Source organism: Capsicum annuum, chromosome 1, assembly GCF_002878395.1.
Source record: "Capsicum annuum cultivar UCD-10X-F1 chromosome 1, UCD10Xv1.1, whole genome shotgun sequence".
Lineage (NCBI taxonomy): Eukaryota > Viridiplantae > Streptophyta > Magnoliopsida > Solanales > Solanaceae > Capsicum > Capsicum annuum.
The window spans coordinates 32,619,946-32,764,124 of record NC_061111.1 but is presented as its reverse complement, the minus strand read 5'-3'; the positions used below and the strand labels follow the sequence as shown (position 1 = coordinate 32,764,124).

The 144,179-nt window shown below is 34.7% G+C and overlaps 4 protein-coding genes and 1 long non-coding RNA gene across 15 annotated transcripts; 4 read left to right on the top strand and 1 right to left on the bottom strand.

The window, feature by feature from the left end:
* Positions 1-62,671: 62,671 nt before the first annotated feature.
* Positions 62,672-68,756, top strand: LOC107856089. 9 transcript variants are annotated; one of them, XM_016701079.2, is made up of 6 exons: positions 62,672-63,008; positions 64,858-66,043; positions 66,136-66,186; positions 66,266-66,361; positions 66,571-66,741; positions 68,368-68,756. In XM_016701079.2, exons 2-6 carry the CDS (start codon positions 64,880-64,882, stop codon positions 68,518-68,520), a joined length of 1,635 nt encoding a protein of 544 aa, XP_016556565.2. In that variant the 5' UTR covers positions 62,672-63,008; positions 64,858-64,879; the 3' UTR covers positions 68,521-68,756. The 9 variants fall into 9 exon arrangements, with proteins under 9 accessions (XP_016556565.2, XP_016556563.2, XP_016556566.2 ...); XM_016701077.2 differs by having other exon boundaries at positions 66,263-66,361; XM_047410300.1 differs by having other exon boundaries at positions 62,766-63,853.
* Positions 68,757-71,145: 2,389 nt separating this feature from the next.
* LOC107856090 (delta-aminolevulinic acid dehydratase, chloroplastic) lies at positions 71,146-83,442 on the top strand. Of its 3 annotated transcripts, none has more exons than XM_016701081.2 (13): positions 71,146-71,356; positions 72,360-72,685; positions 74,563-74,674; positions 74,757-74,830; positions 76,696-76,764; positions 76,839-76,922; positions 77,029-77,098; positions 79,686-79,741; positions 80,868-80,989; positions 81,399-81,470; positions 81,571-81,652; positions 81,736-81,813; positions 82,861-83,442. In XM_016701081.2, the coding sequence occupies exons 2-13, from the start codon at positions 72,380-72,382 to the stop codon at positions 83,044-83,046; spliced, it is 1,311 nt and encodes a 436-aa protein (XP_016556567.1). In that variant the 5' UTR covers positions 71,146-71,356; positions 72,360-72,379; the 3' UTR covers positions 83,047-83,442. The 3 variants fall into 3 exon arrangements, with proteins under 3 accessions (XP_016556567.1, XP_047266158.1, XP_047266128.1); XM_047410202.1 differs by lacking the exon at positions 71,146-71,356 and adding an exon at positions 71,459-71,483; XM_047410172.1 differs by lacking the exon at positions 71,146-71,356 and adding an exon at positions 71,563-71,587.
* A 7,245-nt stretch (positions 83,443-90,687) lies between these two features.
* LOC107856092 (peroxidase 45) lies at positions 90,688-92,406 on the top strand. Its single transcript, XM_016701083.2, has 4 exons — positions 90,688-90,995; positions 91,310-91,510; positions 91,622-91,787; positions 91,897-92,406. Exons 1-4 carry the CDS (start codon positions 90,768-90,770, stop codon positions 92,301-92,303), a joined length of 1,002 nt encoding a protein of 333 aa, XP_016556569.1. The 5' UTR covers positions 90,688-90,767; the 3' UTR covers positions 92,304-92,406.
* Positions 92,407-92,639: 233 nt separating this feature from the next.
* Positions 92,640-108,228, bottom strand: LOC107856091 (ubiquitin carboxyl-terminal hydrolase 18). Its single transcript, XM_016701082.2, has 11 exons — positions 107,618-108,228; positions 105,481-105,637; positions 105,317-105,405; positions 105,133-105,218; positions 104,877-105,039; positions 104,612-104,735; positions 103,577-103,734; positions 103,363-103,447; positions 95,895-96,107; positions 94,672-94,733; positions 92,640-94,554 (listed from the first exon to the last, which is right to left on the bottom strand). The coding sequence occupies exons 1-11, from the start codon at positions 107,866-107,868 to the stop codon at positions 93,621-93,623; spliced, it is 2,322 nt and encodes a 773-aa protein (XP_016556568.1). The 5' UTR covers positions 107,869-108,228; the 3' UTR covers positions 92,640-93,620.
* Positions 108,229-110,608: 2,380 nt separating this feature from the next.
* On the top strand, positions 110,609-110,890 carry LOC124897241. Its single transcript, XR_007053971.1, has 2 exons — positions 110,609-110,760; positions 110,856-110,890. It is a non-coding gene; the product is annotated as an uncharacterized LOC124897241 (long non-coding RNA).
* Positions 110,891-144,179: the final 33,289 nt, after the last annotated feature.

Below are 144,179 nucleotides of genomic sequence, written 5' to 3'. Positions count from 1 at the left end.
ACAATCCCAAGGGGGAGATGCTGTAATACCCTGAGTTTTTATATCATAAAACTCTCATTCTCTTCCTCATGAAATTAGATCCAGCCTAAAGTAATGGTTACTCATAAGTTGACGCTCTCGTTCTATCTCAGCCATATAGCTATTTTCATGAGAATTCATGCACTCGCAGCTCAGTTCAATAACTCATTATGTTTAAGATTCAGTTATTTAATTTCTTTTAGTTATGCATGATAGCTTATAACCTCAGATTCCTAAGTATTTTCAGCTTAATTATCCATATTCGAGGACAAATGTTCCCAAGGGGGAGATATTGTAACACCCCATGTTTTTCCTAGCTTAAAATTCGTTCCTAGAATGTTAAGAGTGGGCTTCAAAAATGAATAACATTTATTTACTGTGGGATTTTCCAGATTTAGACCTTCCACTATGTGGAAAATTGAATAAGCTTTTCATCAATATCAAATTCGCACAAATTCGACACTCGGTGAAGAAGTTAGAGCACTTTTAGTAATGCAGTGTCCCATCACTCACCGCGTTGCGGTGGATGCCAAAATGGCAATCATTACATTCCAATGGACTTCTGTGATATTGACGCATTGTAGAGAGGTCCAAATTCCCAATTTTCAATTTCCAGTGGTGCAACGTGATAGAACCGCATCGCGCCAGAGTGCAAATTCACACTCGTCCTTTTCCAGTAGCTTAACGCGATTTCACCGCATCGCGGTATAGGTATAATTGACGTACTATTGATCCATAATTCGAATTCTTGTGTCATAAATTTAATCCTAAGTATGTGAAGTTCTTATTAGGTGAATAATATTCATAGAAGTCACTTAGAGCCAAGTGGAGCTAAAAACATTAGATTCATTCAAAGTTTGGTGTTCAATTCTACAGGTGTCAATTTTGAAAGTGTATAAATTTTAATGTATGTGTAATCTTTCATATCAAGATCCAAAAAATTTTATATAATTGAATTAGCTTTCCAACAATATCAATTTCGCCTAAAACCGATACCCAAGTAAAAAGTTATAGTCATTTTAGTGTGAGGCAGTAAGATGCCGCGATGGTACCGCGTCGCGTTAAGGCACAAAATCGGGATGCGGGTTACGAATTTATACTTTAAATTAATGAGGGGCAATGGGGTATTTTCCCCCTCAACCCAGGTTGTAATATAGCAATGTATAGCCGTCATTGGGGCATTGTTTTGCCCATTATCCTACTTTACTCCCAAGAACAAACCCTAATCAATTCTTTTCAAGATTCATCCATTCCATCACCTTCCATCAAGAAAACAATCAAGAATTAAGATTTCTATTCCAAGTTCAATAAAATCACTCAAGAACATTCCCAAGAACATCAATTTGAGTTTTCTTCTTCAAGAAACAATATTCAAGAACACAAATAGGAATTCAACTCAACTTATTCATCAATTCTCTTTCAAAAGAAAACCCTAAAGCTCAAACTTACTCTCCAAGAAATCCAATTTTCCTCATCAATTCTCCAAGATAGTTCAAGATTAAGAATTTTTAATTCAAGAACTCCAAGAACTCATCTTCAAAAGCATCATAGGAATTCGTGATTCAAGCTTTCTCATCAAAGACCATCAATTAAGGTATGTGGGGTTATGAACAAGGACTATCCTTTCGTCCTTGTGCCCAAAACTATCTTTTTAAGTTAAATTCACATGATTTGCAATTAGGGTTCATACCCAATTTTTATTATTTGAAGATTATGAGATTTCAAGTGATTGAATGTTGAATTGCATGACTATTTTCATATAATTATGCATATAATTCGATTTTTCAGATTTTTCCAATTGAGTTTAAGCATGATATTAAGATTCTTGATTTTATTATTTTGATATTGTTGAAGTGTTTTCAAGAAGCATATTGAGCATGATGTTTTGCTATGATTTTACATGAGTTTGAAGCATGGGTCATTAAGCCCTAATGAGTATTGCTATTTCAAGATTGATTGTGCTATGAGCACTTTATGACTAGATTCTTTTTAGATTATTGATAAAGATTTGACTTTTTGGTCTTAAGAATGATATAAAATCCACTTTACAGATTCAGATTACAAATTTATCTTTACAGATATATATCTGGTTTTCATTATAAACCATTATACTATTTTAGAAGTGGATTTCCAATAGAATGAGCATGCAGATAATAAGGGAGTAGTATTTAGCACCGAGTGGAAAGTGTGGGTTTAGCGCATCCTACTTCCCTAGAAATATGAGCCAACGTAGGTACATATTATAAGATTATTCCCATTCCAATATGGATGACAGATTTAGCTTGTGATCTATCACATGGATAGTAGGTTATACTCCCTGGCAAGAAATGACACCTTTCCCCAACATGAGGTTTCCTCCTTAGGAGGACGAGACGTTGGACTCCATGAAAAGTTAGAGTCCGTCTTGTAATTTCAGTCCTTTTTTTCAGACTTTATTAAAATATAAAATTGTATCAGTATTATATTTTCATAGATACAATCATTATTATGTTTTCGCACAGTAAACTCGGTCATTTTATACATATTTTATCAGTTACTTATCAGTATGCCAGTTCATGGGTTAGCTTGGGATCACTTGTGGTCCTAAGAACCGTGTGATGTCTTGGGACATATTTTTGGGGCGTTATGGCATCCACCGTGATGCGGTGAGTGCCCAGGTGGGACACTGCATTACTAAATATGCTCTAACTTCTTCACCGAGTGTCTGATTTGGGCAAATTTGATATCGATAGAAAGCTTATTCAATTTTCCACATAGTGGAAGGTCTAAATCTGGAAAATTTTGCATGAAATAAATGTTATTCATTTTTTAAGCCCACTCTTAACATTCTAGGAATGAATTTTAAGCTAGAAAAAACACGGTGTGTTACAATATCATCCCCTTGGGAACATTTGTCCTCAAATATGTATAATTAAGCTGAAAATACTGAGGAATATAAGGTTATAAGCTATCATGCACAACTAAAATAAATTGAATAACTGAATCTTAATATAATGAGCTACTGAACTGAGCTGTGAGTGCATGAATTCACATGAAAATAGCTATATGGCTGAGATAGAAACGAGAGTGTCAATTTATGAGTAACCATTACTTTAGGCTGTATCTGATTTTGTGAGAAAAAAATGAGAGGTTTATGATATGAAAACTCGGGGTATTACAGGTTCAGAGCACATCTCGAGCAAAAATCCTCATGCCACGGCAAAGGTCCTCGGTGGATATTTCAAGAGTTATTTCCCAGATGGCAAAGGCCCTTCTATAAGGGTTATGGCCAATCAACTCCTGACAGAATTGGGTGTACTGGTCAGTTATTGGAAGGTATATATGGCCATGGAGATTGCCAAGGACTTGGCTAGGGGGAAACATGAGCATGGATATGCAGTCCTGGATGGCTACCATTACATGATTGAGTCCGCAAATCCCAGAAGTAAGACAGTATTGCATGTTGATAAAAAGAGAAGGTTCAAGTACTTTTTTGTATCCCATGGAGCTTGGATTCAAGGTTTTCGACATTTAAGAAAAGGTATAGTCGTCGATGGTACCTTCTTGAGGAGCAGTTCTAGTGGAGTTCTACTAGCAATGGTGGCACAGGATATTGTAACGCTCGAAGTATGCACCCCAAATGCCATACGGTGCTTACGACCCTAAAAGATTACAAGCTAACCTACTCCCAATTAAATGGACCTTGAACTGATTTCTAAACTGTACTGAGCTTGACTGAACTGACACTGATCATGTTGACTGACTGAATTGGACTGAGTTCACTGATTTCTGCTAACTAACTGAGTTTATTGAGTTCTATTAACTAACTGAATTCTACTATTCGTGACACTACTGAGACTACTTTGTAGCTAATAAAATTCTAGGTAAACAACTAGATTTTTGGGTATTGAATACCCCCAAAACTCGATAGCATTAATAACCATAAAACATGGCAATACTTGAAAACAGGGAAATGAGCAGCTCTTCACAATGTAATAATTAAATAGGAGTACATGCTAACATGTCAAAATTACACTATTCCACTCACATGGGCATTCCATCAAACACTTGCAAGACATAGTTTTAGCATGATAGTAATTTAAGCATGTAGTAATAGCATGAATGCAATACTAGGGTCACCAATGAATCAAAACTGCACAATTAACTCAACTAAGAATTTTGTCAAACACCTAGAAGGCATAATCTTGTACTTGGGCATGAATAATATGTTGATGAATCATGACTATAACTAGCAATTCACAATTCAAGAGTTTTAACATGGGGATTACAACAATTAAATACATAGTATCTTATATTCATGAGAACTACAGTTAAATCGTGGATTACAAACCCATACAACAACATGAACATGAAAACAACCCAATTGGTACATGTAATTCATGAAACTATTAACTTGAGATTTTAAAAGGGTTCTTGAACTCCAAGGGTGGAAGGAAACCCTTGGATGAACACTTAACATACCTTTCTTGTTAATTTCGTGGAGATTAGGGTGAGTTCTTAAGGATTGATTTTTGAACTTGATGAAGCTAGGGCTTGTTCTTGAGAGGATTTTGTGAAAAAGATGAGCAATTTTGCTATTTGGGAATTTAATCCCATGTTATGAAGCTATTGGGTGAAGGGAAAATACCCATTTTCCCTTAAAAACATGAAACATAATGTCACGCCTCAATCCTATTGGGGCGGACAGGCACCCTTAGCCATAAAGGCCCAAGAGAACCAATTCATAACCTTGTACTTCCCATGCATGTAACTATGACAACCAAATGTTCTGATAAACTTGATAAAGTATCGATGTAAATAATTACACATACAAGCACAAAATGATATATACAACACTTGGCCGTTGGGGCCACTATGTCTAAAAATAAGACACTACCATAACTTTACATTAGTCTACAGAGCCTCTAAAAGATACATAGACTTAGTTAGGGTCGGGACAAACCCCCCCGCCCTACTCTTAACCTACTGCACAATACCAAAAAATATGGAATAGACTCAAAAAGCCTCGAATAAACCTGGAGCTCACCAATATGCATGAAATAGCCTGCGCTCCTATGAGTGGGGTGTATGACCTGAAGTACCTGTGCCCGTAGCATGAAATGCAGGTCCCCGTGAGGGATGTCAGTACGAAAATATATACTAAATATGTAAGGCTAAAGGTAACAACACATAATACAAGAGCTCAATAGAAATCAGATACAAGTTCATAAGTAGTACTAGGAGACCACCTTTATACATATATTTGTGGGACTACATACATTACGTTCCTTTCTTCATTTTTACCTTTCTTACTGCATAATCTTTGTAAGCCATATGTAATGCAAATGACCAGCTCATCAGTCGTAACTAGATAAGTTAGGATCGGCCCATGCTAGGTTTATGCCCCTGAGATGCCACCCACATATCAAAGTATCGAGATAGGCCCATGCTAGGCTTATGCCCCTGAGCTGCCACTCCTTTTACAAATTTACGTTACTTAGTTTATTTAGCCTTTGAGATTGTTACTTTGGTGTTCATAACATTATGGTACCTTGAAATAATAACCTGCCACTAAGAGACATGTAAATAGGCACTTAATGCAACATAAATCAAGTAGAGAGTTTTTGGCACACCAATGAAGTGTTTAGGAGCTTAAAATAACACATGGGCCTTAATTGAGTAAATGGAGAATTGCTGAAATTTTCAAATGAAGATAGATGTGCAGGTTTAATAATAAACACGTATTGAGGTGTTTTTATATGTTAAAGAGTGGGAACAAAGTCGTTGTCTTCTTGGTATATAATACGCTGCTATTATGTGTCACTTGTTACAGGACAACCTTGGAAACTTATTTGGTGGAACAAATATTCGATTTCATGCCAAAGAGTACAAAATGGAGTATGCGTTACATACCTGGTTATATAGCTCCGAAACTAACCCGACTTGACTTCTCGCCTTTTATATTACTCATCTACAATAGAATATATGGTAAACTAGTACTAGCAACCAACCAACACATTTATGCGACTTAACTTCACTAAAATAGCAACCGGGAAGTAAACACGTAATCTGTCCATCAAGGGCGCTATCTTAACCCTTTTCTCCTCCCATTACACCCACATACCATACATGTCCTAATAAGATCACCGGAAATACCTCAGCTTCATCACACCCTCCAAACAACACACAAAAACACATTGGGCAGTAAGCAAGGGAAACAATTAGTTCGGTGGTGTACCACCACATCTTTCTTCTATATTTCATTACAAACTAATCACACCCTTCTCCAACATCAACATGGCAGACCATAACATGAACATACAAAAGAGTCCACAAAATAGTCCCAAATCACTCTTATTATAGCAATCCATTGTTGAACTCATTGTCTCTTGAGTTCTCAATAAAAACACATCCATAACTCTTTTTCAAATTCATATACAAGGAGAACAAATTGGAGCAGTCACCTTACCTCAATTCTGCAACTTATTCCTTTAATTAAACTCTTTAAGAACTTGAACTTTCCTTCACACTTTAAACCAAAGAAGAAAAGAGAAGTTCTTTAATACCAAAGAAAAGTGAGCAGATTGCTTGTTCTATATTCTACCATATATTTATAATTAAGCACTTATAACATCTTTTCATAATCTTCCATAAGATAATTAAACAAAAACTAAAGGGTTTTCACTTACCTTGGGCTGCAAAAGTGAGGGTTTCTTCAAGAACCCTAAAAGGAGCTTTAGGGCTGTTGTTCTTAACCTTTGTTAAGAAAGAGAGAAAACTAAAGTTTAAAAGGGTGAAATTGTGTTTAAAATGAATAGAATTGCCAGCAATATTGAGCTTATATTGGGCCCTCTAGAACCTTTCTTATTAACCTCATTTCAGCCACAAATTATCCCAAGTAGGTGATGCACCTACTTAAAGGTCCAAGCTGCTGAATCTTCAAAGTAGGTAATGCACCTACTTGCTTAATTTCTTATTGGGCTCAATTATATTTGGGCCTTGGCAGATTGTGTGTGTTGGGCCATATACCCATTTTATTTCTCTTCTATTCAATTTGAGCCCAAATGAGTACATTACATTAGTGTAGGACCAAATCTGGTCCATAGCCATATGTCCATTAATTTGTTCCATTTTCAGCTCCTAATCCCTTTAATCAAACCTTAAACTTATGCACACTTGGTCACTTTAAACTTCCGATTCAAATACTAGCTTACGATCCCAAGTTTAAATAGTTGTATCGACGTTAACTTGGTCGCATCACATAAAAACTGCACGGGCAGCATATATAATTCTATCTATGCCATTAATACTTTCATAACAAACCTCACCCATTACCTATCCTATGAGACCATACCAGGTTCCATATAATTAGAATAAGTACAAGAAAAATACGGGATATTACCTCCTTCCCCCCTTAGAAATATTTTTCCTCGAATGTTAGCATAAATATCCAACCAAAACAAGTTCAAGCCTAAGTTTAATATCCCTATTACCACATAGTACCTATATATTTTACACTTACTTGCTATTGCTCCAATTCAGCAGCTTGGACTTTTACTTCGTATTTGAACAAATGGGGGTACTAGGATTTCATTGCTTCTTTAGCTTCCCATATGATCTCTTCTACTTGCTGATTCCTCCAAAGCACTTTTACAAAAGCTATTTCCTTATTCCTCAACTTCTTAACCTATCGATCTAGAATAGCAATAGGTATTTCCTCATAGGTAAGATCTTCTATAATTTGTACATCTTCAGTAGGGGTAATATGAGATGGATCTCCAATGCACTTTCAAAGCATTGAGACGTGAAATACCGGATGAACTGTTGATAGCTCTTGGGGTAGCTCTAATTCATAAGAAACTTGGCCAAACCTTCGAGTAATCTGGTATGGGCCTATATAACATAGACTTAATTTTCCTTTCTTTCCAAATCTCATAACCCCCTTCATTGGTGATACCTTCAAGAATACCCAATCACCTATAGAAAACTCCAGCCCCCTCTTTCTAACATCTGTACATGACTTGTGTTGATTTTGGGCTGTTTTTAGTTGCCGTTGGATCACTTTAACCTTTTCCATGGCTTGATGAACAAGATCTGGCCCGAACAAGGCAGTGCCAACCGCTTCAAACCATCCAATTAGTGATCTACAATTTCTTCCATATAAACCTTTATATGGTGATATTTTGATACTTAAATAATAGCTATTGTTGTAGGCGAACTCGATGAGAGGTAGATGATTATCCCAACTACCTTTAAATAATACATAAGCTCGTAGCATATCTTCGAGTGTTTGAATGGTAATTCTTCTTGTCCATCTGTTTGAGGGTGAAAAGTTGTACTTAGATTCAGTTGTGTTCCCAAATTTCTTTGGAAAGACTTCCAAAAATTTGCAGTAAATTGAACTCCATAATAGAGATTGGAACTCCATGCAGTCAAACTATCTCCTTAATATATAATTTGGAATATTCTTCAACTGTGTAAGTGGTCTTAACCAGTAGAAAGTGCGTAGATTTAGTAAGCCTATCAACAATCACCCATATGGAATCAAACCTTCGAGATGTATGAGGTAAACCAGTGATGAAATCCATGTTGATCATGTCCCACTTCCAGATTGGAAGATCTATACATTGCATATAACCCCTGGGCTTTTGGTGCTCTACTTTAAGTCTTTGATAATTTGGACATTCAGCTACAAATTTTGCAATGTTCTTCTTCATGTCACCCCACCAATACATTCCTTTCAAATCATGGTACATATTTGTTGACCCTGGATGGATAGAATACCTTGAATGATGTGCTTCTATCATAATCCTCTTCCTGAGTCCATCTACATTCGGCACACACAATTTGTTTTGGCATCGAAGTACTCCTTCTTGCGTAAGCTCAAATGCTTTTGCCATACCACATTGCACATTTTCCTTAAGGTTTAATAGAATGGGATCTGCATATTGCTTCTCTTTTACTTCAGCTACTAGGGAAGATTCTGCAGCATTATAAACAATAAGCCTTTCATCTGGAGTTTCAAGAAGGCAAACTCCTAAATTGGCTAGTTGGTACAAATCTTTAGTCATCCCTTGTATTTCTATAGATGGTGCCATAGTCTTCCGACTTAATGCATCTGCCACCACATTTGCTTTCCCCGAATGATACAAGATATCAGTATCATAGTCTTTTAATAATTCAAGCCCTCTTCGCTGCCTCAAATTTAGGTCCTTCTGATTAAAGATATACGATAAACTCTTGTGGTCAGTGTATATGTCAACATGAATCCCACACAGGTAGTGACTCCATATCTTTAAGGCAAACATGACCACTACTAGCTCCAGATCATGTGTTAGATAATTTTTCTCATGTGGCTGTAATTGTCTCGAGGCATATGCTATGACTTTACCATGCTACATCAATACATACCCTAAGCCAATTATTGAAGCATCACAATACACTGCATACCCCTCTGTGCCTTCTGGAAGCACCAATATAGGTGTAGAAGTCAACTTACTCTTTAGATCTTGGAAACTTCTTTCGCATGCATCATTCCATTGGAACTTGGATGCTTTGTGTTTTAGCTTTGTTAAAGGTGCAGAAATTGAGGAAAATACTTCAACAAACCTTCTATAATAACCTGCCAACCCAAGGAAACTACGAACCTTCGTAGGCGTTATAGGTCTTGGCCAATTCTTGATGGCTTTTATCTTTTGAGTATCAACCTTTATTCCTTCATTAGATATAATATGACCTAAGAATGCCACAGATTTTAACCAAAACTCACATTTAGAGAACTTTGCAAATAGCTTACGATCACGAAGAATCTATAACACCTGTCGTAAGTGATTGGCATGGTCCTCATTTGATCTTGAATAAACCAGAATATCATCTATAAAAACTATCACAAACACATCCAAGAAGGGCTTGAACACCCTATTCATCAAATCCATAAAAGCTGCAGGTGCATTAGTTAGCCCAAAGGATATGACTAGGAACTCGCAATGATCGTACCGTGTTAGAAAAGCTATCTTGGGTATTCCATTCTCTTTGACCCTCATTTGGTGGTACCCAGACCTTAAATCAATCTTCAAAAACCACTTGGCGCCTTGCAACTGATCAAATAAGTCATCAATTCTCGGAAGGGGATATTTGTTCTTAATAGTCACCTGGTTCAATTGTCTATAGTCAATACACATTCTTAATGATCCATCCTTCTTACGCACAAATAACACTGGTTCACCCCAAGGGGACACACTAGGCCTTATGAATCCTTTTTCTAGAATGTCTTTCAATTGCTCTTTCAACTCCCGTAATTCTACCGGGTCCATTCTATACGGAGAAATTGAGATTGGTTAAGTACCTGGAATCACATCGATACCAAACTCCACTTCTCATTCTGGAGGCAAACCCGAAAGATCTTCAGGAAATACATCCGGAAATTCATTTACCACTAGAATAGTTTGAAGAGTTGATGTCTCCATATTTATATCCTTCACTCTAAACAGATGACATATGTAACCCTTGGAAATCATCTTTTCTGCCTTAAAATAAGAAATAAATTTAGCTCTTGGCGCACCAATATTACCTCTCTATTCTAGGACTGCCTCCCTTGGGAAATGGAAACACACCCTCTTAGTTCGGTAATCTACAATGGCATAACAAGAAGCCAACCAATCCATACCCATTATAGCCTCAAAATCTACCATTTCTAACTCAACCAGGTCAGCTATTGTATCGCGAACACAAATAGTTATTATACAATTTTGATACACTCTCTTAGCTATACCAAATTCACCAATCGGTGTAGATACTTCAAGTGGCTTAACTAGTAATTCTGGTGTTTTTTTGAACTTTTAAGCAACCAATGGAGTGACATATGATAATTTAGAACCCGGATCAACTAATGCATATACATCATGTGAAAAGATGTACAATGTACCTGTAACCACATCTGGAGAAGCCTCTAAATTTTGTCGATCTGCTAAAGCATACGTACGATTCTGAACTCCACTAGAGCTAGCTCCTCCTTTAGCACCTCTATCATTACCCATAGGTTGTACACCTCTACTTGAATAAGGCACCGATGATGATGATGTAACGGCTGATCCAGTAGGTCATGCCATACCACCTATGCCCCTTTGAGGGCATTTTCTCATCATATGTCCTGACGTACCACACCAAAAGCATGCATTTGTTCCAAATCGACATGCACCTGAATAAAGCTTTCCACATTGTCTACATGTCTATCGAGGAAGCCTTAATTAGCTCATACTCCCTTGCTCTTGATACCCCGTTGTTTGCAAACTCTGACCATCATTTCTTTGACCAAACTGGTTACCTTTAGACCCTTAAAACTGTGGTAGAGCACTAGCTATAGAATAAGAAGATAATGACCTAGGTGGTCTATTAGAAAACCGAGGCCTAAACTCTCCTTGGGATACCGTGAACTTCCCCATAAATCTGGCCCTCATGAAATATCCTCTTTCCAATTCTTGTGCTCTTCTCCTTTGCCTCTGATCCTCTATTTTTTGTACAAAAGCTTGTATCCTTGCTATGTCCATGTCTTTGTTCAAAGCAGTAATAGTACAATCTCTAACCAAATATGGATCCAAGCTATCCATATATCAGTGAACTCTATCATCCATAGTAGCTGCAACATTAGGAGCATACCTAGACAAGGAGTTAAATCGGAGGCTGTACTCCCTCACGCTCATATTTCCTTGGCGAAGATTCAAGAACTGATCTGCATGGGCTTCTTGAATCTCAAATGGAAGGTAATGATCAAGAAATGCCTCTTTGAACTCTTTCCAAGTATCTGAAGGTGCATCGATACCCCTAGATCATTTCTAATCTTCATACCAAAATATAGCCTCCCCTTTGAATCTATATGCTGCTAGCTCAACTATATCCTTACCTAACACATGCATGACATCTAGAGCCCTTTGGATTTGATCAATAAAGTCCTATGGGTCTTCATTAAGATCTAATCCGGTGAATGTGAGAGGATCCAATTTAAGAAAATCCTATGTTCCTAGGCTAGCTGCCTTAACTACACTACTAGAACCTATAGTTGGAATGGCTTGTCCTAGAGCTTGTCCAGCAACTATATGAGTCAACAATTGTACTGTATTCCTTAGATCTTAGTCTATAGCATTGGTAGGTAGTTTTGAGGATGCGGTTCTTCTCCTTCTTAGCTCTTCTGGAGATGGAGGAGTAGAAGAAGTTTGGAACACAAACTTAGCTTGAGCCTCACTTTGATTAGCCTATCGAGATGGTGATTTGTTGGTCCCTTCACCGGCAGCCTCGTCTATCCACTAACCTGTATTCTTACTCCTTTTTGTAACCGGCATCTTTACTATAATAAGAGTAAAAAATAGGTTCAATCGTTAATATGACTTCACCTACAACATGGGCTCTATTGCACGATCTAAGATATGAAGAAAAAGAGACAACCCCTAAATGACCCATAGCCTCCTGTTTATAGATGTGGTACACAACACGCCCATAAATAAGACTCTATATAGACACGGCTTTGTAGACATCCTAGGACGACCACCCTGATACCACTTTTGTCACGCCTTAATCCTATTAGGGCGGACAGGCACCCGTAGCCATAAAGGCCCGAGAGAACCAATTCATAACCTTGTACTTCCCATGAATGTAACTATGACAACCAAATGTTTTGACAAACATGATAATGTATTGATGTAAATAATTACACATCCAAGCACAAACTGATATATACAACACTTGGCCATTGGGGACACCATGTCTAAAAATAAGACACTACCATAAATTTACATTAGTCTACAGAGCCTCTAAAAGGTACATAGACTTAGTTAGGGTCGGGACAAACCCAACACCCCCCCACCCGCCCTACTCTTAACCTACTGCATAATACCAAAACGTATGGAACAGACTCGAAAAGCCCTGAATTAACCTGGAGCTCACCAATATACATGGAATAGCCTGCGCTCCTACGAGTGGGATGTATGAGCTGAAGTACCTGTGCCTGCAGCATGAAATGTAGGTCCCTGTGAGGGACGTCAATACAAAAATATATACTAAATATATAAGGCTGAAGGTAACAACACACGATATAAGAGCTCAATAAAAATCAGATACAAGTGCATAAGTAGTACTAGTAGACCATCTTTATATATATATATTTATGGGATTACATACATTACGCTCCTTTCTTCATTTTTACCTTTCTTACTTCATAATCTTTGTAAGCCATATGTAATGCAAATGACCAGCTGATCAGTGGTAAATAGATAAATTACGATCGGCCCATGCTAGGCTTATGCCCTTGAGCTTCCACCTACATATACAGATTGGGATCAGCCCATGCTAGGTTTATGCCCCTGAGCTGCCACCCCCATATCAAGGTATCGAGATCGGCCCATGCTAGGCTTATGCCCCTAAGCTGCCACTCCTTTTACAGATTTACGTTGCTTAGTTTATTTAACCTTTGAGATTGTTACTTTGGTGTCATAACATTATGGTACCTTGAAATAATAACCTGCCACTAAGAGATATGTAAATAGGAACTTAATCCAACATAAATGAAATAGTGAGCTATTGGAACACCAATGAAGTATTTAGGAGCTTAAAATAACACATGGGTCTTAATTGAGTAAATGGAGAACTTCTAAAATTTTCAAATAAAAATAGATGTGCAGGTTTAATAATAAATATGTATTGAGGTGTTTTGATATGTTAAAGAGTGGGAACAAGGTCGTTGTCTTCTTGGTATATAATATGCTGCTATTATGTGTCACTTGTTACAGGACAACCTTGGAAACTTATTTGGTGGAATAATTGTTCGATTTCATGCCAAAGAGTACAAAATGGAGTATTCCTTACATACCTGGTTATATAGCTCTGAAACTAACTCGAATTGACTTCTCTCCTTTTATATTACTCATCTACAATAGAATATATGGTAAACTATTATAAGCAACCAACCAACACATTTAGGCTACTTAACTTCACCAAAATAGTAACCGGGCAATAAACACGTAATCTGTCTATCAAGGGCATTATCTTAACCCTTTTCTCCTCCCATTACACCCACATACCATACATGTCCTTATAATATCACCGGAACCACCTCATCTTCATTACACCCTCCAAACAACACATAAAAACACATTGGGCAGTAAGCAAGAGAAATAATTAGTTCAGTGGTGTACCACCACATCTTTCTTCTATATTTCATTACAAACTAATCACACCCTTCTCCAACATCAACATGTCAGCCCATAACATAAACATACAAAACAATCCCAAATCACTCTTATTGTAGCAATCCATTATTGAACTCATCATCTCTTGGGTTCTCAATAACAACACATCCATAACTCTATTTCAAATTCATATACAAGGAGAACAAAATGGAGCAATCAACTTACCTTAATTCTGCAACTTATTCGTTTAATTGAACTCTTCAAGAACTTGATCTTTCCTTCACACATTAAACCAAAGAAAAAAAGAGAAGTTCTTTAATACCAAACAAAAGTGAGCAGATTACTTGTTCTATATTCTACCATATATTTATAATTAATCACTTATAACATCTTTTCATAATCTTCCATGAGATAATTAAACAAAAACTAAAGGGTTTTCACTTACCTTGGGCTGCAAAAGTGAGGGTTTCTTAAAGAACCCTAAAAGGAGTTTTAGGGTTGTTGTTCTTAACCTTTGTTAAGAAAAAGAGAAAACTAAAGTTTAAAAGGGTGAAATTGTGTTTAAAATGGATAGAATAGCCAGCAATATTGAGCTTATATTGTGCCCTCTAGAACCTTTCTTATTAACCTCATTTTTAGCCACAAATTATCCCAAGTAGGTGATGCACCTACTTAAAGGTCCAAGCTGCTAAACTTCAAAGTAGGTGATGCACCTACTTACTTAAGGGTCCAAGCTGTACATGGTCCATCTGTTGAAAGAACTCAAAAGCCAAAATTATTGTTGCTACTGGATTGAAAATTACTTTTTACCTCCAACCTTTGATATGTTAATATGTTTGTTTAGAAGAAATAGACAAAATTAAAATTGAATAAGAATTAAAAAGACAAAGTCAACTAAAAATAAATTTTTCATTAAGCAAAAAATAAAATACATTAGGTATAGATCCGATATAGAAAAATTAAAATACATACGCTAAAAGAAAAAACACATTCTAATTATTATTATTATCATCATCATCATTAATGACAGCCAGTCAATCAATTTGCAGCAGCAAGGCCCTCATCAGCCTCTTCGTCTCTCTAAACATCAATGCTCTTATGGAAACTAACTCACTCTATAGGTCATTAACCTACCTCTAAAGTTCCCACACTATGTCATGCAGAATAGCAATGTCCTAAAAAGGATCAGCCATATCTAGAACACACATGAATTGATAAAAAATGTAAGACACAAAAGTAAAGAAAAGACTTGGAATGTAATACAATATATACTATTAACTGTTAGATTTACATAGGAAAAAAACTTACCACAACGAGAAAGAAATATGCTCTTTGAAGAGAAGTCAATATGGATGTGTCAGGCCAAAAGGCATGATTGTTCAGCTCTACTATATTAATTACATTCAAACTACTGGCATTTTAGTTTTTTGTGAAAAGTTTCAACTTTTTCTTTTACATTTATACTTCTCACCTTTTCAAAATGGTTTGAGATGTGATAACAACTATTATTATTGAGTTGTTGCAACAGATCGTCCATTTGTCGCAACAGATTTGCCATCTATTGCAACAGATGGTCTACCGATGAATAAACAACACTGTCTGATATGTCTTGATGGGGTAGGAAGAATAAGGTGCGTGTAGATAAATGGATCCACTTTCATGCGTGGGAGTTATGTATTATTGATTAGGCTACCGTGACAAACATACATAAAATGCAATGATTTTGTGAATGAAGTTTTTTATCGATTAGATACTGATCCTTCAAACAAGATCTTGCATTGTATAGTTTATTTTAATAAGTGTGAACTGATAAGGTTAAAGGGTTCCAAGATGGTGGTGTCAATACCCTATTACAATTTAATGATGGTTTATTCTCATGTTTTTGTGTTAAGTTTGGGGAATAGTTTAAGTTTTTAGCAGCATTATAAATATCCAATAGTGATTGGACCAATTTTAATGGTGCAATGGACTTCTTGAAAGGAAGGCCTCCAAATCCTCGCACTACAGCAAACAATGATGGAACCAATAGAAATTCCCCTGGTTCAAATTTATATGGATGGGTTACTGGAGGAGACTATTATATAATAGAAGGTGCTTGGGAGAATACCTGTGCGGGAAGGAGAGATGGATAAGGCCATATATCATCTCAGACCTTGTTTAAGAGAAAACACATGGAAGCAAGTACGGAACTTCTAGAAAATATGGCCAATGAAATTGACATGAGAAACAAAAAAACTAAATAAGCTTCAAATGTGAAAGTGTATCCAAATATAAAAATCCATCAGTCGTTGAAGAAAAAGAAGATTGGTCAATAGAACAGGAGTTTTACACTTATCTAGAGACTGCAACTAGCGAGCGTGGCCTTAATAAAGACTCTCATAAAGTGCAGGACCAGAACTCTAAGGAAAAAGCTTCGCGAGCATAGGAAACTGGTAAGATTGTCGGTCAAAATTGAAACCTGAACCAACAAATCCTTAATTAAAAATAAAATTAAAGTGACCAGAACTCTAAGGAAGAAGCTTCGCGAGCACAGGATACTAGTTGCAGTCTCTAGCAAAGTGACCAGCCCCAATCCTCTTGACCATTCTTCTTTTTCTTAGATACATTTTTACATTCACAGCTCATCCAGTTTTTTCATCTGTGGAAAAAAGAAAAGGGATCAAAATATCCAGTTCAGTCGAGAAAAGATATTGATAGATTGAGATTTGAAAGGATCCTCATCCAAAAGAAGAGAGAAAAGAGAGGAAAAAAGAAAAGAAAGAAAATTGATAATAAAAAAGAGAAGAGAGATAGATGGGTTATCTTACTTTATGGGTGGATGGAAGAGTATTCTAGATATGCGTTTTAACTATTTATTAATAACTTTTGAGGGGCACAAGAAGATGGTGACATTGAAAAGACCAGATAAGACTACTCACTCAGGAGATTTTTGAGTTATCCAAGTAATATTTTTTACTACCTTAGCATTTTATCTTTTTCATCTCAAACAGGAAATACCTAAATTGATTTGAAAAAGGATCTTAAAACATCTAAGTCATACTTTGCAACAGATAACAATTTCTATTTGAAAATTTCTAAAGCTCGATCATCTGTTGTAATAGATGGCAGCGCCTGTTTGATAATTTGCAAAAAATGAGTAATATGTTGCAACAGATGACTTAATCTATTTGATTATATCCAACAGAAAAGACATCTGTTGCAATAGATTGAACATTTGTTTTATACAATTTTAATTGAGTTCATATGTTTAATTAATACCTTAATTGATTAATCTAGGACTAGGGACGAGTTCTCATAGGGTCAACTACAACTTCAATTGAGTCTTTTGGTAATTGCATTACAAGACGGTATTATATTTCTCTCGACCAGAGTTATCGATCGATCACTCTAAGATGAATCGATTCTTATTACCTCATATGTTCAACTAATACCTTAATTGATTAATCTAGGACTAGGGATGAGTTCTCATAGGGTCAACTACAACTTTAATTGAGTCTTTTGGCAATTGCATGATGAGATGGTATTGTGTTCCTTCTAACCAGAGTCGTCCATCGATCACTCTAAGCTGAACTGATTCTTATTACCTTATGTATTCAACTAATACCTTAATTGATTAATCTATGAGCAGGGACGAATTCTGATAGGGTTAACTACAACTTTAATTAAGTCTTTTGCCAGTTGTATAATGAGACGGTATTGCATTTCTCCCGACCAGAGTCGTCAATCGTTCACTCTGAGCTGAATCGATTATTATTACCTTATATGTTCAACTAATACCTTAATTGATTAATCTAGGACTAGGGATGAGTTCTCGTAAGGTCAACTACAACAGATGGTAGCACCTATTTGATAATTTAGAACAGATGGTTAATCTGTTGCATCAGGTTGAACATTTATTTTTATATAATTTCAATTGAGTTCATATGTTAGACTAATACCTTAATTGATTAATCCAGGACTAGGGGTGAGTTCTCATAGGGTCAATTACAACTTCAATTGAGTCTTTTGGCAATTACATGATGAGAATGTTAAAAATTATGCATATCTTTTATATTTTAAAAATAATTAAGATCAATTCGGACCAAATTAACATTTTCAAAACTTGTCATTCTTTTTCAAAATACACATCCACACATACAAATCATCCATTTGCGAGAAAAATGTTTCATCATTTCAAATCTCGAGTTCTCACTTTTTTCTCTCTCTTAACAATACAGTACAGAAAATAACTACTCAACATATTGCTCAACCCTTCACAACAGATCAATTTTCTTCTTATTTTTGACCACATAGGTTCTATTTTTGACTTCATTCTTGCTTGTATCGGTCATTTTCTCTATCTTCATAGGTAACAGAGTTTGAGAAGAGTTCTATATTTGTTATTTTTTTCTAAAAAATAAGGCCTTTTAAGTTAATGATGAAAAAGAAAATTTTTAGTTGTATAATCTTCAATAATGGGTTTACTATTTTGAGTTTTGATGGTAAAATTATAGAAAGAACTCAAGAAAATCCTAGTTTTTGTCACAGTATTTCATTGACTATCATGGTATTATTGCATGGTGTTTGTGTTATTGATGGTCGTGGTGGTGGTGTTGATGGCCATTATGGTGGAACTAGTGGTGGCTGTTGGTGGCATTGGTTGGTGGTGTTTTTTATGGCATTAGTTGGTGGTGTTTGTGGTGGCTGTCGGAGGTAATGGTATTCGTGGTGTCTATGGCATTGGTTAGTGGTGCTTGTGGTGGTGGTGGTTGGTGTGGTGGTATTGGTGGTGTTTATAATGTATTTTTTAAAATTTATGCATACATCAATTGTAATGTAATTTTTATTTTTCTGTTGTTTGTAGGTAAAACATGTCTCCCAAAAGAAAACAAAGTGAAAGTGGAGATGTTATATCTGATGTACCAGATGGGACATCTGTTGCGACATATTGACCGTCATGTGCAAATAGGTGCAACAGATGGATAATCTATTGCGACAGATCATCTGTTGCATAATATGTAACCCAATAGATTACCCGTCTTGTGCAATTGGTGCAACAGATTGGTAATTTGTTGTGACAGATGATTGATATTTTATGCCAGATTATCCATGTGTTGCTCCTGAATCAAACTAATTTTAACCATCTACTACAAACTATGTAACAGATGGGTAATCTGATGCAACATATTGTTAATCTGTTGCAGAAGTTGACTATGTTAACATGTAACCCAACTATGAAAATTATTATATTATATGATTTAAACGTATCTATCTTTTTTATAGGATGTGCATCCATAGATCGTGCCTACTAAGAAGGAGTTGGTAATGACTTTTTTTATTACTCTAGGTCATGTTGATACTATAGAAGATCCAATGGTGCAGTTAATAAAGAAGGAATTGGCTGGAGCAACATCCATAAGAAGAGCAATTAGGTAAGGTCAGCCTAATGTTGAGGCTCTTCGTGACCAACCTACTGAGGCAGATCTGGGTGCTTCTTCTGGTGGAGTTGTTAATGTTGGTGGCAGGCATGCTCATGCTGCTACCACTCATGATGATGAGCATGTTGATGCTCAATAAAAAATAAATATATTTGAAAACACCCCTTTCACAGGTCCCTCTCACCCTCATGTTCTCATTACAAATGCAAAAAGTATAAGGACAACTACGATAAACTCTTTGAAAAAGTAGAGGTTATCTCTAAAGAAATTAGCGATGTACTCTCCAATTGGAAATCAAAAAAAATTATAAATCCTTCCTCTCCAAAAGTTGTTAAATTTTAGGGGCCATTCAAAAAGGTGGACATATACATGAAACTTGGCGCCAAAGAGAAGAGGGAACTACGACAAGCCAAGAATGCTAAGCGAGGTGCACCAGATTACCCCAAACCTCTCTTTCCCCCCAAGACTTCCAAACTATGATAGATATGATTATGCGATACGAGGATAAGGTAAGTTTACTTTTCCTAACCTAGCCTTCTAATCTACTTCATAAAGAAGAAGCTATGCAACAGATGTGAAATCTGTTGCAACAGCTGGGTATTCTGGTGTAACTGGTAGTGGTTCTGTTGCAACTTATTATTCATCTGTTGCATAAGTTGTGTTGGATTATTAATTCAGAGAGCCCTATGCAACATATGGACCATCCGTTGCATCTTTACAATTACTAACCTATTTAAAAATTGACTTCTTATATCACAGTATGTTGATGAAATTCTCTGCCTTATGAGGAAAAGACAATTAGCATACCCAAAATCTTATGATGCTGTCGATAGGATAATAGACCTCAACTTCTGCAAGAAGCTTAAGGATAAGTACGATCAACTCAATAATCAAGATTCAGCCTGTGGCGTGAAATTGGATTTGTTAGTTTTTTCGTTGGACTGGGATAAAGAAGAAATGATAAAATATGTTAGAGAGAAAAGGCCAAATCCACACAGCAAGAGCTGGACTGAGGTAAAGAAGATTCTTTTAGTCATGAGTGTGGACGGTCATGAGTGTGGACGGCATACATTATCAGGCTGTTGAGATACTACTCGAGGAGGGAAATATCAAAGTTTATGACTACAACGAACCTGCCATCGATGAGGTCGTTCTTTTTATCCACGTGCAACCACTGATGGAGTTGTTCCCCATCTTATTGAGGGAAGGTAAACTGATGAATCATTTTCCAGAGAAAGTCTTGATAAAGAAATCATGGGATTTTGAAGGTTGAAACAAGGGCATGAACCTTCTAAAAAATGATACCAATTTCGCGTGTAGCTCGCATGCTCTTGCACACATCGATTATTTGCTGACTGACATGGAAATGGCTGAGCCAATGACCTTTATGAGTGACAATGTTGTGGCAAACCTGCAAGAGTTCTGGGCTTATAGGGTACTAACTAGACGCTTGGAGCCTATGTATATAGAAAAGACTGTGAAATAATAATTTTTTATTTTAAGTCACACTTCACTTTACTTTAAATTACATGTACATGTAGTGGCAATAATTTTTTTCTGATGAAAGTTGAGTTTTTTATAATGCAATAGATTGTCAATCTGTTGTAAAATATATTCTATCTGTTCTGGCAGATAGTTTATCTGTTGCAATAGGTTGGTCATCTGTTGCATTATCCGATGGTATTTCTATCTAATCTAATCTAAGTCTAATCTATTGCAACAGCGGGAAAACCTATTTGATAATTTCCAATAGATGACCTAGCTTTTTACAACATATACCTAAATCTGTTTGATATTTTTCAACAATTACGCTTGAATATTCATGTGCTCGACAACACCAAACCAGTAGCAAATACACCACCATGAAAATTTCAGCAATATAAGCTTGAATAACCATGTGTCCAACAACACCAAACCAGTAGCAATAATAGCAACAATTTAGTATCTTCTTGCTCAATTTTGTTTCTCTTCAGAAGCCTTGACTTTCTTCAACAAACCCCAGATTACACTATTTACTTGTGAAGGGTGCTGTTCTTCATACCAATCAAAGTAATCGCATCCACCAAATTTCTATAAAAACAAGAACACAATTACAAAATAATTACAAGTCAAAAATTAATCAACTAATTGAATTAAAAAACTATTAATTTTGAAATCTTACAAGTAAAAAATCTACGACCTAGATTTTGTTAAGTCCAGAAGTCTTCCATAGAGCTTTATGACCACACTTACAAAATCAAAAATATTTATCACAAAAAACAGTGGAAGATGTGCTCGACATTATCAAGCTCAGTTAGAAAAAATGAAAAAAAAGATGAAGAAAGAAAAGAAAGATGAATTTGGATAGATAAAAAAAGATGATGATGAAGAAGATGATTTGGGAATTTAGAGTTAAATTTTAGGAAGAAGATGAATATATAAGACAAGGGGGAAAAATAATATTGGGGGAAAAATCAAATGCCAAGTCAGTGAAAATGGTGGTTCAACGAGCCTTGGCTGCATGAATTACACGCAAGCAGCCAACAGGGTAAAAAGTGTCAAACTGACATATTTGATGCCTATTTTATTTTACATGTTTAAAATGAATATTGTCTACTTGATGCCTATTTTATTTTAAGTGTTTCTACTGAACACTATCGATGGATTCTGCCTTTTTTATTTCAATTCACTTTCACTTTTTTACATGTGGCAATTTCTTATGTACAATGAAAGTTGAATTTTTATAATACAATAGATTCTCCATCCGTTGTAATAGATATTCTACTTGTTCTGACATATAGTTTATCTGTTGCAATAGGTTGGTCATCTATTGTATTATGTCGATGTTGCTATCTAAGTCTATCTGTTGCAACAGTGGGAAGACCTATTTGATAAATTCCAGCAGATTGCCTACCTGTTGTGACATATGTCTAAATTTGTTTGATATTTTCCAACAGATGTGTCACCTGCTGCAACAGATACATTATCTTTTGCAATATTTGAATCTAGTATTTCATTTCAATTAATAAGTTCAAATCTAAGAAAAAATAAAATTCATAGACAAAATAAAATAAATCAAAGCCTTTAGAAATTAGCTAAAATAAATCAATGAATAAATGAAATGTAAAAAAATTATTATGGGTACAAATCTCAACAAATACATCAACAATTTAATTATTGATTCCAATGATTCCTAAGGAAGGGTGAGGTTATTACTTTGACAGACTCAAGCTATAATCCAATACTCCATACTTTTTCCTAACTTAATTTCGCCCCTAGAATGTCAAGGGCTAGCTTCAAAAATGAATAACCTTTGTTATGTATAGAATTTTCCAGTTCTAGACTCTCTAAGATGTAGGAAATTGAATTATCTCTCCATCGATACCAAGTTCGCCTAAATCTGATACTCGACTGAAAAGTTATGGCATTTTTAGTAAAGCAATGTGGTATTTAGACAGTCACTGCATCACGTTGGATGCCAAAATGGCAATTGTCCGATTCTAGTGAACCTCCGCGATAAGCCCGCATCGTGCTGAAGCCTTATTTCTCAATTGTTAATTTCCAGTGACTCAACTGCGATGGTAGCGCATCACGGTGATGCATAAAATGGCATTTTAGTAGCACACCGAGATAGCTCCGCATCGCGGAGATTTTCCAGTTTCCAATGGTCCCTTATACAGTGAGCCACCATGATAGTGGCGCGTCGCAGTGGCATGCAAAACCGGAATTTTCTCTTTTTCCAGTTTTTCGAAGTTGAATTTAAAAAGGGTATTTTGGTCAAATCCCAAACCCCCAATTCATCATAAACAAGGAATTTAGCCTATTCTAAGCACTTTATGCTTATTTTCATCCATTATCTCTCAAAGAAAAACCCTAGAGCTCAAAGATTACTCTCCAAGAAATCAAATTCCTCCATTGTTTCTCTAAGAAAACTCAAAACTAAGGATTCCCAAATCAAGATAATCAAGAGTTCATCTTCAAAAGCATAAATAGAGATTCAAGTTCAAGCCTTCTTAGAAATTTCATCAATTAAGGTATGTGGGGTTTATGAACAAGGATCCTCTTTTATCCTTGTGCCCAAAACCAAGTTTTAATTATAAATTCATATGATTTTGAATGAATATCCATGAGATTTGAATTAAGGTTTATACCCATTATTGCTATTTGCAAGATTATAAGTTTTTGAGAGATTTTGAAGATGAATTGCATGTTTATTTTCATGCCTATTGCAGTAAATTCCAGATTTTGAGATGAATTATCATTATTTCAATTATCAAGCATGATTATTATGATGTTTTGACATGAACTTGATGCATGGGTTATGAAGCCCAAGTTTATATGTTGATATTTCATGAAAGATGATGCTTTAAGCATCTTATGATCAGATTATTTACAGATTTTCAATAAAGTTTTGATCTTTTAATCCTCAAATAAGATTTGGAATCTACTTTACAAATTTATCTCAAATTACAGAACTCAAAATAGCTTTACTTACATATTAAATCAGATAAATGCATAACTGGTTTCATAATAAACCCTTATGCTAGTTTTTTTAAAGTGGATTTCCAACAGAATGAGTATACAGATTAAAAGGGAGTAGTATTTAGCACCAAGCTAGAAGTGTGGGATTAGCGTGCCCTATCTTCCACAGAACTACGTAGCCAACGTAGGTACAGATTATCAGATTATTACCATTTCTATATAGATGACAGTTACAGATGTGGTCACTTAGCTCAGGTTATACTCCTTGGAAAGAGTATGACAACTCTCCCCATCGTGAGGTTTTTCCCTTAGGGGAACAAGACGTTGGACTCCATGTTAGCTCACAAGATTTATATCGGTTAGAAGAACCTCCCTACTAGTAATGAAAAGCTTCGAAAGAATTTCCTTCAGATAAGTAATAGTTTTAAAAGAAGTCCTTACTAGTAAAGAAAAGAATTTAGAAAATACTAAGTTTAAAGGCTCACAGCTTTATTCAGATTATGCTTTACAGAAAGATACTAGCTACAGATTTCAGATTTCAAATATAAAAGTGAGTCTTTTCTACACTTAGACAACATGATTTATAGAAAAATCACTAGCACAGCTTTTAGAACTAAATGTTATGACTCACTAGATTTATTCAATATGCTTTACTACTCATGATTTCAGATTTCAGTTTCTTAGTTACTCAAGCTTATGTGAGTCATTTATATTTAGCATGCATTGTTTTACAAACTATGATGATTAACGATATTATGTTTTACGTATGTATTTCACCCTCATATACTCAGTACATTCTTAAAGTACTGACCCACATATACGTCTATGTGCTACATTGTCTCATAATGTAGGTACAAGTTGTAGTATGTACAGTTAGAATTAGACAGTTGCAGATTCCAGCCAGCAGGTGATGAGTCCTCCTACTTCAGGGACTTTTGTTAGATGTTATTTATGTACTTTATTTTCTTACTCATATGTATTGATTAGTGGTAGTTAGAGTCGTGTCCTGACTATGTATAGTCAAAATGTTAAGTTGTTTTAGTATTGTAATTTCATAGATTCTGTCATTATCATGTTTCCACATAGTAAACTCAGTTATTTTATACATGTTTAATCAGTTGCTTAGTAGTATGCCAGTTTATGGGTTAGCTTGGGATCAATTGTGGTCCTAAGCATCGTGTGGCATCTCAGGACCCATTTTTGGGGCGTTACAAACTTGGGGTCAAAGCACATAGTTCAAGTGTCCCAGCGTGTCTGTGAAGCCGTGTCTAATAGAGTCTTATGGAACGGTACTGAGATGTCTGTACTTTTCTTCAAGAGGCTACATGGCATTTAATAAAAAATTTCCCCTCTTTCCTACTCTAGATCGTACAGTAAAGTTATTCTCTCAGAATCTCCTGTCTATTTGTGTGTTACCCTAAAATTCATCGTCTATGACTTATTCTGGAGATAATATGATCAGCAAGTTCCAATTTCTCCCCAAATAATGCTTTTAGATTTACTAGAAGAAATTTTAGAAGTTACCCAAAGGGGTTGAGAGGAGCTCTCTAATGTGTCATAAGCCCCTCAAGCTGAAAGTTATATCCTTATTCTTATGAGTTGTTCAGTTGAGACAGAATTAGGAATGTATTTGGATTGCCCATTATCCCTTTTAATACAGGTAATGCTCATAAAAGGAGATAGTATGAACCTAAACTGTTAAATGTAGTGTGCATTTGAGGGATATTATGAACTTCAATGTCATGATTTATGAATAGTAGATCCTTATTATAGTTGGAAGTATGGGTATAGAAGTGTAGTGACAAGAAAGTAGAAATGACGATTGATAGAAAGTATAGGGATAAACTTAGGCATGTTGTCTAGTTTTGTTAAGGTGATATGTCCTTGTGTGCTAGTTTAGTGAAAGGTAGAGAAGGAATTATTAGTTAAGGTGAATTGTTGTTTGCTTGAAGTAGGAAAGAAGTTATTGATTGTATTTATTATGTTAGAAAAGTTTAGATTATTAATGAAAGTATTTGGTGGTTGAATACTATTAATTTAGGTGTATAGATGGGTAAATCATAGTGATGTGTGGAAGTAGTATGTGCTAATGGATTATAATAAGATAGACCATATAATTATGATCAATTATTGTTGTTATGAACTTCTAGTGGACTATTGTTTCTTGATGTTTTATTTTATACCTTCCAAGTGAGAATTATATGTAACGTGAGTTGTTAAATCATGTTTAGCGCTAGACATTAAGTTTGAACAGTGGATGGTCATCAAGGTGGATGTAATCATTTCTTGGTTAGTGTGGCTAGTTGTATGAAAGTGGTCTAGTAGGCCTGAATAGTGCATACAGAAGTTTTAGTTATTCGTAATTACGTATGATTTTGTAAGTATGGTGTTGAGGTGTGCCCAAGGTGATATAGGGATTAAATTATTTTTTTCTAAGGTTATTAAGTGTTGTGTGTGGTTAGTTGTACCCTTGAATTGATAAGTATGAATGAGGCTCTGTGGTATACGATGTTCTTCGTATTTCCATAAAAGAGTAGCATATTGTCAATGTTGTTCAGTAGTAGCTTCTACATCCACCTGGAAAGCCAGAATTTTTCAATTCTAATTACGGAGATACAAAAAAATGGGAAAGGATAACTCATCTATTCTAGCAAATCAAACAGGTCTTCCTCCTATTTTAAATTATCCCAAACAGATTATATTTTTGCTTCAATAATGAATCAACTGTTGGGACAAATTTCTACATGAGGAAGACTTGTATGATAGTTTTCAATGGATGAACCATCTGTTATAACATATGACTCATTTGTTGCAGTAGATAGATCATCTGTTGGTAAAAATAAAAGCAGTACGAAGAGCTGTTTGATTTACTAAATCAGATAAGACATATGTTGTAATAGATACTTTCTATAGTGCAATAAGTTAGTCAACTGTTGCACCAAATCTATATTTTTGTTTGATAATTTTCAGCAGATGTGTCATCTGTTCAAACAGATATGTGTATGTTTGTTAATTGGAACAAACATATATATTCACCTTCTTTAGCTCGTGTTGCTCTCATTTGGATAATGTACATTGCTCAGTGCAACACACGGACAGAGGAGTTGCAATTTTGCTTTTTTGGATGCTTAATAATGCCTTGAAAATAACTTTCCTTCTCCTTTTTACCTTAATATCTAGTGGAGTGGATGGATATAAAATCCTATTTGATGGAATGACACCTCTCTTAGATGTAAATTCCTTTACAGAAGCAGTTAATACATTAATAGCATTAATCACTACATCATGTTTCACCTTGCAGTCTTGACATTTGCATGCAGAACATTCATTAGGAGAGGCAAAATCTGTATAACCAGTATGATCATACTCATAATGGTTTGTTTTAAATACTGTAAAAAGAGCATCATTAGCACCAACAGCAGCACCACTACCACCACCAACAGTTCCATCACCACGAAGACCATTAACAAAAACCCACCCTCCAAAAAAAATTCTTGTAATGGTTGTTGCTCTAAACAATTCTATTTTTATTCTGTCAATGACCTTAGGGTCCGATAAAGTTTGTACAGACCGTAAAATAAGAAAAAATGGCATCTTCAACTCTCGATTGGTCAAAACTAGCGACGGATGCATAATCTAACATAAATCATTACATATATTAGAATGATGATTAGATAATTCAAAAAAATCATTAATTAAAATAAAAACTTAATTATAATTATACTTACTGCATCCTTCAGTGGGTTGAAGAGATCAAGAAATTTTGCATTTTTATCAAGTTTTGGCCGACAATCATCTCAAAATTCTTGGACTGGAAACTTCTTCCTGGTAGTTCACTTATTATCTCAAATAAGGAATGGCTTCAAACGCCCAAGCCTATAAAATAACGCCAATAAATCAAAACCATTATTGTGTAATAAAAATGAATGATATCATAATAAAAGAAAGAAACATTTACCATGAAAGCCTATGGAAAGCCATATAAGTTGACAGTCTTTGGCGCTAACGAAGTCAACAAATATTTAATAGTCATTTTAAAGATTTCATAACCCCAAGGATAGTTGTTAAACGCCTCAAGATCCTCGAAGAGCTTTATTAAACCAACGTTTATGTTGTTGTTAACGTCTCTCGCCCAAAGAATATTATGTACAAACCAAACCAAGCACAATGACTTCTTGTGCTTCTTTGAAAGTCCTTTATCTTTCAACGCTTCTATCAAATTTTTATTTTTGAAGCTTGGACCAACAATAGACACCAGGTCATCACAATCACACGACTTGCCTTTGCCTTTTTGGGGTGTGCGATGTGTTTTTTTGGGGCGTTAGAATAGGTATAACTTGAGAATGAGAAAGAGGATAACATTTTAGTTCAATAACTATGGCAAACTCCTTCCAACCAAAACAAATAGGCATGCCACAGTAATTTATCCACACCTCATCCATGTTATATTTGTTTTCATACATAAACCTACGCTTGAGAAGTTCATATACCATTTTCATTTGGAAACGAGCATTGTTGTCCTCCGGCAAATCAAGATATTTCCCAAAGTATCTATCCTTGAAATTAGCATCCAATTTTTATTCTCAAAGTATTTTTCTGAAGGCGTCGAAAGATTTTTTCATGGCTGACTTAACCACAAAATCACTCATTAAATCTGTGGCACCATCGCACTGCATTCTCACAAGATAATGATTAATGCTAAAGGTTTTGACCAACTCTTTGGTGGAAGGGCTATTAGCATTTGGATCATCTCTTTTGAACATTCCTCTTCCCCATGTTCATTATATTTTGCTCCTGATTGAGATAAACCTTGTAAAGCAAGCTCATAGAGTGGGGGATGTAGCCTAGCTGCTTCACTTGTTCCTTTACTTGGACTTGATTCGATTTCTGTTCTTTTGAGAGACATATTATCTAAAATTAACAGAAACATAAAAAAATATATTATAGTTGATTAATACATCATTAAAAGGGGATAACATTAAATCTAACAAGCAAAACAGTAAAATAGCAGTTCCAATAGATCACTTATCTGTTGCACTAGGTAGTATATCTGTTGTAGCATATAATCAATCTGTTGCAGTATATAATCAACCTATTGCAGCGGATGAGTAATCTATTGCAGTAATACAAAATGTATCACTCATCTTTTTAAGATAGATGAATGGTCTGTGTAACAGATCACACATCTATTGCAACATATGAGTAATCTATTGGAATATTTAAACAACCTATTACAACGGATGAGTAATTTGTTGTAACAATACAAAACATATCACTTATCTATTGAGAAAAATAAATGGTATATACAACAGATCACACATCTATTGCAACATCATTTGTTGCAACATATGAGTAATATGTTGGAACAGTTAAATAACCTATAGCAACGGTTAAGTAATCTGTTGCGACAATACAAAACATATCACTCATCTATTGAGAAAGATGAATGGTCTGTGTAACAGATCATACATCTGCTGCAATATATGAGTGATCATTTAGAACATTTAACTAACCTGCAGTGACAGCGCTGAGTAATCTGTTGCTATAATACAAAACATATCACTTATCTGTTGAGAAAGATGAATGGTCTGTGCAACAGGTCACACATCTATTACAACATATGAGTGATCTATTGGAACAGTTATCAACGGTTAATATTTTTTAGATTTCTTCTAATAAAAGGGTCGTCTATCGCGGAAGATGAATGATCAGTACGAAAAATTAAGTCTTGGACATGTCCTGTTGGAAGAGTTGATAGGATTTTATCCAGCGAGAGGTTCATCTGTTGCATCAGATCTTTAATTCGATGGTTTCTCCGTTGCATCAGATGGTTAATCCGTTGCATCAAATTTTTAATCTGATAGTTTCTCTGTTGTATCTGATAGTAAATTTGTTGCATCAGATGGTTAATCTGTTGCAACATATGGTTAATATATTGCATCAATAGTTAAATTATTGCATCATATGCTAAATCTGTTGCATCAAAATTTTTTATCTGATGGTTCCTCTGTTTCATCAGAATATTAATCTATTGCATCAGATGGTGAATCGATTATATTAGATATTTAATCTATTGCATCAGAATTTTAATCTGATGGTTTCTCTGTTGCATCATATGATTGATCTGTTACATCATATGATAAATCTGTTGCATCAGATGGTTAATATGTTGCACCTAATGGATAATCTATTGGAGAAAAAAAATAGTGGCACGGTTTTGCTCAACAGAAAAACGGCAATATCATCATTTTTATCAAGAAGAAGAACAGAACAAATCAACCCAGCAACGGGTGCAACACAAAAACACCAAAATCGTTGTTTTGTTTGTATAAACACAAACAAAAAAAATCAAACTTCAAAAAAATTCAACAAACAACAAAAAATCATAATTCACTTTGAAAAGAGAAGAAATACCAGAAATTAGAATTTTATTCAGACTGCATTTCAAATTAAAGAAACAAATATTAAAATTGTTAACCAATACTATAAGAGAAGTTGGCTTAAGTTCCTCGTTTTCTTCAAAACTAAAAAGGCCATAATTTTTTACCAGTTAAAGAAGAAAAGAAACGATGAAGAATTCGAAGCTGTTGTGGACGGAGAGCAAGGTTGTCACGTCGATTGAAGGTTGAAGTTGAAAAGGAACTCGAAGCCCAACTATTTATCGTTAGAGGTTAAAGTCTCCGGAGATTGAAAGAAAAAATTTGCAGAACTATTTGTTGAGAGAAGCTGTCGAGAGACGATCGATGATTTGAATTAAAGAGAGGTGTGGGTTGGGTTGATTTGTATTTTTACAAAGATTAGAAAGTTTTGAAAATATTAATCAAGTCCACAATTAACTTAATCAAGTTTTTTAATTATGTTTGACCCTTTAAGTTGGTCAATGTCATCAGTCCTTCATTCAAAACTTAAAAGACATCTTTCGTTCAATTTTCTCAAGTGAGTAACATATAATATTTGAAATTACATAAAAAGTATTATAAATTATAATAAGTAATCTATATCTATAATCTATAATCTATAATCTATAATCTATTAAAATTGTGAAGGGCCTTTGAAATGTTGTTTGAACTTTTTGTCCTTCATTAAAAGTTCTTACTTTAGACAAAATCGTCTTTTTACTAATTTTTCCTAATATCTAAGAGTTAAAAATTAATTAAGTATATTTATGGTAAAATGTTTTCTTATTAGGAGTCATCAGAATATCAAAAAAAAAATACTAATTTAAGAGTTGAAAATTAAGTAAATATATTTATAGTAAAGCCTTTACTTATTAGAAGTCATCAAAATTAATGACAACTGATATTCTTTCTATTAATTTAAGAATTCCAAATCAACTAAACTTGATTTTAAGAAGATTGAAAAAATCTAGAAATAAATATAAAACCATAAGAATAATAAAAATTTAAGAAGTACCAGATTTTTAAAAGTTTTAAATACGTAATAAAAATGCAATCAATGATTTGGTAAAGATTTGACTTTAAAAATTAAAAAAAATTGAATAAAAAAATTATAACACAAATATGGTTCAAATTGATGCATCTCTCTTAGCGTGTGACATCAAGGGAAAGAGGTACTATATGACAAACACAAAAATAAGGATCCATTAACCACTTGAAACTTTTGGTGGTAAAACATATATGTGTATATGTTTATATTTATATTATTATATTAAAGTGTGAAAGTTTTTTAATAGTGGTTTGAATTTTTACACTTTATTAAAAATCTCCCCAATAAGTAAAAATTATTTAATTTTAAATAATCAAACGTTATACGTGCGAGGCACGTGCGGTTAAACTAGTAACTTAAAATATCAAAAAATATATATAAAAAAAAATATGATTGATTATCTAAATTCTATTTGTGTCACATAAATTGAGAAAAAAATAATATATATTGAGTTCATGCTAGCATAGGCTCCTGAATATGTAGTATTTACATAAGCATGAACCCACTAGTATATAGACGCATAGATATGTTTAGTTGTTGACAATTATTTTATTATTATTATTATTTTATAGTTGAATATTGGATAAAATAATTTAAATTTTAGATAATTGACTTCTTTTAAAATTCTAAAATAAATTAAAGAAATGTTTTAAAGTACTGCAGTCAATTTTTTCCCCTAATACTAATTTTGTTACCATAATCATATATTTTTTATATACTTTTAATATTTTATTTCTTTTTTTTGTTCTAGAGAAGCATTTTAACTAAGGAAAAGTAATGAATTTAATAAGAGTTACAATTAAGGATATATTCTCTCGTATTATAGGAGGAACTGAGCCGAATGGTCAGGAAAAATTAATAATATATAATACAAAAAATAAAATAGACATTTATGACATGTCTGCTTCAACTGCTTTAACCATAATTTTATTATATGACTCTTAATTAATTATTATAAGTTATTTAAGAATTAAAAATTAATATTAAAAAATATTATAAAGTCATCTAAGTATTAAAATATTAATAATATTTAATGTTAAATTAACTTGACCTCTTATAAGAGGCTCACTTAATCTTTTTTCACAAGTATTTTTTTATAGTATTTTACTATATCACTTCTAATTAGTTATTATAAGTCATTTAAGTCATGTCTGCATCGTTCTTTCAATCCTGATTTTACTATATCATCCCTAGTTAATTATTATGATCATCAAAACATTGTGCCACTTTAATTGGAATAGAAGGAAAATATCATAAATCATAATAATTAAAAAATTAAATTATTTAAGAAGTATAATTAACTATCAATGCCACAAAATTTTGGACAAAGAGGGCAACATATATTATTAAAGTATATAAAAAGTATTATAAATTACAATAGTTAACAACTTTAAAAAGTACGTAAGAAAATACTATAAATTACAATAATGAATAACTTACAAAATTTAAAGGTCAATCTATCTGCTTTGGCACAACTTGATTGGTTCTTTCCCTTGCCTTCATTTTTTCATCCATTATAGTTTGTTTCTTATTTTTTTTAATTTGTTATATATTTCAAAAAATATGAAAAAAGTTTTGTAAATCAAAGTAATTAATAAACTAAAAAATTAAAAGATATTAAAATATTTGATTGACTCTAGAAATTATATCAGTAGTACTTAAATTGAAATAAACAAAGTATTATAAATCACAGTAATTAAAAATTTAAATTATTTTTAAAATAAAATTGACTATCAATGCCACAAAAGTTTAGGTAAGGAGAGTAACATATATTATTTGAAAATTACATAAAAAATATTATAAATTATAATATTTAACAGTTTAAAATATCTTTAAAACATAATATGTTATATATTCCCAAAAAAAATACGTAAAAAATACTATAGATCATAATAATTAACAACTTAAAAAATTTAAAAGACATAAAATATATGATTGATTCTCTAAATTGTATCAGTGACACTTAAATTAGAATAGTTAAAAAATATAATTGACTATCAATGCCACAAAATTTGAACAAAGAGTGTGACATGTATTATTTGAAAATATATAAAAAGTATTATAAATTACAATAGTTATCAACTTAAAATATCTATAAAAAATAATTTGTTATTTATTACAAAAAAATACGTAAAAAATACCATAAATCACAATAATTAACAACTTAAAATTTTTTACAGATGTAAAATATTGGATTGAACTCTCGAAATTATATCAGTGACACTTAAATTGGAATAGAAAGAAAGTATTATAAATCTCAATAATTAAAAACTTAAATTAGTTTTAAAATATAATTGAATATCAATGCTACAAAAGTTTGAACAAGGAGAGTAACATTTGTTATTTAAAAATTACATAAAACATATTATAAATTACGACAGTTAATAACTTAAAATATCTAAAAACATATTAAAAATATGATTGATTATCAAACTTTTATTTGTGTCACATAAATTGAAACAAAAAAATAACATATATTGGGCTCATGCTGACACGAACACTTTTTTGGGGGTAGGGTGGGGTGGGGTAGAGGGTGAGTGGGTGGGTGGTGGTTCCATCCAGTGTGCAGTATGTGCATTGGAACCCGATTTATTTGAATTTTTTAAAAAGGTACTGGTTTCTTGTCGGTGCCTTCTAGGCAGACCACCACTTGTGAGTGGTCTAAAATTTCCGCCACATATTTTCACGTAGCGAAAGTTCCTCTCTTGGTTAAGCGTGAAATAAATGATCCCTAATATTTGTCCAAGTCATTACAAACTAGACAATATTGATGCCCCTCCATATGGATTTGAAATAGGACCATATTGAGTAAATCATTAACTTACTACCCCTTGCATGTTAGTAAAGATTCTTGCATTGAACTTTCAAATCAAGAAAATATTAACTTTCCTTTGGTCCTCAAAAAGAATCAATTTTTTTCAAAGAACTCTTTCAAACATGATAATTTTCTTTTAGCTACTTAAAAGCTTGAATTCCTAGAGATCTTTTCTTCCAATCTTGCTACAACCTCCCTTATTTATGAAATTGAGATTCTCATCAAAAGTTCTATATAAGATTTCCCCTTGTAGAGAAAATTCATCAAAGCACTAGGTAGCCACACAAAAAAAAAAGTTTTTGAATGTTCTTGATTGTTGGACTGTGAAGCTGTGACCTTTCTCAATATGATTGACTCCACAAATAGCTCCTCAGGTAACTGTAACTATCATAATAGCCTGTTGCCTCTCGCTCGCTCAAATTCGCATGATTGCAACATGAAATACGTGACTGCAATCGCAAGCTACTCTTTTTTTTTACACTCAACTTCAGGTTTTCTTGTTTCCTATTTTTTTCAACTTGTTTGTTCATAACGGTTAATCTCTATTATCTTATTAATCCTCAGGAATGGTGTAGGGTGCTTTTGGTCCCTAACAATGACTTGTTTCAACGATCGTGAAACCCTATATCCTAGCTTAGAGATTGTGGAAAGCAAATCAAGTTCGCATGCCAAAGCCCTCACTTTGAAAGTTCATCCTCCGGTGATTGGCGCCTTCTTGCTTAATAGAAAGCCTCTAGAAACTTCCCTCCATCTCACAGAATGGTCAATGACGAAAACTAAGGACGTCATGGATAACTTTTCAGGCAAAATTGTGACTAAAAAGGTTCTCCTTTTGAAGTCTTCTACACATCAAAATAGTGTTGTTACGAGCTCTCCTAGCCACAATGGGAGCCTTAGCAGTTGGCGTGTCCCTCCCTTCGGCTTTGGGGAGGTTGGATAAACATTCATCTACTGGAGTGGATAGAAGATGTCCTTGTCCATAATAAGGAGACCTTGGAGCGCAACAAAACTTAGTATGACGTCTTTGCTTTATTATTCACGTATGACCATAACGAGAATGTGCTCCAGGCCTTCTGTGTTGGTGTTCATCCACCAACATAGTTTTTACTTTTATTGGAGAGTTGTCCATATCTTTATGGGACTTGAGAAACATCGGAGGCCTTCATGTTCATGGGTTATTTAATGACGAAGTTATTCTCTTGGCTAAGGAGTTGACATATGAGGATGACAAAGGGAAGCATTTTCTCTCTAGAAGCTACTCACACTTATTTTTCGCATTCTACTGGCTTACAAAAGATGTCATTGATGATGTCTCTTTCTTTGATTGGACTAATTTCTGATTTCGAGGACCAATAAAACATGTTGAGCCTTCACAAAAGATGTCAAAAAATCGGACGAAGCCAAGGATGAATCATGACCCGTTGGGAAATATTGACATGCATTTTTTACCACGAACCGAAGAAGAAAATACCCCTTTTGTTGAGTTAGGCGTGGAAGAATCACTCAGAGATGAAACTTATTTGGCGGCTTTCCTTGAATGTTGGCTCTGTAAATTTTTACTCCCCAACAAGAAGTTTGGTTGTATTCGTGCTAGCGTCTTCAAAGTCGCAAGCTTGATGGCTCATAGAGAAAAATTTTCTCTAGCGGTCCCAGTTCTTCCAAGTATCTATCGCGGCCTCCGAGAGATCTCTACTTCCTCAAACTTGGGGTCCTGCCATGCACTCTTCCCCATACATTATGTTTATGGATGTATAGGCGAGTATTTTGAAACTTATTACCATGTAAACCATCCGCAGCAAGGGGTGCGAATGTGGCTAATTTCAGGAGAAAAGATGGCAAAACAATTTGACCTTGTTGATGCTTGCAAGTTATTTCAACAAGTTAATGTAAAAAAAAACTTCCTCATTTTGCCTTGCTACAAGGAAAAAAAGTACAAATTGATGATAGTGGCAAATTGTTCAATACTTGGAGTGACTTCTTCATAGGCCTTCATTCAATTTTTTTCACTTTATGGCATGATGATGATTTGATCGTGGAGCCTTATAACCCTCATCGATTTAGTCGCCAATTTGGATTTTGTCAAGACGTTCCTGGCATTCTTACAAAGCATTATTTTGACGGTTCGCTACTAGCTTTGGTTCAACTTTGGGATTCTTGTGTTCATCTTGGAAGTTTGTCAAAGCTTAACATACCAATGCATCCGTTGGACAATGGACCTTTTAGGACTTGAGAATATTTGGATTGGTGGCCAACCCATCGGGAGACTATGTTAAGACAAAAAACCCACATTGTTTTAAGAGGTTCAAAGAAAAATGATATCCCTTCATCAACCAAAGGATACCAACTTTAGCTAGGTGGTCAAGGCAAGCTTTCCCTCTCTTCAAAGTTTAAGGTGGTAATGGATAATCCTACTCAATCTATCCAAGTTTCTTCTAAATTTAAAAATTCAAAGGGCAAGGATACACATGTGGATAAAAGAGTAAAAACACCCTCATCAGCTCCCAAGACAGTAGCCATCTCCACTTTTGAAGTGATAAACGTTATCCACAAAAGAAAGAAATCTTCCAGCACGTTGGGTAAAGGCGTTGAAAAGTCGCTAGACATTGTGCCATTTTGCAGTGATACATCCAAACCACCTGTTCCACTAAATGAAGTTGTTATAGATAGTGTTGCCTCTAGTTCGAATGAAAGCAATGCTATCCAGGAACCACACTGGAAGCATTTGAAGAAAAAGCATAAGGACTTAAGCGATCAACATCGTAAGTTTGCTGATTTGGATTTCATAAGTATTGACACTGCTATCTTTGAAGATGGTGCCATAGGTTCAACAATGTCCTTGACTGATTTGGCACATCAGGTAATGATTACTTCTTTAATATCAGAACTTGCCACTTTACTTAATATTAACTTCTTCTTTTTTTTAGTTGGGTCTTGTGGACGTTTCCAGCAACATATTTGGTGATGATGTATTTGGTGAGGATTATGTCACAAGCCCTAATCCTCCAAGTGTGTTGAAGAGTCCCAACCTTTCTCTTGACAATGTCATGACTCAAGCTTCAAATAAGGATCCATCGGCAAAGTTGCCCAAAAATATTGAATCTTTTCAAAATGTCCCAACTACTGATATGGTGGCTGAAGCAAATGATAATAGACCTTCAAATGTCCCTAAGGATTTAATTCAGCTACTACAGCAAATTGCCCCACATTTTGAACCACAAAATTCTATTTCGACTTTCAAGTTGTCCTATATTTTCGGATTGTGGCATACCTTGTGTGAATGTATTACACAATTCTCGGTCGAATCCTTTGAAAACCTCAAAGAGTTAGAGAAAGGTGTTTCTCTAATTCTTAAAGGTCTCCGGGAGGTAAACGTCGACAACCTCTCTCATTTGGAGTTCTACTTGCAGACTTTTTTAAGAAGTATGGAGATTATGATGTTGTAAAATTTTCTAGTTCCCAAAAGATAACTAGAAATGCTCATCAGGAGTTTCTTTCCGTTGCCCAACATCGTCTTCATGCTGCAAATAAAGACAAAGTCAAGATGGACAATCATTTGGCAGAGCTTCAAAAAGTCCTAGAGAGAGCCAAAAAAGAGTTAGTAGCCGGGACGTCAAAGAATAAGAAGACCATTTTTCTTATTGAAGAACATCAAAAGAAATTATCCAAAAATCAAAAGAGTGTCACCAACATTGAAGGAGAGATTCATGCCCTTGAGAAAATTAGCCCACTGTCGAAAACAGAAACCAAAGAGCTTACTAAGCTAAAGGAAATCGCTGAGATAAGTCGCCTTTAGATTCTTGGCCATAAGTTTTTCCCTTAACAAATTTTTTTTTTCTTCAGAATGCTCTCTTTTTCCTTTTTAGTTTTACTTTGGATCTTATCATGATGTAATGAAAGTCTTTCTTGGAGCAATAAAAATGACATTTTTTTAATGTCTTTTGTGCTATCTAGTTTTTAAAAAAAAAAAAACTTGACTCGCTAACATGTTCTTTTACTTACCTTCCCGACTCATATGCCTTGACATTTGTGACATGAGATAGACAAATCAAAATTATGAGTCACTTGTATTGTTGGAATGAAAATTCTCAGAACTACAATGCACACGAAAGTCATGACCAAAAGATTTTTTTTTACACTTGTGCAAATCTTTTGAACTTCGTGACAACCAATTTTTTTTGTCAGCTTTGAATGGCTATAGTAAAAAAAATTCATGACTCGAACTAAGAGGGTTGAAATCACGAAACTCTTATTCAGATGGCAGGCTAACTCATGTAAATATAATGAATGTAAAAATCATGGCTAAAGGTACTCCGGATTATACCAGGTACACTTTCGGAATCAGCCTTTCAGTTCTTTTCGTCACTTTTTATTTGTTTTGTCTAGCCTCACGAAAATCCTCATATCTTGACATAGGAACATCAGAATCAAGATTCTTTTTTTGCATTGGAAACTAGACTCGTAGAGCTACATGTATCATGGGAATAACAATCAGATTGCACCCAAATCATCCCAGATATTGCTCCAAAACCGTTCTTCTTATCTTGGTTCGGTAGTCTTATCAGCTTTGCGCAGCGTTATGTTAAACTTCATATCTTGACGTAGGAGTATCAAAATCAGGTGCCATTTTTTGCGTTGAAAACTAGACTCGTAGAGATACGTCTTACATAGGAATCATAATCAGATTACACCTGAATTGTCCCAGATATTGTCTCAAAACCGATCTTCTAATCCTGGTTTGATAGTTTTATCAGCTTTGCGCAGCGTCATGATAAATTAAGTTTCTCAATGTAGACGTATCGGAATTAGGTGTCGTTTTTTTGGTTGGAAATTAGATTTGAAGATATATAACATACTTAAAAATCACACTCAATGCTTTTACGTATTTACACAGATATGTTATCAAAGTCAGCTTAGTTAGGAATTTGATAGCTTATTTTGCAACTTAGAGCGGCTATGATAGAAAATTCTTGACTTGATGTAGGAGCTTTCGAATCATGAGCCACTTTTTTTTATTGTGAGGAAGACTTTAAGATCTACCACATATGTAAAAATGATGATGAACACCTTTACAAATTTATACAAATGCATTGTCGAAATCCGTTTTACCTTGCTTGTCTCTTCACCTTTGCACGTCCGCAGTAAGCTTAGCGAAGGAACGTCTATTCTCATGTGGTACCTATGTCAATTCAAAGTATTATTGTCATACTCAAACAATGACATGCATTTTCCCCTTTTTTTTATTTGTTTAACTCATATGACTGAACTTAGAGTAAAAGCATACTCTAAGTTGCCTAAGTACCTCGAGAGGATCAAGTCATAATGTAGTTCAGGATGATGGGCTAATTTTTTTTTCTTTTTTTTTTCTTTTTCTTTATTTTCTTTAGATCCGTTCACAGTTTAGACTCATGTGGGCCAGGAGTGGATATGTAGTTTATACTCGTGCCTTAAGGAGTGTAGCCAACCTTCAAGGAAAGTACTGCTTCAGGAACTTGCCTTTGATGGGGCTAACTCTTACACCATCTTGATCGAAAATCTTATACGTGCCACTTGAATACGCTTCTTTCACTACATATGGTCCATCCCATTTTGATGTAAACTTGTCACCAATGCATTTTTTGAGGATTATGGGTCTTCAAACTACTAAAACCAAGTCACCTACTTGAAATGATCGTGGTCGCACCCACTTGTTGAAAACTCCAGCAAGTCGATCTTGATAACACTCCAACCTTTGTTGTGCTTTTAATCTCTTCTCATCCAATGCCTCCAAATCTGCTAGACAAAGTTGAGTGTTATGTTCAGTTGTAAGCCCTTCTTGAATTGTAATTCGCAATGATGGAATTTGTTATTCTAATGGAAGGACCGCCTCTACACCATACACCAATTAATATGGAGTTTCTTGCGTTGTAGTTCTGAAGGTTGTACGATACGCCTACAAAACTTCACCGATCTTTTTATGCCAATCTCTTTTATTTTTTGCAACAACTTTCTTCAATAGGTTACCAAGCGTCTTGTTAAAAGATTCGGCAAGACCATTGGCAGGTGCATTGTACATTGAAGACTTTTACTACTTAAAATTGAACTTCTCACACAAAGTCTTCATGAGTTTATTGTTGAAGAGCGTGCCATTATCCGTAACTATGCATCTTGGTATGACATACCTAAAAATTATGTTTGACTTGATAAAATCAACAACATTTTCTTTTTTCACTTCTTTTAATGGAATAACTTCAGTCCACTTTGAGAAATAGTCAGTAGCAGCTAAGATGTACATTTTCCCTTTTGACGACTTTGGAAGAGGTCCAACCACATCTAGTCCCAAGGAATCAAAAAGCCATGAGGTAATAATTGGATGAAGAGGCTCTGGAGACTGATGGATATAATTAGCATGGAATTGACACGCTTGACACCTTTTGGCATACTCTAGACAATCCGCTACCATTGTCGGCCAATAGTAACCTATTTTTTTAATGTGGCAATAAAGCTTAGGCCCTGATTGGTGTGCCTCACACATGCCGGAGTGTGCTTCTTTGCCTGTTGAGATTCTTCTTTGTTAAGACACCTCAGGAATAATCCCTCGTAAGAACAACAAAATAATATTCCCTCATGAAAGATGAATCATGGCGCCCTTCTCTTAATGTCTACTCTTTTTCGTCGATCCTCAGGTAGCCTTGCATGATCGAGATACTCAATTATTGGTTTTTTCCAATCTTCTTCTTCTATCGCTTGGACAGATGTATGATGGCTCTCATTTATTTAAAGATCGAGACAACCAGGAATAACCCATCAATGACATACTTGCACCTTTGTTGACTTATTCTCTCCGAGTGCCAATGTGGTGGCTAAGTTAGCTAGAGCATCCACCATGCAATTTTCTTCTCTTGGGATATGATTTAGGAATACCTGATCAAACTTTTCAAGTAAAATAATGGTATACTGGTGATATGGCAAAATATCTTCCTTCTTCACCTCATAACTCCCCAAAAGTTGGTTTATGATCAACTTAGAATCACCATAGATATCCAATTATGGAATCTTCATGTCTAATGCCATTCCAAGGCCAACGATTAAATCTTGGTACTCTACAGCATTATTGGAAAATGTTTCACCCAAAACAAACGAGAATGGCAAGATTAATTTTTCTGGTGATATCAGCACAACGCCTGCTCCTGCACCATCTCGACGTGCCGATCTATCAAAGAGCATTGTCCAAGGTAGAAGTTCTTCAGTAAATATTGCATCTTTATCAGAAAAATCATCTGAAACCTCCCATTCTGCTGGCAAAGGGTTATCGATGAGGAAATTGGCAAGTGTTTGCCCCTTCACGACCTTTTGAGGTGTGTATATGATCTCATATTGATTAAACAATAAAAAACCATCTTGCTAGACTCCGTAAAAGAACTGTACATGTCATTACAAACTTCACGGGATCGGCCTGAGAAATTATCTTGATGGTGTATGCCTCAAAATAATGCCTTAACTTCTTTATCGCATAAAGCAAAGCTAAGAACATTTTCTCAATGGGCGTATAATTTATCTCAGCTCCTATCAGGGTTCGACTTATATAGTATAATGCTTGTTCCTTCTTATCTTCATTCTCCTGAGTAAGAAGCACTCCAAGTGATCGCTCTTGTGATGCAATGTAGAGTATCAACAGCCTTTCAAGAGTTGGTGCCCCTAATACGAGTGGATTCAACAAGTATCTTTTAATGCTTTCAAAAGTATTTTGACATGATTGATCCCAGTGGAAAGGTGAATCTTTTTTCATTAGATGGTTGAAGGTTTGACACCTTTCAGCTAAGTTAGAGCTGAACCTTCGAATGAATGCCAAATTTCCTTGTAGACTACGGAGGTCTCTCAAGTTTTTTGGCTAAGGCATTTTTTGAATAGCATCAATCTTTGTGGGATCAACTTCAATTCCTTGATGACGCACGATAAATCCAAGAAACTTTCCTAAAGTAACCTTAAAGTCACATTTGGGTGGGTTCATTTCCAAGTCGAATTTTATAAACCTCTCAAAAACAATGCGAAGGTCTTCAAGATGGTCATCCCTGCACTTTGTCTTTACCACCAAGTCATCGATGTAATATTCCACCCTCTTATGTAATATGTCATCAAAAATATTTTGCATTGCACGTTGGTAGGTTGCACCCGCATTTTTTAGACCAAAAGGCATAACTTTGTAACAATATATCCCTTTTGGAGTTTAAAATGCAGTGCATTCTTCGTCCTTTGGAGACATTCTGATTTGATTATATCCAGAAGACCCATCCATAAATGTCATAGCTTCACGTCCAGTTATCGTATCAACCATGAGCTCTATGATCGGTATTGGGAAATCATCTTTTGGACATGCCTTATTCAAGTCTTAAAAATCAATACAGACACGTACCTGACCACTCTTCTTCTTGACAGGCACAATATTTGAGATCCATGATGGGTACTTAAATTCTAGGATAAATCCGGCTTAGATAAGCTTATTGACCTCTGCTCTAATTTGTGTTACCAACTCGGGATGAAACACTCATCGTGACTGCTTTATAGGATGTGCCCCCTTTTTGATCCCCAAATAATTAATAGCTACCCTTGGACTAAGGCCTGGAATTTTTTGGTACAACCAGGCAAAGACATCTTTGTACTCAACTAATAACTTAAAGTAGTCCCTTTCTTCTTGCGGTGTAAAAAGCGCACTAATGAACGTTGGATGCGGTTCCTCCAAAGTGTTGAGATTAAGTTCTTTGAGTTCATCTACGGTTGATTGTACGCCATCCTCCAGTTGGGGTGGAGCCTCTTGAACATCATCATCCACACTATCCGAGTACAGACCTTCTTTCACTATTATGTGGTAGGATGCTTGTACAAGGTTGGAATCTTCCAATTGACTTCCTTCGAATGTCGTGATGTCTTCTTCTTGCTCCATCTTTATCTCTCCACAAAATAGGTTAGTGAACACAATGGTGCTTCTTTTCACTTTTAGCGAACCATCTGTGGTGATTGACAACACAGCCTTTCTCATCATATGTAATGGGAAGATACTATGAATGTCTTTGTCATCGATTCCTTCAAGAAAACCTTGCTTTTCATTCTTAAGCAACCCTTTTTGCGCTAATGACTTTCCTGTGGTTGCCAAACACCGAAAGAAAGAACCCCTTAAGGTGTCGGCCTCTTCTTTCATTTTTTTAAAGGCTCTACTTTTGTCCTTACAACTCAATCTTTCAAATACAGAAACACGAGGTGTCAATCTTTCTATGCGTTCAAACACAGAAGTTTGTTGTGGAATTTTCTCATCCTCGGATTCCTTGTCTTTTTCTACTGAGGTATAGAGTGATGAAGTTATTTCCTTGCCCTTCTTAGTAGAAATTTGAAGAGGTTCCGGCAACTTGAATCCCAGGCCAAACTTAGGAGTGGCAACATAATGACTTTGCTTTCTCAACTTCATTTGTGCCTCTGTAAGACCATATATCTTCTCAACAGTAACCTCATCTTTGAGCTCACCTAGTCTTGTCGGCTTGGAAAAATTGTATCTCAATTTTCAAGCAGCGTAAAGACTTTCTCACCAAACTAACCTTTTATTTTATGAACCAAAGTATTGCTTCCTGGAAGCTCAGGCGTGATAGATGGGACCTGTATAACAGGGACAGTTATAATCTCCTTCAAATCTTGGAATGCCTTATGGATCATCTCTCTCCTTAGAGGGTGGCTTTGTTGAGTACATACTTCCAGTAAGGGTTGTCCCTTCTTTTAACGATCACAAGGATGTAGGAAAAAACAAAATATTCTTCATCCACCTTCGTATGCGTGCCTCCTTCAGATGATGAAATCTTAGTGGAAAATTTTTCAATTCTCTCCTTAGGCATCTTGACAGCAGCCCACTGAATCTCTACTTCTTTTGGAACAACATAATTTGTGTTGGATAGTATTGGTTTCTCCATACCCAATTCACAAGAATCTAAGTAGAATTTTGCATCTGCAAAATACGACTCTGTCTCAGTGAAAGGATTGACATCCGCATTAATTTTGACTACTTCACCATCCTTTACATACTTTAAGCATTGATGCAAAGTAGACGACACCACTCTATTTCCATGCATCCAGGGGCGTCCGAGAAGTAAGTTGTATGATGTTTTGGCATCAATAACATGAATCAAAATGTTTGATTTCATGTCGCCAATGAATAATCCTACACAAATCTTTCCTAAGGCTCGTTGTCCTCCTTGATTGAAGCCTTGAATCGTTATGTTGCTTTTGGATAATTCATCAATGGAGATTCTAAGAATTTTGAGCACTGTCTTTGGCATGATGTTGACTACCAAACCATCATCAATCAATATGTGATTGAGATATTGTTCTCAAATAGCCCGTACCACAAACAAAGGTCTGTTATATAGTTTAGACCCTAACAATAAATCATTATCCGTGAAGGAAATTACAGCACAACATGATGCGACTTCTCTATTAGCATGAATTTCTTGTGCTATCGTTGGACAATCCCCTCCTTTGCTTTCATTTACTTTCTCTGTGCTGGAAATTACATGTGTGGCACCAATTTGACTATCTTCAGAGAATTTTTCCAGAAAGAAATCGTACAATGTAACAGGCCTTCGATCCTTCCGTGATAATGCACCATCAATCATCTTGCTAGTATCAAACTTCACACTTCTTGGTGCTCGTAGATGCTCCGCATTATACTTTATCACTCTTGGCTTAAGAAGTCATATTCTTAGAACCGCCCGATGCCTTCTTTTTTTATGAGAAACCAAGGTCCAATCATCATCATCATTGCCTTTAACTTTGTTGTCTGTTCCCAATGATCCTTTAAGAGTCTTCCTTGGAAAGTCTACTTCAACTGGATCGAATCTCCCAAACTGAAAGAAGATTGAGCTCAGCATGGTTTGCAACATTGAATACCCCTTCTTCTCGGGAATGATACTAGTGTGATTTCTCTCTACTATTTCATCCACATCGATGATGATTTTTCCTTCACTTACTAGCGTCATGATTTTCTCCTTCAAGATAAAGCACTTTTTCATTTGATGGCCAACGATGCGATGATACTTGCAGTACTTGGGATCATTGATCTTATTGATTTTCTCCGTCCTTTTCTATTCAGGAAGATCAATTATTTTCTTAACTAGCAATTCATCCAGTATCATAGGTACATCTGAATCTGGGAACGGATAAACCTTAGCTTCTAATTCTTTCAAGGTTGTACGATGTTTATCCTCTCTTGGATATTGCCTCGAGCCATCATCTTTATTTAACTTTTTCTTGGTTGTGACTTTCACAGAAGTTGCTTTCACTGCCATAGACTCTTTAGCCTTTGAGGTCATACCTTTCTTGAACTCTCTTTTCTCTTTCATCGAGTAAATAAAAGGGGATTCCTTCCCATGACTTGCGATGCTTAACTCCATGTCGTGTGCCCAAGTAGCCATCTCTTCAAATGTTCACGGTTTGATTCCTTTCAGTATGTATAGGAGGCTCCAATGCATTCCTTGAAAGCACATTTCTACCGCAGATATTTCAGAAAGGCGGTCTTTGTAGTCCAAACTCAATGACCTTCATCGATTGATGTAATCCATTATAGGTTGATCCTTTCTTTGCTTAGTGCTCGTTAACTCTATCATGCTCAAAGTTCGTCGGGTGCTATAAAATTGATTGAGAAATTCCTTCTCAAACTGCTCTCAACTATCAATTGACTCATGCTCCAAGTCAATATACCAGTCAAATTCATTCCCCTTCAATGAACGAACAAACTGTTTTACCAAGAGATCTCCATGTGTTCCAGCATTGCGACATATTTCTACAAAGTGAGCAATGTGTTGCCTCGGGTTTCCCTTTCCATCAAATTATTGTAACTTTGGTGGTTGATAGCCCGTTGGCATAGGTAGACAATCAATTCGTCTTATGTAAGGCTTAGAGTAATACAACGAACTCTGTTGTGCTCCACTATATTGAGCCCTGATGGTGTTTGTTATCATGTCCTGTAATTTTTGGACAAATAAAGACTCAATCGAAACAGATTATTTCTCCTTCTGAAATTTAGACTTAGCAGGTAATTCCTCAACATCTTTTTCCTATAGAGTGAAACCTGGTGGATAGGTAGGGACGTGACTCAACTCTCCTGGTTCATAGGCCTCCAGTTTGTTCATGAGTTGAGCGATATAAAGATTCTTATCGTCAACCGACTTCTTTAGGGCTTCAATGGTTTGCTCCATCATTGCGAATTTCTCGTCCATGCAAGTTAAGTCATCCATTAAGGTATTGACCTTCATTGAAACTAGCGAATCCATTGAATCTTCAGGTTCACCAAAGTTGGATCCGGTTAGAGAAAGTTCGCCAAAGAACATAGGTGCAAGATTACCCCTATCGCCGTCACATGAGAGTTGTTGTTTTTCGCCATCTCCAAAGAGGTGAAGTATTCAGATTCATCCAAGCCACTAGCCTTGAACTTTCGACGAGTAATTGGTCTAACATGACTGAGGTCAGCAGATGCAACAGTATAACCCTTGGATGTAACATCGTTTTTTTTATTGAAGTCCATCACAATAGTTGAATTTGTAGCTTCTGATTTGCAGGAGGAAGAAATGAAGAGCAAAACCGGTCCCACTGGGTGTGCCAAAATTTGTTCGCAACAAATTTTTGTTATGTACGGAAAATCAACTGCAAGTAAAAATATATAAAAGAAAATAATAATTTTATTAATATGAATCTTACGAGTACAATTTCATTATTCTCTTGATTCTTCTCTCCTAAATTTAGTAATGATTCGAGGACCTTCAATAGCGTGTTTTCCAAATCGTTGGATGATGTGGACTCCTAGAGACGTATTTCAATCGTCTACGACGTCGGAAAGTATTTTGTCGTTTTGGAATAATCTCCGGGAAGAACTCTGTTGATTGCTCCTTGCAAGAACTTGCTAGTCAATGCTGACGTTGTCAATGCTTGTCAAAGTGTTCCTTTTTTCCAGACCCTTAGCATGTCATATTACCCCTATTTATAGTTGTAGGGGGTAGGCCTGGTTGCTTGTGATTGGCCGAAACATGTCACCTTGACACTTGGCGACTTTTGACTGGTTCTTGAATTTGGATGAGATTTCCACATCATTTGTACATGTGGCGGCGTCTCATTGGTCTTGGATTTGACTGGGATGCCACGTCACTTGATGAGTTTGGGCTTCCAAGTGTAATGGAGCTTGGGCTTGAATTTAACAAAATGGACTAATTAATTTATAGGGCCCAAAATAGTTAATAAACCCAAATGATCATAAATTAAATTCAACTTTTGTATGAATTTGACCCGTTGAATTTTGTATGTCTACAACACCAATATTAGTTCTCCTTTCTATATATTTTAGGAGTATTTTTCTTATTCTCTTTTTCATATATTTTAGGAGTCGCTTTAATAGTATTACTCTTTCTAATATTTTCTTATTTATTTATCCTTAAATTCAAGAAATCGTGGTTTTATTATTTTATATTGAAAATTAAATTCAACCTCAACATACAAAAGAAAACGTGATTAAGGACGTGAACTCATAAAAATTCTACTGAACTTGAAATTGGATTTCTTAAAACCTTCCAAAGAAACATCGATTTTCTAACTATACTAGAAGCAAGAGCTGTAATTTGTTTTGTCCTAATTTATGTGATTTCGATAAATTTTTAAGAGTCAATTAAATTTTTTGGAATGACTTTTAAATATTTTAAACTGTTAATTATTTTGATTTATAATATTTTATAATTCTTTTTAGATAATACATGTTATTTTTGTTGTTTCAATTTATGTGTAAAATTTTGAGAGTCAATCAAAATTTTTAATATAATTTTCAGATTGTTGTATTATTTATAAATATTTTAAGTTGTTAACTATTGTAATTTATAATTTTTTTACATAAGTTTTAAATAATACATGTTACTCTTTCTATTTCAATTTATGTGACATTGATAAAATTTAGAAAGCCCATAGAATTTTTTATATATAGTTTCTACATATTATCTTGCAATTTACATGACATAGTTTAGGTTTAAATTTAATATATTCTAATACTTTATATTAATTAACCATAACTACGTATTTAAAGTAAATAAATTTTATTAATTTAATGAGCTATCATATTCAAAAATAATTTGATTAATTTTTTATTTTAATAAATTAAACAAGATTTATTATTTTTGTTTTATACAAAAATATAATATTTAAATTTTAAATTTTAAAATGTAACTAATAAAATAATAAACTAAATTTCTAATGAATATTTTCTTAACATTTGTGTCAAGTCAACATGTATCAAGTTAAAAGGAACTAATAAAAAATTTTAAATTATAAAATTTTACTTTTGGGAGAGGTAAACATAACTTACTATCAAACAATAATGTTGTATTTTATATAAGAAATGCAAAATTGTTTGCTTCAATATTTTCTTTGTTTTAATTTGTTTATCTTATTTTTAAAATTTATTATATATAAAAAATTTTACGTAAAACGTACTACAAATCACATAACTTAAAATATTTAAAAGACATACTCCCTCCGTTTAAAAAAGAATTACCGATTTTTCTTTTAGCCTGTTTCAAAAAGAACGACCCTTTATTTCTACAACACTTTAATTTCAACATTCCACGTGATATACTTAAAATCATAAGATTAAATGGCATTTTAATACACTTGAGATAACTATAATTTAAGGCTACAAGATTCAAGAATTTTCTTCATTTTCCTAAACTCTTTGTCTTTACTACTAATTTTCAAATAATATATGTTATTATCTCTGTCCCAATTTATGTGAGCGGAATAATATTTGGAAAATAAATTAAAAAATTATATGTCGTTAAATATTTTAAGTTGTTAATTACTGTAATTTATAATACTTTTTATGTCATTTTCAAATAATATATATTACTTCTTGGGTTTCAATTTATGCGCCACTAATAGAATTTTGAAAGTCTACCTAATATTTTATATATTTTTAAAATATTTTAAGCGGTTAATTATTGTAATTTATAATATTTTTATGCAATTATTAAAATGTAGTACATTTAAAAAAGTAAAATAAATAAATTAAAATGAAAGCAATAAAAAATTATAATACTTTCTATGTTATTTCTAGATAATCTATGTTACTAAAATAACTTTTATAATTGTTATTATTAAATAGCAAGTGAAGACTCAATTATATTTTCAATTTGTTTTAATCTCTAATATTTTTGCTCGTATACTATCAATTTTTTTGTATCGAAAATAGGGTCAGATTTGGCCCAATTTAAAATCTTGAACTAACCCAATCCAGTAATCCTCAACCTGGCCCAATTCTTGACTTTAATCTCATCCATCCACGGCTTTTGATCGGACAGTCCCTACCATTCCCTACTATTTTCTTTTTATTTACCCGACAACCCTAAATTTAGTCTATTTCCCCAATTTAGCAGCCACTCTCATCTACCTCCTCCCACCGCCTCTATTATACTTGTTATCATCGGCCATCATTGGCCGAAAACAGATTCTGTTTTTTCTAATCTGAGGTTTTCTTCAAATTGAAACTTGTGAGCATTTCCAAAAATAAAAAATGAACCAACAGCAGCATAAAAATATGATAAAGGATTCGTGTCAAGTTTACTGATTTTCAAGTCATCACTTGTATCTTTCAATTTTAGATCCTTAAGACTGAAAGGTTTTGCGGGAAGAAAAGTATACGGCTTAGCATCTACACTTTTGCTTGTTCTTTGTTGTTATCATAGTCAATTTTGTGGTGAATTTTCTATCGGTATTGGCGTTGTGATGGTTGGATCCTGTAAATGGAGTTTAAGACAGGTTGAAATTCCTATGAAATGACAAAATTACCTTTCAGAATGAAGTTTTGTGGATGATGGAAATTGGTGAAATGACAAAATTCCTTTTTTTTAAGCTGGCAGAACAATCGAGAGGTGTCTACTTTAAGCCACTTGTATAATATAGTAAAAAGATTAATTTGATATAATGTTTTAATTTTAGGTATAGTTTATTCAAACAAGGAAAGACTTTAATAAAGTTAAAAATTTTGGGACATTCTGCCTAGTTTATTCATATAAGGAAAGACTTTCTTAATAAATTTTTAATTAATTTTGAAATTTTAAATATCAGAAAAATATTGAAAAGACGATTTTATCTAAAACGAAGTCTTTTAATGAAGAGTAAAAAGTTCAAACAATATTGTTTAGCCCCTTCACACTTTTTATATAGTATTGATATTGATATTCATTTTGGTTATTTCTATTATTCGATTATATAGAAGAGAAGGTTTCGACATATTTGTTTGTGCTGCCTGCTTCAGTTGCTTCAAACGTAATTTTATTATATCACCCCTAATTAATTATTATAAGTCATTTATATAGTAGAAGAGAAGGTTTCGACATGACTGCTTGTGTTGTCTGCTTCAACTGCTTTAATCGTAATTTTATTATATCACGCCTAATAATTATTATAAGTCATTTATTTATTAAAAAGTTAATAATATTTAATTTTTAAAAAAAAAAAGTAAATAGGTATTTATGACATGTCTGCTTCAACTGCTTTAATCGTAATTTTATTATATCACGCCTAATAATTATTATATGTCATTTATGTATTAAAAAGTTAATAATATTTAATTTTTAAAAAAGTAAATAGGCATTTATGACATGTTTGTTTTAGCTGCTTCAATCGTGATTTTACTATATCACCTCTAATTAATTATTATAAGTCATTTATTTATATATTAAAAAATTAATAATATTGAATTCATGATTTTACTATTCACCCCTAATTAATTACTATAAGTCAGTTATGTATTAAAAAAATTAATAATATTGAATTCATGATTTTACTATTCACCCCTAATTAATTATTATAAGTCAGTTATGTATTAAAAAAATTAATAATATTTGATTTTAAAAAGTAAAATAGACATTTATGACATGTCTGCTTCAGTTGCTTCAACTGTGATTTTATGCTTCAGTTGCTTCAACTGTGATTTTACTATATCACCCCTAATTAGTTATTATAAGTCATTTATGTATTAAAAATGATAATATTTAATAAAAAAAATAAAATAGACATTTATGACATGTCTGCTTCAGTTGTTTCAACCATAATTTTACTAAATATCACCTCCTAGTTAATTACTATAAGTCATCTAAGTATTACAAAATTAATAATATTTAATAGAAAAGGTAAAATAGATATAAAATGATAAATTAACTCTTGATGTTTAAAATTAACTTGACGGATTATATAAGGTCCACTTAAATTATTTTCACAAGTAACTTTTATAGTAATTTTTTTATAGCACTTCTAATTAGTTGTTGTAAGTCGTTTAAGACATATCTGTTTCGCTGCTTCAATGGCGATTTTACTAAATCACCCCTAATTAATTATTATGGTCATCTAAGCATTGTGTCACTTAAATTGAAATAGAAAAAGTATTATAAATCACAATAATTAAAAATTTAAATTATTTTTAAAATATAATTGACTATCATTGACACAAAAGTCTGGACAAGAAGAGTAACATATATTATTTGAAAATTACATAAAAATTATTATAAATTACAATAGTTAACAACTTAAAATATCTAAAAAAATAAAATAATTTGTTATATATTTTTAAAAAAAATACGTAAAAAAATACTATAAATCACAATAATTAACAACATAAAAAATTTAAAAGATATAAAATATTTGGTTGACTCTCGAAATTATATTAGTGTCACTTAAATTAGAATAGAAGAAAAATATTATAAATCACAATAATTAAAAACTTTAATTATTTTTAAAATATAATTGACTATCAATGCCACAAAAGTTTAGACAAGAAGAGTATTATTTGAAAATTACATTAAAAAAATTATAAATTACAATAGTTAACAGCTTAAAATATCTAAAATCATATTAAAAGTATGATTAATTATCTAAATTCTATTTGTGTCACATATATTGAGACAAAAAAAAAACATATATTGAGCATGTGCTAAATCTCGAGTGAATCTTAGAATGTATATGCAACCCATTTTTGTAAAAAACTTTTGTTTAAATATATCAAGATTGAAAAAACAAGTTTCAATACATCACACCAAAACAGTGTATAAGAATTAATGTTAGCATAAATAATATCAGTATTACTAATACAAACATTATTAATGCAAGCATTATATACATTCTATTCAACATTAGTTTTATACACTCTAACAAACGACTCTTACGTTCCAATGAAGGGAACATATACAAAAGAAAAGTTCAATAGAATATTTACATAAGTATGTTTTATCATGTTCTCAAAGTCAAATAACTTAAATTATTATGAAAGATGGTAACTTATAGTTTTCTTTTTTATATAATTTTTAAAACACTTAAAATTTAAATTTAAAATATTAATTTAATGTAACTTCAAAGAACAAGTTGACAAATAAAAGAGAAGGAGAAAATGAAAACAAAGGATGTTTATGTCAGCTTAGTAGGGGAATACAATGCAATTTTGGATTATTATTGTAATCCATATGTGATGTAATATGCAATGACTAGATAAACTTTTATCTTTTTAAACAACTATTCTCTATTTTATACAACAGGTATCAAGTCTTATGTATCAATTTTAATCTCATATTTTCTACTTAATGGAGCAAATCCCAATCATATGATTAAAGTGTTGGGTTCGAAATCGAGAGGACGTCATGCGAAAGCTTATAATTTGCAAACCAATACAGTGATAATTCAGATGACAATAAAAAATAAATACCAAAAACATATTATTAATATGGTTTGGTCAAACGGCCTACATATTAAAAATAATATTGAAAAACTTAAAAACCTATTAGGAGAAATCTCTCCCTAAACAACGAAACTTTAAAGACTAATGGTGGATGCTATTGTGTTATGATATGAGAGGGGGGTCTTCTATTTATAGAGGTCCAAAACCTTTCCTCTAAGAAAGAAGTTAGCCAAATATAGAAAAGAATTATATTTTTCTTTCAGGAAAAGTAAAATTAATTATAGTAACTTTTATTTTCCTTCCAAGGAAAAGTAAAACATAATTTTGGTAAGAAAATCAGGATAAAACCCCTAACAAATTTTTCCTTTTTGGCTTGATTTTCTGCAAAATATTCTTGATCCTCCTTCTTCTTATGCATAATCTTCGTTCTTCATATGTCACTGTTGTTTGACATGCTTTAAAAATTGAGCTTTTGCGTTAAAAATATATGAGCCCTTTCGGGTAAAAAAATATTATATGAGCCCTTTCGGGTAAAAAAATATTAGAGCCCTTTTGCAGGGCAAAAAGTGAGCTGTATTTTCAAATATGTGACAACAAGATTGTTGAAAATATGATTGACAATTATCTTCACATGTAACTTTTGAACATATATCGTCATTATCATCAAATTAATTGCAACTTTGTTCAACAATTGGACCATCGAATCATTGAACTATGGGCTCTGATACCACTTGTTGGGTTCGAAATTGAGTGGGTGTCATGAGCTTATAATTTGCAAATCAAGATAATGATAATTCAGATGACAATAAAAAATAAATACGAAAAATATATTATTAATATGGTTTGGTTAAACGACCTACATATTAAAAATAATATTGAAAAACTTAAAAAACCTATTGGGAGAAATCTCCCCCTAAACAAAGACACTTTAAGGACTACGTTGTAGATGTTATTGTGTTATGATATGAGAAGGGAGGTCTTCTATTTATAGATGTCCAAAACTTTTCCTCTAAGAAAAAGTTAGCCAAATATGCAAAAGAATTATATTTTTCTTTCAGAAAAAGTAAAAGTAATTATGGTAACTTTTATTTTCCTTCCAAGAAAAAGTAAAACTTAATTTTGATAAGAAAATCAGGGCAAAAACCTTAACATAAAGATGTAAACTTCAAAATACACCGAATATGGTCATTTAGAGAGAAACTAAAAGTAATTTTTCCTATAAATAGAAGGGTTTTTTCATTGTAAAAGACCCCAAAAAGAATCCCTCAAGAGAAATACAAATTACACTCTTCTCTCTTTATTTTTGTTCTTACTTCAATATTTCACAACATGTTATCTGCACAAGCCTCTAATGTTAGAATGAATTAAGTTGCCTTGTTTTGATGTTTATTTTGGATGCTACAAGAAACATTAGAGGTTGCGCTTTAGAGCGATCTTTGTAGTTAAGGTCCAGTGACGACATCGACCTATAGATCAGGCTACTTGGGAGACTGAGTCTGATATGTGTAGCTCCTATCCCTTGCTCTTTATTAATTTAGGTATTTCTTTGTCTTAGTTCGAGGACGAACTAGATTTTTTAGTAGTGGATGATGTAACGACCTAAAAATTTAATGAAACGTGTGAAATTTGTGATTTTATGTGATTTGACTATTTTAACCCTTCTCATAGTTGCATTATGGTATTTCTGAGATGTGGGAGTGATTGACATATTTTTTAATGTATTATGGTACCATTTATGCTATATTGTGGTTTTTGATGGCTTTGAGAGCCTTATTTTGGGCTTATGTGGAAACTTTTAATCTGTACAATGGATGGCTAAATGGACTGTGCCAACAGCTACGAAATATTTATTTTAGGTTAGGTAGACCTTTGATTCGGGTCCCCGTGTACCCGAACCTATTTCAATCTATTGGTCGGAAAGTTGAAAAATTAGAAATATGAGTGTGAGACTCATATTTAGTCGAAATGACTTTAGATGGTCTGAGTTTACCAATAGATCCAGAACGTCGATTTTAGGGTGGTATCATATTTGGTGTAATTTTATAGCTTTTAAATCTCATTTATATCCTCAATTTGAAAAATTGTGATTTCATATTTCACAGATCAATTTTGTGAAAACAATATTTTTTTTAGAAATCTGATATCATCATTAAGTCCGGAGCATCAAATTTAGTGTGGTTACATAGTTCGTTTGCATATATCAAACTCCAAACAAATTCTCGGCACCCTGTCGAAGTTCGTTTGGACGAACCCTTGTATTATGTCCGTTTTGTAATGTGGATACTCCTACTTACATGTTTATTACCTGGATCCTTGAATCCACTAAAAATAATATTTTAAACACTTTTTTAGTCAGTGTAACACACTCGCCCACATCAGCTGTCATGTCAGCTGCCACGTCTGTCACGTTAGCTTCCACGTCATTTTCAAATATTAAATTAAATTCCATGTCATTTTTAAAATTCTACATAAAAAGTTAAATATTAAAAATAAATTTAATTGAATAATTTTTTTTATAAATTGTAGAAAAATTTAAATAATCATATTTTTATTTTTTATTAAATAAAAAATAAATTAAAAAATTATTTTTTTGAAATAAAATTTATCTCTACCATTATTTAAAAATTAAAAATAATAATTTATATGATGTTGATATAACTTAATCAATTAATCAGAATTTACATATCATAAAATTACGATTCAAAAGCATAAAATTTCGTAATTTATATTACAAAATCAAAAACTTCAACAAAGAAGATGAGATTTTAACTCGAGATTTTGCTATATATTGTATAATCAAAAACTTCAACAACAAAAAAATTATCTCCAACATTATTTAATTTATTTTTATCTCTATCATTAAATAAAAAATAAAATAATAAATTAAACATTAATATTTTAAAATTCATCTCCACCATAACTAAAATTTCTCATTTTATCAAACAACTGTTGTGCATTACCCAAAAGCTTAAATTTAACACAAAAATTGATCAAAGCTAAACCAATAAAAACATTGTTGACATGCCCAGATTTCAAAATACAGCAACAAGCTGTTCACCGCGAGAAAATCAACCATGATTGGTATATGCACGGATCAAAATTTTTGGTGTTTTTTGGTGTGACGTTGGGACTGCAACAACTAGAGTGGCTATTGCTTTTTTAATCTCAATAAAACAATGACCCATCAAAAATTAAGCACAAAAACTCAAAAAAACAGTGACCCATCAAAAATTAAGCAAGAAAATCTCAAGAAACCAGTGACACATCAAAAATTAAGCAAAATAATCTCAAGAAAACAGTGACCCATAAAAAATTAAGCACCAAGCGAAACAATATTATAAACCAAGAATTAAGTGTGTACATATGAACAAATACAAAACTTTAAACCAAAAAAAGGAACAAACCCAACATACCTAAAAACCCTAAAATCAAAAATTGAGAGAGTAGATATAAAGTAGAATTAGATTTACTTATATGGGGTTTACCGTGAGAGTTGAGAGATAGAAGAAAACACGAAGTAGTTGAAGAAAATACTACCTTTTTTTAGATTTTAATATTATTTTAATATAAATACATTGCTTCACTTGCTCATACACGCGTGACTACACGTGTCTTATCCTAGTCACCAATTTTAATGCCACATAGATCAAGTCAACGGTCAAAGGGTTTAAAATATTATTTTTTAGTGGATTCAAAGGTCCAGATGACAAACATGTAAGTAACAGTATTCACATTACAAAATGAACATAGTATAAGGGTTCATCAAATCATTTTGCCAAAAACAATCTGCACTGTATATAGCAGATTTTCTGCAATATAGCAGTTTTTTATCCCTTTATGGCCCAATTTGTCCATTTTTTCATCTTAACTCTTGAGAGTTAAACCCTAAAATAGTGTGAGAGCTTAAAAGTGAAGCTTGTGCGTGCTTGGGAAGCTAGATTAACATCTATTTCTTGATTCCATTACGAATTTAAGGTAAATTCACCCTTTTCTTGATAATTTCTCAAAATCTCAAAAATCTTAGAGCTTGATTTTAAACCCCCAATTTCACTTCTTTTTCACTTAAATAATGTTTTAATCTTATAATTACTAGTTTTTTTTTTATCAATTTAACCTCCAAAACAACTTGATTCTTGATTTAAATTCGGATTTCAAAGATTTTACTTGATAAAGCTTAAAAATGGTTTTCCTTCGATTTGAACCTCGTTTTTACTCGATTGGACTTGGTCTTTTAGCCGTAGTTTCCTAAAAATCTGGGGAACACATTTTTGGAGTAAAGTTATAATTTTGTCCTTCTTTTTAGAAAATCTGTTTCAGAGGTTCGTTTTGACTCTGAATCAAAAGTCGTCAATATGAGTGTCGTTGATTTTGTTTTGATGCGTAGATTTTATATTTGATGTTTTAGTGAAGTTCACGATTGTTCGTGGAAAGTAAGATCGTGGGATCAAAGTGTAGCGAATCGATTTCGGCATTCGAGGTAGGTTATGATTTAACTCTTTTAGACTGGGTTGGATAGTAAATGATGATACAAAATGCATGTTAAGAGTGGAACCAATAATTAAATAAGGTTATCTATATGTTATGCCCCTGGGGTCCTGAATATGATGTAATTGTTGAATCTGAGATATCATGTAATATGTGTGACTGTGCGGGGTTTTATGTGATATTAACAGCCTGGAATACATGTGAATAATTATATTGTGTTGTTGGAAATACCTATTGTGGTGTCTTTGGAATGTTGTGATATATTCATGCTTTGTGGATATATGAATCATGTGAAAAATTCATAGATAGTGAAAATAGTGAGTAGATATTGGCTCACATGTTTGTGGAATTATAACATTGTGGTTGAGTATGAAAATACACTGTGGATTAGTTGTAAAATATTCATTTTGAATGGTTGAAAACATTGCTTTTTCATTCTCATGTCATCATATACATCATCTCACTTGTTTGTTTTACTAATTTAGATATACTTGTTGTCATGTATGTGCACTTGATTTGTGTCTTATGTTATGTATGACTTTGAAAACACTGAAAACATTGGAAATACTGGAAACATTAAAAGGTTGTGTATCAATTTTTAAGGTTGTGTGTCCATTTTAAGGCCGTGTATCAATTTTTTTAAGGTTGTGTACCAATCTTACGGTTGTATGTCAATCTCAAGGTTGTGTTCCATCATCATCATCATCATTGACATTGACATCATCATCTTATACGTTGCACTTACTTTATTGTGTTTATGTTATGATGTATTGTCATATTGACTTGTCATCTATGTATTTGTCTTACCTTCCTTTATTTGTATTTGATGATCTTGTATCTTCATGTTTTCCCTTGTTCTACTTATATGTGACATAATACGTACTTGTGTTCTACCTTGGTGTGTTGTTGTAATATATATGATATATTAGAACTGTTAGTGCAAGCGGTGTGGGCTACCGTTGTAGGACATTTTCTGATTGCAAGTGACGTGCCTTAGTGTGTATTTTGCATGCTTTATTTTCTACTTTGATCAATTGACCTATGATACCTACTGAGTACAAGTGGACCTTGCCCACTCTTACTTTACCCTTTCGGTGCAATTTTAGGTTCGAGTGCACCTCAGACTAGTTGATTTCGAGCACCTTCAAATTACTCAAAGTAGCGGTTAGATATTCATACGTCCAGAGTTCACATCCATCTTTTTGTATTAGTTATGTCTTCATTAGTATTCGAAGACATATATTATTCCTTTGTGGTTATTTTCTAATGTATTTGACTCTTGGATTGTAATAGTAGTTCTTACACTATTGACATCTGATTTTGGGAATGATTGGTATTTGGATAAGTTCTTTCCGCATTGTTATGATGGGTTGTATGGTTCAGCTTCATTCTAGAAGCCTTACCTTGGGTATTTTATTTTTTCTTTTCCTTTTTTTGTATCAGTTTGGGTGATAGGCTTACTTGTCAAGGTCCGACGTGACAAGTGCCATCATGACCCTTGTTTTTGGGTCGTGACAGGTTTGAAATATGATATATTATATACAAAAGTACTTGTATGCATTAAATCAATAATTTATGATTAATTTCTCCTCAAAGTTGGTTTTGCGTCGGAATCACACATTGTTTATCTAATAGTTTTGACGTGCGGTATATGATTAATGAATATACCATGATGCACAAAGATGGATTCCTTAAAGAAGATGAAGGATGTATGTTAATTTTCCTAATATAAAAGGGAGATTATAAGCAGCTATGAAGTATTTTAGGAATTATCATCATATCCTCATTCAAAAGATAATTAAAGTCAAATGTCAAAAACATTTGCTGACTTAAATTTAATCTAATATCTAAGTTGCAAGTAATTCTATTGTGTGTCCCTAAAGGATAAAGTCTAAGCATACGTAAAGTGTGGTAGACCAATTGGTTTCAAATGAAATAATTCTTGAAAAGGATAAGAAATAAATGATTATAATAAGAAGACAATGTGCTCTTAAAGAGTCTACGACATAACATTTCATGAAACCTTATAAGAGGTTCAGGTACCTGAAAATAAGGAAGTGATAAGATCTCCAAATGTTATGTCACACTGTGAACCGATAAGAAATGATATATCATCAATAATATCTTTGATAAATATTGGCGTAATATTGTAAAAGATTACGAGGATCTGAATTCTACGTTTATTTAAGCATGCTAACATAGAAATAGTCAAATAACATGGAAGGATGCATCTTGGTAAGCACAAAACTTATTTTATTTGCGCCTAAATATTATAGAATGTCACACGTGAAATGCTGAATATTGTTACTTGATAAAAATCTAAATGAAAATTGCTAAAAAGAATTCAAAATGCCTGAAGCATATAAAAGTTTCTGAAAAACTTATTTATAATCCAAAGAATAGATAAATTGATGATTTGAATATTTTTTAAACTCTTGGGGAATTTTCAAAAGCAAAACATTATCTGCTGAAATAAGTTAAAATGAGCAACATGTATTGGATCCTGAAGTACCATATCTTGTGCAATTGATGCATTTACACATCTTGCTGCAACTATGAGCATGATATAGTTTTACTTCTACATGCAGATAGTAAAGTAAATCACTTGCATATTGCAATTGAAAGTCCTTGAATTAATGTGTTTGTGCTAATACATATTGTTAAGTTTTTGAATACACATGATATTCAGATGATTGACATAATGGTTCGATACAGACATATTACCTATTGTCATGAAGGGTCACTGTAATACCATGTACACATGACATTCATAGTATGCTAAGACGATAGTTATTCATAAAGCAAGTCGAGAAAGTATGTAGCTGAGGTCAATGACACAACTCAAAGCACATTTCGCCAAAGCTTTTCTACATACATGAGCGTCAAAAGAATGGTGTTGTCAACGTGAAATAAGTTCGTTCGAGTGGTCATATGACTAATTATTCAAAAAGTCTCTATCAATTACAACTTTCAAGAAGATGATGCACAAAATTGAAATATGAAGATTTAAGATTCGAACTTAATGTTCTCATCAGGGGGAGCAAATACGCGTTGTACTCTTTTTTCTTTTAAGGTTTTGTCCCACTAGGTTTTCCTTGTAAGATTTTTAATGAGGCAGCCGGAATGCGTATTATTAGAAAATGTGTACTCTTTTTACTTCACTAGATTTTTTTCACTTAGTTTTTTTTATCATGGTTTTAACGATGCATATTATCTATCAATTAGTCATTTAAGGAGTATTATAAATGTATTTACATTATAATGAATGTCTATCAAGAATATAAATAAGATCTATCAAGGTCTAGTTGATATCTATCAGGATATGAAACATATATCTTTTAGAGAGAAACTAAGGCCCCGTTTGACCATGAAAATCATAATTTTTCAGAGTTGAAAATAGAGTTGGAGTTGGAGTTGTATTTGACCATGAATATAAATTGAAGTTGTTTTTGAAATTTTGTGAGAGAAGTAGGAGTGAAAAAAGTGAAAGCAGGTTTTTCTTGTTTTCACTTTTCCATTTGAAGCTTTCATGGCCAAATACTATTGTTTTTACCCTTTTCACTAAAATGAGATAATTTTTCAAAAAAAAAGTGAAAAAATACACATGACCAAATAGCTACTAAGAGTAACTTTCCCTATAAATAAAAAAAATTTCGTCACTATAAAAAATGCCCAAAACATACTCAAGAGAAATAAAAATTATGCTTCTCTCTCTTTATACTTGTTCTTTATCCTATATAATAAGTGACAAAGAAGAAGCTGAAGCAGGCTGCTCATGATCGACATGTCTACTTCAGCTGCTTGTGATTTTATTATATTACCTCTAATTAATTATTATAAATCATTTATGTTTTAAAAAATTTAAAATATTTAATAAAAATCCTATATAATAAGAGACAAAGAAGCAGCTGAAGCAGGCTGCTCATGGTCGACATGCCTGCTTTAGCTGCTTCAACTGTGATTTTACTATATTACCCCTAATTAATTATTATAAGTCATTTACTTATTAAAAAATTTAAAATATTTAATAAAAATTTTACAATAGACATTTATGACATGATTATTTCAACTGCTTTAACCGTGATTTTACTATATCACTCATAATTAATTATTATCCTATTTAATAAGTGGCAAAGAAGTAGTTGAAGCAGGTTGCTCATGGTCAACATGTCTGCTTCAGCTGCTTCAATTGTGATTTTACTATATTACCCCTAGTTAATTATTAAATGTCATTTACGTATTAAAAAATTAAAAATATTTAATAAAAAATTTAACATAGACATTTATGACATGATTGTTTCAACTGCTTCAACCGTGATTTTACTATATTACTCATAATTAATTATTATAAGTCATTTAAGTATTAAAAAATTAATAATATTTAATAAAAAATATAAAATAGACATAAAATAATAAATTATTTTTTGATGTTTTTATAAGTCATTTAAGTGTGAAAAAAATAATCATACTTAATAAAAAGGTAAAATAGACATAAAATGATAAATTATTTTTGATGTTTTAAATTAACTTAATGTCTTATATGTGACCACTTAAAAAATATAAATTATTTTTTATGTTTTAAATTAACTTGACGTCTTATATGGAACCACTTAAAAAAATTTGACAAGTATTTGTTATAATAATTTACTATGTCACTTCTAATTAGTAGAATAGAAGAAAAAAATATTATAAATCACAATAATTAAAAAAATAAATTATTTAAAAAAATATAATTGATTATCAATGTTACAAAAGTTTGAACAATTTAAAATATTATTATACAAATTTCATCAATTTAAATATAATAATATACATCTAACTTAGAATTTATTAACTAAACACATAAAAGTTTTAACTAAATAATAGAATTATACTCCCTCCGTCCCATTTTACTCGTTCCAAATTGGGAGCACAACTATTAAGAAAAGTAATAAATAACATGACTAGTTTATCATAGTATCCCTATTAAATGATATTTATATTTTAATTTGAAGGAAAAGTAATTAATGCAAAGGGTAAAATATGAGGAAAAAAAATTATGTTGTTTTAATAAGTAAAAAAAAATAAAAAATAAAACACCAGATTAGAAAATTTAGGACAGATAAAATGAGACCGATGGAGTATATAATGTAGAATTTTTAAGAATAAGCATTGGCCGTGCGTAGCAGCAAACGCGGAATTATTATTATTATCATCTTTTTATCTTTGTAACCACCTGCCCCTTTATAAAAGTTTGGGAGTTAGTAGTTTTAGGGAAAAAAAGGAACATGACGTATAGACGGTATCATTTGAGAGCACAGCCGTCGATGTTTGACTTTCCTTAAACAAATAGGCTGATCAAACGGCTGACATCTCTCTAGCTTTCCTTTGGATGCGCTTGGGATCGTTCAAACTTTACGCGTCTCTCTCTCAAATAAAACGTTTTTTTCTTTGCACCAATTCCTGGGGTTATTTGAACCACACTTTTCCTTTTTGAGTAATTAAAGAAGAACAAGGTAGTTGAAAAATCAAGAATCGTTATTTCTTTTTATGTAAATTAATTTTTTTGATTGATCATGTTGATGATTATAAATTTTTGTCAACTGTGTTAGTACAATTTTTTATTCGAGTTTCTTGACATTGGTTAAATAAGAGGATTTTAATTTTCCTTCTTTTTTGTCAACTGATTATTAAGTCAACTGTTGAATTCACTTTTCTTGTAATTTTCTTGTTATGGGTTTCATTTGATTCGTAATTTTATAAGTTTTTGATCTAACTTTTCTTGTTATTTCTTGATACGTATGTTGAAACTTTAAATAATCTAAGTCAACTGTAATTCAATCTTTTGGTGATAACTGTGATACAAATATTGGAGTTTTTTTAAAAAAAATTGTAGAGGAGCAAAAAGGAGTATCTCAATCATCTTTGACTGATGTTATGGCCATTGTCACTGTTTTTCCTGATATGGGTTTTAATCCTTCTTGTTTTTTTTGATGTCCTTTGAGTTTTCTTGATTAACTCATGGTATTTTTTCGTTCTTTTTTCATTTTCTTTAGTTTTTGGGTTTAGATAGGTGGTTGTGGAGGACATGCATTATGGTTCAAGGCTAGTAGGTAGCAATGTGTTAACTTGTTATCACTGATCTGTCTTTACTAATAATTGTCTATTGTTCCGGTAGTTTCTTGTCCTTCGATTATGTTAAGTATTATTTGTTGTTGCTTGTAATTCGAGTATGGTATCATTCTGTTGTTGTTACTATTTGCTATGCGCTGTAAGTCTGTTACTTTTTTCCGGATTGCTTTGGACGATTTTCTTGAGTCGAGGATCTATTGGGAACAGACTCTCTACCTATGAGGTAGCGGTAAGATCCGCCTACACTCTACCCTCCTCAAACCCCACCTTTTGGGATTATACTGGGCACGTTGTTGGTGTTGTTGTTGTATTTTCTTTAGTTTTTGAACACTTGATTGTTTTGTGTTATGACTTGTTGGATAGATACTCGGGAACTGTGTTGATAGGAGGTAGCAGGAGATATGTGTGGAATTAGCCGAGGTGTGCGTAAGCTGGCTTAGATACCATGGTTACCAAAAAAAAAAATTTCTGTTATGATCAGTTTCTTCTGGGGATTCTATGTTTTTGATCCACAGCTGGGCCAGCTGTATTCAAGAGTTACTGCGTTGTTTATGCTGTTATCTATGTTTTTCTTCTTTTCTTTTAAAAACATAGGTTCAATTGTTCATCTTCTAAAAATCTATGACATTCTAAAGGATGAATAGTTTTGTGCTGGGGTTTATATGCAACAGATATAGTTACAAATTGCTAATTTGTTGATGGTTTTCTTACTATCTATCACAAAATCAGTACTATAGTTCTTGCAACAGGAAGTCAATGAACTTCCATAGATATCTTGTGTCAGTTTTAATGGCTTATATGATGAGGTACAAGTAGTTTTAGCTGACAAACTTTTTTAAAAAAGTAGTGTTAGCTGATAATGAACTGTTGGAAACCTACAAGTCAATTATTCTTGAAAATTCTGGAAGTTGATCTTCTAGAAATGATGTAAAATGAATATGAGTTTCTCCATGGAACAGATGTTTTAGACTTAGTTGTTTTTGAAATTTTTGAGACTGTTATAGTATGTTTCTACTTCTTCAGAGGTAGTGGTATGGACTGCGTACATCACACCCTCCTTAGACCCCACTATGTGGGAATACAGTGGGTTTGTTGTTGTTGTTGTTGTTATAGTATGTTTCGAAAAGCAACTTTTAAGTTCTGACTTGGCCGGCTAAAGGAAATAAGCCATTATCATTTAACTTCTTAATCATATGTCATAGTTGATGCTAAATATTGTATATGGTTTGACAGAATTTGGTGGTTAGTGTAAATAATGGATGTACATTCTGGAAAAACAGCTATAAATGGGCTTGTTGTGCCCAAAAGAGGTTTAAGGGATACTGCTGATAGTAGAGATGAAAATGTTCATCCGTGCTCACGGCTTGGATGCAGTGGTCGGCTCAACCATTTGAAGAGCAGCTATGTTGGAACTACAGAGAAATCCAGATCATTTAGGCCTGCTTTCAATGCTTCAAATGGCAAGGATGTGGTTGGGAGTTCATCTAGGACATCTTCACTGCCTAGTGTAGGAAAGGCACGCGAGACATCTAACATGAAATCTTTCTCTCAAGTTGGAAATGATCAATTAGGAATTAGTTCTTTGGATGGTGTGCCAAAAGTTACAGAACAAATTCAGTCTTCGCCAGAATATCAACTCAAAATTAATTCAGCAGTGAGAGGTACTGGATCAAGCAAAGCTAGATCGACAGAAGCTGGCTACTCTAGTGGAGCATCCAGCAGTAGACCTCGTAAAATAGTTTGTCACAAGTCAGGTTCGTACAATCAAAATACACTAATGCATGCCTCTGCTTCTTCACAATCTAAAGGCATTGGTTCTGAAAAGCAGCCCTGTAGCAGTGGGGCTGGATATGGGTTGAGAAATCTAAATTGTAAATCCATATCAGATGTCCTCCCACATAATTGTTCAAAGTCAGAATCAAGATTTAGTAGAACGGACATGGTAAAAAGGAGAAACACCGAAGGTGAAAGCAGTTCATCTGTTAAAGGGAAGAAAATTGCCAAGGCATCACTAAGAGAAAAGCATGTCAGTCGTCCAACTCGTGGAGTCTCCATCTCTGAGTCAAGAAGTGGCAGAAATTTGGATTTTAGTGTGAATAATCATGCTGCATCAGTTCAGACCCACAGGCCAATGAATGTGAATTCTAGGTTTAGGGGTCCTGTACAGGTTTCATTGCAAACTGAATCCTCCAGCTTAGTCCAAAGTTTACATTGGCCTGAAACACCAGATCTCAATCTGCAGTCGTCAAGTCAATTGTTCACCGATGGCTCTTCAAGTCATTCAAGTGATTACAGTTTTCCTGGAAATGATATTGATGATTTACCCAGCGTAGTTCCCTTCACTTCTGCTGAACTAGGCATTAACCGATTAATGAACCAGCAAGCCTTACAACGATATAACATGGATGGAGTTGCTCAGGTACTTACCAGATGAATCTATGTTATTCTGTTCCGAAAACTTACATGATTTTTGTTTAAGATATTTGAGTTGCTTACTGCATCACTTTACAGGTATTATTGGCACTTGAGAGAATCGAACAAGATGACGAGTTAACATATGAGGTAAATTTTCGTATTTCTGACCGCCTGACAATGTCCTCTCTGGATTTATCAATTGAAATACTTTTAATGTCTACAGCAGCTGCTTGCATTGGAGACAAACTTGTTGCTTAGCGGCCTTAACTTCTATGACCAGCATAGGGACTTGAGACTGGATATAGATAGCATGTCCTATGAGGTCTGATACTTCATGAGTACTGAGTATTTAAAAAGTATTCATTCTTACAGCAACAATCTAGGAAAGTCATGTTTTAGCTGAAAGCTTCTCAAGTTGAGAGTCCTCGGGACAAAAGAGAAGAGCTTTTCTCTTGGTTTGACAAAATATAGTTCCTTGCAGTATAGTTTGAGTCTACAGCTTCCAGGTCATGATTTATTGCTTGTTAACAGGAATTACTAGCTCTTGAGGAGAGGATGGGCACTGTTAGCACAGCTCTGTCAGAGGAGGCAGTATCAAAGAGCCTTCAAAGAAGCATTTATCAAAGCATGCCCTCGGAACTAGGGGCATTTGGAGGTGATGGGGATGAAGATGAAGATGAGATCAAATGCAGTATTTGTCAGGTACATTTACCTATCTTATATTTACTGAAGTGGACGATTCATTGTGTTTCATCTCGTCTCTGAGATTAGGTGATTGTTGGTTTGATAGGTTCTTTGTGATGTCTGCATTGTTAAACTCCACAGAAACATGCAGGAGCCTGAAAATGTGTGCTTATATCTAATAAGAGCTGGATCTGTTCATCCTTGACATTGTTTCTTAAACTTTTCTTTTAAAATCATCCAGCTCCATCACGGCTGGTTGGGCCTTTTATTAATCACCAACAAAAAGACTATGGAGGGGGGCCGGACCTTACCTCCATATACACCTTGAGATTGTAGCAATCTATTCATGGATGGAGGGATAGGCTTCTCTTAGAGGATACACAAAATCTGGTTACATATAGAAGAGAAAGCCTGAATGCCCCTAATTAGTTGAGGAACATCAAAAGAGTGACTTCTCTACAAATTCCTATCTAAAGTAATTTTGTTCCTGCTAGCCTTTATCCTGAAGGAAGGGTATTGTAGTTTATCCATGCGAAATTCCCCTCTGGAATTTTTAGGTAGCTGAATAACTGAGTTGAACCACAAGGTATGTCCGAGTTTGAGTCCATATGAACCTTGGCTGTCTCAATTACCTCCATCAGAATATCCCAAGATATAGAGTAGCTCACAACAGGGAAATGCTTGTGGATAATCATGTTGAGTTGATGTTTAATACCTTGAATAATTCTGTCTGGAGACATCTTCAAGTTCTCAAATCTGCTTTTACATCTGCCCTTCCAAATATGCCAATTGCCAAGTAATTATTCCAGGAAGAGCTTGATAAGCAAGTTTCAAGATAGATTTGGTAGTCTTCGTACACCACCAAGTGAGTAGTTGATATCTAATATCATTCTGGGCCATTTGAATTCCAAATTTATTATGAAAATAGCTTCAAACAGATAAGGAGATCTGACTCTTCATGAAGAGATGATCTTCATTCTCCACTTGAGGATTAAGACAACAAGAACATCTAGAAGGGAGTTGAATCCCTGATCTTTTAGTATTTTCATCCACAGAAGTTCCTTTTTTGAGAATTTTCCAGAGAAAGAAGGATATTTTGAAGTGGATTCTATTAGTCCAAAGTAATTTGAAGATCAAGGGAGGGAGGTTGTCTAGCCTTTAAAAGGTTCCAGGCAGATTTAACACTAAATCTCCCATCTAAAGAAATAGACTAGTAAGGTTGGTCATTTAGATCAGGAGAATTAATAGTAATTCTCTGGATAGACTGCACAATATTGGTAGGAAGAACCTGAGAAAGCTTTTGCATATTCCAAGACCTGTTAGTAAAATAAGAGAAAGTAGATATTCTAATAGACATAGAAGATACCTTGGGGGCCAAGATGTCCCATGTGTGACCAATTATCCCACCAAAAATTAAAGTCACCTCTGTTAAGCTTCCAAAAGATAAGGTGATCGACCTTCTCTTTGATTACCATTAATCTTCTGCAGGTGTGAGAATGACTATAAGACCACTTTCTGGCCACAGGATGATATCTCAATGAATATTTAGCCTTCATGTGTTTCTTAAACTTTTAGGATGTGATAACTAGATGACCTCGTATTTTCAGTCATTAAGCGCATAATAATTACTTTGTGTGTTTGCAGGAGGAGTATGTGGTTGGAGATGAAATCGGAAAGTTGGAATGCGAGCATGGTTATCATGTGGAATGCGTACAACAATGGTTAAAGCTCAAGAATTGGTGCCCAATCTGCAAGGCATCAGCAGCTTCATCAAAGCTAACAACAGCACCATCATAGTCCAGAACAATTTAAACACCAACTGTCGGAAAAAATAAAAACAAATTTAGACACCAAATCCAGATGTGGGTAAGCTGAATGGTTTGTTCACTGTACAAGTTCATTCTGGATGGGTGGTTCTAGCATTTTAGTTTTCTCCTTTTGCTTGATTCTTGTACATTTTGTGGTTCACTTTTCATTTTTTTCTTGACTAGTTAATATTTGACATTTTAAGAAATAAGCTCAGGTTTTTCTAAGAACGAATTACAAGGATAACCAAAGCCATGACATGCTATGGAATCTCCACCATGTCGGGGGAGGGGGGATCAAGCAAGGCATATGTAGCTAGTGGCATAGAAGCTGACTGGCATCCGCACCTTCGTGCCACACTGGAGTAATCCAATATATTGTTCCAAGGTTTCTTATTCCGGTTGTAAAGCAGAAGAAGAGGGAAAATGGGAGAGGATCAGCTCGCCAATGTGCTTAACTAACTCTGTCAATAACTTTCCAACCCATTCCACATGCAAATGGATACATCCCACAGCCTCTTGTACAGCTTTCCAAGCACGAAAACACCAGGATCTGTAACCTTGATTGATTTAAGTAACTCTTTTAAATGAAAAAAAAAAAAATGGTGCGGCGCACGAAACACTTTAGGTTAGTTAGGTCGCAGATTTGGAGAAAAGACTGCTTCCTACTTGAGCCACTTTAATGGAATGTGCGTGAGTACCTATGAAGTCCTAGAAGCAAAGATTTTGTTGATAGTATAAGTGAAAAGTTTTTAGAATTAATAAACAATTTTGTTTTTAACTCTTAACTGCACTACCTTATTTAAGATGCCAATCAATAAATGCTTTTGTTAAAATCATTAAGTAGGTGTTTGGCCATGTTTCACCGCCACACACCCCCTGAATTGCTTAGTGATTGAAATGATTTTGAGTAATTTCTATAAGATAGTCTTTTGGCAATTGCGTATAAATATCACTTTTGTTTCTTTTAGTACAAGAATATCACTCAACTATACTTATTTTCCTCAAAAAATACGTAACACTTTAAAAACCTTCTTCTCTCCTACTTGGTATGCCGTTGTTAAAATCTTATTTTCTTGATAATAAACTTATTTAATTCTTCAAATTCATTTATTTAAACCCACGTCTTATAAACTACAAGGAAAATCTCAATTACGTAAATTTTTTATTTTAGAATTTGCAAAAAAGATTATCTGTAACCTAATTCACTACAAGTTTTTCAATAACACTAATTCGATGAAAAACCTATAAATTTTTCTATCAAACACAATTTGAAGGAGAAAATCTAACTTTTTTTTTCCTCAGACAAAATTTGTTAAAAAATTCTTAAAGGTAATTATCATCTGAAAAATTTAATTCGCATGTAATCGCCTGCAAAATTTTAAAGAAGATCTTTTTGATAAAAAGATAGTAAAAAAAATGAATTCTTGCCGATTTTCCCTAAGTAAATTTCACAAACAAATCAAGTAAATCTGCAAAATTAATATAGGCAAAAACCTTTAGAAAACAGAAATTTATTATTTTCAATTTAATTTTTTCATATTATTTTTTGTTTCTATTACACTATATTTTATCTACGATTAAACGTCAATTTATATCCTTTAAAGATTTTAAAGATTTATTTATAATATTAGATCATTTTGTTAATATTTTTTTTTAAAATTTAATTTGTTTCATGATTAAATAACTTTTCTTTCCTTCAAAAATAGTACATTTAGTACGTATATGAAAATCTGAAAGCCATTTTTTTTTTATTTCTTTTACATTTTAAGAATCTTTAGTATATGAAATAAACAACCAAAAGATATTAAATTAGTACCAATTCATATAAATACCTTGAGTTTTAAAAATATTATTAAGTGGTGAAATAAATAAATTAGAAAAACTGTGAAAAATATCAAATAAAATAATTCAAACCTTTAGCTTTATGTGTACACTTAGACACATCAACTACTTCATTGATAAGTAGTAATGTGCATACATTATCTGAGGAATTATTTTCCTTTAAGTTGTGTGATTATTTAATATTTTTATCATATGATATAATAATTTTTCTCGTATCGAGTAAAAAATAAATATTATTTATATTCTATATAAAATTTAAAGTACATAATTAAATTGTTCCTCAATGATAAATATATCATGTGTATTTATTTTTTATAAAATTAGGACAAACTTTAATTAAATAAATTTGATAAATTAAATAGATCTATTTATTATATATATAAAATATTTTAATGACAAGAAATGTGAACTAGGAGAAAAGAAATATTTTTGAAGTGTCAAGTATATTTTGAGGAAAATAAAAATAATTGAGTGATATTTTTGTCCTAAAAGAAACAAAACTGATATTTATAGGTAATTTTTAAAATATGAATGACCATCCATGAAAATTACTTCTAATTTTAGCGCTTTCTAGGACATAGTGACATTTTTGAAAGATTTCACTTAAACTTTCAATGCTTAATTTAATTAATTGATAAAGTGATAATTTACCGTCTATCTATCTCTCCAAGGTCCTGCTAATGTTTGTATGCTATTTAAATTTGCACCAAATGACGATTAAAGAAAATAATTCAAAGCTTATATTCCTAAATTCAATATTATTTTTTACTTCTAAAAAATAATAATGGTAAAAAGTAGAGGCAGGGTTAGTAACCAGACAGGGGGCCCAACAAGAAGCATACACATTTGACTCGACAAATAATAGTGCTTGGTATGATATGGTATGGGAAGATGACAACTGAAATCTATCCATCTTCTTTGTTGTTGATTAACAGATAAGATTCTTCAACTCTCCTTCTCTCATCTATTCCTCCAATTCTCAGGTAAATAAAATTCTTCTCTTTTTCCATAGATTTTGTAAAATTACTTGAGAAAAGTCACATCTTTGGCTTTTGCTTTTCAATGCCTCAAATTATCAATTCTTGTTATATAAGCTCTTTGGGTTTTACTGTACTACATTCATACATTTCGAATTTACTCTTATTTTGCCAATTTACCTAAGCAAATCATATCTTAAACTCAATTATCGTTTGGAATGCTCAAAATCATTTCTTGTAATGCAGTCTTCTTTTTTTTTTTTGGGTTTTGGGGGGGGGGGGGGGGGGGGGTGGGGGGTTCTGTTGTTGGATTTGCTTCAGTTGAATAGAATGAATTTGAAAGTTCATAGCTTCTTGGGGTTTTATCTAAATTAACTCAAAAAATCACATATTCATCTCCATTGTGCTTACAAAGGCTAAAATTTCTAGTCTTGTAGTGAAACTTTTTCGAGGTTCTTGTTTTTATTGGTTTTAATAACATAACCATTAGCAAATTTCTGTGGTTTGGCCAAATTTTTGAGAAAATCATATCTTATGCTTAATTATGTTTTGGATTGCTCAATTTCAAATTTGTGATACTCCCTCAATTTCAATTTGTTTGTCTTGCTTTCCTTTTTAGTTTGTTTCAAAAAGAATGTCTATTTCCTTTTTGCCAACTATTTAATTGTACTTTTCACGTGGCATGTTTAAGACCACAAGACGAAGGGCATTTTTGTACATTCTACCTAGCTTTAGTTTAAGATCACAAGATTCAAGAGTATTTTCTTACTTTCTTAAACTCTATGTCAAATCAAAACCAGAAAACAAATTGAAATGGATGGAGTATATTGTTTTTGGTATTGTGGATTTGCTGCAATAAATTGATGCATTTGAAAGTTTTAAGAAATCCCATCTGTAGCTACTTATGTTTTGTAAAGCCCAAATTTCAATCTGTATAATGTGATCATTTTGGGTCTTCATGTTATGGGATTTTTGAATTGTAATCTATGCACTTTCCATCATGTTGTAGTGCTGCTTATCTGAGAAATAATGGCTTCCACGGCAATGCTGAACTCACCTTGCAATATTGGAGCTGTGAAGTTTGAGATTAAATTGAAGCGATCGCCAAATTTGTTGTGTGCACGGCCTTCTGTTAAATTGAACTGGAGGAGAATGTCGACCATTAGAGCTAGCAAGGAAGGGCATGACAATGAGTCTGGCTCAACGCCCTTGAAAAAGATGGGCTTGACTGATGAGGAGTGTGAGGCTGCTGTAGTTGCCGGAAATGTGCCTGAAGCTCCTCCGGTTCCACCAAAGCCGGCTGCACCTGACGGTACCCCTATTGTGTCTTCACTGGTTAGTTTCAAGACTTACCATTATTTGTAATTATGTCAGTTTGCCATTTTGGAGATGTTGAGGAAGTATTCTAAGCACATCATCTTTTTCATTAGTTTTGGAGGCGTGTTTTGATTGCATTAGATGGTTTTTGGTTTTGCTTATGGTGACATATTTTCTAAGCTGCTAAATGTTATTTTCTACTCTCCACATCAAATGATTACCAGAATTAGATATTTCACGAGTCCAGAGTGTTTGATTTGTTTTTGGTTGAACTAGCCAGATGTAAGTTGGTTGACTATGGTGTAATTACATGTAATATACATTTTTTTTGAACGACTAGTAACTCACGAACTGTGAGAATAGCAGAAGATGTGGAGAATAAATATGCTGTGATAACTTAGCCACAATTGAGTATAGGCATCTCAATAAATGATAACTGGCTTAGGATATAAAAAATGGATTAATCTACTGAATTGAGGAAAAATTTCATTAATGATAGTACTGTATTGGAAGGCTGCTTAACTAGTGTTGATGGGTGTTATTACATCTTGAATTCAGGATTCTTTATAACATTTTCAAGAGTTCCAGTTACAGAAAGCCTTATAAAGGAAAGTGACCATACTCTGAGACAATTACACCAGACTATGAAATCTTGAAGTTTACATATATGATCTAACAACAACTTCGTTGAACATCTTCGACTATTCTTAACTGGACTGAGGATGCAGAATGTTCAATTTGATACTTGCAAACTACATGAGATTTACCTGTAGGGTATTTCTGGTATTTTTAGAAACATCTAGGGTCTTTATTCCATTTAAACAAGATGTTCAGACATCTTTATGATACATCCTTAGAATGCTCGACTCTGAAGGTGGTGTATTAAATGCTTTATCCGTCAATTTCTACTCTTCTAGTAGTTTGTCAGTGGGTACTACATTTATTATTTCGTTCGTAATAGTGTTAACTTGTTTAGTATGTATATATGATAGCATCTCGGTTGAATTGTCAGATTGTACTTTGAATTTTTTGTCGGGGGTGTTGTGTGATAAGAAGGTGCCGCCCAAGCTTAAAGGCAAATTCTACAGGGTGGCAGTCCGTCCGGCCATGTTGTATGGAGCAGAGTGTTGGCCAGTCAAGAACTCTCACATTCAAAAATTGAAGGTGGCGGAAATGCAGATGTTGCATTGGATGTGTGGGCTTACTAGGGGTGATAGAGTTCGGAATGAGACTATTCGGGAAAAGGTTGGAGTGGCTTCGGTGGAGGACAAGATGCGGGAAATCCGATTGAGATGGTTCGGTCACGTGATGAGAAGAGACACGGATGCCGCGGTTCGTAGGTGTGAGAGGCTAGTGTTGGATGGTTTCAGGCGGGGTAGGGATAGACCGAAGAAATATTGGAGAGAGGTAATCAGGCGGGACATGGAGCAGCTACAGCTCACTGAAGACATGACCCTAAATAGGAAGATCTGGAGGATGCGGAGTAGGATAGAATGCTAGTGCCAGTTTGGGTCGTTGGGGTAGGGCATTACTTGGTAGGTGTATTATTCTTGTCAGGCCAACTTGTTACAGGCTTTATTACGAATTTCTTTAATAGTCCTTGTTTATTTTTCCTTGGGGGTGGCGTATTTATGTCTTGTCATCTTGTCTCATGCTTTATTACGAATTTGTTTATTATTCCTTGTCTTGAGCCGGGGGTCTATCGGAAACAACCTGTCTACTTCTCCGGAGGTAGTGGTATGGACTGCGTACATCTTACCCTCCCCAGACCCCACTGTGTGGGCATACACTGGGTTTGTTGTTGTTGCTTTAATATAGAGTCAATACTGCATTGGAAGTCGATACAATTGATTTTCTATGTGCCTATAGCTAATGACTGGATTTTTCTTATATAGCCAATTAATCGGAGACCGCGCCGTAATCGTAGGTCTTCAGCAGTAAGAGCTGCATTCCAAGAAACAAATATAAGCCCCGTGAATCTTGTATATCCACTATTTATTCATGAGGGTGAGTACTTGTGTGAGTTATTGTTACTTCCTCTCTGCTTATAACCTCTGTCAATCTGTTTTTACAAATTGCACACTTGCAGGTGAAGACGACACACCTATTGGAGCAATGCCTGGTTGTTATAGGCTTGGATGGAGGCATGGTCTTGTTCAAGAGGTCGGTGAGCTATCCGCAGGATTCTTCACCCTCTATTATGGCTTTGCATTCTTAGACCAGAGGTTCAGCATTTTGATTCCTTAATTCAACTCTTCTATCCCTAATTGATCTTGTCATATAATCCTGCCCCCCCTTCTTCCAAATTTTAGCCGGTGAAAAATGAAGTGCCTGATGCGTTAGGTCGTGTAAATAGTGAGAAAATGTACTTCATCAAGTATCTAATGTTTACGATAGGCGGGAGGTGGTGACACACGATGACCACTCCTGAAAGATCACATTTTATCTAAGGATGCCTAACCGCCATACATCCACTTTGGGCCATAAGTAGCTCTCCTCGATTAGTTTTGATGTGATGACCTTGTAGCCATGCTTTGTATTGTTTCATAGTGTGCTAATTGATGATGATGTGCTACATTGATCGTATTGCTATGATTTTGCTAAATCTTGATGGTGTTTTGCTTTCCACATTTGTTTTCCATTGTCTATGTTATTATAACTATTATGACTAAGACCACTATCATTACAATATTGCTGGTATAAATGATAAAAAATTTACCAGAGCATTAGGTTAACAAAATGCTAGACTTGGAACGTAGGTTAAATATAGACTTTGATCCTTTATGGGTATCACTCATCCGTCAGGATTATCAACGGAGATGCTTGTCTAGATTCTGTTTCCATTCATATACTTGATGAAATAGTTGTGTGAATTATGCAGACCGTGCTCTTCTTTGGGCAAAATAATCAAAATAACACCGTCAAAGATTCTGCTGTCAGATTCCTCTCAGTTACTTTCTGTTTGTAATAAGAGCCCCTACTCTGACTAGGATAGGCATGCGTGCTGAATGTGTTGTTCAGTATTTTAAGTATATACAAGACTTCAATTGCAGATACCAGAACAAAGTTTAAATTGGTATTTAGGTCTGAATATTCATTGTCATTTTTCGAGGTTGGGTAGGATGAAAGACATCTATTTTTTTGTATAAGAATGAAAGACCTGAAAGATTTCCTTTTTACCACTACAGTATTTAATTATCATCTTAGAGTGAATAAATTAGTCTTTCTCTTTTTCATCCCACAAAAAAGACTGATTTATTCACAGGAAGATGATAATTAAATGGCAAAAAGGAAGCCTTTGCAGGTCCTAGGTGCAGGTTTAAGTGCAGATATCAGGAAAAAGGAAAGAGCAATAAACCGAGAAACAAAGAAACTCATACAACACCTATTACAAGGTTGAGATGTATAGGATGACTCTTCTAATGGAGGGAATCACCTTGGAGACTAAGAAGCACTTTTGGCAATAATTGGTACTATACAGTTCTTACTGTCCATGTTATTGACAGACCGCATGTACGATATTCTAAGAAACCTACATTTGCTAGAACAGAAATTAAACAAAGTACTTCTAAGATAAAATTAGGTACTGTAAATCTATAGTCACAAAACTGGCGTCTGCTAAATAAGAATTGAGGGGCTAAAAAGGGTAAAGAAAGGGAAGGCTAAAAAGTCCAGTGGATGATAATGGATAGATAGCCTATAGATGGATTTTAGGCTACAATCAATTGCTCATCTGCAGTTGCCGCTTCTGATTGAGAGGTAAATAGAAATGGAACTGGAACATTTCTAGTATTAACCATCTTCCAGAATATGACCATTCTTGACACTTACAGTCATATGCTTTTAGAGGGCCAATATAAATCTTGTCAGTGTTCCGGTTCCAATCTTGCAGTCTGTTACCCATGTACACTTAACAAATATGTCTTGGTTAAAGATACATATAGTTATTTAGAGATACTGTATCATAGCGCTTTTGTAATACTTCTGTGCATTTTTTGAAGCAACTAGAGTTACTTTTTCTTATGCAGGTCGCAAAGGCCAGGGATGTTGGCGTCAACAGCATCGTGCTCTTCCCAAAAGTTCCAGATGCTTTAAAGGTCCTCTTCTACCAGTATAAATTTCCATGTACCATCTGACTTCAGATTGTTTAACTTGTTTCCTGTAACTTCAGACCTCTACAGGAGATGAAGCTTACAATGACAATGGATTAGTGCCTCGAACAATACGTTTGCTGAAAGAAAAATACCCTGATCTTGTATGTAGATACATATTACCTGGTTTCTTTTTATCTGCTTAGACAGCTACATTTTTCCGTGGGAAAACTTTTGCGCTTCCTCTGATGTTTGATGCGTTTTTGATAGGTTATCTACACTGATGTTGCTTTGGATCCATATTCATCTGATGGGCATGATGGCATCGTCAGAGAAGATGGTAAGACATTATTTTGTGTATACCAGCCTAAAGGAAAAACCTTTTATTGCGAATTACATAAAAATTAAGAAACAAACAGTTCTAGTAGATATAATACTCAGAAACCCTTGGAATCCATTCTGTAAATTCTATATCATACAGCTCATCCTGTAAATTAATGCTGATGCAATGAGGTAAGTTCTCTTTTTGGTTATGGTGATAGAATAAGTGTACTTCGGTCTTTAGCTTCTTGAGTTATTGTATGAGGAGGAAGGTGTATTTTGAACTGGAATATTTGGATAATGATCTTTTCTTTCATCACTTTGGGTCACTATAAAGCATAGACCGTCAGCAGCAAAATTCCTCTTCAACAAAAAATCATACTTTCTTGTTGAAATCATCTACTTTATATAATTTTTCAGTCAATCAAACATGAAAACTTCATACATCTTATTTTTGTGACTCCTCTGTGTAAGATAATGACTGATCACTATAATGACTGATCACTAAACTAATTTGATTCTTGATGACTGTATATCTCAATCAAGGATGCTCCCCTGGATTGCAATCCGAAATGTAAATGCAAGTTATATTTATCAAAAAGGAATTAAAGCTGCATTTATCATAGAAATAACTATTTTACTGAAAATGTTAGGTATGGATAAGAAGAAAAATTGGGGTTTTTTAAGAGCTTATGATAGGTAAACTTTTTTTCTTGTTTTCTCTTTCTACAGTATGTTCTTTAAATAAAGAATGGAGAACAAATGCCTTTATTTGTAAAACTTTGGGAATGCTTTTAATTCCTGTTTGCAGAATAGAAATATTTGGTTAGATGATCTAGGATTCCTAAAGCACCTTATAACTTTTTTATTAAAGAAATTTAAGTTTTGGGTATATACTACTCTCAGTTAGGGGTATCTGCAGTTCTGTTGATTCGGCTTTACCCTAAAAGGAAATCGAACCAACAATGTCAAATATACAAACCAAACTAAACCAAATGTTTTTCGTTTCCAGATTTTTCTTTTGAGTTTTTAGTCATATCAAATACAATCGATTCATAGCTAAAGATAAAATCTCTCAAATGTCAATATATGTTTAGCAACAATCAAACAGATTAGTTGAAACATTCATATATGAGAAGTTGATCACGAGACATGATAATTATGCACTTTCAAAAATAATTAACCAATTTTACATCCATCTATGCTGCTACAATTAACTAACCTTAATGATTTAAAAATAATATACAGATCACTCCTAAATAACTTCAATATATCTGAATAGGGAACTTAATCAAGCATCACGAACATGTTAAGACAAATTTATAATTTTTTTGTTGCTCTACCTTCTTTTTTTTTAAAAAAATAACCGTGGTGTCCGCCAGCTTTCACACCTCAACTAGATCCATGGATACCTACACCACCTCCACCAACAACATATATCAGGTAACTCTGTCCACTAAGGCTAGGACCGATGGGAAGAATCACCTAGTGTTTTTTTGTCTTTGTTGGGATTTGAAATTGAACCACAAGTTCTCAACCCACTTCATTGACCACTACGTCACACCCTTGGATGCATTTTTTTTTCCGGTTGCTTTACTTAAACATACCCAATGTAATCCAACAAGTGGGGTTTGGAGAAGGTAGTTTTTATGCCAATCTTACCTCTATCTTTGTGGGATATAGAGGTTGTTTTCGATGGACCCTCGGCTTAAAAGGTGCACTCAAAGCAGGATGTAAAGGAAAATAACGATGACACATTCTTATCATGCATTACCCTGGACGCAAACCTCTAATTCACTCACCCCACTCCAATGCGATGGCTATACCATTGCCAATCTCCCCGCTTCCTTGGATTATAGACTTAAGATACTTGGAACTTCCTCTCTTGGGTATGAATTGTGTATCAATCTCCACTTCAACCTCTGTTTCATGTGTTACATTATTGAGTTTGCATTCAGGTACTCGGTTTTGGTCCAGCTTAATTTGAATGCTGAAGCCTTTAGATTCTAGGGTCTGTCTCCTAGCTTCCACCTTTGCTTCTCATTGATCGATAGTATGTCATCTCCGGATAACAACTTTTTTGTTTTTAAAACTATATAAAGTTCTAAAAGTAGATATTTGTGTATAAAAATGTATAAAAATCCAATTGAACCAAGTCAAAGGACAAGTTTTTTCAGTCAGTTTAGGTTGGTTTCTAAGTAGCACCTAACTCTCTGTCAAGGTTCCAATACTGCAGTTTGTGTGTTTGAGAAGGCTTCCAACACTTGATAGCTTTGGCATGGCCTCTGATATGAATGATTGTCAAAGTTTTGTTGGACGTATTTGTACCTGTTTCCAGTGATGTTAACTTTGTATCTCCTTTTTTACATCAATGATATTTCCTTGTCCATACAAAGGATGGAATTGGACTAATTTCCTTGTTAATAGAGGTTGAGTGAAGACAAAAATTTAAAGACAAAGAAACACAAAAGATATTTGCTTTATGTTGTTTTTTAAAAATGAATGATCATAAATGTACAGAGTTAATGTCGACTTGTTGAACTTGAATACTTAAGTTTGGTTGAGGCACGGATTATGAACTATTTTGTCATCTGTAATGGCTGCAGGAGTTATCATGAATGACGAGACTGTCCATCAGTTGTGCAAGCAGGCAGTTTCTCAGGTTATCTTCTATTTGTATGATAATGTTTCTTCACAACAGACAAGCTCCGCTCGCTGTTTCTACACTTATTTGTATATATAGTTTCATTTCGACCTTCGTTGAGCTGCACCATTTTGTGTTCTTCAAGAATAATTTCTTTAGTGCTGGCCGAGTTATTCACTTTGGAAGTTTAGATGTTTTTCTTACTTTTGCAAGTAGTTTGACCTTACTAAGAAAACTATTCCCCATGTCATTTTGCTGGATTTAGTGTCTGATGTATATGGATCTAGTTGAAGAACAATTGTTATTGATGGCAACTATCTCTTTCTTTTCATTGTTTATTTCCTTTCTTTTACCCACTTCTGATTCTTTTTAAGACTGAACATGATTGTAGTCATCAAGACTACTGAGTATAGAAGTTTGCCATCCGAGATACAGCAACATTGTTGGAGTAATGCTGGTCATGCAGGAAAACCAGCCAAGTGGGTGTAAAAGGCAATGGGGCTGCAGACTTTGTGTGTGTGTGTTGCGGGGGGTGGGGGGGTTATTGACGATCATTTAGTTTTTAAACGGCACCACATATAGTACTGGATGTTACTCTGGAATTAATTTTCAGTGTCATGTTAGTAACTTCACAGGAGAGTGTTTGTCTAATACTCCTCTCGAATCTTCAATAACTAGACCACTTAACTTGCAAACTAAGTCATTTCGCTGTCAGTCAAACCAGATGGTAATGAACACTTCTAAGGTTCTCAATTCCTGCTCTAAATTATACTTGTTTGTCTGCATATCCACAAGAATCTGAACCACAACTTGCAAGTTCGATATATCAGCATAGAAGCCCAATAGGAGCTCAAACAACAGAAGTAAATAACACTGCCTTTTAACTTAACAGTAAAGCGGTAAAACCCAACATACAACATTGAATTATCCTAAAATATGATTTAAGTTCAGTAATCTTTTAATTGATGCTATTTCTTGAACTTGGCTTCTCGTTGAGCATATAATGATTTCAAAACTAAAACCAGCTATAAAGCAGGTGTCCATTCATGTTCCCTTTGCTTTTTTATGCCTGCATGCGTTTTGTTGATAACTTTTGATCAAAATGCAGTGTCTGATCTTGTTATTTCCTCTTCTTTTATCATAGGCCAGAGCAGGAGCAGATGTTGTCAGTCCGAGTGACATGATGGACGGTCGTGTCGGAGCAATTCGTGCAGCTCTTGATGCTGAAGGGTTTCAGCATGTATCGATCATGTCCTATACGGCAAAGTAATTGGCAAAACTCATAAGTTCTGTCAATGTAGATATTATATATTAGTCCAGGAAATATTTAGTTGTTTGCATATAGATTCAGTATTCAATGAGGCATTTTTTTCTGTGTTTGTCCTTTTCCCCTCTTGTATATTGAGAAGTATATCTTAGGTCTTCAAGCCTAAATCGATTAGCATCCTCATATAGTAATATATCATTTTAAGCACTCAGAGGCAGTTTAAGATTGGGTTCTTTTCGTGTAAGGGAACTTGATGATCAGTCACTCCGATGGTTCCGGACATTAGTGGTCTAACAGCTTAGAACTCAGAGCTTTGTTTATTTTTATTTTGTTCCTTTCATGGATTCTTTGATATTGTAACTCAACTTCCATCTCTTTCTTGACTTGTTAGCTTGAATCATATTGCAGGTATGCAAGCTCCTTTTATGGACCTTTCAGAGAGGCTTTAGATTCAAATCCACGTTTTGGAGATAAGAAAACGTGCTGAACAACAAGCTATTATTAATATTCCTTTTATCAAATATGTCATTTATAATACAGCCAACATGAGCTTTTGCATGAACCTGGTTTTCATATGCAGTTATCAGATGAACCCTGCAAATTACAGAGAAGCATTAGTTGAGTTGCAAGCAGATGAGTCCGAAGGAGCTGATATTCTTCTTGTTAGTATCACTTTTGTTGTTCTGCAGAAATATGGAAATATACTGTTCTCCTAAAGTTGCCTTTTTTTTGTTTTGCATATCAGGTTAAACCAGGTTTACCTTATTTAGATATTATTAGGCTTCTTCGGGATAAATCTCCTTTGCCCATAGCTGCCTATCAGGTACTCATCAGATGTTCCTTTAGCTTGTTTGTCATCCCTTTTTATAAGTAGTCAATGATTTTATAAATGCTAGCACTAAGACTGTGAAAAAACATAACTACAGATTCCCCATTGTATCTAAATTTCATCAACATGATGTATTATATCCAGGCTGCACCAAAAAACTAGCAAAGTAATAGATCTTTGTTTAAGGCCATGTAAATTTCTCCTATGGTCTTCAAAAGTTCTGTCATTTCTTTCAAGCCAAAAGCCCACCAAATGGCTTGAGGGATGGTATTCCAAGCTATGTTGTTCAGACTCTTCAAAAATGTCATCGGATGCGTGTCGGATCCTTCAAAAGTAGTACATTTTTGGAGGATCTGACACGGGTGCGGCAATGTTTTTGGAGAGTCCGAGCAACTTAGATTCCAAGTCTCTAGCGATTTCTTGCACAACCCTTCTTTGTTCCAACACTGCAGTAGTTCCAGAGTGGATTTTGGCATGGACCAGGACAATAATTTCATCGTTCAATAATTTCATTGAACATTACCTAATGTTCAATCTTGCCAATGCTTATCAAAGTCAATGGTCTAATTGTTGCTCTGTCAGAGCTGTAACCTTATGAACTGATGATGAAGCCGTAGGCTACTGAAAGCTTTAGATGAGTTAAGACAATATTTGAGGTTGCTATGGAACTTTAGAGCATTTGTTTTTGAGTTTTTGCTTAAGAAGAGTTACTTCATATACAGGATTGTCATTTAGATGAGTTCAGGATGCATTGAAAATAATTGCTTGGCGACTAATTCACACACCGTCAAGCATCGTAAAGAAGACGTCTTTCAATTGTCGTGCCAATTGGGAGTCTATTAAACAAACTATGAAACTAGTGACATGATAAATGTTCATCAGAAACTGATTTCCATATTCTAAATATAACGCCCTATCATCATCTTCTTCTACAGTTTCTGATATCTGAAATTCAACTTCTGCCAATATCCTTGAACACTAGTTTTGCCCTCATTTCTACTGTATCATCTTCGACAGTTTCTTGGGTTTCTTTCTCCACAGGTTTCAGGTGAATACTCGATGATTAAAGCAGGCGGGGTTCTGAAAATGATTGATGAAGAAAGGGTTATGATGGAATCATTGATGTGCCTTCGGCGAGCTGGTGCTGACATCATTTTGACCTATTTTGCTTTGCAAGCCGCTAGATGCCTCTGTGGAGAGAAGGGGTATAAGCTAGCCGGATCATAAAAGGAATTTGTGTACGAAGAAGATTTTCGAGTGAAACTTTTTAGATTAGTTGATGTGAGTTTGATTTTTAAAAAGTAGCACTATTGACTTATGTTTGCCTGAGCGTCTACCGTAAACAGCCTCTCTACCTCACGAAGGTAGGGTAAGGTCTGCGTACATCGTATCCTCCCCAGACCCCACTTGTGGGATTACTTTGGGTTTGTTGTAATTCACTATGTTGTCTCTATTGTCTAATTTTCTTGGTCAAGCGACGAATGTGTTTAGGTTATTAGATGTGAGCTTGATTTAGAGGGAGTGTATGTTCTCTTTGTAACCATCTTGTGCATTTGCAAGCTCAACAGTAGTTATTAATAAAATTAAAAAAAATAAAAGATCAGTTAATTGTTTCAACTTCCACACTGGGTATATTGTTGCTGTTTCCACTCATTGGTAGTGCTTATTAATTCCCCTATACTCAATTTTTACTGTCTAGGTTGTCATGATGCTCAACAACTTTAACTTGATTAGTATTAAAATATGAGTGAATTAGGTCCTCTCCTTGAAAAATGGACATAATTCAACAGCAAATCAGTAATGCCATAGGCTTATGAGTTTTGGCTCCTTTCCTCTTTTATTGTTGATAAAAGTGGATCTTGCACACGGTCAATCATGAATTGGGATGGACTTGACTCTAATAGAATGATAGATACGGATTTTGGGCCTAGTTTTATCTCAAAAGTTGGCTCACGAGGTGAGGCTTGTTCAAGAACATATGAGGAAACTAAATGATCCTGGCTCAGCTACGTGGGAATTCACCAGTTTTGTTTCTTAAACTTCTTTATATCATGTCATCACACTGCAAATATCTAGTAATCATCCCTGCAAATGAATTGAGCTTGCATGCAACGGCTTAAGGAAAGATTTATTTGAGGTGCTTAATTAAGGGAGGTGGTAGCAAGCAAATAAATTGGGGTTAAATCTAGTAAAATTATGACATATTAGTTTCTTTTAGTAATTGACAATGCTCTCTTTATATAAATTAAATATTATTACTACATATATTCTTAGTGCTATGCTGCTATTGAATCAGATCAAAGTCATATTCTCTCGACGTGGAATCGTACAAGCCAACTATTGAATGCTAACTTCTTGTCTTTCCCATCAAATTATTTGTCACATTAGAACTTTAATTAAAATTTCTTTCAGTTTTATCCTTGGTGATAATTATTCTTGTAGATTGAAATACCTCAATACAGTAAATATTTAACGAGAAGAGATTATATTTAAGACATTAATTAGGATAAATAGTCAAAAATTTCTCTTAATTATGTTTTCCTGCGTGAAAAGGGGAAATACAAAAAATAATTTGAGACAAGGAAGCATCTAAGATCATGTAGGCTAAGCTTAATTTGTCTGTATGATGGTCACATGCATCACATTAGAATCACTTTTAGAGATTCCCACACTATCAACTCTTTTATTGTTTACTTGTGTTTGCCAAACAAGGCCATGACAATGAGATAATACACACAGAAAGAGGCAGAGGATTATGTCTGTGCATGTGTGCCTCACCATTTCAACAAACTGGGACTTTTTTAGTCCTTTTTTCTTTATTAATTTGTTTTTGCAGCTGAGTATGGAATAAGTGTCAGCTGAAATTCTTTTCTATACAAGTTTTCGAACCTTGCTGGTTTATTTTGTTATTTTTATACTATCACTATATTTAATCTGTTTAAGCAGATAATACACATATTTTTAAGGTTATTGATAATCTCACTTTTTAGAAATGATTATTTATAGTTATCTCACTTTTTAGAAATGATTATTTATAGTTATCTTTAGCAATTTGATATTGTAAAATTTCTTTTGACACTGTCCATATACAACAGTAAAACTTTTTAATTCTTTAATTTTCTCCTCTTACATATCCGGACTTCCAATTACTTTGTTGAAAAGAGAAGGTGGAGAGGGGGGAGGATGGGCAAAATAAATGGTTGTAAATTATAGTGAGAAAATAATTGGAGTTCTAGATCAAATGCCTCTTATCTATCGAGATCTAATTGGTTCGGTATAAGATTAGAGCACTTTTGTCTTATTCAATACACGTTCTGTAGACGGTAGGAATTAAGTTATCCCACATAAGTTAAACTATTTTCAGAATTTGTTATAGTGTTTAGAAACTGAAGTTATGTTTTTTGACGCGTATGTACTTTATCCCTTTTAGAGAATAAATTTGATAGCTAATGTGGGATGATAGAATATATATACTTTAAAAAATACATTATGCTCTCTCGGTATATGACATAACTTGTTGTGCCTTTTACAACATAATTTGTGGGAATTATCCTCCCAACATACGACATAGCATGTAGCATACTATGATTTGAACATATAAGCTTATGCCGCAAAAAATTTATATATTGTTTTGATGTCAGAGACATAACTTGTTATACCTTTTACAACATAATTGTGGAATATATATAAAACTACAAACCTATGTCCTACAAAAATATTGTTTGTTATTTCAGTGTTAAAGATAACTTTTGTCACTTATTTATTGCTTGAAATGGTGAAAGATAAAAAATTAAAAATTAAAGATCATAAATTTAAGGAGCAAAAATTATGCATCGTCCTAAAATAGAACTTATGTGTGAATCATTAAACAATTTGTAACAAAATTGTGCAAAGGACTAATTAATAATGCTTCATTCTTTTATGGTTTTAAGTTTAGAAATAGTCCTAAATTATAATAAAAATTTAAGATCGAACACCTAAGACACTAAGTGTAACTTCCTCCTTTTGATTATCTTGAAAATTATTAAGCGCATTCCTTCAATTCGTACCTCATCCTATAAAATTCTCACATTAAAGAATAATTATGATATGACAAGATCAGATTAGTCAGTTTGATGTGCCGTATAACAATTATTAAAATTTAATGAACTAAATTTTAACAGATGCCCGAATTATAAGGAATTTTCTCTGTTTCAATTGAAAGTAAAAGAGCTTTGAATTTTCAATTCAAAATGTATTTTCCCAATTAGGGTGTGTTTGGTAGGAAGAAAAATGTTTTTCATGAAAAATATTTTCCTAGAAAATGTTTTCATGGAAAAGAAGTTGGTTTCTTACTTATTTTATTATGTTTGGTTGGTGATTGAAAAATATTTTCTAGTGTTTGGTTGGTGAAAGAAAAAATATTTTTCAAAAAAATACATTTTAGTGTTTAGCTAAAGAGTAGAAAATACTTTTTATAAAAATAAATTTAACCCCAAAAAATAGTTTTTTTAGGGTGTGTACAATGGAAGAGGAAAACATTTTCTAGGAAAATAAGTTGTTTCTTACTAATATTCTTGTATTTGTTATGCAAGTAGGAAAATATTTTCTGAAAGTATTTGTATATATTTAAAAAAAACAATGAGAACGAATAGGATAAGAGGGTGGGGTAGGGAAACAATTTAAATTTATTTAAAAAATTAGACTTTTTTTGGAGAGAGGGGTGCTGGTATGTGAGGGGGTGGGGTGGAGTCAGAATAGGTGGTAGGGATGAAATAAAAACTTTTGAATTTATTTTTTGAAAAAAAATTAAAATAATATATATTTTTTGGGGGTGGGGGGTGGGGTTAGTAGGAGTTTAATTTTTTAAAAAATAATTTATTTTATTTTTATTTTTATTTTTATTTGAAGGGGGGCGAGTAAGAAAAAAGTTTGAATTTTTTGGGTGGAGGTTAAGGTTAGGGGATGGGGTGAGAAAAAAATTTGAAATATTTTTTTGAAAGTATTAAGAGCCTGTTTGGATAGGATTAAAAAAAATAGCTTTTTAGTTTAAGTGATTAAAGTTTAAAATAAGTGCTTATAAATTAAGTAGATAACTGTTTGAATAGAAGGGCTCAAAGTGAAAAAAAATTGTTGATGTATTTGATTAACAAGTGTTTATAAGCACTTTTTTATTGTTAAAATGACTTAAATGTCCGTAAAGCTATTAACACCATAAATAAAGTGAATTATTTATATTATTCATTGAAAACAAAGGAGAAAGATGAAGAGAAAATTGGAGGAAAGAGACGAAAGGAAGCAACAATGAAAAAAAGAAAGAAAAATCATACATTTAAGGGTTACAAGTTCAGAGTATTATTGGAATTAGAGGAAAATATAAGGGATAAAAAAGGTAATATTTTGGTCAAACTTAAAAGAATTTTAATCTAAAAAGTAAAAAGCTGAGGGTACCCTGCTTCTCCCATTTTGCTTTTTTTTTTTAATCAATTTTTAGCTTTTTTTTTAAGAATTTTTTAATTTTACCAAACACCTAAAAAAATTAAAAAAAAAAATTATAAATTGATTTGACCAGATTTTAATCCTATCCAAACGGGCTCTAAATATGTTTTGGATGGGGTTGGTGGGGGTGGGGATGAGAGTGGTAGGGGATTGGTGTAGGGGTGGATGATTTTGAGGGTTTTATAAATATTTCAACTTAAGAATGAGGTTGAAAGAAAATTTTGAAAAATATTTTTCTTCACTTTTGAAGGAAAGTCATTTTCTTAAATTTGAAGAAAATAAATTTATTTAAAAAATATTTTTCAAAATATTTAAACCAATCAAACTTGAAAATTAAATATCAAACACACCAAGTAAAACCATTTAAAAGCATAAGAAGTAATAGCTGCTAGCTATCTTGATAGATAATTTCCTTCCTCTTATATTTCGAGCTTTCTTATAAAAAAAAATTAAAAGGTTAAGAAAATTGTCCATGTACACAAAAATATACATTAAATTCTTGAATCTATGAAAGATGAATAATTGTGAAAGCATTTGTTAGGGATGCTTCATTAATCAAAAATAAAAGGAAAAATTTCAGAAATAGCAACTCTGTAGTTTTAACTATAACTTATATAGCAACAGTTTTATGATTATGAAAAATAGCAAATTGTATTCGTATTTAAGTAAAATGTTGCTATATAAATACATATACAAATATATATGTAATACTCATAAATACATATGCACAACTGAAAAATACATATTCTTCTATTACTATGTAGTGGGTAAAATATTGTTACTTTTGCTATAAGTTGTAATTTTGAAAAAGTGTTGCTATTTATTGTAATTATAGTCTTAAGGATGCTGGTTTCTGTAATTTTTCCAAAACAAAATTTGGGGCTCGAAAACAATCAAATATCGTTTAGAACTCCATCAATGTCTTATGAGAAATCAAAATTGTTAATTTGGGTTCAATTTTAAGAGAAGTAATATGATTGCAAGACTAAATTTAAAACATATGTATATAGAAGGGCACCAATAGGAATGGAGCATGTGACTTAATTTGATTTGGTAGGAAAACTTAACGGATCAAGATTTAGAAATTGACATAGTGAAAGCTCTTTCCTAATTCTATTTGTGGTGGTGGCCATTTTTAGTTGTAAGAATTGACAAACTGAAAACTCTGTAATGCATGACGTTATTAGTTGAACACCAAGTGAGAAGCCAAAAGAAAAATATTTACCCAAATAGCCAGATTGATTTATTTTACTCTTCTATAGCTAATATGCACAGTTTATATATTAGTTATACATAATCATAGATAATTTATATATGATTTATACATATATTTACATCCATCAGCTATTTTTAACTTAATCAATGAATGAATAACTATTTAAGTTAATTCTTAGGAGAAAAAATTAAATCAATGGACAAAAAATAATGCTCATGCCTCATAGTGTGGTAGTTAGGAAAATTGTTATCCCTTTTCTTATGTCGTTTCCCGATGTGAATTTCTTATAATCAATTATTTGTACTTGTCGATCTCATCCAAATTTTCCTAGAATTTAAAAAAGATGCTGTCAAAATCATTTGCAAAAAAAATGTTGACAAAGATGGGAGGAAATAAGCTGTCATTGGACGTCTTTATTGTAGTTGTGCATGTGACTTCTTTGGTGGCTTCTTGCTCAAACCCTTCTCATCCACCCAAGATTCCTAGTCACTACCAAAGGTTTCTATATTTGTTTTTGCCATCTTCTAGTTTGTTTTTCTCTTCTTCTTTTTTATTTTCCTGTCTTTATTTTTTTTGGTTTCCCAAGTATCCCACAGTCGGCAGTCGTAAGATTAATCCTCTATTTCACTATCAGCGCATTAAGCGGTAGAAAACTGGGCACAGAGTTTTCTCCATTCACCAAAGGTGGGAATCGAACCCCCAATGTCTTGTTTAAGGGGTAAGGTGCTAAACCACCACACCAATTCTTGTGGTTATTTTTCTGTCTTTATTACTATCGCAATTCATATTTTCTTCTTTGGAGAAATATTTTAAATACTTGCCATGTCATTCTGTAGAATAAATTAATCAAATAAAAATATATTTTCTGTAATAATTTAAACTTTTAAATAAAATGATCACATACTTCAACAAAAATAAATACAAAATTTAGAAATTTTACTTTTAGAAAAGCTCCCTCTTATCTCAAAATACAATTTGAGTAGTGGAATGAAATAACTTTAAATATTTTTCAGTTAATCATATATGGTCATTTCACGTGAGATAGGTACCTAACACGGAAGATAGGTAATTAAATAAAATACATGAAATGTGTTGTAGTTAAAGGTTCAACGACAACAACAAACTGAGTGTATTCTCACATAATGACGTCTGGGCAGGATAAAATGTATGCAGTCCATAACACTATCTTCGGAGAAGTAGAAAGGTTGTTTTCGATAGACTCCCGGCTCCAGACAAAGAATAGTAAACAAATTCATAATAAAGCATGAAATAAGATGGAATAGCAGAAATAAGACAGCTGCAAAGTAATACCCTACACTAATGAACCAAAGGCACTCCCTGCCCCCATACCCTCCTACTAACAACTCCAACCTATGAACATAGCCCTAAGACTATCAACCCGGCTACCCCAAAGCTCTCCTAACTACTGGTTACGACTCACCCACATGCACTAGCCTTCTAACCTAATTCGTGTCCTTCAAATCTTTCTATCTAGGGTCATGTTCTCAGTAAGCTGTAACTGCTCCATGTCCCGTCTAATCACCTCTCTCCAGTATTTTTTCGGCCTACCCCTACCCCGCCTGAAACCATCTAAAGCTAGCCTCTCACAACTACGAACTGGAGCATCCGTGCCCGTCCTCTTCACATGTCCAAACCATCTCAACCTAACTTCCTGCATCTTGTCCTCCACCGAAGCCACTCCACCCTCTTTCGGATAGTCTCATTCCTAACCTTATCACCCCTAGTAAGCCCACACATCCAACGCAACATCCGCATTTCTGCCACTTTCAATTTTTGAATGTGGGAGTTCTTGACCGGCCAATCAGGGGCGGACCTACATATATTTATAGGGTGTTCCGACACCCACTAAAGTCGATGCGGAATAGGTAAAGTTACATAAAAATATACAAAAATAGGTATATAATATATAAAAACACCCACTAAAATAAAAGTTGGTTGGGTGCATTGACTTTTAAGTTGACTTTAAGGTTCTCCACTAGAACGGATGCCCCAGGTTCGAATCTCATTGAGGTGAATTTTTATTTTTTTGTCAGTTTTTAAATTTTTTAAGTACCCACTATGCTTAAATTCTGAGTCCGCCACTGCAGCCAACGCTCGCGGACGGATTGTCGCTCAGTAACTGATTATAGAAACCGTACACTACGAAATAGTTAATAACAAGTGAAATAACTAGCAGTAGTACTATAAAAGTCCCACCGGACCTTTCCAAAGAAATTAAATTACACAAGAAACAATGGATAGGTTGATCAGTAGTAGCCAGTTTCTCCACTTAGTCCTCCTCCTACTTTCTATCATGTCCAATATAAGTTGTATTAACGCTCAGCTCCATCGCGATTTTTATCGAAATTCGTGTCCGAACGTGGAATCCATTGTCCGATCAGCAGTTGAACAGAAGTACAGACAGACCATTGTTACAGCAGCAGCAACTCTTAGACTCTTCTTCCATGATTGCTTTATTCAGGTATATTTTCTTTTCATTGCATCTTTGATCCGTTTTGTATATATATGAGGCACGTATGATGCGAAAAAGTAATTACATTTTGTATATAAGTTAAACTCTATACTACTCCATTCTATATGCGGTAATATGAACATCCAGACTTGATAATTACGTTTTGTATGTAAGTTAAATTCTATAGTACTCCATTTTATATGTATGTGGTAATATGAACTTCTAGACTTGGTAGAAACTACTCATAAAGATCACTCTGTAGTTCATTAAGGAATAGAAAATGCACTCAATATATTGTGAACTAATATGACAATTGATGTCAGGGTTGTGATGCTTCCATCATACTGAGATCATCAGGAAATAACACAGCAGAAAAGGACCATCCAGACAATATATCACTTGCCGGGGATGGATATGACACGGTTATTAAAGCCAAAGCTGCAGTTGACAATATCCCAGCTTGCAAGAACAAAGTTTCCTGTGCTGACATCTTGGCCATGGCCACAAGAGATGTAATTGCATTGGTAAACAAATATACTCTTTAAACTCCTGTATAGTGACATGCCTTCTTTTTCTTAGATGTGACTATACTGGAAGCGAATAATCTAGCTAACAGTTGAGTATTGGATGTGTAGGCAGGAGGACCACATTATGCTGTTGAATTGGGAAGGAGGGATGGCAGAATTTCTTCACAAAACAGTGTACCCAACAATTTGCCTCACTCTGACTTTCACTTGAAGAAGCTCCTTCCTATGTTTGCATTTCGTGGTCTCTCTGTCAGACATATGATTGCCCTCTCTGGTATTTGCCAACTCTCCCTATTTCTTCATGTATTTACACTATTTTCTTCTTTACAAATTGTCAAATGTTTAAAGAGAATTGAATACTTCAATTTGTTCTTAAAACGCAGGAGCACATACACTAGGATTTTCACATTGCAACCAGTTCTCAAGCAGGATATACAGCTTTAACAGCACGCACAAGGTTGATCCAACAATTGATGCAGTCTATGCTAAGGAACTCCAAGGAATGTGCCCACAAAATGCCCCTTCAAGAGTAGTCATCCCCTTGGATCCAGACACCCCTCAAGTGTTCGATAACACGTATTTCAAGAACCTTCAGAGGGGGAAAGGGCTGTTCACTTCAGACCAGACACTGTATACTAAAAGAGGATCAAGGAGTATAGTGAATATGTTTGCATCAAACAAGACAGCTTTTGAAAGGGTCTTCATTGCTGCCATGACAAAGCTTGGAAGGTTTGGGGTCAAAACTGGAAATCTTGGTGAAATTCGCAAAGACTGTGCTGTGGTGAACTGAGTAAACAGAAGATAAGAGTAGATCAAAGATTTCTTGTAGGACCATTGTGCAGCACCAGTTTAAAATTCCAATAATTATGCATATAAGGTTTAATCTTGATAAAGAAGCTCTAAGTACATAAAAGTGACTTATTTGTTCCATCTTTAGAAAGAACAAAAAAAGAGACGCATATGCTGCCTCCCCTTGCCCCTCACACAAGCACCTACAACTGCTCCTAGCCCAGCCCATAATAATAAAAAGTCGCTCCATCAATCTCCTTGCACCCCATGCAGCCCGGCACAGGAAAGAGAAAGGAAAACGCAATTATCACGTAAAACTTGCACTGAGATTCGAAAATACACATTCAATCACCAAATGGACTAGAATAAATGATTCAATAAAACAATGTTCTTCTCATTCTTAGAGAACAAATCGATTATGTGAAAGATGGCAGACCTGACAAAGCTTCTAATATGTGAAAGATGGCAAATCTGACAAACAACTTCTAAATTAGCTTTCTATTCCGCTTCCACCCTCTTAACCATATACCATCCACGCAACCTTCTAAACTTTACAGCAAAAAGAGAAGTAAACAAAAAATAACTTTCTAAACAACAGCACCCAGTGTTGAACACCAATAAGAACAAAAGAATTAGCATTTACAACAGATGGTTAGCACCAATAGCATCCAATAATGGAACTTTCTCAAAATTATGGCACTACTATCCATCCCACAACTGTATTGTGGATAATTCCTTCTCACTAGATGGGCCCAACCAAAAGGCAGCAATTTGTCCAAGATTTCTTCAAATATTGAAACCCTGGAAAAAATTCCCAGCTTGTTCTATTGTGACCAGGGGAGTACCAATAATATCAACTAAAAGTATATTACTAGATAGTTCTCTATCTCTACTGAAGTTGGATCGCCAAAACATCCATAGACTAGAACTTGTACCTCTTATCAGTCCCTGAATGGATGAACATGTGATTCCTGGACCATGATTTTTTTCCAGTTTATTGTCAACATTTGAAGAAGCTCTGCAACAATATTGAGAGAGAAAACGGTGCAATGGTTCCTTGGTGAAGAATAAGATCTCTTGAAAACTTAAATAGGGGTTAAATGGGAAAACGATCATAGTAATATATAATTTAGACATAAGCAATCTTCTCCGAGTTCTTTTAAGAGCTATCCAAAACTTCTCCTTGACATTTAAGAGGATCTAGTTCAGCTCATCCATGAGATTCATTATCTAACCCAGGCACTACCTACTGCTGCTCCAAACACATTCAACATGGACAGCAGAATGTCCATCCTCAAGGCGACTTGATTATCCAGATTTACAAATGGTTAGTCTCATTAAGAGATATTGCAGCTTGTCCAATTGACGCATTACCAGACTCAGAGTTTTTTATTTCCACATCACTATCTTGGTCATCCATAGCGATGTGGTTTTCATCAGAAAATCCAGGCTTGATACAGGCATTTGTCAGACCATTAAGGCTGCTATAATGGCAAACTTCCCATGAGACATTTTTCTTGGCACATCGATTCAATGGACGATTCCGAAGGAAGCCAGGGGCAAACAGTGGCCTCAACTTTGCTCCAGAGGAACTCCCTGCATCTGATTTCAGAACCACATTGTGGATGCCATGAGACGAAATTTTTTCGTTCTGGTTAGCTATGTCTGGCATTTCCTCGTCTTTGTGTGAGATGTCACCAAATTTTGATGCAGATGATGAAGCACCATCCAGAATTTCACCATTTTTGGCTACAGAATCCTCATTAAAAGACGAATTCAGCAGACAGTCATTGGTGGTTCTTTGACATGGTTCAGTATCATCTTTACTGTCAGAAATGGGGAATTCTGTTTCACATTTCTGAATCTCAACTTCAGCGGAAGAACTAGCACCAAAGGAACTATTGGATACCACTCTAGGGCAAGAAGTTTCTATAGCTGCACTGTATGGTTTAACATCCTGCAACTCCTGCTGGACATGAGAACTTGCCCCAAAATCTACCTCCTGATCCTCCATTCTGTCCTCAGGGTTGGTCAAGGAGAATAGATCCTCTTTGGTCCCAATTATCTTAGCTTCCAAACCATTAACAGTTGGCGGTGAAACAGAATCAACAACTGTTGCCGGAGACGCTGCTGCACTGAGACATTCAACACGTTGGTCTGTGGATCCTGGCTTGTCTTCCCCTTTAACTGTATCCAGGTCCTCTTTCTCTAAAGGTTCAAGAGGAAATAAGGACATTCGCCGAGGGTAGATTCTGTCAAAAGCAAATGCAAATCAAGATTGTTTGCTTCCAAAGGCAATGCAACATGTTAAATAGAAGTGTTATGCGTGCAGATGATGGATCAACAGATCATGATCTAAAGAAAATTACCTGCTATATAAGAGCATATATGCTCCCTGTGAAAGCACTTCATCCAAATCAACAGTAACCGCCTAACAAATTTGCCACGTGAATATTTTAAAGAAATGAATGAAAAAGAATGAAAAGGAAAAAATAATAATTAAGTGTCTATATGCAGGAATATCACATTGTACTGAGAAAATGCTGCTTGAGGTAGAATATTAAGCGATGATTTTTACTAAGGAGTGCGTGCTCTAACTCCCAAAGCACCATTATTCTCAGTTTGACACTGTTGCAACTCAAACATACGCTGAGAATAAATAGCTAAACAGAGAAAATAGTGACACGTCCTACATGATGACGGGAACAATTTCTGAAAGGTGGCACAACAAGGGAAGGCACCAATATTATCTGTTTCTTATACTCTTTGTTTGCGTATACTTTTATATCCAGGCAAGTTTGTATACATCCTGAAGTCATGCAGTAGATTCTAACCCAGTATTATCAAACGCGTGCTTAAAGTGCGCTTAAGCCCTAAAGCGCCGTTCAAAAAACGTGTTGAGCGCTTCACCTCGCTTAATGTGCGCTTCAGTGTCGTCATCAATTTTCTAAGGCTCCTTGCCAATGACCCTCTTCAACACTAAACAATTGATATTTAACTTTTTCGTAGTATTTTTTCAATTTATTTATTCATAGGTTTGTCATTTATGCTTATAATAATTAATCTTGGACTAAACATATATATATATATACATACCTTGGAGTTTTTTTGTGCTTTTCGCTTTTGATAACACTGTTCTAACCTAAGGAATACATTATCTTGGGGATGGGCATGTATATGATATGAGTGGGCAGTTTCTAATAACTTTCAGTGCATGCACAAAACCTAAGCATGTCACCCATTTGACACTAGTACATCAAGGCAAATGAAGGAGCCAACAAATAATATATAATTGAGATATGACAGAACAGAACTAGCTTATAGACAAAAGGCTTCTTCAAGCAGAAATAGAAATATTCTTTTTGCCAAACAGATCTATTGAGGAAAATGTTAGGCCAATATAGCTTTTCACCGGGATATAGTCAGCTTATGTAAATTTTCAAGCTTCAAAAAGACTAAAGTAGATTATCAGCACAAAAGAATCGAAATAAAAGTCCAACATGCCAAAATCAGCAACCAACCAATGCATTTCGTGCATTGGGGCAGCATACAACAATAAACAAGAGGTGTAGAGCAAAAGAGATGTCTCTACCTTGCAGTCATCAATCCTGTACCAACTTCCACGGAAATCCTTGATATAGCATATGTAATGACCGAAAAATGACGCATTCAACATATCCACATGAACAATAACTGCATATAGCTTGTAAATATCATTGCCATCTCCTGTTTCGCTCATGTACCGACGAAGATCCAATGTTTCAGGGAAAGTCACCCTCTTATTTAATTTGCCAAACCTACCACTCTGCATAGAGATTTCGGACATAAATAAAGAAAACTAGCAGAAATTTAGGACACAAACACATAGAGTTGCTTTAAGAATAAAATGGAACTTCAGGGTGAGCAATGTATATGTTAATAGAGAGAGACACCCCCTGAGTTATTGTAATTCACCCAAGAACAAAATGGAACTTAAGGGTGAGCAATGTTAATAGAGAGAAAGACACTCCCTAAGTAGTTGTAGTTCACCCAAGAATAAAATGGAGCTTATCGGTGAGTAATGTTCATAGGGAGAATGACACTCCCTGAGCTGTTGTAATTTAACTATCCCATAGAGAAATGCAAATCGTGTTTCACAGTTCTAAAAAGGATATAAGAATAGCAATTAGAAACGCTACACGTAGGGATTAAATTATCCTTTCTTTTACAAACTAGGGTGCATTCTTGACTCTGAGTAGAACCCGATGGAAAGAAATAACAAATCCAATAATATTTTCACAATAACTTTTTCTAAAAAAATCTTAATCCATTATCATGAAAGATTATCATATTTTCTTACTATTTTTTCTCCAGTTGGGTTCTATGTGGAGGCAAGAATGCACCCTAGCTAGTAAAACAAAAGGATAATTTAATCTCTTAGTGTAGTGTTTCTAATTTCTATTATTATATCTGTTCTAGACTCCTAGGATGGCATTCCAATTTCTCTCTAGCTTAAGAAATTATTATTTCTTTATCGGTGTTTCTTTAAGCACACTGTGATACAAGCACGTTTTCCACCAACACTAACAACTCTTTTAAGCTCACAATGAGGGTGTGAGGAAGCATTTGGATGATACTTCAAAGGACCTCAAACACACATCTTCGAACTATACACTCCTTGATTAGAGGATTGGAGTTCCTGGAGACCTTTGCAAACACGTAGAGGAGTGCTCAAGCTATGGATGATGGCATGGATGGACCTTATTGAGCATCAAAGAGAGAGCACCCACATATGGATGATGGCATGGAATGTAGGAGGCCCAATGGATCCAAAGTCCCTTAATGGGCCTATCTTCTTTATGGGTCACTTTTGGGCCCATGTGTAATAAATAGTCCAACACTATAAATAGCTAGCTTTTCCCTTTCATTAGTTAGTTTATGATTATTGATGAATAGAGATTCCTCTTGTGAGAGAATTGAGAGCTTGGAAAAGCTTGTGTTGTAACTTCATTTGAAACGCGGGTTGCAAGGAGATCGGTATCCTTGAGGTCTTCGTAAATAGGGTGCTTCTTGAAGGATCCATCAATTGGGGTTTTAGGGTTTGATATACTCTTTAGTTTCATTGATTTCCTTTTTTGCGTCTTATTATCTATCTTTGCTTTATCGTCTTTTGATTTCCGCACTTTGATTCCACCTTCGTATTTCGGTCGTTATCACTATGCCTTATTATAATGAGCCTACCTATGACGAACATTCTTTATGTTAGGTGGCAAAGAGAACTCATTTCCTTTCAAGAACAAAAACAAAGGAGATATAACATCAACACTCCTGAAGAAAAATATTTATGTGAGATTACAGTTGTCGTTAGATCTTAGTGATCAGCTGAAAGTACAATTGGAGTCTGTACATCCTAGATTGAACATCTTTGCTTCAGCTGAACTTCAATCAGACCCCTTTTGTCCTGTAGACTTGAGAACCTAGTACACTCAATGTTGATGATGTGACTCCATAAATCTTTGTCTGAAATTTTCTTTTTGAGAAACACATATTGACAGTCTTAACTTTTGAGAATACACATTGACGATCTTTTCACAATTGAGGTGGTGCTCCAGCTTGTTCAGCACCAGAACAATCCCGAAGGACCTGAACATGAAATATCCACTTGCATATCCCACTGTTATATGGTACCAGAATAAACAATTGTTCTCTACTTGTAAACATGTCTCACCTAGACATGTCGAAATTCTAGAGCCTCTAGCATGGTATTCGCATCTTTTGCGAAATCCATTGTTTCCAGCATTGGGGACAAATATTCAAATTTAACCACAAGCTGTTAAACTTTATATTGTACACCTCAACATATTGCTGGTGCATAATTCACATCTAAGCATTTTCTCATTTTTCAGTACCAGAGTTCGTTCCTTCTGATTAGTCTTTTCTTCTTTATGGGACAACCATAAATGTCCTCTATTTATGGGTCCGTACTCTTTTGTCCCATTTAATATGAATGGGGAAGTCAAAAGTTATCAAATATTTTCTAAATATTGATAGTTGAAAAAGAAATTGCCTTCTATAGAACTTTTTCTATAAATAGTTCAGCATTCAAGAGCTGGGAGCTCTCCTCTGCTATGGAGAAAAGAGAGAGGAAAGAAGAAAGCCCATCAGCAATTGTGCTACCATGCATGCAGGCAAGTTCAAAAGGACATAGCCATGAGGGGGACGAAACAATTGGGCAGTCAAAGTCTAATGGAAAGCTAGATGAACCTTGTAATCTTGAAACAAGAGAGGCTGGTTTGCAGATTCAGCAGATACACCAACCACATCCAGTGAACATGCAGAGCCCAATAGAGCACGGAGCAGTGGAGACAGATGCACCAAGTTGGGTGAATTTACATATACTGGAACTAAGCAATACTTCTGGAGTCGCTTTTGAAGGTTTTGAGAGTCCCTTCTCATGAGAATTGATGAGAGAAAAATGGCAATTGAGAACAGAAAACGAGGAAAAAGCAGCACAACTCCAAAAAGCAGAGGCATAGGTAAAAACAAATTAAAAAACCTACAGTCTAGTCTCAACAAGGAGGTGGAAGGGGCAAGGAACAGGGGAGGAACTTAAGTTTGACTTTTAAATGAAGGTAAAGATTCTGCCATGGAATGTAAGGGGTTTAAACAGCTGGTCATTTAAGACCCTGGTTAAAACTTGTTTACGAAAATGGAAGGCAGATGTGATTTGTTGCTTACAGGGAACTAAGGTGAGCAAAGAAGTGGAAGACGTGACAATCCAGTTATGGCCATGTAGATGGATGAGATGCGGTTTCATGAAAGCAGAGGGTAGCAGAGGTGGTATTTTAATTATGTGGGATAGCAGGGTGTGGGTGGGCACCAGGGTGGAGGATGGAAATTTCTCACTTAAATTTTGAATCCGCACAGGATTCATTCTGCTGGAACTTTACTGGTGTGTATGCTCCCTCATACTAGGGTTGAGAAAGTCGAATGTTGGGAGGAAATAGCTACAATGAAAAGCTTGAGTGAAGGACCTTGGGTCACATGAAGAGATTTCAATACTGTCAGGCACATGGTGGAAAGAAGGGGATGTACTAGAACACCTAACATCATGACTGATTTTTCTAGATGGATTGAAGATTTGGGTTTGCATGATCCTATTCTAATTGGGTAAATACACTTGGTCGAGAGGATCAACCCACCAGAGCAACGCAAGGCTAGATAGATTACTATACTCTATGGAATGGGAGGAAAACTTCAAGAACATTAGACAAAGAATCCTGCCTAGGGCAACTTCTGACCATAATCCAATTATTTTAGAGTGTGGAGACTGGGAACAAAGGCAATCTTACTTCAAATTTGAAAAATGGTGGCTCAAAGTGTAAGGATTTAATCAACTAGTACATGACTGGTGGAATGGTTTTCTAGTTGAAGGGTGCCCTGATTACAAATTATGCACCAAACTAAAGATGCTTAAACTTAAGTTGAAAGAATGGAGCAGAAATACCTTTTCTAAAATGGCTAATAGAAAAAATAGTCTCCTTGAAGAGTTGTCTGTTTTGGACAAAACTCAGGAAGATAGAGAGCTATCACAAGATAAACAGATGATATGGGCAACAATTTTGGTAGAACCAGAAGTTTTGGCTAAGCATGAAGAAGAAAGGTGGAGACAAAAGTCTAGAGCTCTTTGGCTCAAGCAAGGGGACAAGAATACCAAGTTCTTTCAGAGATCAACAATAGCTCATAGAAGGTACAACACAATTGATAGATTAGTGGTAAGGGGGGAGGAAATCCAGGAGCCAAAGGAAATCAAAGAGACTATCACAGAATTTTATTCTAAGTTATACACAGAATGCCTACATTTGAATTTACAAGTTGCCTTACAAACTCTAGTGAAGAAAATGAATGGCTTCAAAGACCACTCACAGAATCAGAAGTTTTGCAGATCTTGAAACAGTGTGATGGAAACAAAGCTCCTGGTCCTGAGAGATTTACTATGAGCTTCTTCAAGGCATGCTGGGAAATCTTGAAGGATGATTTGATGCAGACTTTAAATAATTTCCACCGAAGGGGTTTCTTCGAAAAGTCTTTCAATGCCACTCTCATAGCATTGATTCCAAAGAAGCCTAAAGCAGTTGATATTAAAGACTTCAGACCTATTAGTCTAATAGGAGGGGTGTACAAAATCATCTCTAAACTTATACCTGAAAGACTCAAAACAGTTATTTGGAAATTAGTGAATGAGCACCAAATGGCTTTCTTGAAAGGAAGACAAATTCTAGATGCATCCATGTTGGCAAATGAACTTGTGAATTCAAGGTGTAAGCAGAAGAAATCAGGCATCCTGTGTAAGCTGGACATTGAAAAGGCATATGATCATGTCAACTGGAATTTTCTTCTAAAAATTCTAAAAGACATGGGTTTCGGTAGCAGGTGGATTAATTGGATCAAGATTTGTATCTCAAGTGTGAATTTTTCTCTCGTTATAAATGGCAAATGTGAAGGTTTTTTCCAGTCACGTAGGGGTCTCCGACAAAGGGACCCTATTGTCACCCTTTCTTTTCATACTAGCTATGGAGGGACTCAATCACATGTTCAGGATAGCAAACCCTAATGGCTGGTTGAAAGGTTTCAGTGCTCAAACTGGAAGAGGGGAAGAAGTGGAGGTTTCCCATTTGCTCTATGCGGATGATGTATTGATTTTTTGTGAAGCAGAGGAGACTCAAATCGGGCATTAGAGAGCTATACTAACAATTTTTGAAGGTATCTTCCAGATAAACCAGGTTGAAAATTTAAAAGTGCTAGCTGAAAGTTAGGGTTGCCAGATGGATCTTTTGTCAACAAAATACTTCGGATTGCCACTAGGAGCAAAGAATAAAGAGCTGGAAATATGGAGTGGGGTGTAAGAAAAAAGTGAGAAATAATTGTCAAGCTGGAAGAGTCAGTACCTTTCACTAGGTGGAAGACTTACTCTCATAAAATCGATGCTAGATGGACTTCTTACCTTCCCCATCCCAAAGAGCATTGAGAAAAGATTTAATAGGCTGAGAAGATTATTTCTATGGCAAGGTAACAAGGAAAAAAGGGGATATAATCTTGTGAAATAGGATGTTTTAACCTTGAGTAATCAAAAGGGGGGCTTGGATTAAAACACCTTAACAATCAGAACAACACGCTTCTTCAAAAATGGCTATGGAGATTCTGTTCAGAAGAAGGGGCTTTGTGGAGAAGATTTATAGTTGGGAAGTATGGCTTGCTCAACCAGTGGACAGTGGGCACCTTTGGGTGTAGTGTGTGGAAAACCATAAGAAAATTTTGGCTGCATTTCAACAACAACATTACAATCAGTGTTGGTAATGGATTGAGAACTGATTTCTGGAATGAAGTGTGGGTTGGAGAAGACAACTTGAGGAATGCCTTCCCCCCACTATATATTCTAAGTTCACAAAGAAATGCCAACATATCTCAAGTGTGGAGTCAACGGGGGTTAGAACTTAATATTCAGAAGAGCACTCAATGATTGGGAAATTAGGGAGTTTGCTAATCTTCTTGATGTCTCGAACTCTTTTCCAGGTTTGTCATTCATAGGCCCAGATGGAAACTGCACAACAAAGGCCTATTTACTATCAAGTCATACTACTGGAAACTAAATACTAACCACACTTTACTGACAAATGGCCTTGGAAGTTTATTTGGAAGACCAGAAGCCCCCCCAAAGGTAGCTTTGTTTGGAATGGTTGGTATGTAGGAAAGTATGCCTTACTCATGAGGCTCTACAGAGGAGAGGGTGGCAGATTTGTTCAAAATGTGTTATGTGTGACCAGTGAATAACCACCTATTTTTGCATTGTAAAGTTGCTACAAGTCTTTGGAATATGTTTTTGTCTATGCTAGGAGTCAGTTGGGTAATGCCTAAAACAACTCTGGAATTACTTAGCAGTTGGAAGGGAATTGGTAATAGAGGAAGGAAGGAGGTCTGGTGGAAGACTATTCCAGCATGTATATGGTGGACTTTGTGGAAAGAAAGAAATGCTAGGTACTTTGAAGGGCAAAAAACTAGCTTACAGATGATTAGAACGAATTGTATAAGTCTTGTTTTTTTGGTGCAAACAGAATTTGGTAGGGGGTGAAGTAGATTTAGTTATTTTATAGAAAACTTGTAGAAAATACCCTTTTGGGGTGTGCTCACCACTCTGTGGGATGTAAGTTTCCACGTCATCATTTGTTGGATGATGAATCTTTAGGTGTGAATACAATGTTACCTTTATCTCAAAAAAAAAAAAATAGTTCTTAAAATATGTAGTTTTGACTTTTAAAAATATAATTGAAGTTTGATTAACAGCAAGAATTGAATATGCCCTCATCCTCCTACATTTACATTCTTTTGGACAAAGGGAGGTTATTCATTTCCCCATTTCCCGTGTGTTATGCAAATGGCAGTTTCAAATTGCATTACTAGAGAAATGGAACCGTGGAAGAAGCAACGTTTCAGAGGGATTAGACTATAGAGTTTAGCATGCAATTGATTTCCATTAAACTTGTGGTTAACTCTTTGATTAAGAATCTGGTGGTTACTGGTTACTGTTCATGCCTTTACTTTTTTCTGTCTTTTACTTGCAGGATTGAATGGCTTCTTTTAATGTTTCAACTCCTTTGTAGTACTTTTACAAGTAGCCCGTGGTGCACTAGTTGTTTTTAATAACAAGTTAAAAAGTAGTCCACTATTGGTAGTATCTAATCTTTTATAGGAAAATAGGGCAAAAGAATCCCATCCAGGAAGAGGACCCCCTAAATGTGGGGATGATTTGCTGGAGAAACGAAAATTGGACATGAACCTGTCTTCTAATACTCCAAAGAATTTTTAGTATTAGATCAACATGTTCATGCGGGACTAACATGAACCCTCATCTTTTTCACATGAGAGATACAGGTCATTGAGCAATAACTTAAGACGGATAGTTCCTATAAAGAGAGAAAGGATCATTCATGTATTGGTAAAAAAGAACTTGTTTAAGGGCTAAAGTTTATAGTTCACTTTATCCAAGATGATTGAGACGCAATAAATAGAAAGATGAAACCAACCTGAAACCTTTTCAAGGCAATTGTTAAGATATTTGGTGCCCTCTTGATCATTAGGCGCTTCCATGCCTTGACGTAGTCATTGCATCTGCACAAACAACCACACATGGTAAATATGAAACCATACGTCATTGCTGAAAGGACAACAAAAATGGCCTTCCAGATTGTAAAAAGGATGCATTAAAATGCAATTGATCATTGGCATGAAAAACCTCACCCATCACATTTATACAAGTTATCTCCATCAAGCCATTCTCTTGCTGTGAACTGATCTAAGCATTCCTCCAAAGATTCAGCATCCCCGTGAATCTCTACTGTCAGATCCATCATATTTTCAAACTGATTTGAAATATTACTGCATTCTGTACAAATGACCTAGAGATAAAAATAACTCATTTACGCAGAGAAGAAAGGAAGAGATGACAATAGTACAAGAGCAAAAACACATGTGCAGCTTGAAATACCAAGAAAACAAAAAAATATTTTGCAGAGTACCTAATTATCCCTTAAACTTGGAACCACTTGTTTGGTGGATGTCTAAACTGTTTGTAGTCCCAATTACTGCTGGACTTGGCTAGAGCTCCATTATTTTAGCCAAGAACAAAAAGGTTTAGCCAAACAATACAGTTCCAAAGTTCATTTATTTTTAGATGTTATGGCTATTTATTCCAAATTGCTTCTTTTTTTTCTTTTTTTTCTGCCAAATTTGTAAAATAACTTGGCTAGAGCTCCATAAAATTTTAGCCAAATAAAAAAGTTTTACCCAGAATAATAGATTCCAACTGTGTACTTCTTAGATGCAGTGATTATTTGTTTCAAATTTGTATTTCTTCTTTTCTGGCCAAATCCATAAGAAGTTTGATCAAACTTCATTATGTTTAGACAAATAACAGCTTTGGCCTATATAATAGAATTCCACCAAAATTCTTTTACAAATTTATCACGAAAAAGATGATCTAGAAAATGAATGAATTTAAAAAATAAAAAATATATTTCATTTTTGAAAATGCCACATGGAAAATTCCACATGACAACACGTGTATGTCGCTTACATGGGATGAGATTGTCCTGGGGGTAAAGGCTATTAAATAGCCGAGTCCAGAGAGGGTAATTAGGACTATGAATAGTTTAGGTTTGCACCGAATAAACAGTGCCAAGTTTAGGTGGGTAATTAGGTTTCTACCAAAATATTTTGATGACGCAGCATTGTGGACAATGACATGCTAAGTCTTCTCCATCATAAATTAGTAACCTGAGATTGCAGGTGACCGCCAAATATGTGCTGAATAAGTGTTGTCTCCTGTGTGTTAGGAGGAACAGCCTTCTCTCCACCAAATTCATCGAGGCACACAGACTGCATCATGTCAATAGCGAACCTACAGAAGGAAATTTTCATTAAAATATGCTTTTGGACATGACCCATCACAGATTATATCACATTGAACACTGTAGCGGAAAATGTGTATCAGACTTCCTCTAAGAAACTCATCAAATTTACTTTATGAAAAGAAACTTACCTCATAAATTCATGGGCATCCTCCTGTTTACCATACCCAAGATTACCACCAATATTGGGCAACCGTGAAAGTATGTTGATTGGTGAAAAGGGCTGCTGACTCCGACTAGCCCGTTCTACATGGTGTTGAAACTCACAAAGGAAGCACCAACCATTCCGCCTACCTGAGGGAAGAGAGGAAAAAGTGCATAACATAAAGAATGTTCCAATTATTCAAAAGAAGCGCTAGCTTGTATACTTATTCTAAACGGATTTACATTCTCTCAGATGGCCTTTCTCCAACAAGTAGGCAACAAGTGGCTTAGTATATGTCAGACATTGTAGAACCACATTAGCAAAGCAACTGCATAAGAACCAAAAGGAATGTATTTAAAATGTAGATTAAAAAACAGATGGCAATTGAAACTATTCTTAGTTACTAGAGTCTAAAAGAGGGAATACCTGTTTCCACAATTAAGGAGCCCACAAGGTGGGAAACCTTGACTATCCCAGTTAAAGAATTCCACGAATTCCTCATATGGGAAAAGTACCTACATGATTAAACCAAACTTTTCAGGTGTTATAAAACAAGTGCATAGTTGTGTATCAACTAAGACAGTGTATACCTTTTTTGAATGGATACTAGAGGTTCCACCAGCATGACTCAGTGAAACAGCAGAAGATTTCCTCCCTTGCAAAGAACTGCCTTTCCCAGATAACTGAAAATCCTTGCATTTAAATTTGTGCCCAGAGTTCCAATGAGATCTTTGGCAAGCTTCAGAGCTGAGAGAGAGAGAGAACAAAACCTATCAGTAGTTATTTAACACGCAATTCCAGAGTCCATACTATATAACCAAAAGGGAAAAGATCGTGGTCATCCCTGAGCAGTGTTTTTAACAGTGAAATGCACACGTGACAAGGTCCATTGGGCTTTAAGCCAAAGGCGAGAAGTAGAACACAAGCTTCTTAAAAGTGAAGTGCACAAGTTATGTAAAATTGCAAAAAGGGAGAGGGTAAAAGATTCCCCTATACCATAATAAATTGATCTGTCATTAAAAAAAAAAGAAGCTCGACATAATTGATCAAGGTTACACTTGGTTATACTTTGGGTATATTCAAACCCCGTCGTTAGAAGAAAATATCTAGCAATTTATTATCATATATTGTGTTAATACTTTCCACTGTCAACAGTAGATTTTATACAAAAACAGAAGCATCCACTGTGGATACCAATTGATTGAAGTCAAGTTACTCTATCAGGTCGGGGCTCTATATATTACAATTAAGCATAAATAGCATAACAGATTGTTCTAGATTGAGATTGTTCTAGATTGCTATGTTATGGATATTAGACACAATTAACTGGTCATTGTTGTCACCATAAGGCAAAAGTCATTTTATGGAGTCCAAAATTTATACTTTCGAATAGATATTGATACTGTTGTAGATTTTGCGTAAACATACAAAAAAGCTACTCCACCAGGGCTTTAGATCCCTGTACATATGTAGATTCTATTATAGATTGTGCATATGTGGCCACAAGAAGTTCTGTTGCCAAAGGCGAAACGAGAGGGAAAAAAAAGCAATCAAGTTTGTTGAGGCTTTTAGCGCATAGCACAAATAAAGCACAGGCTCTAACGAAGAAATTATGAAAAATCTAAATGTAGTTCAAAAACAGTAAGTATAAATCCAAATAACAATTATCTAGACATAACGATTCAGAAATACTAAATTTAAGTGAATAAATACTATAGTTAAGTGTCGCTATCTTCAAGACAAAGCCCCTAGGTCATGAGGCAAACGCAGACCTGAAGAGTCACTTAAATCACACAGTGTACTTCGCACCTTACTTGAGGACTTAAGACACTCCTCATCCGAGCTTTTGAAAACAAAAGCAAGGAGGAGTTTAGATGATTAGGGATCTAATCTCTATATACTAGTACAGAAGAAAACAGTAGAACAGCATAATCATGCATTTATACCAAATTGTGAACTCGAAAAATTGATAGTTGCGGAGTGTGAATGATTAAACATTGATAAGGTAGTAAATTAAACTGTGGTTATGGTGTCTAATAAAACACAAACTGTTATGCAGGGATTGCCAATTTTAACAGCATTTCTTATAGCTAATACATGTATTCTTATTCCATATTCTACCTTGCATAAAATAACAGAAGCTATCAACAATGCAGAGCTTAATCCATAAATCAAGTGCTGGAAGTTTTATACCAACAATGAAAAATGCAGATTTTGAAGGGTAATAAGTATACCTAAAGTAGCCCAATTTTTGGAGTTTCATATCTGCACTACCAAGTATGCGAGTTGTACAGATTCCTTAACTGAACTATCACCAGCAATTTATCAAAAAACACATCAACAGTAATTTTTTTCACTTTCCCTACCTGAAATATCACCATCTTCAGCTAGGAATAGTGAACAATTGACAGTTGAGCTGTATTTTAATAAATGATCGTTGATAGTTCACATAGAAAACTCACACACCTAATAGGTCAGTTCTGAACCTCAAAACACGGAATACTCTAGGTGCTTTTTTCTTTTACCCTTTTAACTCTTTAAATAATTAAAGCACTGACTTTTGTAGCATTCGGAACATCGTATCAGTATCTGTTATAATTATTTCTTATGCAGCCAATCAAACTAAATGTATAGCTGCCGTCAACACCGAACAAGTGAAACAAGTCACAAAAAACAACACTTGTATAAATATAATCAGCACATTATGTTTAGAAATTACAAACATACCAGTACTTAACCATCTTACAACGAGAGCATTGTTTTTTGGTAATACTCCCACAGACGCCACATCCCTCCGGCATTGCCGGCTCCATTGTACGATCACCAAAACTCGCAGAAGAAGACTCAAAATTAGAGTCGTCGTCAACGACAAAGTACTTAGAAGCAGTGGTTTTCACAAGGTAAAGTAGTGCAACTACGACAGCTATAGCCGTCAATACAAATTGCAAGTAGGAATTCAGATCCACTGCTACATGCATTAGAAACGAAGGAAGGTCACTTAACCAAGAAAAAGATGAATATGGCGGCCCTAGGGTTTCGATTCCTCCATTGAATTGGAATAATTTGGGGGAATTTGCTATGGAAATTAAATTTTCTGGAAATTGAAGAAAGGTCCTATTTTTTTTGGAGAGTTGATTGATTGATTTTTCAATTGGTGTTAATAATATGTCAGCAGGCTAATGTAAACAAACAAAAAAAAGGCCTATTGTATTATTTGCTTCAGAAAGGGAAGGGCTCTCCCCATCAATATACATTTGGAGCTTCTATTTTTAATATTTTTATTACCTTTTTGGGTATTGTATTATTTGATTATGGTAAACATCAGTTTTAGGGATTATGTTTTAAATTGGTATTGTGTGTTTGTTTTAGCTGGTACACTATTTTTCTTTCACGTTAAATCTTATGAATTCACTTTATTTGATTATGAATATTCTTCTTCTTTCTAGAAGTGTCAAGCAAGTTTTATAATAAAAATCTTTACTTTTTTGAAATAAAGTTTTTTGTTAACACGTTGCAAAATTAAGGTAAAATTATTTCTATATGAATCGAGCTTTAGGGCTCATTTGGTATGAGGAATAAAGAATAATTAATTAAGCTTAATTTTAAAATAAATTTATTTTATATTTAATTGAGATAAAAAATTTATCTCAAAATTATAATGTAACTTTAATTTTATTCTATAATAAAGTTGGAACAACAATCTTACAATAACTAATTTCAAAATTAAATTATTTTTCGACCAAACGAGCCCTTAATTTTTAACCCAAAAAGATTTTTTTTAAAAAAAAAAGTTGATTTTATAGAAGTAATTGGTATGGCTAGGACATTATTAGAAATTACCCCTATTGCAACAAATCTTTTGGCAACGGTTCCAAAGGCGTTGCGATAGATAGTCTATTGCAACGGTTGGAACCGTTGCAAACAGAATTTGTTCTAGTTGTTCTATAACCGTTGCTATTGATGGATAACCGTTGCAATAAGGTATCTTATAGCAACGGTTTCGTAAACCGTTGCCATAGAGTCACCTATTGCAACGCATTTTTGAAGGAAAAAAAAAAAGCTAAGGCATCGGTTTTCATTTTTCCCTCCCTATTTTTTCATAAGATCCGCCAAAACTATAAAAATATATATAATAAAAATAAAAAATAAAATACAAAAAAAACCTTTCACTCTCATCAGTCCACAAACCCTAGTACTGCCACTACACCGACTGGCCACCGCTCTTTGACTGCCGCTCCGACTTGTCCACTACTGCTCCAATTGTCACTCCGATTGTTGCTCCGACCGCCGCTCCAATTTACTATAGCCGACAGATCTAGTTGCTGAATCCTCTTAGTAAGCTTGCTCTTCATATGAATCCATTCATTTTATGTTGTAATGGAGTCAAGATCTAGAAATTTGGAGCTCTTTGTTGACCAATTCCAAAGGAAAAATATAATTAGGATATTTAAGCTGTTATTTAATTTCTAGCTCTGCTGGTACTATCATTTTTTATTAGATTAGCAAGTCATGTTTGTTAGGTAGCTTTTGATTAGCCAAAAACTGCAATTTACTTTCGTCGTGATTGTTTTTGTCTATTGGTTGCTAGTCATTATATAGCTTCTTGGTACCTATTATTACAAAATTAGATTTTTGTTTGGAGAAAATTCATTCTCTACGGGATGTTATAATGGATGCCTATTGTGGTGGTAGATTTAAAGTATTCAAATCAATTGAGTAATAGAAGTTCACCTGTTAATGACTGTACTTTTGGGTGTAGTCACCAACTCAAGCTTGTCTCTGTGATCATAAAGCCTATACTTCTGTTGTGTGTGTATATGATTTAATTTGTTTTGATTGTTTATAAAATATTACCATAGTTGAAACTGCTAGTCATGACCCCGATCTAGAAGGTTGAACATTGAAAATATTGTTGATCATATATTAGATATTCAGGTCTGAGGGTGTAAAGATTGTACAATTCAGCTACTTTAGTGTAATTGGGATGCAAATCAACCGGAGGTTCTTATGATTTTGGCTAATACAGATATGATTGTTGTTTGGTTTGATGATGGGTCAAGGCAAGACACAAAATTATGGTGGGGATTTTGGTAGGATTGTAATGTTTCAATCCCACGTTTTGAGGCATGGTTGATCTTGAGCCGATTGTCTATCGGAAACAACCTCTCTACTTCTTCGAAGGTAGCGATATGAATTGCGTACATTTCACCCTCCCCAGACCCCACTTTGTGGGAACACACTGGATTTGTTATTGTTGTTGTTGTTGTTGTTATTCTCCTTCTGATCAAGGTTTATTAAATTATATTGATGTACAATCTAAAGAAGCTCTGTGTTACTGAATAACTAATCTCAAACTTGTTTAAGTTCCACAAACAGGAGTAATCTGTTTTGTATATACTCTGAATGCCAGATATCTATGGAATGAACATATGGGTGTGTTGGACGGGATATACTAGTATGACGTAGTGCATTTTTTAATAATATTTTCCCTGACTAAAAAAAGATCTTTGATAAGTAAAGTTGAGGATAAGTCGTAATCAATTAGACATAACAATTTTTAAATGTCATGATGGTTTCTCTTCTGTATATGAACATCAGTTGCATATGTTTCATATACTTTTCATTTATTGTTTGCTAAGGAATTTTCTTCAAAATATATAGGTTTATGAATACAGTTGAAGCTCTGGGAGGAGTTGATTAGCTAGCAGAGAATGTAGTTCTGAAAGACGTTAGCTCTTGGAATGATCCAATTGGAGCACTTACAGTTGGAATCCAATAGCTAGGTCTATCTGGTTGGAAGCCCGAGGAATGCAAAGCTGTTGGAAATGAACTTTTATCATGGAAAAAGAGGGGTATTTCAGAAAATGAAGGTATCTTATTGGTATCACTAATCAGTGATTTATCATGTGTGCAATCAAGAATGCATCAACAGTCTTGAAAATTTTTGTCCTTATTTTTATTTAAGGCAGTGAAGATGGTAAGACTATATGGGCATTAAGACTAAAAACGACTCTTGATAGAAGTCGGAGGTTAATCGAGGAGTATTCTGTGCCACTTCTCTAAATATTCCCTAAAAAAGTCTAGGTATAACAGTTTTTTGGAAAAAAAAAAATTACTTTAGAACACAGTACTGGCTTGTAGGCTTCATTTTATCTCTTGGTATGGGTTTAGCTATGGAGTATTCTGTAGTTTGCAATTTTTTTATTTTTAAAGACTTCCATTTTATATGTGGAAATCATATAAGTTATCCACATTGGATATTTATGTTTGGACCATAACATTATATAGATTGACTAAGTTGGCGGGAAGAAAGTTTGTTTTTTATATCAGCCCTTATTTTATTCAGTGTCATTGACATGCTTGATAGTGAAGACATATATAAATTAGGATTTCAATTGACGTTTGTGGTCTTGTAGATCTTAGGAAAATCTTTGGGGATTCTTGAAAATAGCGTGGGAGCATTCACTGAAGCTGAAATTCGAGCAGGGTATGATTGGACAAATATTTTATCATTCTGAATACTGTTGCTCCAATCTTATTGTTCTTATTTCTACCTTTGACTAGGAGATATTAGTATATGTTGACAAATGTCTAACTTTTTAAAATTACATGTTATTTCTAGTGTTGTTTTTCAGGCCTTGAAGCTTGCTACACTACTTTTGAAGGCTGTTAGAAAGATAATTGGGTCTTCAAGCTGGGACGTTCTTGTTCCAGGAGATGCTTTTGGAGAGCTAATATAGGTGAATGTTTATTTTTATTCTCTTATTACTTATATTTTTGGATCTCTAGCTTGTATTTGCACAATAGACTTAGTTAATTTGCTCGAGCTGTGCAAGCTGGTCAGATACCACAGTTATCAAAAAAGAAAAAAAATGGTTTATTTGCTAAAAATAAGGGCTTTTTTCGTAAAAGAGTTTAGAACAATTCATTCTGATCAAGCAGGGAAGCAGTAGGTTGATTTGAATGCTGATATTTTTAGTGTGATTTCTTTTATTTAGTTCAGTACTAGTTGTATGGTTTGGCCGTAACTCTATACTGTGAATTGCATGTTCTATCTGAACAAGTTTTATGTGATGCTGCTCGTATCAATAATTAGAGTATATGTTGGCTTATTATTTACATTCAGGTGGAGAGAATTATACCGGGGACTCTACATCATCTGCAACAGGACCTGTTATTCATGTAGTGAATAAAACTGATGGAGATGAAGAAGTTGCTAGTGCTTCTACAGAATCTTACAGCATTAGAAACTTATGGATTACTCAAAGCAGGATATACTGAATGTTGTTGTTGACCATCTTGCAGGTGACTGCAGCAGGAAGTAACATATCTGGAGTTGTACTTCTACAAGAGCTACCTCATTTATCTCATCTAGGCGTTAGGGCACGACAGGTGAGTTCCAAATTTCGCTACCATCTCCAAAAGTTAATTATAGACTTTCTTTTATGTGATTGTTAGTTATAGAAGTGTTACATACTTCTGATTGTAGGAAAAAGTAGTTTTTGTAACCTGTGACGACGATGACAAAGTTTCTGATGTAAGACAACTACTAGGAAAATATGTGAGGTTGTTTTCTTCACCTTTTAACTCACTGGTGCTTCAAATACATTAGTAGTTTCTTTATTTTGTCCTTAATTTTCTATGTTTTTTTCTTTTGTTTTTCAGGTTAGAACCATCATCAATAGGTGTAAAGTTAACTGCTTCTTCATCGAAAATCGCCACTCGAACTTGATACTTTATGGAAAAACTAATGACCGTTTGACTTTGACATTTTGCTTTTGGATTTAGATTACTAGTTTGTTGGATATTTTAATTTGAATTATTAATGAAAGATTTTGTTGTGATGTGTATATATAATTGTGTATTAATATAATTCTCTCTCTATATATATATCAATTGGTATTTAAACTAGCTACAATAATAGGTGGCGAAAAAATATTGCAAACGATTCAAAAATCGTTGTAATAGGTGTCAAAACCGTTGCCATCGGTAGTGAAAAATCAGTGCAAAAGATCAATAATTGTTGTAATAAGGATATTGCAACTTTTTGTTGTTGCAATAGAATCTATTGCAACGGTTCTTCGCCGTTGCAATAGAGTCTATTACAACATCTCTCAACTGTTGCAATACAGTCTATCGCAACGGTTTCTAACCGTTACAATAGATTTTATTGCAACGGTGCTAAGACATTGCAATAAATAATTTGAACCGTCTCTATAGGAGTTGCAACAACCATTGTAATAGATAGACCTATTGCAATAGTTGTTATAACCGTTGCAAATGTCATTGAGATAGGCCTATCCCAATGCCCACATATGCAACGCATATAAAATTGTTGCGGTAGCTCTATGGCAACGGTTTTTATATCTATCGCAACGTCTTTTGAACCGTTGCCATAGGGGTGATTTCTGGTAGTGGGAGTTGTGGCAGAGGCAATTTGTCTTCATATAGGAAAGCCTCCGATCACAAATGGAGTTGGTCATTGATGTTGTAGCTACTTAGAGGCCGTTTCGCCATAGATATTTTTTTACTTTTTTTTTCAATTTTTTTTTTCACTTTATGGAATCATGGTAAACATTTCAAAATTATTTTGAAAAAAAGTGGAAACAACTTTTTGTTGTTTTCACTTTTTTTCAACTCCAACTTCAAGTTTTTTTATATTACATGTAACCCTAATTTTTTTAATATTACATAAAAGGTCCTTAAATGGTTTAGATGAGTTTTGGAGCAAATCCGAAAAGAAAGATATTTTTTATGAACAACAAATTAAGTTCGAACACATTTTTGAAAGACATTTCTTCTCGGTAAAAGACATTTTTGAACAACAAATAAAGATTTTTAAACTAAAAGACCGGTATATTTTCATTATTTGTAGATATATTTTCATTTTTAAGCTCAGGACCCCTTCCATCATTGATGTGAAATTCTTTTCATTCATAAGTATAATTAGTAGATAAATTAGTTGGGTAATTTTGATAGTTTTAAAAAGTTTGGGGTATAAAATTAAATTTTAAAAAGACTTTTCAAAAGTCAAAACACATCTTTCAAAATACATGGTCAAACACAACTCCAACTCCAACTTCAAAATTTTTTAGTTTTTATGGCCAAACGCCTACTTAATATTCAGACATGTTCCTAGTTTTGGATGTGATATATGTGTACCTATTATAATTGCTTGCATTTTTAGGTTGTACTCTACTAATTAAGGTTTTTGTTTAGGTGGTTATTATATTGTTGTGATGGTGGTTTAAATATAATATTATTTAAATTTAGTTGTAGTTTTGTCCTTTAAATTATTGATGTGAGACATTATGTAATGACGAAAAATAATAGAACTTATTTAAATGTATTAATCAAAATAATATAACACAATATAATATAGAGAAAAATACATCATTTTCCTTTGAACTTGTTAGCATAACTTACTTTACACCCTAAACTACACAAACAATTATATATCTCCCTTAATAACTTTTAATAGAATTATATTCAACCCCGTATAGCCTATCCGAAGTCAAGGCTGGGTAGTGTTGGACACACGCATTTTGATTTGTCCACGTTATTTGATGATATTATATATTTAAACCCAACCCAACCCTTATTAAAACCCGACCCAATCCTTAAAACCCGACTCAACCCTAACAAATACCCCTAATTCTCTTAGTGAAAGTCATTTCTCTTACTTTAGCAGCCAAAATTGCGAATTTAGGTTCCCTCTCAACTCTATTTCACCCAAAATCATATGATCTACAACTCGATTAAGGGGTCAAACGGGTTAGTTTTAGGGTTTTTCGTCGCGTATAAATTGTTTGAGTTCTTGTATTTAGAATTTAGGTTTTTTTTTATCCTGTAAAAATTGATTTTGTTCTAAAAATCATATTTTTTTTAATCTTTTTTCAGATTAACTATGAATTTTGTGTACATTACATTGAGGTTTCATCATGGAGGAACAGCAAAAGCCTCATATAAAGTACCATGGAGATATTGTTACAGACTGTTTTGATGTCGATATTGACAAATTTTCCTCTTTTGAGTTTGTTGGGTATGTTAATAAAATTAGTTATAATGTTTCCTCGTGTATTGTCTATATCAGACCTCCTAAACGTAATTATCTAGTAAAATTAACTTGTGATAGGGATATTTTGGGTATTGTACCTCAACTTAACAATGGAGATATAGTTTCATTTTATGTGTCACATTTAGTAGATGAATCCCATGTGGTCCCTGTCGTTAAATATGTTTTCCATATGGGTAGAGAATCTTCTACTTTTTTTGACAAATAGTCCAATCAAGACTATGGGATTAGTGAAAAATTAGTATTTGAAAAGGACTTTGTAGAGGCTACAACATCTCAACAGCCTTTTGTGAGTGAAAATTTAAATAATAGTACTAGTACTTCTAGTGTTGGGGAGTTGAGTGGTGTTGGCGTTGTTGATTCTAACGGTGAGGAGTTAGGTGATGTAGAGGAAAACTTGGGTAGTGATATTGCTACAACTGTTGAGCAGAACTTAAGTAGTGCACCCTCTGCTAGTATTGTGAAAAATAGTGATGTTGGTGGTGTTGCTGCTACTGGTGAGCAGAACTTGAATAGTGATAGTGGTGGGGGTGTTGTTAATGGTAAGCAGATCTTGGATAGTGACTGTGGTGCTGCTCCTCATGGTGAGCAAAACTTGGGTGGGACTAGCTTTGTTACTACACCAGATGTCCCAATAGTTTTATCTGATTGGGAAAGTGAATCTGATGATACTGCAAATTCAGATTATGAAGATTTTTTTTATGAAGGTGAAGATGAATATGGTAGTAATGTTCATAATAAGGTTAGAATTTTGAAGGGAGAAAACTGAACTGCCTAAAAGAAGAGAGTTAAAGAAAAAAAGGAAGAAAAAAAAGCCTAGAACTGAAGAGGTTAGTTTACGTAAAAAAGGAGTTGACTTAGGATATGCTAAGTTCTTATCCAACAAAAAACTACTTTAGAGGGCAAAGTAGTTGAAAATGAGCCATATTTTGATTTTGATTGAGATGTTATCTTTGAAATAGATAGTGATGATGGCATTGAGGGGATGATGAAGTAGAATAACCTGCAAGAAGAGAAGGAAAAACAAGAAGAGCAAAAAGAAATCATAAGAGAATTATCTTTGATCCTACTTATAAAAAAATAGTTTGAGAGTTTGGTCTTTGTTTTGAAAATGTTCAGCAATTTAGAAAAGCTATTACTATGTATGTTGTGCAAGAGCATGTAGAAGTAGACAAGTATGTCAATGAACCAAAAAGGGTGAAAGTAAAATGTATTGATGGTTGTCCATGATTGTTGTTTGGAAGCCATGATTCTAGAACTGGAGATTTTTAGGTGAAGAAGTATAATTCAGTGTCTATATGTAATGCCACAACCAAAAATAAACTTATGAATTCAAAGTACTTGGCAGAGAGATACAAGGACAGGATTATGTTTGAGCCTGGTACTAGAGTTCTTCAGCTTCAAAACTTGATGTAAAAGAGTTGGAGGTGTATATTGAAGGACAGTGGCAAAAAAAGCTAGAAATATTATGTTGCAACAGATCATGGGTGGCCATGCAGAGAAGTTTAAAAGAATTTTGAATTATAGAGATGAGCTTTTAAAGACCAATCCAGGTAGCACATGTGCGGTGAGGCTTAGTAAAGAAACCTTTGAAGATGGAAGAAAATAGTTTCAATCATTTTATATATGTTTTGATGCTTTGAAGAAAGCATTCAAAGCTTGTGCTAGGAGATGTATTGGATTTGATGGTTGCTTTTTGAAAGGTGTTTGTAAAGGTCAACTACTTGTGGCTGCTTATAAAGATGAGAATAATCAAATGCTACCACTATCCTGGGCAGTGGTTGAAGTTGAAAACAAATTCACTTGGAGATGGTTTGTTAGACTTGTGAATAATGACCTTGAGCTGGGAGATGGATTAGAATTAACTACTATTACTGATATGCAGAAAGTAATGTATTTGTTGTTCATTTTCTTTATTTTTTTCTTTTAACTATACTTTCTGTTTTTAACTATAATCTCTAACATTTATTATTTTTTGAAGGGTCTTGACAATGCAATTACAAAATTACTGTCAAATGCAGAACAAAGAATGTGTGCAAGACATATTCTAGCCAAATGGTCCAAAGAATGGAAGGGTATTGAAAGGAGAAACTATTTTTGGAGATGTGCCAAATCTACATATGAGCAAGAATTAAGAGGAAATTTGGATCACATGATGTTGTTGGGGGATAAAATTTGTGAAGACCTACTGTATTACAATATTAAAAGGTAGTCCAAAGTGTACTTCAAGTATCATAGTTGTTGTGACAGTGTTGACAACAACATGATTGAAAGTTTTAATTCATGGATATTGGGGTCCAGACACAAGACTATCATCATAATACTTGAAGGAATAAGGGTCAAGGTGATGAGAAGAATAATACAATTAAGAGAGTTTGCTAATACTTGGTTAAATGATATTTCTCCAATGGCACTAAAAATATTGCAAGATAACACACCAAAATCAATGAAGTGTAACTTTGAGTGGAATGCTGAGTTTGATTTTGAAGTTAGGATAGCTGGGAAAATACTTTCATAGTGAATTTGAGAGATAGAACTTGTACTTGTATGTCTTGGATGTTGAAAGGTATACCTTGTTGTTATGTCATAGTTGCACTACATTATAGGAGATTAGAGCCAATTTATTATGTTGCACATTGGTATCCAAGGAAACCTATCTCAAGACCTATAGTTACTATATTCAGCCTATTACTAATATGCAAATATGGTCAAAATCAACCAACCCTTCTGTTTTACCTCCAATAATAAAGAACAGGCCAGGCAGACCTGACAAATTTAGAAGAAAGGAGCAAAGTGAAAACAATACTGGAAAGTTGTCTAAACGTGGTATTGAGATGAGCTGCAACATATGTCATGCCAAGGATCATAATAAGAGGGGTTGTCATTTGGCTACAAGTTCAACAAAATCAAGTGTAGGTTCCTCTGCAGCACCAAACATAAAAAGAGGAAGAGAAAGACCAAAAGGGTCTACAAAGATAACACTTGACTTGTCATTTACTACTAGTTAATTTCTCTTTTATTTTCTTATATTTTTTATTATATGTTATAGGATGTTGTTGCTGCTGCTGGCAAAGAAAGAAGAGTTGATGCTTTTGTCGCTGGTAGAGGAAAAGGAGCTGCTGCTGGTAGAGGAAGGGGAGCTGATACTGCTGCTACTATGGATGGTGTTGGTGAAGGAAGAGGGTCTGTTGCTGCTACTGTGGGTGGTATTGATTGAGAAAGAGGAGCTGCACCTTCTACTATTGATGATAATGGTAGAGGTAGAGGAGCTGCAACTTCTACTATTATTGGTATTGGTAGAGGTAAAGGAATAGAAGCTAGTGCTAATAAAGGAAGGAAAGCTGATGGTGTCACTGGTGTTAGAAGAGGTAGAAGGACACCTTTTAAAAGACCTAGGATGGTTGGAATAGGGGTGCTTCAGACAGAGAGTGATTACAAAATTCTCAATGTAAGTTAGATTTGATGAAATTTCTCTAGTTTAAAGTCTATCTTTTAAAAGTCTTAAATAAATTTATTCTATTCTATTTTTTTCAGCCTGCAATGCCTATGAACTCTTCCATAGTGATTGGACATCTTAGACATTACAAACCAACATCGGGTGTAAAATGAAAAGAAAAGAAAGTTGTGACCCAACAAGATCTTGAAGTCATGAGAGAACAAAAAAGGATAAGGACAAGGTCAAATGCTGCTTTGTGTATTAATGTTGTGTACTAAAATAGTAGTGACTTTCACTCAGCTAATTTCTATTTTGATTAGTAACTTCAATTATACAGTTGTGGCTGCACTAATTTGATGTGTAATTGGATAATGCAAATGTGACTACACTTTGGCCACATATTTTTGTAAAAATATGAGCAGTTGTGACTGCACCATTTTGATGTGTCTGTTTGAAGCATTTATGCACTTGTGTCTGTGCAATTCTCATTTGACTATAAGCAGTTATGGTTGCACTATTTTTGTATATTTGTTGGAGGGATTTATGTAGTTATGACTGGATCATTAATGATAGTTTGTGCGGTTTTGCTTAACTAGTACTAAGGTAACTTCATAACAAAAGAAGTTGCACTATTACAAAAGAAACAAATGCTTAAAATGCAATCAATTCAACTACCTTTCTTTATACATATCAAGAGAACCACCAGCTAAAGTACATTACAAAAGAAGCTTAAAAAAAGTTGCACCATTCAATACAAAATACAACAACGTAGTGCTCAAGAGACAATCACCAGCCAAAGAACATTACAAAATAAGCTTAAAGAAGCTGCACCATTCAAGACAAAATATGCTAGATATTTCTAACTACAACCTACTGCTAAGGTAACCTCATTGAACCTTTCTTTATGTGTATCATCCCAAGCCAACAACTTATAGCTATTAGTAGTACAGAACAACAAAACACAACAAATTTAACAATTCTTCTCCACTTCTTCTCTCTTCCTTCGATCTTCTCAATCTTTTCTTTTAACTTCTTCAATTTCATATTAACACAATTATCATCTTTTTTGGATTCTTTGGAATTGTCTACTTCATGAGAAGCTTCCTCAACAAATTTGTTCAACTTAAATTTTTCAAATTCATTAATCGATGCATGATTGTCAATATATTGAGAAGACTTAACTAAATTCTCAAGCTCACCTAATTTTTCTATTAGTTTAGGAATCACATGGTTGGACCTCGGATCAATATCTTCTCTATCTCTCCAACATAAAAAATCACAAAATCTTGAATCCTTCAGTGGTGACAAATAACGAATGAATTAGTCTTTAATCAAATCTATCAGAATAGTAAAAGCAAAAAAAAATGATATTTACCCCATAATAAGGACATGCTCAATATCTTCTGCCAGGATTCCTCGAAGTCCAAGATGTCTTCATATGCAACAAAAAATCATGATTCTTTTTTGTACAAAGCACTATCATTTTATTCCATACAAAGTTTAGTCAAATTAATAGATCTCATTATGTGCTGCAAAAATAAATTAGGGTTCTTTAAGAGTGCTTAAATTTGAAACGAAAGAGAAATCAATGTCAAATTTTACTTAAATTTCATAGAAGGGGCATATTTTAAATAGATTGATGAAGAAGAGTAGTAAATTAGGGTTTTTGAGGAGAAATTTGGGTTGGGTGATTTAGGAATTTATAACTGTTACTTATTTAAAAGGAATATTTTAGTTTACAAAGAAAATTAAAAAACAAAGTTACCTATTTGACGCGCTCAGCAACATACAACTTCACTTGGACTTCTAAGGGTTGAATATAATTCAGTTAAAAATTATTTAGGAGGTTATATAATTGTCCGAGTAGTTTAGAATCTAAAGTAAGTTATGTTGACTAGTTCAGGGGGAAAATGATGTATTTTCTCTATTATATAATATGATACATTATGAAATGATATGTACATTCAAATAAAGTGTCAGTAACATCTACTAACCCAAAAGTAGTTACTCGGTAATCAAATCCTCAAACCAACAATTTTTTCGATCTTTGATTACAAACTCTTTCATGAAAAAAGCTATCTATATCCAATTCAAAGTTTCTCACATTTTACAATGTAATTGACGACAAGAGCTTCTTATGAGCATGCATGTCATCTTTACCTTAGAATTTTTTAAGATTGTTAAACTTAAATTATTTGACTTGATGCGGTTCAGAGTGATGAACTCTTTTTTCACTCTATTTCACCTAGTTCAACCTCCAAGATTAATACCTTCTCATTTGGTAAATAGTTGAAGAAGGTTCTTGAATAATTACTATTAAAGATTCATTTAATTTGAAGCTTGAGCTCCAAATTTGAAATTTAATATTTTTTTAGTGGGGTATGATTAACATTTATATATTGAAAATACATAAAAGATGCCATGTACAAAATTTGATGAAGATTAGAATTGATTTGAACCTGTTTGGAGTAGGAAACTCGAGCCGAAAATATTATTGTTATATTATATATCATGTGTGTATCAACACATATATACACAAATATACACTTATATACAAGGGATACACATATATACATAGATTATATAAGCGATATTTTTATGAATATACACCTCTTTCCTCACTTCAGAACCCAATACACCATTCTCTTTACTATCATTATTGATCAACATTTGTTGTGGGATTTAAATTTCTGGAAAATTAATGAAGGTTACCTTTTTTAAAGGTTCGATTGACTGTGCAATTGGTGTTCATATGTCAGCAAATTAATGCAAACAAAAAAAATTAGAGAGAAAAGGCCTACTTGTGAGCTCTCCATAAATATACATTTCTTTTTATTTTTCATATTGGAAAAATAGTTCGGTGGATCCTTGTATTTGGTCTGGTTTGTAAAGTGAATACTTTTACTTACACTATTGTCATCTGGACCCTTTAACTTATTAAAAATGATTTTTTTGAACCATTGTTTGCATATGTGGCATTAAATTTTGATGATTTGGGAAAGAGCATGTAAAACACGCCCTTTTCAGCGAGTAAGGCCTATTTTTTTACCTTTAAAATATTTTTTTTGAAATAATTATAAATTTAATAAGCAAATTTTGATCTTCCTCTTCATTCCCCCACCCACCAGCCCCCCTCTCCGCCATTACCCCACCCCGTCCCATCCCTTAGCCCCTTCCCCCCGTCCCATTCCCTAGCCCCTCTGCCCCGTGCCATCCTTGACCTAACCCAACCCCGGGCCTTATTGTAATGGGCATCCCAAGTCCAACCAAGACCGAGGACCGCCCCCTGTCACCCAAACCAATCACCTATATCCAACCTTAGATTGATTGAATTTTGAGTATATAACAAGAAAACGTAAATGCTCTCATGAAGACTCTAAGATAGGGTTACAATTGTGACCGGCCCAACTGAGTCCAACCATATTAAATCAACCATCCAACCATACTAACCAAACCACAAGCCATAAACCAGGCCACAATCAAAGAGAAAATCTAAACATTATATGATAATCAATTCCAAAATGTAATACAATGGAACAACCAACAATATCATCCAATAATGTCTGCCCCAACACCAATACCAATGCCAAGGCCGACACCAATACCGATCCCGCGCTTACCAACTCCCAAAAGTACCATAAAGCCTCTATCTAAAAGATTAAATAAATTCGGTTGGGACATGCCCCTAACTATGGCCAAAACCAATGTCCAGAATAAAGTCAAAATGTCTAACAATATCCATAACATGAAATGATGCCTTCCGAAAGGATGGAAGATCACCACTTCAGTTCAAATGTTGTCCCCAAGTTAATCATTATGTAGGAGGAGTCGAACAGCTGGTTCATGCATAGCGTGGGTATACATCCTCCCGTAGACGGGTTCAAATGACCACTAGCATGAATCTCAGAATAAGGACAAAATATACTAGTTATAAAACCAAGTAAAAATTCATTTATAATGCATACAACCATACATATATGTAAGTACTGGGAAAGGGGAACTGAGTTTAGGATACCTTTAAAACCTTTACCTGAGTTGTGTAGCTTGGCCGTCCTAAACCACCCACGAGCGATATAGGTTCATCTCTCTTTGCTGAAAAGGCCTCAGTGCGTGTAGCTGCACGACCAAGAAAGTATCCCATGGGATGACTAGTACATCCCCCAATAGTGTGACATTAGGCACACGGTCCACTAAGACCAATCCTTATATCAGCAAATATAAGTTTCCAGTTTTGGTCCCCACGGGACCGCCACCTTCCATGACTTTGCTACACCCCCCGCTATTAATGCCCAACTAAAATCGTTTCCAAATATTCTAACCATTTACCATTATATTTAACCAAGGCCAATGTTAGTGATATCGTCATACCACCCCATTACTTGCAAGCAATATCCATCCAAACTATTAAGGTTAAGGGAACTTTCAAGTACCCTTCCATATATCATATTAAACCACTTGGGAGACTTCCATGTTCCCTACAAGCATAGCCATTTAGCCTTTAGCCTTTTCAAACTATTTAAACCATTTAAAGCTTTATTACATAAGCTGAAAACAAACAAGAGTTCCATTAAAAGAAGTCAATGCAATGAATATACCTTTATAAGCATTTTATTAAACACTTTGGGGGCATAATATAACCAAACCAATTCCAATGACCATTAAACCATTACCATCCAAATCAATTGTCCAAAACCATCATTATTGCATATATAAGCATAATTAAAACCATAGAAAATCATAGCCAAACATTTAATATCAAAACCCTCAAATAATAGTTGAAATCATAATCATGAAATAATAAAACCATGAAATCAATCATATAAACCATGCCTTTAGTTGAAATTACAATAAGGGAAGAGAATCATTCCTTGTACTGAAGAATTGGTGGAATGAAATCACCAATACAAGCCCCAAAGCAATCCTTTTGTTGACACCCTAGCTCTCTCGCCCCAAAAGCTCTTGAGAGAATTATGGAGTATTTTGGAATAGTTTCTAAGGATTAATGAATAGAATAATAGGGTAAATAACCTCCTAAGTGTATTAGAAGTCGTGGTTCCTAATTAGGGTAAGTAAGGAAATTTCCAGAATACCCCCACTTAAGTTGCACAAAAATCTCATCACAGGGATAAGACTGACCCATACGAGTTGTACCCTCCTATATGGTTGGTTTCCACCACTCGTATCTAGGTCTCACCCTTTGGATCAGATACTGTCCAGTATACGATTCATCCAACCAAGTCGTGACCACAACATATGATCCGTACCCATGACCCGTATCCTTGGCAGAATGAAATACCAGGAGAATCAAACACTGCCCACCATATGAGTCCTTGATACGACTCTTACCAAGCCATATGAATCATACCTCTAAGTCGTAACCATTCCAGTGACCAAAACCACTACACCAACTAACACTGGTCAGCATACGACAGGACTATCCCACTCGTACCCCAATATACGGCTCATACCCCTGAGTCATATTGGGTCCGGAGAATGGGAATTCCAGGAAATTTCTAAGGGTTAAAACCTAAGATGTTTTAGTCTCCCCCACTAGTAACATTCGTCCCCGAATGACAGACAAGGTAGGGGTAACCACACATAGAGTCATTTGAATTATCAAACATATTCCCAATATTTATTAAAGTTTGAAAACAAAAAGGCAAATTTATTAATCTTTTCTTTAATAAACTCAAAAAATAAAGATGTGTTCAAGAACATATACCTTCCGCACGAATTCCAGGAGCAGAAAACAGATGTAGATACTTGGACTTTATGTCCTCTTCCATTTCTTAAGTAGCTTTTTCCATATTATAGTTCCACTATAGAACCTTAATCAAAGCCACATCCTTGGTCCGCAACCGGCAAACTTGCCTATCCAATATCTCAACCGAGACTTCTTCATAAGACAAGGAATTCGAGATATCCAACCATTCCAAAGAAACAATCGAAGAAGGATCACCAATGCACTTTATTAATATGGAAACATGAAAGATCGGATGAACCAAACATAAGATAGATGGCAATTCTAACTCATAAGCAACATTGCCAACTCTCCGCAAAATCCCATAAGGACTAACATATCAGGGAGTGAGTTTCCCCTTTTACCCAAACTGCACTACTCTCTTCATGGGAGACACCTTGAGGAACACCCTATCCCCGACCTCAAACTCCAAGTCTCTATGCGTAACATCCACATAGAACTTTTGGCGACTTTGGACTGCTTTAAGCCTATCCCGAATCACCTTCACCTTCTTCATTGCTTGGTGAACCAACTTTGGGCCAAACATGTCCACTTCACTAAGATCAAACCAACCAATAGAAGATATACACCTCCTAAACAATACCTCAAAAGGAGCTATACCAATACCCGAATGGTAGTTATTGTTATAAGTAAACTCCACCAAAGGTAGATGCTCAATCCAATTGCCACCATAGATAATCACACAAGCCCGAAGCATATCCTTCAATGTCTGAATAGTTCTTTTGCCCATCCGACTATGGATGAAAAGTAGTACTCAGACTAACCTTAGTCCCCAACCCTTTTTGGAAAGACTGCCAGGAGTGAGACATAAACTGCATACCACGATTAGAAATAATCAAAACAGGCACCCCATGCAGCTTTACGATCTCTTGGTGATATAGCTTCGCATTATCCTCCATTGAAAAGGTAGTCCGCACTGGCAAAAAATGTGCAGACTTAGTCCTCCTATCCACGGTGACCCAAATCGAATCATACTGATTTTGAGAAAGACTGGTAACGAAATCCATATTGATTACTTCCCACTTCTATTTGGGTAAATTAATTTCTTAATAAAACCCTTCTTGCCTCATGTGCTCAACCTTAACCTATTGACACACCATACACTTAGCCATAAAATCTGCCACATCTCTCTTTATGCCATTCCACTAATAGATATCCTTGAGAATATGATACATCTTAGTCGAGCTGGTATGAACAACATAAGGCAACTCATGCACCTCATTAGAAACCCTTTACAGCAACCCGTCAATATCAGGAACACACAACCTCTATTGGTACCATAAAGTACCATCACCACTGATCTCAAACACTACTACCTTTTGTCCACCAACGTCACTATTGATTTTCATCAAGACAGGATCCAACACTTGCTTCTCCTTAATCTCCGCACTAATAGATGATCGAACCACCTTTTGCACCATCACACTACTATCCTTAGAGTCTAAGAGACGAACTCCAAGTTGGCCAAGTGGGGAATATCCTTCATCAATTCTCTCTTTCCCCCTCTACATGAGCCAAGCTCCCTATGGATAGCCTGCTAAGAGTATCAACAATCACATTAGTCTTACCTGGGTGGTAGTGAAGACTCATATCATAATTCTTGTAAAGCTCAATCCATTTTCTATGCCTGAGATTAAGCTCTTTTTGAGTGAACAGGTACTGAAGACTCTTGTGATTAAAAAAATATCCACGTGAACACTATATAAATAATACCTCCATATTTTTAAATCAAACACAATCGCAAACAACTTCAAATCATGAGTAAGATAATTCCTCTCATGTACCTTCAACTGCCTGGAAGCATAGGTAATCACCTTCCTATGTTGCATCAACACATAACTAAAACCTACCTGAGATGCATCACAATAAACCATGAACCCATCATTTCCCTCTGGAAAAGTCAGGACTGGAATCGAAGTTAACTTATCCTTTGATGTTTTGACGAAACATTTTGCATCTTTTCTTGAGAAAATTGGATGTTTTCAAGCAACCAAAGTTGCATTTGATGCGGGTTTTTAGTGTTTCAGGGCAAGGAGTTAGCTGAAGGAAAAGACTCTGGAAAGTGGTAGAAAAGTATTTTTGACGGTTGAAATGGTGGACCGTCACACCTTCGACTGACCACCAACCTTACCGTCAAGTCTTAGGTAGAACCTAAGGTTTTAGAACTCTCAGCGATAGACCAAATAGTAGACCATCAAATCTACGACGGACTACCAGCTTGGCCATCAGTCTTATCCAAAATATTGCCTCCCGAAAGACTCAGCGATAGACCAAATAGTAGACCGTCAGATCTGCAACGGACCACCAGCTTGGCCGTTAGTCTTATCCAAAACATTACCTCCTGAAAGACTCAGCGACAGACCTAATGGTGGACCGTCAGTCTTTCAACGGACCACCAGATTGGCCGTCAGTCTTATCCAGAAAATTACCTCCTGAAAGACTCAGCGACGGACCAAATGGTGGATTGTCAGTCTTTCGACGGACCACTAGATTAGCTGTCAGCCTTATCCAGAATGTGACTATCCAGGATCAGTAGTGACGAATCAAATGGTGGACTGTCAACCCCTCGATGGAACACCAATTTGGCCGTCAGTTTTGACGGAGTTTTCTAAATTCAAATTTTAGATTCTTTTTACTTGGGAACGTATAAATACCAGTTTTAGATTTTATTATAGGATCTATCTTTCCTTTTTCATTGGTTATCATAGTCTTTATATCTAAAACCTCTTTATAACCTAGTATTTTAGGGGAATTAAGAAAATCTTGTGGAGCTAATCATTCCATCTCTATTTTAGATTCAAGGACAAATTCTTGTAACCTTTGTAAGTAAATCTTGAATTAATTTATGAATAACTCAATGGTTTCTTCTCTTTCTATTATGGAGATGTGTGTCTAAACTCCCATAACTAGGGTTATGGGAACCTTGATGTGAAAAGCTGAATTGGGTTGTGAATCTAGTAGAGTCCCATGATTAATTGATATTGCATAATCCTTTCTTCACTTTAATGACTTTTCTTGATTGCAAACTTGAAAAGTGAGCCCAATAACATCACTTGTTCGAATGAAAAAGTGTTTATTGGGAAAATAAAGGGTTTACATAAATCTAACGGCTTTAACCTTTAGATAGAGGGTAGATGCCTTAACCGAATCAACCCATGTGAGAATATAGTTAAATAAATAATATGTTCCTTATGTTTGAAAGAATTAAGGGATAAAATTACTTATTTAGGTTGAGAAACTAATGGGTAAACCATTGAATTCAATTACTCTTACAATTAGAATTGTTCATAGTGAATTCAAAATAGTTCACAACCCTAGCTATTTAACTATCTTAGTAACCATAACCCTAGTTTGACTACTCTCACTGAATTATATTTTTTTTACAATCAACAAGTGGATTACTTTCTGTGACAAATATTTTTATACAATTGATAAATCAAAAACCCCCTTTTTCTTCAGAAACCTTCGACCAACAGTCTAATAACAACCACAATACTTAGTAAACACAGTATACCCTATGGGATTTAACACCCAACCCAGTTGGGTTCTATATTTGACAGCGACCGCTTATACTTTCATAAGAAGGTTATAATTTGGGCGTAACAAAAGATAGTGCCGTTGCCGAGGAACAATTTGGCATTTTGAGTTGATTTGAAATTTTAGCTTACTTGCTTAAATTTGAACTTTTAAATATTTTTTTAGTTTATTTCTTTTATTTTCTTTTATTTTTATTTTTCTCACACCTTTCTTGAGATGTCAACCTAGATAGCTATTTTTTTGAGTGATGACGATTCTTGTTATTATTGTGGCAGACCACATTATGAGGCTTACTGTCTAGATTTAGATGGAAGTTCATGGATGAGACCTTCATAATATGATGCGAATACTGTTCTAACTGGGGAATACACTGCAACTTGGTGTTTGGCTTGTAGTTAAAGTGATCATTCTGAAGATATATGTCCTACCATAATTCAAACGAGCAATTTGGAGAAATTAATGAAATGAATTTTAGAGTTTCAAACACAATTGTGGGCAGAGCTGAAGGAGTTACCACTGCTACCATGTATACAATAGCTAAATAAAAAAGAATATGAGGAGGACATTAGAAAATTTATGGAGAAAACACAAGAATCTCAGCCACTCGATTGTCATCTTGATCTTGAGACTAATATTGAGAAAGTGAATATAAGTGAAGGTATTGAGGATAGTGTAAATTTTGAAATAGGATTTGTTGGTCCCCATTCAAAGAACTTTTCTACATTATGTTTAGATGGTATCTTGTCAGTGGAATCGTTTAAAATAGTAGAAGAGTGTGAAGATGAGGAATAAGAATCCTATATTCTTGATTTTACACTAGACAAGCAACATAAAAATACACTCCACTTTAGGGCCGAGTGGTTTACCATGATCATTCTACTACTCAGTTCCTTAATTTTTATACCACCTCTCTATGAGTGAGGCAAAAAGATGGATGCTAGGTTGGGGGTAAAATTTATATCCTCAAAGTGGAGGAAAAAGTTGATCTGGGTCATGCCGCGACACTAAATTAGGCGCTTCTTGGGAGGCAAAGCTAAGGTATGTTTTCTTTTTTAGTTTGTAGGTTTTTTTTTACTTCACATAGTTTTTGATTTTTGTTGAATCATAGGTTAATGGGAAGTCTGAGTACTATAATCTTGAGCTTGAAGCATGGTAAAGACTAAGTGTGGGGTTCCATGAATCTTTTTTATATGAATATGCTACTACCTAGGCCTAGAGTCCTCAGGGAGTATTTCTATCTCTTTTTTTAAAAATTAACTTTGGAGACAAAGTAGATTTTTAAGTGTGGGGCGGGGAAATTCCCAAAATTTGGCTCAATTTTTTTTAGGTTTGGAATAAGTGAGATATTCTTGTTGGTGCTATTTCTGATTACATGATGCAAGCGAGTTTGTTTGTAAAAGTATGTTGAATTCACTAAATTGCTATTTTTAAGACTCTTAGGCTTATGATGTGATTCTTGTAATTGTTGGCTTAAAAATTGAATTCATGTTGTTGTTTGGTTGAGAGTCTACGATGATCCTACTAAGTTGAACATGTTCCATGTACGTGTAAGGTCTTATGTATATTCCTTGTTGGATGTGTTGTCTAGAACTTGCCTGGTGTGTGTGAAGTGAAACAAAGAATGTGGATTTAGGAGATCATATAGGTATTTCTTTGATAGCCTTGTTTTATACCTTCTTTTCACCTACCCTTATGCATTATCTTATTTAACCCCATTGAGCCTTTAGCCTTTTCTTAGGCAGCCTCATGTATAGCCTAATCCCCTTCCTTGATTGACCTTAATTTGATTCAAAGCTCCTAAGCATTTTAGTGTAAAATTAATTGAGTTAAGGAGTTGGAGATTTAAGAAATAAAAGGTGAAATTAAAGCCCTAAGTAATAGCTCTGGGTGTTTAAAAAATTCATTATCTGTTGTGGTTGGAAATTAGAGAAATTTGTGTTTGAAAGGTTCCCATTTTTAGCCCAGTTGTGTTACAATGAATCTGTTTGGCCCTGGTCCTCCTTGGACATTGTGCACCTCAACTAAGGCAAATCACTTAAGCTGAGGGTCGCTATCATAGGGGTGCGTAGCGTAAAATAGGTATGAAAAATGGCAAATTGAATTATATGTACATATTATACTCCCACCATAATGTATAGAAATGACCTTAATAATGGAACAAAACAGAAGATGTGGTAGATAAAAGTGGTGTACATGGGTTGTTAGATATTGGTCTCAATTGTCAAAAGTGTTTTATTAAAGCGCTTAGGGAATATAGTCACTATTCTTGGCCAACATAGTTCCTACCCATTTTTAGCCTACATTACACTCTGGAAAAGACCTAATTGATCACAAGCTTTACATTTGAATATTAGCAACACTAAGGGAAAGCCTACGGTTCATTATGTGTAACTTGTGAATTCTTTGTGAGAGTGAGCACAATTTGATTCTTGTACCCATTGTTATAAATTGCATTATTGTGAGTGTTTATGGGTAACTCTCTTGTTGTGAGGGGCGCATGTTTGATGAATATGGGTGATTTGTAAGATGTATTTAACTGAATAATAAGCATGAGTTTGCCGACAAGGTGAGTAAATTCTTGAGGCTAGGGTGTTTTGGAGTAGTAATCATGAGTTTTTAATGGTGTAAATAACATGCTTAGTGTTGACACTTGCATTCTGTGTAGTTATTATAGTACTATCTTGGATGTCTTGCATATAGTAGAAGAGTAGATTTCCCAGCTCATAATACTTAGAGTGAAGAGTTGTTCGAGAACGAACAGGGCTTTAAGTGTGGGGTGTTGATGTTGGGTGTATTTATGCATTCTAGCATTACTATTCTAGCTCTTCTTAGCTTTGTTTTGAGGATGATTATTAAGCTATATGTGTTTATAATGACATAAATGAGCACTCATGTGTACAAATATGTGTTTAGAGTTTTGATTCAATTTGTGCATTTAGAGTTCAACTGAGAAAACTAGTGTGACTAGCTTGAGCTAGGTGTTTGTCTAGTCTATTGTATTGAGTTCTAATGTGTCTTAATGAGTTACTAAGGTTGTTATTATGTATTTATATATCAAACAACTTATTTATAATCTTCAAAGGTCAATTGGATCAAAACAAGAGTCAAAACAATGAGCCTAAGCTCAGAGTGCATTTAGCCTATGTTTAGCTCGTGTTTTGAGTTCACCACCTTGGATGTTGTGCTATTTTGAGCTCTAATTTGTGGTGTTTAATGATTTAGGATTCTTGATTAATGGATCATGATGATATATTAAGGATATACAATCTTCAAATCAAGTGGAAATAACTCACAAAGACTCGGAATGGATCAACGAAAGCACAATGCAAAAATTGACTCCATTTGGAGTCCCAAAATGTACCGGGCACGCGTGAGCTGTAGAAAAGTCCAATGGACTTGTACAAAACGCCATTGGATTCAGAATAATCAAAATTTTTATACCCATAGGCACGTGTAACATTTGGTGGACCACTAGTTTTGTGACTGACCACCAGTTTTAGAAGACCCGATATTGGTCAAAATGGTGGACCACCAATATTGCGACTGGCCACCAGTTCGACCACCAAGTTCAACAGAATCTAGAACTTCAGAACACTCAGTGAAGGTCAAAATGGTGGACCACCAGTTTTGCTGTGGACCACTAATTTGACCACCAAATTCAGGATTTTAGAAGACCCACTGGTGGTCAAAATGGTGAACCACCAGTTTATGGTGGACCACCAAACTGACCACCAGACCCAAACAGAATCCAGGATTGTAGAATACCCAATGAGGGTCAAAATGGTGGACCACCAGTTTTGCGGTGGACCACCAATTTGACCACCAAGCTGGACACATTTTTTTTTTGAATTCTAATTTTAAATCTTTTTACCTGGGAACTTATAAATACCATTTTTAGGTTTTATTAAGCATCATCTGGGAGTTGATATCCAGATCTCATATCTTTAAATCTATTCTTCTTTTTATTTTTTATTTTCTTTTATCCTTTATCAATTTTTCAATCTCTAGAAACTCTTTGTAACCTAGTATTTTGGGAATTAAGCAAATCTTGTGGATCTAATCATTCCATCCCTATTGAAGATTCAAGAACAAATTCTTGTAACCTTTGTAAGTAAATCTTGAATTTATTTATGAATAATACAAAGATGCTTTCTATTTCTTCTATAGAAATGTGTGGCTAAGCTCCCATAACTAGGGTTATGGGAGCCTTGATGTGAAAAACTGATTTGGGTTGTGAATCTAATTAAGTTCCATGAGTAATTGATTTTGTATAAACCTTTCTTCACTTTAATGACTTTTTTTGGTTGTAAACTTGAAAGTGAGCCCAAGAACATCACTTGTTCAAGAGGAAAGTGCTTGTTGGGAAAATAAAGGATTTACATGGACTCTAAGGACTTTAATCTTTCGATTAATGGCAAATACCTTAACCTGATTGGCCTACGTGAGAAAATAGTTAAATAACCAATGCATTCTTTAAGTTCGAGAGAATTAAAGGATAGGTTACCCACTGAGGTTGAGAAACGAATGGGTAAATAATAAGATCTACCTACTCTTGCAATTGAAGTTGTCAATTGGAACTCTAAGGTGATTCAAAACCCTAGCTGTTCAAGCATCTTGGTAACCATAACTCTGGTTTGTTTAATATCATTAACTTACTACTTACAAAAAGAATCATTAGATGGAACAACTCTGTTACAATTCCTTAGAACATAATTCACAAATTAAAAAACCCCTATTTTATCTTTTCATATTATTTGTCTGAATATAACTTGAAGCTATAGTTTTAAATTAGTTTAATCGCCACTCACATTGTTCCTCGTGGATTCGACCCCGACTCTAAATTTGGGTAAATATATTGATGACGATCGCCTTGCACTAAATTGATGTGTAAGTTAAGCATTATCAAAAATGGTGCCGTTGCAGGGGATTATTAACCGACCCTTTGGTCAAAGTGTCCTAAAACTTTACTTTTATTTGTTGTTTTTATTTATGCAGGTTGATAATTGTGTATGCACAATACACAGAGATCAGGTGCACCATTATTACCAATTTATCCAGAGCCTCAGTTGATCGGTAGAATAGCTGATCCACAAGAGGCAGAAAGATTAGCCGCCTTGGCTAATGCTCAAGTAAATCAACAAAATGCTGATAACCTAGGTCGGGTGCCAAATCCTGATGATGAGGACCTGGGAGATGATGAATTATTGGATCCTATAAACCCAAGGCGTGCTGGAAATATAGCTGAACCTGTGAATCATAATATACATCGGAATCACCCTTTTAGGGGAAGACAGGACCACCAACCTGTTTAGTATGATCTCAATAATAATGATGATAGAATGGATGGAGTAGGAGCGATTGGATCTATTATTCCTCCACCTCTAGTACTTGGAGAAAAATTCAATATCACCAGTACAATGATCCAACTCCTGTATCTAAAGGGCTTATTCGGCTGTCTGCCAGGAGATGATCCTATTATGCATTTGGTGAATTTTGTTACCATTTGTAAATATTTTGATAATCCTAGAGTAGGTCAGAATGCTATTTGCTTGAGGTTATTTGCATTGTCTCTGTCTGGGGAGGCAACATTTTGGCTTAACAAACTAACGCCCGATTCTATAACCAACTGGAGACAGTTGAAAGAGGCTTTCCTATAAAGGTTCTTTCCGCCCTTCAGGAGGGTACATTTGAGGGATGAGATCAGTAATTTTAGACATTTCCCAATCAAAGCTCTTCACAAAACTTGGGAGAGGTTTAAAAACAAGTTGATGCAGTCCTAAACCATAATATGATGGATATTCATCTGATGAAGACTCTTTATAGGGCTTTGAACTATATTACAAAATTAGTTGTTGATAATATTGCAGGGGGATCATTTATGGATCTCACTTTTCAAGAGGCTACGGAGATAGTTGATCGGATGACCAAACAAAACAGAACTTGTCATACCAGGGATTCTGTGGTAGCAAGCTCGACTGTTTTCGTTGGTATGACTACAGAACAACGTAAAAAAGAGGAAAAATAAGATCAAGATATGACACATTTGAATACGCAAATAGACTTGTTGACCAAGTAATTATTATCTGCAAAGACTGAAAAAGTGAAGGCTGTTGCATCCCACGGTAGAAATGATTCTGATTCAAAAGAAGAGGTAAATTATTTGAACAACCAAGGGGGTTTTCGAGGCAATAGCCAAGGAAATCAAGATCAGAATTTTTATGACAAGGCTGGATATAAGGAGTGGGATCAAGGAAAGTAGATGAGAAAGAATGATAAAAGTGGGCTGTATGTACCTCCCGGAAGCAGAGATAGTGCTGCAACTAGCTTTGGCAAGATGTCCATGGAGGACATAATGGAGAAACTATTAAAGAGAGTTGAGGCTACAAACTTTGGAGTGACTACCATAAAGATTGATTTGTCCTCTATGAGTCAGTTGGTAAACTCGCACTCCACTTCGATCAAATAGTTGGAACAACAAATGAGCCAACTCTCTGCAACATTGAATCAGAAAAAGAGTGGAACGCTACCGAGTGATATAATTCAAAACCCTCAGAATGATGGTTCATGCATGGCTATTACCACACGGAGTGGTAAAGTTTTATCAGGCCCTTCTTTGGGCAAAGCTGTAAATGATGATGTGGTCAAAAAAGATGTTGAGCTTGAGAAGGTAATCAGTAGAGTCTGAAGAGATGGATGGCATTGATATCCCTTCTAATGATCAACAGGTTGATGAGTTGGAAAAAGGAAAAAAGAAGAAAAAAGAAGTAGTGGTTAATATTCTCCTAAAACCACTACCTCTCTTTTCCCAGAGATTGAAAAAAAGGCTGAAGATACGAAGTTTAGTAAATTCATGGCAATGTTGAAGCAACTGACTGTGAATGTTCCTTTGGTAGAGGCACTTGAACAAATGGAAGGATATGGTAAATTTATGAAGGATCTTATGACGAAGAAAAGAGCGGTAAATTACGAACCATCGGATAAGCCCCATCATTGCAGTGCTATCTTTACAAGGTCCTTAGTACAGAAGAAAGTAGATCCAGGGGCATTCACTATTCCTTATATGATTTTGTCTCTAGAAATCGCTAAGTCCATATGTGATTTGGGAGCGAGCATCAATCTGATGCCGCTGGCTGTTTATAAAAAGTTGCATTTGGGAGATCCCATACCCACTAATATACGACTTGTAATGGCAGATAGGTCGGTAAAATAACCTGTTGGTATTTTGTATGATGTGTTGGTGAAGGTGGCTAGCTTCATATTTCTTGCAGATTTTGTAATTCTGGATTGCGAGGTGGACTTCAAAGTGCCCTAATCTTGGGTTGACCTTTTCTCGTAATCGAAAGTGTACTGATTAACTTACAAGCTAATAAGCTCTTATTTATGATGATGAAGTGGTACGCTTTGATGTGTGCCAATCAATGAAGCAGCATAAGAAAATGAGCGTGTTCTCAATTGTTCATTTATATTATGAGGATGAGCAAGAAGTGCCAATAGAGAAAAAGTTTGTTGTCGAGCCTTTAGCTGCAGTGCTTATGAATTTTGATCGTGAAGTCATTGAGGAGTACGAAGAGACTGTTTGTGCTCTGACAAAAATTGGTTCATACTCTTATACTTCCAAAGAGTTAGATCTTGATCTTGCTAATTGACCAACACCACTGGCTAAGCCATCTGTTTAAGAGCCATCGGTGTTGGAATTGAAAGAACTACCAGGGCATCTGAGGTACGTGTTTCTAGGCAATGGAAACACACTACCCATTATTATTACAGCTAATTTGGGAGAGCAACAGGTGGAAACACTTATTTTGGTACTTCAGAGGTATAAGAGAGCAATAGGGTAGACTATTGCAGATATTATTAGCATTCCCCCTGGCATCTGTACTCATAAGATGCAACTTGAAGAAGATTATACTTAGGGTGGATTATTGCAGACATTATTGGCATTCCCCCTGGCATCTGTACTCATAAGATGCAACTTGAAGAAGATTGTACTCTGACCATCAAGCACCAATACCGTCTTAACCCACCAATGGAAGAGGTGGTTAAAAAGGAAATTATTAAGTGGTTAGACGCAAGAGTGGTTTATCCTATTTCCGACAGTAAATGGGTAAGCCTAGTTCAATGTGTACCCAAGAAGGGGGCATGACTATTGTTGCAAATGAACGGAATGAGTTGATTCCACTCAGGCTTGTGACTGGGTGGAGAGTTTGCATGGACTACTGTAAACTAAATTTATGGAATTTGAAAGACTACTTCTTGATGCCCTTCATGGATCAAATGCTCAATCGATTGGTAGGAAAGGGGTGGTATTGCTTTTTGGATGGTTATTCTGGATATAATCAGATATGCATTGCTCATGAAGATCAATATAAAAAAACTTTTGCATGCCCGTTTGGCACTTTTATATTTAAGAGAATGCCATTTGGGTTATGTAATGCCCCTGCTACTTTCCAACAGTGTATGATGTCTATTTTCTCAGATATGGTTGAATACACCCTGGAGGTGTTCATGGATGACTTTTCTGTGCTAGCAGATTCATTTGAGTTATGTTTAGTGACCCTGAGTAGAGCCTTACAGCAGTGTGTGGAATTCAAACTTGTGCTTAATTGGAAAAAATATCACTTCATGGTGAAGGAGGGCATTGTTCTCGAGTATAAAATTTCAGTAAAAGGGATTGAAGTTGATCGATCCAAGGTTGAGGTTATTGAGAAACTAGCACCCCCCATTTCAGTGAAGGGAGTGCATAGTTTTCTTGGACATGCTGGCTTTTATCGGAGGTTTATAAAGGACTTCTCCAAGATTGCAAATCCACTTTGCAAACTCTTAGAGAAGGAGGCTAAGTTTGTCTTTGATGATGGTTGCATGAAGGCATTCAAATGCCTTAAAGAGAAGCTGGTTGAGGCCTCTATTATTGTCGCACCAGATTGGTCAAAACTATTTGAGATCATGTGTGATGCAAGCATTGTTGCCCTTGGAGCAGTGTTGGGACAGAAGAATAACAAATTGTTTCACCCGATTTATTATGCCAGCAATGCACTAAATGGGGCTCAAAAGAACTACACCATCGCCGAATAGGAATTTTTTGTTGTAGTTTATGATATTTAGAAATTCCAAGCTTATTTTCTAGGAACCAAGGTGGTGGTCCACACTGAACACGTAACCTTGAGGTATTTGATGGCTAAGAAGGACGCAAAACCAAGGTTAATTAGATGGGTGTTGTTGCTCTAAGAATTTGACTTTGAAGTCAAAGATAAGAAGGGTTGCAAAAACCAAGTTGCAGATCATCTGTCTAGGATGGAAGGTGAGAAAGTAGTCGGTGACGAAGTTGAGATAAATGATGCATTTCCTGATGAGGAGATCTTAGCTACTGCTATGGAGAAAGTGCGTTGGTATGCTGATTTTGAAAACTATATGGTGAGCAAGGTCATTTCGAAAAATCTTTCTTTCCATCAAAGAAAGAAATTCCTTCATGATGTGACACACTACTTTTGGGATGAGCCGTATCTTTTTCGATGATGTGCTGACAACATTATAAGGAGATGCATACCAGAAGTGGATGTATTGTGCATATTGGAAACATATCATACTTCCCCAGTTGGAGGTCACCATCAGGTGACCGAATGGCTAGAAAGCTGTTGCAGAGTGGTTACTATTGGCTAATGTTATTCAAGGATGCTCATGATTTTGTGATAAAGTCTGACCAATATTAGAGGTAGGGTTCGATCTCCAAGAGGAATGAGATACCTTTGACTAAGATGCTTGAAGTAGAATTATTTGACGTCTGGGGCATCGATTTCATGGGCCTTTTTATAAGCTCATATGGAATGAAGTACATTTTAGTTACTGTGGATTATATGTCAAAATAGGTCAAAGCCGTTGCCTTGTCTGATAACGAAGGGAATAGAGTTGTGGTGTTTCTCAAGAAGAACATCTTCTCTCACTTTGGAGTACTATGTACTATTATAAGTGACGGAGGATCTCATTTCTGCAACAAAGTGTTTCAGGCTGCTTTGGTGAAATATGGGGTGAGACAGCATATAGTAGCAACTCCATACCACCCACAAACTAGTGGACAAGTGGAGGTGTCGAATCGGGAGATTAAAGCCATCCTAGCCAAAACAGTGAACGCTAATAGGCAAAATTGGTCTCAAAAGTTAGATGATGCTTTGTGGGCATATCAAACTGCTTTTAAGACACCAATTGGTATGTCACCATATTTGTTAGTCTATGGAAAATCATGTCGTTTATCGATCGAGTAGGAATACAAGGCTTTGTGGGCTCTCAAAAGGGTAAATCTGAATTAGAAGGAGGCAACAGAGCTAAGATTGGGGCAACTGAATGAGATGGATGAATTCCATCTCGGGGCTTATAAAAGGGCAAATCTTTTCAAAGAGAAGATGAATAAGTACCATGATTGAAGAATTGAAAGTAGATATTTCCGAAAAGGAGATTTGGTGCTTCTATTCAACTCCAAACTCAAATTGTTTCAGGTAAACTCAAGTCCAAGTGGTCAGGACCATTTAAAGTCAGTCAAGTCTACTCATCTGGAGTAGTTGAACTTGAAAATGAAGATGAAAGATTCCTCAAAGTTAACAGGCAACGAATCAAGATTTATATCGGTCCAAAAGACTCAATAAAAAGTATTGATACCTTCTATCTCGATAAAGTCTGAGTAGTTGAGATATCTGAGTCGTGCCGCGATAATAAATTAGGCGCTAGTGGGAGGAAACCCACAAATTGTTGTTGTAACCATAGTTAGAGTTCATATTATGTGTTGGTGCATTTTTTATGTATTTGTAGAGTGTGCAGGATCAAAAATGCAGTAAAAAGGGGGAAGAAGGGATACAGTTGAAGATAGGACACAAATCTGAGTTACTGGAACAAAATTGATGGCTGATTTGGCGGACCACTAGTCATCTGACGGACCAGCATTTCGATCATCAAAAAAGGCACAAAAATTCATTCATTGGATCAAGTTAACGGTTAAAGTAGTGAACCGTGCCAAAGTTGGTGGACCGTCTAATTGACCATCAAAATCAACCTTGATGGCCTGGGTTCTGATAAGGTTCGACGGTGACTTTGGTGGACCATCAAAGATTTAGTGGGCCGTCCCATTGACCGTCGCTACAAAGCAGAAGACTTTAGGTCTTGGTAAGTTTCGACGGCCGTCCTGGTGGACCGTTGAAAGTCTGACGGACAATTGGGTGTAGCGCCGCTGTAACCCTAAGTCTGGGTCGGGTCGGGTTGACTCTAAAGCCTTGTTAAATGGTCCATATTTGACCCAAAAGGTTTTAAAATGATTAAATAAGGCGGTTACATACGTTGTAACCCCTTCACATCCTTAAATTGTTCAACTTCCTTTGGGTTCAAAGAATTCGAAGGAACTTATTGTAGGAGTCTACATCTTCTCCCTTTTTTCCTATTTAAACACAACCACTCTTCTTGTTCTCTTCATCATAATTAAGTAAGATCACCATTGAATAGTTGTTCCAATATGCCTTATTCTTTAAAATTGCAAGCTTGTCTCTCTGCAGAACCAAGGTATGCGCATAATTCTATTTTTCTTAGTCTAAATGACGCATTCAGTTGTGGGTTATGTTTGGCGAGTTGTTTTGTAAAGGAATTAACATCTTGTTATAGTTCTGTTGCATTGAATTACTGAAGGTTTTAAAATAGAAGTTTGAGAATAATCTGTTTAGGTAAAGTCTGAGTAACCTACATGATTAAAACATGAAAAGTTGTGCTTGACTGTGTTATGATTGTCGAATGTTGCTAAATAAACAATGTTGCTCAACAGATGCTCGAAAATATGCCCAGTTAAATGCTGAAATCGAAGAAGAGGGTGCGACGCCTGAGATAGTGGACCGTCAGATTTGTGACGGACCACCAACCTGACCGTCGTAGGGTTATGAAAATTCCAGGACACTTTATAAGGCTCGACAGCCAAAGTGGTGGACCATCCCACCAATAGTGAACCGCTATTTTGACCGTCAAGTCACGAAATGCACTGATTTGATAGATTTTTGTTGTGGATTGATTTCTTACCTCTTTTTCAGGTGTTATGGCTCCCAAACTACCAGTAAACAGAGGAGGAAGATCTCAAAGGGGTGGCAGCGGACCCAAATTTGGATACAACACCAGACAACGTAGAAGGGAAAATCCTCACTCTTCCAGTCTGAAGAGGAGAGTGAGGATAGTACTAGTAGTACCAGTTCGATTACAGATGAAGCCGTAGTTGATGTCACTCCACTTGAGCCTGCCAGGATGCCAATGTAGAAGGGCAAGCTGAAGCAGAGAATTTAGAAATTGAGCCTGAAGATGCTAATTATGTTAGACGAAAGGATCCTCAAGATCGGGAGGCTATTAGATGACAGATAGAAGAAGCACATGGTAAGTTCTATGATGGGTTAATACCCATTTCAAGAAGGATCAAAAGGTCATTTACGGAAGATCATCAGATTATGATGAAGGACTTACATGAATAACGTCGTTTCAATGAGTATGAACTAGCATGGATGAGCCAACCACCGAGAGCCTATTAACCTAATTGGGTAATAAAATTCTTTGCAAATACCTTGCACTGGTAGAACAGGATTGCCCAAAGGGGATATCAATTATAAATTTACCGAACATAGAGTCTGTATCTATGTGAAGAGTCACTATTGATATTTCAGCCTGAACAATCAATAGGATATTATTTGGACCAGAGTATGAAGCCCCACTTGCTGTGCCTGATCTTGAGTACAGATTGAGAAATACTTTCGCTCAAAGGCAGTGGGTGGCTTTATTTTGACTGAGGATGGTAACCCCTTTTGGTTAACCAACTTACAGGAGCGTATTGCAAAATATTCCCTTAGTTTTAAGGCTAAATTCTGGTGAGCTGTTGTTCGTTTGAGGTTAATGCCTACAAAAGGGGATGAAAACTTTGATAAACATAGATCCGTGTTGGTGGCAAGCTTGATCTCAGGGCTTCAAGTTAACTTTCACCAGATAATTGCAGATGAGATATTCTTGAGGGCCCACAAAATTTCCAGTGCATTGTCGTTTCTATGCTTAATCAAAACTTTATGCAGACAGGCTGGTGTGCCCTTGATTTGCGGAGTAGGCAATGAGATCCAGGATGTACATAAACAAGACCTTAAGAAGTCGAAAGCCAACTTAAAATTTGAGATGCGTGTCATAAAACCTCTAGCCTACCAGACTCAATCTGCACCAGCTCCTGATACTACAGAGATTCCCACAGATATGCCTTTTCCCATTACCACGTATGTGCCACTTGAGTTCATACCCCAAGGCATATTTGCAGGGTCAGGTTCTGCACAATCTATAGGTAGATCAGATTTTACTGAGTATAGGTTCACACCAGAAAACTTTGCGAAGTCTATCAAGATGCAAAAGAGGTTTCAGAGACAACTAGATAAGTGGCCATAGACTTCAAGCCTTGTTTTGATGAAATTGTGGCTGATGTAATTCGTCCATATCAAACCATTCAGGCTAGGATGGACACCATGGAGCTTCATATCAACTAAAGGCTCGATTCACTATCCCCCCGACCTTGCCAAGCTGATGGCTGAATTTGAACAAGGAAAGATGAATATTGCAGAGCTGAAGAATAAGCAGCCACAATAACCTATTTTCTACCCAACCTTAGTGGAAAATGATGTTTATGAAGGTATAGTAGACTTGATGGACAAACCAGTGAAGACCAAAGGGAAGGAGCAAATGGATGAAAAAGCTGTAAGGAAAGAAGCAAAGAGAAGAAAGAGAGAAAAAATGACACCAGCACAATGAGAACGACATCATATTAAGAGAGCTCAAAAGAAGTCACTGAAGGATGAAGAAAAGAGGAGAATGAAAAAAGAATATTCTATCCAGTAGAATCGGTATGTGTAGGGTGTTTTTACTTTTAGCATCTTTAATTTCCTATCTAGGGTGTTTTTATTTCTGTGTTTAATGTCATTTATAAAAATTTTCCCTGTTTCAGTATCTCCTTGTAGATATGAATAATGAATGATGTTGGCATAAAACTATGAGCATGAATGTGTAATTATTTACTCTAATCACGTAGCATGTGTGCATAACCTCCAGTGAGTCTGCATTTGGCATTAACATGAAAGAGGTGCATGAATTATATGATGGAAATCCTAAGAGCAGCAGAAAAAGTTTAACTCAGTTGCCACTGTGTGTGTGAGGATTTGTATTGAGTCTTGCATAATGTAGTGCCTAGAACTTTCCCGAGCCATTGATACTGTTCTCTAACTAATTCAATAGGATAGGATGACAGGCCCCCTTGTATTTTTAGTCTGCTTAGCCTAAATAATTAACCCCTCTAAGATTTTTCTTTCGGTCGAACCCATTTGAGATTTTTAGTAGTTTTTCACTTCCTATAACTATAATTAACTCTCTGTAGGGCATTAGCATTCAACTCTGGCCCTGTCCCAATATTAGGCATTGTGTACCTCAACTTAGGCAACACACCTAAGTTGAGGGTGGCTGTTGTAAAAATGTAAGCACCCAGTGGAAAGTTCGTTTAGAATATAGTTTAAAGGCATTTGGCCCTGATCTATCCAAAGATTTTGTGTGCCTCGGCTTACAACATCAACATAAGTTGAGGGTGGATGATGCTTTATTATTGAAAAAAAGTAGAATTGATTAAGGGTGATTGTAAGCAAGTTGATTAAAATAGAGCTTGGGAACTAAAAAGTTGTGAGGGCAAGGAGAGTTAAACCCCTTTGAGCCACTTTACCCAAAAGAGTACCCTCACCTAGCCTGAACACTCATTACAATCCTAGAAAAAACTTGTTTGATCCTAATAAATCAGCTTTGAGAGTGTATTAAATAGTGAGGGGAAGCTTATGGGTACATGGATTATGCTTGTAACTTCTTTGAGGAGCGTGAGAGTTTAGATTGTGTCCACGTAGTATAAAAAGTGGTGGACTTCTTTGTTGTGAGGGCAACTGGAGTTTTACTTTGGTTTGTTTTTCTCTATGGGACATAACATCCATGTATGTATGCTGAATTATAATCAATGCTGGGTGTAGACCCTGATGTGTTAAATTCATGTGAGTGAAATGATAAGTGAATGATTGCGACAAAATGATTCATTAGTTGGTTGCTTGTCATGGTATTGTTCATGTTCACAATTAGGTGCTGAGTTGCTTGAGGACAAGCAATGATCTTAAGTTGAGGGTGTTGATATTCTAACTTTTGACGGAACATTTTTCATTTTTTCTTGAGGAAATTGGATGTTTTAAGCAACCAAGGTTGCATTTGATTTGGGTTTTAAGTGTTTCAGGCCAAGGAGTTAGCTGAAGGAAAAAACTCTAGAAAGTGGCAGAAAAGTGCTTCTGACGGTTGAAATGGTGGACCGTCACACCTTCGATGGACCACCAACCTTACCTTCAAGTCTTAGGCAGAACCTAAGGTTTCAAAACTCTCAGCGACGGACCAAATGTTGGACCGTCAGATCTACGACGGACCACCAGCTTGGCCGTCAGTCTTACCCAGAACATTGCCTCCTGAAAGACTCAGCGACGGACCAAATGGTGGACCGTCAGATCTGTGATGGGCCAGCAGCTTGGCCATCAGTCTTATCCAGAGTATTTCCTCCTGAAAGACTCTACGATGGACCAAATGGTGGATCGTCAGTCTTTCGACGGACCACCAGATTGGCCGTCATTCTAATCCAGAAAATTGCCTCCTAAAAGAATCATCGACGGACCAAATAGTGGATTGTCAGTCTTTCGACGGACCACTAGATTGGCCGTCAGCCTAATCTAGAATGTGACTATCAAGGATCAGCAGCGACGGATCAAATGGCAGACCGTCAACCCCTAGATGGACCACCAATTTGGTCGTCAGTTTGGACGCGGTTTTCTAAATTCAAATTTTAGATTCTTTTTACCTGGAACGTATAAATACCAGTTTTAGGTTTTATTATGGGATCTATCTTTCATTTTTCATTGGTTATTATAGTCTTCATATCTTAAAATTCTTTGTAACCTCGTATTTTGGGGGAATTAAGAAAATCTTGTGGAGCTAATCATTCCTTCTCTATTTTAGATTCAAGAACAAATTCTTGTAACCTTTGTAAGTAAATCTTAAATTAATTTATGAATAACTCAATGATTTCTTCTCTTTCTATTATGGATATGTGTGGCTAATCTTCCATAACTAGGGTTATGAAAACCTTGATGTGAAAAGCTGAATTGGGTCTTGTATAGTCCCATGATTAATTGATATTGCATAAACCCTTATTCACTTTAATGACTTTTCTTGGTTGCAAACTTGAAAAGTGAGCCCAATAACATCACTTGTTCGAATGGAAAAGTGTTTATTGGGAAAAGAAAGGGTTTACACAAATCTAAAGGCTTTATCCTTTGGATAAAGGGTAGATGCCTTAACCGGATCAACCCATGTGAGAATATAGTTGAATAAATAATATGTTCCTTATGTTTGAAAGAATTAAGGGATAAAATTACGC

Coding starts and splice junctions, on each gene's coding strand:
- LOC107856089 (XM_016701077.2), top strand. CDS start 64,880: ATGGATGTACATTCTGGAAAAACAGCTATAAATGGGCTTGTTGTGCCC. Junction 66,362..66,570: donor TAGATAGCATGTCCTATGAG/GTCTGATACTTC, acceptor GCTTGTTAACAG/GAATTACTAGCTCTTGAGGA. Junction 66,742..68,367: donor TCAAATGCAGTATTTGTCAG/GTACATTTACCT, acceptor GTGTGTTTGCAG/GAGGAGTATGTGGTTGGAGA.
- LOC107856090 (XM_016701081.2), top strand. CDS start 72,380: ATGGCTTCCACGGCAATGCTGAACTCACCTTGCAATATTGGAGCTGTG. Junction 76,765..76,838: donor AAGTTCCAGATGCTTTAAAG/GTCCTCTTCTAC, acceptor CTGTAACTTCAG/ACCTCTACAGGAGATGAAGC. Junction 81,471..81,570: donor CGTTTTGGAGATAAGAAAAC/GTGCTGAACAAC, acceptor TTTCATATGCAG/TTATCAGATGAACCCTGCAA.
- LOC107856092 (XM_016701083.2), top strand. CDS start 90,768: ATGGATAGGTTGATCAGTAGTAGCCAGTTTCTCCACTTAGTCCTCCTC. Junction 90,996..91,309: donor TCCATGATTGCTTTATTCAG/GTATATTTTCTT, acceptor AATTGATGTCAG/GGTTGTGATGCTTCCATCAT. Junction 91,788..91,896: donor ACATATGATTGCCCTCTCTG/GTATTTGCCAAC, acceptor CTTAAAACGCAG/GAGCACATACACTAGGATTT.
- LOC107856091 (XM_016701082.2), bottom strand. CDS start 107,868: ATGCATGTAGCAGTGGATCTGAATTCCTACTTGCAATTTGTATTGACG. Junction 105,219..105,316: donor CTCCTTAATTGTGGAAACAG/GTATTCCCTCTT, acceptor GTTCTTATGCAG/TTGCTTTGCTAATGTGGTTC. Junction 104,736..104,876: donor GATGCCCATGAATTTATGAG/GTAAGTTTCTTT, acceptor TTCCTTCTGTAG/GTTCGCTATTGACATGATGC.